Here is a 121,896-nt window from a genome sequence, read left to right as displayed (position 1 = left end):
ATGTTATCGTGTAAAAGGGTTCAAGTTGTATACATAGCATAAAATGAATGAAAGTTACAAAAAAAACAAAATTAAGACAACAGTCAGCCATTAAAATCCCCATGATTCACATAAAGAAAGTTATTTAAACAGCATTTAAAAGAAAAACAATTAAAAATCTTTTTGTCTTATGTATGTGTGCTTTGCTTCTACAGTCCTAGGTGTAAATATAAATTCATCCAATTGGAACAAACAAAATAGATCATGCCATGAATGGCTGGCAATGCATACACTGCTACATGTACCGTCACATGACAACAATAAGCCAATCAGAAGATACTTACCTCGTGTGGCTTACATGCTAGCTTTAACTAATTAAAATATTTCTATTTTATCAAATCTCAAAACTTTTGACCTTATACTACAATGTATATAGCATTTTGAAACTAAATTCAATATGGCAGTTTTAAGAATTCAAGTAGGCTAACTCTTCAGGAACACCCGATACAGCTTCTTTATGGAAATGTATTTCACTGTGCTTTATAGTTTTAGCTATGGATTGCATAATACTACAGCAACAGTTGTCCTTAGTGATTTTGAATTTCTCAATTTAAAAGCTTAATGATGTATGCATTTTTGCGAAAATATCCAATTTTCCACAACTAAGTTCATGCTAAAATGAACTGCAATTGATTATTTAACATTTAAATTAAGACAAAAAAAATCAAAATATCAATGGTTGGTATTCTTCCGACTTTGATACTGTTGGATTGAAAGCAGGTCTGTCAAAAGATGGCACTGAGCCACAGTATGTGTATGGTTTGAGTCTATATCGAAATTGGACAGCACTATATATATTTTTATATAAAGGGCTATTTTTACTATTGCAGGATAGTAATTGGAACATATGTTTGTACTATAAAAGTCTGACTGGGAATAACCATTTTAGTTATTCCTGACAAAATTCTGTACTGGACATCCATACAAACACAGACAATACAAAAATATGTGATTAATGACACATGTCAAGACACTACTAAACTTAGTGTCTGACATTACATGAATTAATATCAATAAAAAGACAAATCATTGCCTGACTATGTCTGTTGTATGGGATTGCGTGACAGAATGACATACGACTAAGCACTTATATGTGCCTGGCAATGTCAGTGACAGGCGACCTATTTTACACAATTGATTAAAGGGTAAAACTCGTACATTTTGTGTCTGAAGTGTAATCTTCTACATTTTGCTTCTGAAGTGTAATCTGAAATACCTAGCAGTATAGTTTAATACATTGATAAAATCTACAAGTAACTTACCTGTTTTAAATACTGATCTAAAGATCCCTGGAAGAATTTACTGTCTTCATTGGCCGTTAATTCTGTTTCATATATAATACCTGTTAAATAAACACAGATTAATATAATATATAGTAATTTATTGATACTAAAAATATATTATTTGGTCAATTTGTCTAAACAAAGCTGAAACCAGGGGCATGTTTCACTAAGTGGTGCAAATATAAATAGTTACTATTTACCCAAAGTCATATAACTTTTGCCATAAAAGGTATTTATTTAGGCCATAGAAACAAAATATTCTGGTTTTCAACCAATCCTTCCAAAAAATCTGATACAGGAGGGAGGTTTTTATGTCATACATAAAGAAATTTTATCTACATAACTGAATATGGCTCTTTCGTGTAAAATATTTCTATCTTTTTAAGAAATAATATCATATTGTATCATTGCAAACAAATGAATTATAAGTCTACTCATGTTAAATAGGTCCATTTTTTAGCTAGACATTTTCAGCCACGATCATGACTCCATAATTTTTCTACTCACCTTTACTTGTACCTATCAATATAGCACTAGTTGTATTATTGTTAGCATTCTGCCAGTTCCAACCTACAGAATCAATATGGTGACCCTGAATAAAAGAATGGGTAAATCAACTGATTAATGAAATAATGCTTGGTAGAAAATTAAATCGACATAAGATATCTGGGACAAAAGATTAATATTTTCTATAGTTTTTGTATTTTAAATTAAACAGGGAAAAGGGGTCATTTCAAATACCAAACAAGTGGTTACCAAGTAAGATATGCCCACATTTTTCGGAACACTCAGGGGCCACAATTCAGGAAGTTACAGTCCGATATGCGCAAGTATAGAAAGGAACCCAGATCTTTGGGATATAAAGATATTATTTCAAATTTCATCAAAATCGGATACCAATTGTGAGTTCTAGAGGGTCCACAGCCTTGGTATTACATACTTTCACAATATTTGTGTACAAGAAGTGGCCATTTTGTCAACCATCATTATGGTGTAATAGTTATATATTTGAACGGTTTTTAAAATCGGATAAAAAATGAGAAGCTAAAAACGTGATTTTGTCGTACAATCAGGGGCCATAATCCATGAAGTTACGGTCCGATTGCGAATATAGATGGGAACCAAGATCTTTGAGAATCCACAAACTAAAAACATGATTTTTCGTACAATCAGGGGCCATAATTCATGAAATTACGGTCCAATATCGAAAAGAAATAAAGATGTTTGGGAGATGAACCTATATTTCAAGTTGCATCAAAATCGGATAAAAATTGTGAACTGTATGAAATATGAGTGGAATTACAGCAAGTTCAATCTCTGCACCGATTGAACCAAGTTTGCTCAATGTCTACCAAATAAGTTTACATTTCTCAAAAAAACGAAGATCGGTAAAGTATTAAAGACAAAGACATACCTTTAATTTTGTGATTGCTTTGGGTTTTTTGGAGTTGCGAGATAAATAATAACTCTCCATTGAGTTCATGCTGATGATCATGTGACGTCCCGTTGGGTCAAGGAAGATCTTGTAAACTTTATCATCTAATGCTCTTGGTAACTCCACCTCTAAAAAAGGCCAATCAAGAAATTTAAAAAAAACTTAAAACATGATCGAAACAGATATGACACTATGCACATTAATTAAAGGGATATTGACATATTTTTAATGATGTAATCTACCATGGAGACAGAAGATGATGTTCGGAGTTGTCAATGTCCCAATAGTTGCTTGTCGATATAGAGCAGTTGCATTTCGTCATTTGTATTCCTATTAAAGTCCAGTGTCACTAGCAATTTCTCAAAGTGAGTAAGATCCAGGATTTGATTAATCACATGTAATGGAAACTAACTACCAAATGGGCTAATGAAGACAGACATATGCCATATACAGTGACCAGTGCAAATGTGGGAAATTTGCCTTGACAGCAGTATTTCTGTCTACTCTTTATCAAATTCCAACAGCTTTTATGTACGTGCCAGTTTTTTATCCCATCCAAATAACTAGACAGTGTTCCTTGTGCCTCTGAAAAGGGGAATCCTGACTGGAAAATCTTGAGGAATTTTCTGAGCCAACATTATTTAAATAAAGAGGTACCTACCATCTGGCTGATCTGGATGTTCTAGATCTAATCGTAATAGAATATTACTACTCATGGCCATCACCAGAAAGTTGTTACTAACAACAAGATGTGTTAACTGATCGGGTGGTCTAAAACACAAAAAACACATGGAATGGTATCAAGTTTTAATGTCTACTGACACTTTAATTTCAACTATTGGGGGGGGGGGGGAAGGAGGCGAATGGTTTAACACATGCACTTTAGATCGATCATAAGATCTGTCATTAAGTCATGGGGCCTGGTAAGTATTGAGAAATACTTTGCAGGGCTGCACAAATTATGTCTACTCTATGAGTGGGATACCAAACATTTTAAGCATTTAATACCTACAGTATTAACTGCTGTATGTTATCTGCATGTTAATGTTTTAAATTGTTATGCTTGTGTGACAGAGTTCTAAGTGGTGTAATAATTGTTTTAACTTGCCGATTGGGATTCATTGGCACAGGTTTTATACATTTTTATGGCTAAAGTGTAAACTATGCTGCTCTTGTGGATTATAAAGCTTTGTGACAAGCACCTGTCTCTATTCTTTCCAATATAAGAGAAAATACCTCTTTCTGTTTGTACATATAACTTACTTGAAATTAACTTTTTTCTTGGTAAATATTGGTTGCTCTTCAGTTAATCTTGCATCAATAAAACCAGCACCAATCTAAAATAAAAAAAATGATAAATGAAATAAAAAATCATTTTTTTTCTCCCCACCCCACCTTGGTTAATTATATTTCTACTTCCAAATCAATGTTGTAGGTGTCAACAAGTGTGTATTCAACTCCAATACTGTTTGTCTCTAATTCTGGTTTTCTTGGTACAGGTTTGTCTCAAAGTTTAGAATATTTCTCAAAAGAGCGATCATACATAATCCCTCTATACGTTTACAATTCCGGTAAATCTTTCTGATATAACGAAACGTATACATTTCTATGTTTAGTTTATGTAAATCTTTATGATATATCGAAACATAATACATTCCTATGTTTAATTTATGTAAATCTTTATGATATATCGAAACATAATGCATTCCTATGTTTAATTCAGGTAAATCTTTATATAATAAACATAATACATTCCTATGATTATTTTATTTCAATAATGGTCAATAATCCCTTGAATAATATTTGAGAAGAAGGTTGCTTGCTTGTTTTCAATTATGGACAGCAGTGACAATAATTCCTAAGTTGGTGTCTACAAAAGCAATGTTTTGAGAGTTTAACTAAAAAAAAAGAAAAACTCACTGGTTCTTGATAAGACATCTGTGCTGAAAATGTTGTTCCTGTAGTCCGAGCTGAATCAGCTTCATACTGATCTAATATTGACGTCATTCTGACAGCTTAGAAGTTCAATTTCTGAAAATGATATGCAGGAAATGCTAAAAATACAGAAAAATGTATGACTATCAAGTTGGGCTAAATGTAACAAGAATTACAGCACCATCTCAAAGATGGATTGGGGACTGCTGATAAAACAATTCTTGGCTGTTAAAAGGAGTCCCATGTATTGAAACAGAGAAAGAGAGAAGGGTCGTTACTGGTTAGCAGTGGAAGGAAACCGGAGGGCCCAGAGAAACCCACAAGGTTGGACAGTCGACCCTACTCCTTGTCACGTACAACTGGGGAATCAAACCACATCAGTTGACTCAATGGCAGACATTATTTATCGAAAAAGAGAAAGAGAGAGGGGTCGTTAGCAGTGGGAGGAAACCGGAGGGCCCAGAGAAACCCACGTGGTTGGATCCCAGTCGAACCTTCTCCTTGTGAGCCTTGTCACGTACAACTGGGGAATCGAAACCACAACAGTTGACTCAATGGCAGACATTATTCAACAACCCCGACGTAATTGTATTGAGAAAACAAATCCAAACTGTCAAATGATATAATCATAAATTTAGTGACAGTGACAGTGACAGTGACACGGGCACGTATGCGACAGAATTCTCATTACTCTATCGTACACTGTAGGCTACGTCCTTCGATTAGCTGGAGAAAAACTCGTCGTCTGCTTTACTTGCATCTTGACGGTCTTTCAACAATGTTAGTGCTCCTCTTACCTTCTTTTCAACTCATTTAGGAAACATACACAAATGTTCACGAATATGATTACCCGAAAAAAAGCACAATCTTACCAATAAATACGCTAATAAATCAATTTAAATAAATCGAGAGGCGTAAATTTCTTCCTCTGAACGCCATTGATCTCTCAGAGTAATGTCCCTTCGTGGTAGTCGCTGTTTTCTTACAAAAAGCTTTTAAAACCATTCTCTGTCTCTCTGTCAAAGGGAGATAAATCCATTTAAAAGTTAAATTAACCCTTTAATCGTCCAAACTCAAAGCCTGTGATATTTTTTTTTTGGGGGGGGGGGGGGACAACTCAAAGTTGATTCATTTATTAAAATAATTAAGCTTCTGAGGTCTGTGATTGAGTAAAATTAAATGGTTTTTGGTCACAAGTTTTTTCCCACCGCTAAAGACCCCTCCGTGTAATTCGATTATCGAAATAAAATTGTAGGCCTAACTAATTTAGTCCCAAAATTACCTATATTTTTTTTTTTTCGAGATGACTTTCAACTCCATTTCTCTCTCTGATTATCATTTGGGAATTTGCAAACTACGATTTTGTGAAAGTTAAATCTATAAGGACAATCTGATTAAAATACAGATCTATATTTTGTTTCTTTTTTTATACTTTCGATGGCCTACACTACATGAAGATCTGACCAGTTGTACTGAAAGGTCGTGTCAGGTGTTGTACGGGCGGCTTTTGACCCTATGACGTCAGACATTTGATTAATCAATCAGCATTGATGTTAGTGGTGGGTTACCCACAGTTCCATGCAAAACACGCCTAAAGCTCGCCGTAACAGACCGTTTCATCAGAGAACGCGTCAATGATAACGATTCTTCCAGATCCTAGTGTAGTAAAGACAAGTAAAACGAAATTTTGAACTATAAAAACGAAACGAAATAGGATCTGTGTTTTAATCAGATTGCTGTAAGGGATATAAATCCAAAATGGTTTCATTGTTATTCGATCAATCTACTTCATTTGCATTATCAAGACTAAACTAGATAATTTACTAAATTAAATTTAGACTATGTAGCCTTTATAACCAGCTGAAGGTTGAGCTAAGTGTATCCACTGTAGACAATAAAAATGCTATTGTCTAAACAAGCCAGTGCCACCTATAATCTTCACTTTTGATGGGCCTCTTTTTAATCTGATACAATAAACGCCAGGAGATATAATGATTTTCTTAAAAAGGCCTAAAATGATGAATAATAAATGCAATACTGGTTGGTGCCAATGTAATGATCAAAAATTGTAATTCGATGAAGAATAAGCAGAAACCCTGCTGTTCGGACAAAATTTCCCTCATAGCACACTGCAGGGTGCATATAGCCTATCTGTCTGCATTAGTGTGGTGTGCAGAAAAGTAGGACGTTAAACCTTGTTTCATTTCATCTTGTTCAAAGTTAATATTTTAATGTGTATGCATAATTTGATATTTATAAATCTTTGTGAAAAATTCTGCTAAACAAAAGTTTAAATAACAATACTAACTAATATCTAGATATATGCCTATCTCATGCATCAGGCAAGATATATGCTTACTTTTTTGGAACACTCCTTACCACTGCCTAACCTGATTTTCAACCTTCACTATTTAACCTACTTGGCCTATGTTTTGTTGAACAGTTGAGATACAGTACTAGTGTAGCTATTTTATAGCCTATTTCTAGGCCTACTCTGTGTGGAAGAGTGGAAGGGTAGTTAACTCGGTATTTGGGTCATTTTGTATCCTTGATGTTTCTACCCATTGTGTTTTACATCAAATTCCAACTGCCTTATCAACAGTTGCAAATACATCTAATATCTGATTTTTCAATGGTGATTTTCAAAGTGGTTTCAATGATTACTACTTGGCCGGTACAGGTATTCTCCAACAATATGATTTTAATAGCTTGTCTACTCATACATTGTAGTTCAGAATATCTTTTCTTCAATTTTGTTCTTTAAATGAATGACATCGTACAATGCAGGCGCGGGGGAGGGGGAGGGTGTGTGTGTGTCCAGGGGGTCTGAACCCCTGCCCTCCCTGCTCACGCATAGAATATACTTTCTCTCCTACATTCATGGAATAAACACGGTTTTGCTCATTCCACTTTAATCCTATACATGTATGCACCTAAATGAGCAGAAATATTGTCTCAAAGCTTCTGATTTTATCAATCTCGCAGGTAGTTCCCCCCCCCCTCCCCCGACATAACGCCAAACTTGACGTTGTCTCCTCTTTGGACCCCCTGCTGCTCAAATTCCTGGTCACGTCCCTGCTATGTATGGACAAATAGCTAGTCTACTTGTACAAATTTCTCAGCCTTCCATTCAGGACACATCTCCACAACTGGCACATTCGACAAGACATTTATAATCCTCGTTTGGTACGCCAATCTTGTAACACACCTGTGCATTACAGACTTCAAAATCAAGCAAGTTACAATGCAATTACAGAATAAAAAAAATAAACAATTCATTTGTATATATTTTTAATTTTCATAAAAAATGAAAATAGTTTAAATCCAAGTTATATATAAACTTATATAACCAAACAATATTAAAGAATTCTTAACCTTTGCACTTTGTATTGTATAATATACATATATACACTGTAGATATTTCATCTTTATACAATATAGTTAATAATATTCGCAACACTAAAGATATATAATTTTGATGTAATAAAATCAATATATATGTAGTTAATAATATTTGCAACCAGGAAACTTAATATTTTGGCCTTTCTCTTGGCAATTTCAGTTAATGGAGTAGCGAGTGGATTTCGCAAAAAGGCAACATAAAAATAAATTTCTAGTGTCACATAAAAATTGACAGTCCATGTAGAAAAAGAGCCTTCTTCAAATGTAATAATGACATTAAAACCAGATTTTTGAGTCTTTGTCCTTGCCTTAGTACAGGTTTATGCAATGGGATTTTTGAGTTTCACAACAAAGATAAGTATGGTTTTAACAGTGCTTTTCTCAATGGCAAACAAGTTGTGTCTCAAATGAATTATCTGGTTCCGGAGGCCAATTAATGACTAGATTGGGTAAATAGACTAAATAATTAGTGTGCAATGCAATAAAAGTAATTCCCAACAGGAAAAATGCAGAAAAATCTATACTGACCCTGGAGCTTTGACCAAGTAAACAAAACTGCCAGGGGGGGGGGGGGGGAAATGGCCCAAACAAATTTATCAATCTTGTCAGAGGACAGATTTTTTTTTTTATCCACTGTAGAAACACTATTGATGAAACCAGCTACACAGGATTATTTAATGATGCAACAAAATATGATTAATTAAAATACAACTATAATGATTGACAGGGGTCAGATGTTTGAAACATTTTGCCAGTCAAGTCCTGTATGGCATGTAAATTGATGACAGATAAGTTCTCATGCTGGCCAATTTAATTGACATGAAAGTTCGGCTGCCAGTCAATTTCACTGCCAGAGTCAAAACAGGCAAATATTACTAAAAAGAAAGCATCTTTTTCTTACATTTACACTGGTATGACAAGTTTACGCTATTGGGACCATTTAGTGAAGAGACATAATAATTGTACCCTGAAAACTGCTATTGAAAATTGGACTATGTTTAACACAACTAACAGTGTGAGTCTAGAATGTATATTACACATGTACAATATATGTTGTATGTCTTTATGTTAAGCACTTAAAATATGATGAGTATTTATGAATTACAACTATGAACATTTCACAAAAGAAAAAAAAAATGACTTCACCCAATATACAAATGCACTGTATATATGCAAGGGCTTCACTATAATGCCATTGGGAACCTACATGTACACTACATAATTATATCAACCTTTTTTTTCTTAAGCAAACTAGACAATCGTTAGCTAATATGTTCAGGTGTATAATGTATGAAAGTCATATGATCAGTAACAAGTGTTTATAATTTGCAACTTCATTATTATATGTATAAATGACAGAGAAATTTGCTTGGCAACCAGCACCTGATTTAGTGGTATAAATTTCTAGAAGTAACGTGATCAAAGGACAATAATAGGGTTTTTCATCTCAAATTGCAGAAAACATTGGATTATACATGTACAGTCTATAAAGTCTTCACAAGTGGTGACAGATGACCACATTTCAATGTGGCAATGTAAAAAGGAAAACTGGAAAAACCCAATCTAATTAAAATTACATATAGATAGAATTTTTGTTTAATTTCCCCGGGGACATCTGTACTACATAAGCCTATTGGTCGTAATCCTTATATTTAAACTGGTTAACACAGAAATATTTAAAATTTGTTTAATTAAAAGATGGACCAAGATATAATCAGGTTTTTGATTTTTATATTCATTGAAGTCGTATTTTATTCTAATTTGACTGGTCAATTAGTTCATGTTATCTTAACATTAACATGTCGGATATAAATGTAGTACAACATCTGAAATAAAATGAAACAGAATTGACATCTGATCTTAATCAGATTGGGAAAATCTTTCAAAATTGTACATGAAAGCAGATAATTCACTTATATTTTATCTAACAATTGAAGCATCTGCTTCAGATCTTGATGCTGGAGTTTCTGGTGTTGCTCTGTTGTCATCGTATACAAAAATTGTGTTGGTATGACTTGTCACATGAAACATGTCTTTTAGGTTTGAATATTTCCCAGGAAAATACCCTGCTGGAAGCTCACTATCAAAATCACAGTCATTTTCGTTAGTGGGTGATTTTTCAAAATGTTTTGATGGATGATTGTCACTCAGTTCATTAAATCTCATGGAGTTTGTATCTTTAACAAAATTTTCCCCTTCACATATCTGTAATTCAGAGACATGGTCTTGTGCAGAATCAATGTTGGTATTGTTTAATGAATTTATTTTAGAGGTTTTTTTTGACATCTCCTGAGTGTCCATTTCATCATGTCCACTATGCACTGTTTGAGACACAGAACATACAGAAGACATGGACAGATCAAAAATATTATCTGAAGATTCTCGTGAAGATGAGATAACAGATTCACTATTTTTGGATAAGTCAGTGTCAATATTTTCTGGTTTTTGGGTTAAATGTTCATCAGTAACACAATTTTCACTTGGTAATATTTCAAAAGACCGGTCGCATGTATTGGAAACACAATCATTAGCAGTTAACCCTGTAGAAACTGAAGAAATTGACTCGGTAGTATTATTGATAGAGTTCTCACATGATTCTATTTCACATGGTTCAATTGTAATAGCACTCACAGTTTTTACTGTACTAGATTCGATACTTTGCGAAGTAGATGTCAGAGAATTGTCATTTTCAACTTCCATTGGCTCAAACTGTGATTTCTCAATACAGATCATGTCTTCCGCTAAATTATTCGTATTATTTTCACCGCTTGGGAGATAATCACTGGACATTAATGATGCATCACTTTCTGGTTCAGCATTGTTGATGCCATCTTTATACGTGCTAATAGTTGTGTCTACAAAGGTCGATAGTCTATGCATTATAGATCGTGTGTTGTCAGAGAAATTAGTTTTGGAAGGAGGCACAAGATAACCATTTCTCAAAATTGAGGTATTGCTGGAAGGAATTCCTGATATAATTTGGGCTTTATCCAAATTGGAAAACTTTCTGACACTTGAGTCTTTATTACTTAAGTCAATTGATGTGTTTTGTGATAAAGAGTTTGTACTGGATTGATTTGATGTAGTAAAAAGATTATTAACAGCATCATTGTTAGATATTATTCTTAATGTATCGTTGTATGATTCCCTGAAGAGTGAAGACTCCCTTGAAGATGCAGATGAAGTAATTTGGCTGTGCTCTTTCCCACTAGACAAAGATTCCCTTGAACATGATATGGTTGTTAACACGCCATGGTTGTTTCCTAAGGATATAGACTCCCTTGAAGATGCTGTCAAAGTTATTGATTCTTCTGCTGATGAAAGATCTAAAGGTTCATCAATATCCATTTGTTTGGTCCCAGTTTCTTCACAATCCTCGGATGGTTGTGATTTTCGAATATATTCACGAAGCTCTTTTGGATCGTTTGACTGTTTCAGAAGTTCGTCATCCAAAACACATTGCACTAACTTTACACGTTCACATTGAACTTCAAGCATCAGGATACCTTCATCCCCTAAATCCTGTTTCAGACAAACATTACCTGTTACTAGCACAGGTTTAGAAAGTACTTTGGTAGGGAGGTTGGAGGAATCTTTAGGGACCTTATTAGTAGAGAACTCAGATTCGTTAGATTTTGATCTTGATTGTTTGCACATATTATTATTACACATTTTTAATGAATCTTTTATCGGACTGTCTGGACTAGGAATTTCAATTTCTAAATTGTTGACTCCATCGGAGCGAATTAAAGCTTGCATTTTCAAATCATCTATTGTGATAAAATTACATCCACAATACCCAGACACTTTATGAATTTCGTTACGTAAATCATCATCAATGTCAGATTTTGACATCTCCTTTTTATTTATATTAATATTATTGTTATTACTATTTAGCAACTTTTTTAGTGTTTCATTGTTACAGCGTGGAGCTTTATCATTTGTTTTGACTGCATCCTTTCTTTGATTTTTGTCCAATTCCTTGTTATTATTAGACTCAGACTTACTGTGTAATCGGAAAATGCTGTACTTTTTGTATTCTTCCATTTCTGCTTTCTCAATTTCAGATGGTTCCAGAGTTTTAGGATGTTTTGAAGATTGAGACTTGGAATAATCTTCAGCCTGTGGAATTTGTTCTTGTGAAGCCTGATAAATAGAATGCTCTTGCGGATGTCGGAAGGGTGATAAGACTGATGGTGGATAAAGTCCACCTGGATACATTCCGGGGGGAGGCACAGGATATCGTTCTGGAGGAAACAATGGGTTATGGGGAGGGGGAAATGGGTGGTGTCCGAGTCCTTCCATCCTACTTGGTAGATGTGGAAAGGGATATCCAGTTAATAGGGGGTGTTGGTGTGGATAACCTGCTGAGAAATCATATCCTCCCATTGCATATGGCGGTGGGTATGTACCTAGTGGAAAATTCATTCTGGACATGGGATTGGGTGGGTAATTGTATGGAGGTATTCCTGAAGACCACATACCTGATGGTGCACTGTGACGTGGAATTTCTGGTCCTCCACTAGGATTTAGAGTTCTTGACAGATTTAAAGGATAAGAGCTACCAAATCTATCTGGCCATAATCCAGTTTTATTCGCAGAGCCATGAGTTGGTGTGAAGCCTCCCAGACGCCCTACCGTTACGTTAGGTGGACTGATAAACGGGTTGATTTTTGGTGAATTATAAGTGGAGTTGATTGACTGAATTGGATTTGTAAAAACTGTACTATGTGGTGTAATACACGGAAATGGTTTGTGAATCACTTTTGGAAAAGTATGTGGCGAAGATGCAACACTGTAAGGTGAAGACACAATACTGTAAGGTGAAGATACAACACTCGATGGCCTACTAGAATCGGTAGATTCAGAAGTTTTATAAGAATCTCCTGTAACCCTTTTATTATGATCATTTCTTGATTCAAACAATTCCGGTGTTCGAGTTCTTAAAGGTTCAGTTGATTTGGAAGATTCACAAGGTATTGGAGTTTTAGGTTTTGTATACTGGACGAATTCATGTCCATGCTCTTCAACAGTTTTTAATGCATTCACCATTTGTGGATTTACGATTTCAACATTACTTTCCGATTGGTCCATGGGATGGGGTGGAGTATGTACAATCCTAGCAAATGGTGTAGGATTAGATATAGGTGTATTCCCAGGTGAACTGTTAGATGACCTAAGAGAATTATCAGCGGGAACAGGGGATATGAGAGGTTCATCTGTATCATCTGGAGTATCTTCAGAAGCTGACACTGGTTCAATTACAATTGACTCAGTACTACTATATTCTGGAAAAGTGATAGTGTCGTGAACACGCCTTCTTGCTTCAGCGATGTATTCTTCATCTTCTGGAGAGGATGTTAAGTCTAAGGGATATCCCCCATCTCCTGGAGAAGGAGATACCTGTATGAGGCCAACAGGGTAAACTCCATCAGCAGGGGGTGACATGAGTTCATATGAATATCTGCTATCCTCATCAGGTGACAACAATTCATGAGGGTACGTTTTAGATACGCGAGTAGCCAACAGCAGTTCTCTTTTATATGCCCGTCTATCTACTTTTTTCGGCGATGGCTTACGCACAGTTTTTCGTAAATAGATACACTTTCGATAAATGCATGATTGTTTTAATACACTTCTACGAACGCAGTATGGACATTCACCACAGTTAGTCTTAATCTGACACGGACCACACTCTCCACATCGTTTACGACGTTTCAAGCGTAAAGGTTTTTCACTCGATGATGAAGGTGATTGTTGTTCTGGGAACCATGGTACTGGATCGTCGGGATGTACAAATATTTCATCATGGTCGCTTTCCTCATCCACTTCCATTATTTATCATTGATCACCCTTTAATTCTAATTTTCAATTCATCAGAACCTGAAAAGAGAAAATATATTTCATGGTTATCCAGTTGTCAATTTTCAATGTAATTAAAGCCAATGTTTTTTTTTACGATTTTGTATTCCTCAATTAAACTCTATTTTATTGAGATCATCAACATGCTGTCAGTGGTATACTTGTGTCAATGGTTTTCATCATATGTTCCTTTCCCACATCGTATGTCCTGCATCACTAACGAGTTGAAACCAGGCTGGAAAATCCTTAGGAAAGGTATAAAGGGACATAATAGATTTTATCTTTGATAAAATGTAGATGACCAATCCCCTTTTCAAATTCACACTTATAAAAACATATCAATGCTTCTATCAATGAATCCACGTCCATAACCACAATGATGAATTACACAACTGGATGGCATAGACTAGGTTACCAAGACGATCTATAGTACGACCGACAGTAAAGGAATTTTTCAAACGGATGTCCTGATGATCAAAATTACTGATAGACAATCCAAAGTGAAAGGACAAGGTAAACAATTATAATCAATGTTTGTATTTGATCTGATTGATTTGATTGGTACTATTTGCATACATGTACCATAATAGATATTTAAAAAAAAAAAAAAACAGATTCTAACTAATCGATACAAGCAATGCCATTTTCCTCTTACTTGAATCATGATTCATAAAGGCGCAGGAATTTGCTCAACAACTAAAAAATATCGTCATTCGATAACTACAGGAGTTAAACATGCATTATGCAAGAGCTAAATCTGTCTATTTGCAGGTCTTTCTTTAGGTCTGAAATGTTTTCTAAAGTATTAATTAGACATTAATTAACTGATCCAGGCCTTAATCAACTCTCGATGGCATCAGATTTCTCCGATATTAAATAGATTAGAATGGTTCAGCGATACTTTGATTTAATCAAATATGGAGGACCGAGACCAGTACGGTGGTTGAAATTATTGCACACGTCTGCCAAACCTTCAAAGGCTAATATCTTCGCTTGCAATAGAGTAATTTGAATGAAATTTTCAAATTATTCATTTTACATCATCTACTTTCGAAATATTATAGCAAGAATGGCTAGTTCTTTATCTAAATCTTACATAATGTATCTTTAACAAAATTGAAATGTACTGCAAAGGCTTACTTTTACATTTTCAAGAAAAACAAACTGGTCAACAGTTATATGTAAACTTATGTAGACAGAGAAATGAAATGGGTTTTAACATCCACTATAAACAAACTAGGTCATTTCGAGACTAACACGTAGGTGTCTTTAGCGCTAGAAACAGGAGAAAACCCACGAGGTTGAACAGGCAACTCTACTCCGTCAAGACATAGGGACGGACAGTTAACGCTGAATAATGTAACTCTTTAAAACTTATTTTTCAAAGTTCAGGCCTCTCTTTGCTCAGCATTTTCTAAAATCATATTCCTCTTCCTCTACGATAAAAATAAGGATACCAACACAGTTTATTAAAGCAAGGCAATCATCGGATATATGGATATATCGTCTGAGAATAGCATGCTATGAGAATATTAAGTTACACACTAACGGAGCTGGTTGCCGTGGCAACAGACAGCAGTATTAAATCAGTTAAAGGAACTGTGTCATATTTTTTTTTATGAGAGAAACTTGGCTCCTAAATTTGTGCAACACAGCGCATTCTATAAGCAAATCTGATTGCATGCCCGAATACTGTAAAGCAGAATTTAGGTTGGGCATGGATTAAAAGTGTTAAATTTGATCGCCTTAATACCTTTTTAGTTATTTTTACATCTAATCGGAATTTGAAGTACATGTACGTTACTTCTTATCACCTTCAAAATGATTAAGTAAAGAAGGAAATTTCGGTCAGTTTACCGTAAATTGTATTAAAAGATTCAGAATAGAACCTTTTTGAAAACGAATAATAATGTAAAATTTGATTAATTCAAAGCCCTAACCTGACCGAAAGAGTAGGTTCTGATATGCCACACCATAAAGTTTGTGCTAATACTGATTGGTGCTTTGACACAGATGTTAAAAATAAGCATTAAGCCTCAAGAGCACCATTTGTTCAATCTAAGGGCTCTTCCGTGTTCACTACTAATTTGTACATTGGTCTGCAAGTGTTTTGTTCCAGATGATCTACTTGAGAAACTTTACATGTACAGCTGTGTTTATGACAAGGACAGCAAATGAGCCAATAACAAAATAATAGCATATGGAAAAATCTTAATTGTGCGCTGTTCATCATCGTTTCCTATCGAATTCCATTCCTGCGAGTGATTGGTTGAGGTCCAGCATCGTGATCAAGACAACATCTATCGCATTTTATATTCTAATATTTATCTCTTTGACACATGAATCTCCGGTTATATGTGACAAGGAGTAGGGTCGTCTGTCCAACCTCGTGGCTTTTCTCCGGGTCCTCAGGTTTCCTCCCACTGCTAACAACCCCTACGTGAAAGCGAATTATTGAAATAAAGTTGAACCATATGTTAGTCCCGAAATGACCTAGATTGTGTCGAGTGGATGTTAAACCTCATTTCTCTCTCTCTCTTTGATACGTTTAAATGTAGTCCCAATTAACCTGGTAATATTTATTTTCAAACATGTTTTTCTAATAAACGTTGCAATATCAAATAGTTTCAAACAAAATTTATCTAGTAAAGAGGTAAAACTATTAGGGTTAAACGGTTGTTTACAAATTTTAGATTTGTGGTTAAAACTATAAAAGGGTAATTAATGAAAAAATATACACGAAACAAATTAATACAAAAAACTCAACCAGATTGAAACGTTTTTTTTTTACCTAAATTGAACAAAACATGTCATCTTAGATTAGGTCTGTCGCAATTTATATATTACAATCCATGTATAGTAAAAGTTTCCATGGTTAATATAAATGTTGTCATTGAGTCAAGGGCGTGGTTTGATTCCTAGCTTGTTTGTGACAAGGAGTAGGGTCACCAGTCCAACCAGGTCTTCCGGTTTCCTACCACAGCTAAAGACCAGTACATGCAAGTGAATTATTGAAATAAAATTGATCATATGTTAGTCCCAAAATGACCTTTCTCTCCATATATTGTCTGTTAGTGACGTCTATTTTGTATGTAAACTATTATTGTGTCATTTTCACCTATTGGCATTTATCCAGCACAATGACCTTACATAAGGCAGTCTATGGAGACTTACGAAACCTGTTCATCCAGTAAATGTGACAACCTTGAGAGCTGAATGACACTGAACAGATTTTCCATATAATGAGATACACGTGAGTAGCACGCACACTTCAATAAAAATACTGCATATCAAATGTGTCACGTGACCTTGCATGACAGTGATATAAGATCAAATACTTCCTTATAAAATATGCTGCCTTATCCTTTTTTAACTCAAGCAGAAATAATATAAAACAGATCAAAGATATTTGCAAACATTTATTTAGAATTAACCTATTGAAGATTGCGATGAAATTCTATTTTTTGAACACATCAGTCAGGCAGTATAACAACAGCTTCAATAGCTTAAAATTTCTATCAAATTTTCATCAGACACAAAATATTCATTTGGTTGAGTTAACCAGGGGTTCATGAAAAAATAGCCAATTCTCAAAATAACGTTTAATATAATCTTCCAATGAGTTTCACGTGAACATGTTCTTCTTCGACTGGGCTAATGAAGAAGGGCATGCACAATTCAGTGTGCTATGAACGAAATTTTTCTTGAACAACCCCGTTTAGATGAATTCTTATACTGAATTCCAACTTCCAAGGTTTTTTTTACATGCCCGTCAATGTGTAGACAGAACCTCAGTTTTTCGTTCTATTCAAACGACGTTGTCTTTTATAGGCCCTCTGCCCTGTACCACTGACAAGGGGAAACCCCGCCAAAATCCTGATGAACTTTCTCGGCCAAAAATTAAATCTAAAATAGACTGAACCAAACACTGCATGCAAGATTTCAGTGACAAGAAAGGTAACTTTGTGAAAAAAAATCATTATGCAAACGTTATTTGACCAGTTAGACATTTAAATGAACTGGCGGACAGATGGACAAAATGAAGGGGAAGGTAACATATTTTCGCGTATATGAAATGCGCCCGCATAAAAATTACCTTAACATGGGTAGAGACTTAGAAAATCGTCAAAGCGAAAATAGTATTTACCTAAATGTTATATGAACGTATCATTATTGTTTGACATCAAATACGTACCAATCCACTTTGAAAACTCACGCTATTCTACAATGGCTCTTAAATTCCTAGTCGCGCTACAAATTTTCAATTAATGTAATTCTGCGAGCCTGTCACGACATGAGTAATACCAGCAATCAATCGTGGGATAGAGAGAGACCAACCGACGAGGTTAAAATCAATACTAATCAACACGAGTTCTTGAAATCACAACTTGTTGCCGTGTGGTTGTCAGGAACGACATAGAACAATATAACGACCTTGATTTCTTCATACGTCAAATCACAGAGAGTATAACGGCATAAGCGTTTGTACAAAATATACATGCACTTATTATATAATTAAATGTATGAAACCATCTACAACTGTTTCCAACATTTGCCAAAAACAAGATAATTCATAGCGAAAACGAAAGCCTCAATGTTTCCGGAATCATCATCAAACATTTTTTTGGTAATAGCTTAATTCGGTTAAGAGTATTTTAATTCTTTAATCATTGAATCTGTGTGATAATGGGACTAAAATTGATTGAGATTATGTGAATTTTACTTGAACTGAAAGTGGGCCTATTGATTCTCTATATATATTTCAAGCCACATCTTGGAAATATATTCATGTCTGGAAATTACACATATGTGTTTACTGTTCCAAAACCTACCTACCTAAAAAAAAGTTTAAAGATAGGTTACCAGGCAACAAAACATACGCCCACAGCAGCTAAATCGCCCAAGCAATCGACAGGGGTTGTCACATATTTATGGTTTTGGAGGTAATGCATATAGGAGTATTTACAAGACACTGATATTGGGGCGGGGTTTGCTTACCGGGATTGTACAGAACTTGACAACTGATCGTTTAGATTGATGTGCTAGCGTCCAGTTTACATAATGTGCATGTACATGTACAGTGTATAGACAAGAATGTTGAGGTAACACCCGTGAGAGGGTTATACGGCTAAATATAAATCCAAAGTTGGAAAACCCCAGAGTTAGTGAGTTGTATAACAAAGTAATAATCAGGTTGCCAGGCAACAAAACATACGACCACAACAGCTAAATTGTCTGAGTAGTCGACAAGAGTTGTCACATATTTATGCTTTTGTAGGTAATAGCAGCATTTACATAATAATAATAATGTAACAGTGTAAATCTTCGATAATAACTAATGACTGAACCTATCCTTGAGACTATTTATTACCGGAAAACATTTAACATCATATACGGAGAACAGCACGTCCGACAAGCAGAGTAAATGTCCTGGAAACGGGATGAAACCTAGAATGCTATATAAATGTACAAATCGGTATTTATAATAAAATAGTATCTAAGGAATTAACAATATACACCAACTATACTAATAACAATTAAAGAGGTAAGATTAAAATATAAAAGAGATTGCAATAAAATAAAACAATAAGGTAGTAATTAAACTCATTAATGTGTCAGCTGTCAACGATCAGTCATTAGATAAGTAGCTTAACGTCTAATTAACAACGCAGGATTAATAGAAACATAAGAAAAACAGAAATGTTTAAATGAAAGAATGAACAATGAATGAATGATATATTGAAAGAAGGAAATACCAACAATTCACAATATTATCACCATTATAATAATTATTAACAGAATAATAATTATTATCAGAAACTGTTTAAATTCAATAATTCTTTGTTTTACTAATCGCAATAATACAGATCTTATGATAACTTTTGTCATTAGACCGTTCACAAGGGAATTAACAATGTCAAACATGATCTAAATAATGCATATAAATTTCATACAGTTCACAAGGTTAAAAAAAGGTGAAACAAGGGCCATAACTAAGTGGTTGTATAAAAAGAGATAGGGTGCCCAAGTTTAGATTTTTGTTATTGATACCATGATGTACCGGTAATAACTTAAAAGGTTTTTGAACGTTTAATACTGTGTAATTCAACATGGCACCTGACTTAATGAAGTAAAAACAATCAAAATATCAACAATTATAATCTTAATCTACGTGATTAACTCATGGTTTCTCCATTGTCAGACATATTAATCTCCTTGATGTCAGTCAACAACATGTAGTCTGTACTAGTCATATATGTCACACATCCTAATAGTATATAACACCCCAAATCAATATATCCGTTAACTTGTCTGGAAGCGGACGTTAAATAAAGCTATTTCACACACACATCCGATAAATACGAGACAATGCAGGCCCAGTTTCTAATGGCATGTGGTTATGATACGAAAACTAAAGTAGAAATCTCACGAGACGCATGAAATTACGATAGATGTAAACGTGACAATGAGTGATGTCGAAGAAAAGATTCTACTTTGATGGCATATTCTCAGGTTTATGATAATATTTTGAATGGGGTTTATGTTTTTAAAATATGGGTTGCCAGGCAACAAAACATACACCCACAGCAGCTAAGGGCTGTCGCATATTTATTCTTTTGTAGGTAATTAGGGGCATTTAATAGACAATTTCATACAGATGACATTATAATTTTCGTCGTTTGAGGGTTCACAAAGTTTTAAAAACTAAAACAAGGGCCGTAACTCTTTAAGTAATCTACAGAAATTGTTGAAATTCGACAGGCTTTTTCGTTGTACTAATTCAAATAATGCATATAAATTTCATACAGATCGAATGATAACTTTCGTCATTCGAACGTTCACAAGGTTCAACAAAGTCAAACAAGGGCCATAACTCTAGAAGTAATTGACGGAAATTGCTGACATTCAACAGGCTTCCTTATTTCACTAATTTAAATCATGCATATGAATTTCATACAGATTGGGTGATAACTTTTGTCGTTAAAGTGTTCACAAGATTCAACAAAGTGAAACAAGGGCCATACCCCTAGATGTAATTAACGGAAATTTGCTGAAACTCAATAGACTTGTTCGGTTTACTAATTTAAACGATACATATAAATTTCATACAGATCGGATAATAACTTTTGTCGTTACAGCGTTCACAAGATTCAACAAAGTGAAACAAGGGCCATAACTCTAGATGTAATCAACGGAAATTGCTGAAATTCAATAGGCTTCTTCGTTGAACTAATATAAATGCTGCATATCAATTTCAAACAGATCGGATTATAACTGTTGTCATTAGAGCGTTCACAAGATTCAACAAAGTGAAACAAGGGCTATAACTCTAGATGTAATTAACGGAAATTGCTGAAATTCAATAGGCTTCTTTGTTTTACTTATTTAAATGATGCATATAAATTTCATACAGATCAGTTGATAACTTTTGTCGTTAGAGCGTTCACAAGGTGCAACAAAGTGAAACAAGGGCAAAAACTAGAAGAAATTAACGGAAGTTATTGAAATTAATATGGGCTTCTTCATCTCACTAATGCAAACAACATATATCAATTTCCAAACAATCAGATGATAAATCAAACAATCAGATGATAAATGTAGTCTGTAGAGTGTTCACAAGAAATTGTGGACGACGGACGGACAGGGGCGACGGCAATATACGACCACATTTCCATGTGGGCGTATAAAAAGGAAATAAACAAGCTTAGAAATGTCAAAAAATGTTTTGATTGGAATAGCGTAAGTAGTTAACTGTTTCAGAGTCGAGTGCTATTATTTAGAAGATGATGTCACTCGCTCGGTATCATCCGTATATAAGTGAAACGGTGTATAGGATGAATGCCAGACTTCCGCTGAAAAAAGTATCGACTTGTACGCCGAAAAATACAGTAATTTTGGAGGAATATTACTGCCGTGAATTTAAACAATATACGACCACATTTCCAATGTGGGCGTATAAAAAGGTACGAGTCAGCAGTAGTCTGCGAGTCGGCACACTTTTATATTACGACAACACGTAATTTTGTAGGAATATTACTGACATAAATTTGAATACCATATGGGAACTAAATAGGAAAAATAACGAGGTGAACCTATTTTTTATTAGGTACGAAATAGAATATTTTGTTGAAACATGATTTTTAAATGCCTGCTTAAATAACGATAAAAATTATGCCTGCCCTTTTATTTTCGGTAAAAATGTTTGAAATCCCAACACTGATTTACACATAAACGGACATCAGATACACAGACTGGTGGTGTGGGATGTTCATATTTCTTCAATAAAATGAAATGGGGTTTAACATTCTACTTTTCTGAACCAACCAGCCTAAACAAAGACAGAAACGTGCCATGCAGTGTGCTAGGAGGAAATTATGGATCAGGGCTCAAGCTGTCGGTTGCCAAAGTCGCAATTTGCAATAAATAAATGAAAATGGCGATTAAAATTTGATTTGTGTGATCATTTTTGCGATAAAGTTTTTATGTAATTGCGATTGTTTTTGATAAGTGACGGAAAAAACATCACAATCACGTGGCAGGATACTATAAATTAATTAACTTGCTGATAATCTGGATCGTGTCAGTGAGTAATACTAATCAGTTGCTTTGGATCAATGATTTGTTGATTAATAATTGCCAATGATAAGTCGTCCTTTACTCATATGTAATCAAAGCATTGATTATTTGATGTTTCGTTTTGTCTAAAATAACAAAGGGAATAATCAAAATTGGCCATCTATTCTTTTCGAAGAGAACTAGATATTCTGCTAGTTGAATTTTATTTACTGTGGCTTCATACGGCATGTAAAATATACAAACATGACTAATTGGATATTATTATTTCAAATTCTATTATCACCATTGAAACGTAAGAACGAGTCAAATAATGATGAAATGATCCACTATTTATTTCATTACCACCCTAAAATCAACAATGAGTCTGTACAAATGAAATTGAAATTTCTATCAGTGATTTAGATTCTGATACTGTTACAGTACTTGAAAATAACAATAGGCATATTGTAATTGCAAAGCGTAAATTTAAATAAAATAGGAAATCTGGCAATCCTTGGGTGAGATTTGACAAGTAAATACTGAAAATATATTGTTCAATACGGTATGCGAAAAGACTAAAGTCACCCCCATAAAAATCTGATCTTAGTAAATCATCTCAAAACCGGGGTAATACATTATGTAAGAAAGGATTTGGTAAGTTGTTGTATATATACCTGTAATTGTTTTTATAATAGACCTACCTGAGAAATAAAATTGTTACATGTTGTCTTTTTTATAACACATTTTTGGCAGATAAAATAATCCAATTGGCGAAAAAAAAAATTATGAACATATTTCATATAAATATGAGCTCTGCAATGGATATTGGTTTTTTCGTAACCCATCCTACAAACTAGACACTGTTTCTTGCCAGCACCATCCTAGCAAGATGAACGAAATCACGCTAGAAAATCCTGATGTACTTCTAGAACAACACCGGGATCAAACCGCAAACAGTCAAGATTTGACTGGCATGCTTGAGTAGTAATGTAAACAGTGTATTGTTTCTACCCCAATCTGCCTTTGATTCGTTGGCAATGAAATGGGGTTCACTGTCACATTTTTCTGCACCTTTTGAGCTAATGAAGGCGGTCGTGCTATCAGGGTAATAATTTTGCCTGGACAGCGGCACTACTGACTAATCTTATAACTGTCAAAGGTTCTCTTACATGCACGCCAACGTGCACATAGGACCTTTGTTTTTGTACCATCTAAAAAAAAATAGACACCGTCTTCGCCAGGCACCACTGACAAGGGGGGAAACGATGCTGGAAAACCTCAGAGAAATTTCTTGTGCAGCACTGGTGTAGTGCCACTGTCTGGTCAAAATTTCTCTAACTGCACATGTTCGTGTACACGTAAAAGAACCCTTGTTAGTTTGATATAAGAGTAGGCTGTAGCGCCACTGTGCGGCAAAATTACCCACATTGCACACTGCATGTAGTAGAAATTCAATCTTGGTCGGAGCTTTCCATAATATATGACATCACCAATCCCCACATGAGCAGCTTTTCAATTATGTATGATGTCTTCCTAATGATGTGACCTACATTTACTGTGAAAAGACACTTCATTATTTTCCTTGGCAACCACTTGAAATCAACAATAGGGCTGGCTTGTACATGGACCTTACCGAATAATATCAACCAGATCTTGACAGTAAAATCCATCGCTATCAAATATTACAGTCTTTTCTCAAACTTTTTTTCATTTTAGTAGCGCTAAGTTTGGTTTCTACGAAATGATGCAGTGAAAGTATAACCAAATATCATCACCCTCACTTAATTAGAATCCAAGTTTCTTGTTTCCTAAATTATGTTTCCAATTACTTATCTCTGCTTAGTCAAAGCAGTAAATCCTCATCTGTCAAGACATTCACCAAATGAACACTAACACAAGGTTTGAACAATCTACTTGTACCTTAATTAATGGAAGAAGCCATATCAATACTGTAGTTCTCTGCTTTCTTCAATGAAATGAAATGAAATGAAATGGGGTTTAACATCCCACTGTTCTGCTCCTAACCTGGGCTAATGAAGACGGGCATACGCCATACAGTGTGCTATGAGGGAAATTTTGCCCGGGCAGCGGCACTATCGCCTACTCTTATATCGAATTCCAACTGCCAAGGGATCTTTTACGTGCATTCCAATGTTTACACGGGACCTCGGTTTTTCGTCTCATCCGAAGGACTAGACAGCTGTCCTTGTCAGACCCTCCGTCCGGCATCACTGACAAGGGGAAACCACGTCGGAAAATCGGGATGAACTTTCTCGGCCAATGCAGGGATCGAACACCCGACTTCCAGGCTAGCGAGCCAGCGCCTGACCCACCTAACCACCGTGGCTCCCTGCTTTCTATAAAAGGCAAGGGATGAAAACATTCTTGACTCAAATGATAGTGCACGTTTTGAAACTAATGGTAAAAGGAAATGATTGAAGTTTTGTCAACATAACATTTTGCATTTTCGGAGCTCCCTGCTTAAACCTCGCTAATATAACATCAATTAAGAAAACAAAATCACAATATATTATTGAAAATTACACATAAAATAAAAGATAGTTATATCTTAATTAATAAAGTAATGATTCATGATTTGCAGTTTTCAGGAAATTAAAAATTTATCACGGCCTAATCCACGCTAATATATACTCAGACTGATTATATAACATTTAATTAATAGACGTAATCAAAGTACCAGCTTGGTTTCAGTCAGATTCAAAACAGGCCCATCAATTTAGTTCACTGCAAATAAAGACAACAGTTGTCTTGTTACATTGGGAGCAGTATAGATTAATGGAACTTTCAACTCGTCATATCTTTATAAATACTGGGCTGAATTGAACCCTTTTTTTTGATAGCTATTTCTATTTGAGATTCAACTTTCACAACATTGCAGTTTGCAAGGGATTACATATATAACACTAAAATTATAGAGTCTTTAACAGATTTGTGAATATACATAACCTACCGGGGGGTTGGATGGCTGAATGGTTAGCGTGCGCGCACTGTATCATAAAGTCTGTCATTGAGTCGACTGGCGTGGTTTCGAATCCCCGGTTGTACGTGACAAGAGGTAGGGTCGCCTGTCCAACCTCGTGGGTTTTCTACGGGTCCTCCGGTTTCCTCCCACTGCTAAAGACCCCTATGCGCAACCGAATTATTGAAATAAAATAAAACCACATGTTAGTCCCGAAATGACCTAGTTCTGTCGAGTGGATGTTAAACCCCATTTCTCTCTCTCTCACATAACCTACCATATTGAGGAAGACATGGCAGGGCTTTGGATAAATGAATGAAAATGATCAAACACCAATTTTGATTATTTTAGCATCATGCGAAAGAACATGTAAGCAAACCTCTTTAATTTCCAAATGATATCTATTTTACGCTAACATCATCTCTGAGATAGCGTCCTCATACCATATGGATTCGTTAATAAAATTATTGATAATATAGTGTATCTGATGCACTTTGTAAGTAAGAATTTACAAAGCACTGCGCAGCACACCCCCGTCTTCAAGCTCTGGATATGATATTAAGTTCATTGTGAGATAAAAAATTTAATCCCTTAACATATCATGCATAGGGTAAATTATAAATCAAAACCTCAGTGAGTGCCGGGGCTCTGGTCTTCGGTTGTGGAAGGCAAAAAATAATGAATGCTCTAGGCCATCTCCAACAATGTGGTCTTTTATCTAGTGACTAATATAGGTCAGTAGGTCATCTAACTAGCCTGTCTACAAATCTTGTCAGTCACATGGCAATTATTTATGGTTGTTCAGGCCCAACGAATTTAATACCAGGCAATCATACATGTATAGCCCAGTCTTCCTTACTGGCGTGTTTAGTTAGCTTGTAGCTCACTGTGTGTACATGTTAACAACTCCACTCCTGATAAACTTATAGGTCAGGACAGTAATAAACCCAAACTATACAACACCTTCATACGCTCAAAATACCAGTCTAAATTCTACATAATATACGGCTCCAAGCTTTCATATCCTTTACTCAACGTAATCAAAGTTTCTGTAAAAAAAAGTAAACGCTAATTTTTTTCCAATGAAATGTTAAATCCGAAATAACATTCATCTGAACGTTTTCTCTTTGGTCATTTAATTAAAGATTAACAACCGAGTTATTTCATGAGTTTTACGTTTTGATATTAACATGAATGGGAACATACCGGCAAAATAGACAAGATCTGCGACAGTTTCTCTGTATATTTTGGCGCGGTGTACACTAGCGCCAAGTGTTTCCCGATAAAAAAATTATTGGTGTATAAAACTGTTAAATATTGTAGACTGTAAAATAAAATTGAAAATGTTTTGGGTTCACTGATTCACTTCCATAAGACTGATCGACTTTCTAAAGTGTAAATTTAAAAATTATGAATCTGATATAAAAACAAAACAAAAACAGACTGCCGATATTACCCTTTAGCGTCAATAAAAAAAAGAGTCTTTCATCAATTCATATCGAAAAATTACTTTGGAGCAATTCGGTTGTACTTTAGATAACATAGCAATTATTTTGATAAATTGCTGCAAAATTACGAAAACTTGTAGACTTACGTAACCCAGCCGTCTCTTGCAATGCACGCCAAGCTTTATTGATATTTTGCGCGCTGATCAACCAGCAGGCGTAGGAGGGTGTATTGGTTTAAACTCTATGTCCATTGTGATATTGATCTGTGCCAACCGTATGAAGCCTCATGAATGTAAATGTCAGGTCGGGCAGGCACAATATTCAATTCGTGCGGCACAAGCTGTTTGCATTTGGATCTTTTTGTATACCATGGCTGCAACGATATGGAATTTCAAACTTTGATATAAGCTTTTTGCCAAATTTGACAAAAGTGCCAATATTTTGACACACAGAATTTTAATTATTTGTATCAAAATAGTGTTGTTTGTCCAATTCAAAGTGAAGACCATTAGGTAATTTTGAGAACAAACAAGTACTTTTTCATTCATGCCGAAAGTGACACGCAAATCATAACCGAAGTTGAAATAGCTACAATCTACGCTGGAGTTTATGTGCAGTAGTTGTATACTCACATAAGACAACCAATTACATCTATTGCTGACAAAGTTAGGCGCAGGTCCAAGCCACAAATTTTAAAGGAGCTCAATCACCATTCTTTGGCACCTAGAAATGGACACAAATGGGTCGCAACGCATACAATAATGTAATATGAATGTATAAAAACTGATATACATTCAACTGTTTCTGTTTTTACTGTAATTTCTAATCAGTTATCTTCGGCGAAACATGCAAAGAGTGCAAACTGAATGGCAGTCTTTGACGTCTGATTATTCCAGTCTACTCCGGTAGTCTTCCATGAGGAATATGTTTAGCCTGGTTCATCCAGTTACTCCATTACAAATGGTGCCTGGAAGCATTCTGACACGCAATTAGTGTGCCAAGATCAAAATTTTCATTGTCTTAAATATTGGATACCAGAAGCCCATCTTTTTACAATAAGATAACAACATCAATGTTGATTTAAATTGACCAATAAATTGTGTTTGCAATGTCAAAGACTGTGGATGATACTGAGTTAAAGGTCAACCAAATCAAACTAGTGTCATGTCAAGAACCATCTATTCGTCATATGAGAGATTTTTTACCCTTGCAGGCTACATTGTGAAAGGAATATCAGTCTAAAACAAATATCAGTCGAAACGTGGTTCAATTCCGTTCAGTATTTACAAATATACTATTCAAAAAAAGTAGGGGATATTTGATTTTTAAGTGTTATTAAAGTCACCTAATGAAACTGACGAAGAAAGAAATGACAAAATGAAATGAAGTTCACATTCATCGATTTATTCCAAATGATCGTTAGACTAAGTAAGGCACAGACTGACCATTATAAGGGTAAAATGATACCCGGGGTCAAACAGCAAAGTTACCACAGCATCACAACCAAGTCAGTAACGGGTAAATCCTCCTCTGTTTGCCAAACAAGCATTGATCCGACGTGGCATACTCCTAATGAGACGTCTAAGGTCATTTTGGTCCAGATTGTCCCATTCCTGTTGCAACGCAGCAGTAAGTTCTTGGACATTGGCAGGACGTTGTTGACGTTGACGTAACCTCTGTCCAAGCATGTCCCAGACATGCTCGATGGGGGAGAGGTCGGGACTCAGTGCTGGCCAAGGTAATGTGGTGATGTTCTGTTGTTGGAGGTAACCTGTAACGATCCTGGCCCTGTGACATCTTGCGTTGTCATCCTGGAAGATGAAACGGCGGCCATGACGTCGTGCGAACGGCACAACATGGACTGCCAAGATGTTGTCCCGGTAGTACTGGCCTGTAACACGCCCTGCAACAACATGTAAAGCCGTTCTTCCAGCAACAGTGATGCCTCCCCACACCATAACAGAACCACCCCCAAATTGATCATGTCTGATGACGTTAACGTCTTAGAAGCGCTCGTTTCGACGACGCCACACCCTCCTACGTCTGTCCAAAAAATCAACAGTGAACCTTGACTCATCTGAAAACATCACATTGCTCCAGCGTCGATTATCCCAGTGTTGACGATCCCTACACCAACGACGTCTTGCCTGAATGTGATGATCTCTCAAACAAGGGATCACGCGAGGACGTCGGGCGCGAAGGTGACCCCTATGCAGTCGATTCCGAATCGTCTGGCCACTCACTCTCACACCAGTGTCTGTTTGAAGACGAGCGCTGATCTGATTTGCTGTGATGACACGATTTCTCAAGGCCAAGGTACGGATATATCGATCCTGGGCTTGAGTTGTCGCCCTTGGTCGACCTGAGCGTGGTCTGTCCTGTACAGATTGTGTATCACGGTATCTGGACCATAGCCTGCTTATGACAGACTGAGAAACATTCATCGTCCGCGCCACAACCGCCTGTGTTGTGCCGATCTGTAGCATGCCAAGGGCACGTAACCTTTCATTTTGGGTAAGCCGACGCATATCAAAATTTGTTTTCTGGTCACTAAAACAATTAAACTGATGTTTCCACCCCGGAATTCAATGCGACAATGACTGTAACATTCAAAGTCAGAGTCGTGCAAATCTTGGGTTGGACCCCCATGATGATCCCAAGCATCACCTGCATTCCATGCGGTAGCTATTGGTGCGTTTGGGCGTCACATGTAACTGGAAATGTTTCTTCTGTTAGGTTCTATAGTGACTTTTTTCGTAGTCATTTGCATATTTTAGTATTATGCCCCCAAAATCAAATATCCCCTACTTTTTTTGAATAGTATATATACAACGAATTGAAGATTTTACAACATTTGGCATTCTCTGTAGACCATAAGCCATAAAGGAGCTAAATCGCTAATATGTGGGACCTAGAAATTGACACAAATGAGTGGCAATGCATATAATAATGTATTATAAATGTATATAATCTCATTTACATTCAATTGTTTAATTCCGTTTTTACTCTAATTTCAAACCAGTTATGTTCGGCGAAATACGCCAGAAGTCTCAATTGAATGACAATCTGTAGCGTCTGGTTATTCAAGTCTACACACCGATAGTATTTATTGCGCATGCTCTCCAGATAAGAATATGAGGTCACCGTTTGACATGACTTGTGGAATATGTCTAGCCTCGTTCTTCGAGTTCCTTGTTACAAATGGCGCTGAAACGCATTATGGTACACAATTCATGTACCAATGGTAAAATGTTTGATGGGCCTGTTTTTACTCTGATTGAATCCACAGAGAGAGAGAGAGAGAGAGAGAGAGAGAGAGAGAAATGGGGTTTAACGTCCACTCGACACAAACTAGGTCATTTCGGGATTAACATATGGTTTAATTTTATTTCAATAATTCGCTTGCGCGTAGGGGTCTTTAGCAGTGGTAGAAAACCGGAGAAAACCCACGAGGTTGGACAGGCGACCCTACTCCTTGTCACGTATAACCGGGGATTCGAAACCACGCCAGTTGACTCAATGACAGGCCTTATGATACAGCGCGCACATGCTAACCATTCGGCCATCCAACCCCCCTGATTGAATCCAAGCTAGGAGATTATCTACAATTGATATTTTTTTTTCCTTTAATCAAATGTACATTTTAGCACGGATTAAGCGATGGAAAAATAGATATTGTCCAAAAAAAAAACCATTAATAATGTCACTGATATTCAAGAAGTATGGTATATATAATTTGTCTTGATTGATAGTACAATAATGACCAATTGATTATAGCTGCTCTTTGTGCACATCTATGTTATTTATTTTTTATTATTTATATAAAACGACATAGAACATAGTTCACATTACATTCACAGTGTGTAAAATTTTAAAACAATACACATACAAAACATTGATTTATTATTGAAAGCTACCTGTTATACTATATTTTTATAATCCATTTAGTAGAACAAAAAGAAACATAAAGACAAAAAAACAAAAATACAAAATATAGCTAAAGGTACATGTATGAAAGGAATCCTAGAAAGGAAAAATAGAGGTATGCATAATGTTCATATTGTATTGTCCCATTTAATTTCTATGGTTTCGTTTAATTCATTTTCCATCTGTTGTTTACCTTTCAAGTAGTTTCGATAATCAATAATTGTCTGTCTAATATTTTCTATTTTCGATATATAGAGGTAATATTTTGTTAAAAATATTAAATGATTTACAAATAAGAATTCACGATACGATTTAAAAAGGTTTTATTTAAAAAACCAAAATGAATGTTTGTACTTTGTAATTGTACTGAAATTTCATTAGTAGCTGAAAAGATTTCATGCAAATCATTCTATATTATGGCGATAAAACAAAACAAATGGAGTTTAACTGCTTCAATTTGGGACCAACATATATATATATATATTTTCTTTTTTGGTATCATTTGCTTGTAATCTGAACTTTACAGCAGCGTTAATAAACCTGCAGATCTTTGGATTACAGTTTCTTGGCAAGTCTACTAACATACTTTATATAGCTACATGAAAAAAATAAGTCCAGTGAAAATAAAAAATGCGTAAGCTTATGCAGTTACACTGACCAGTTTGTACATGATTTTGTAAGCTACATGAATAAATAATGCAAGTTTGATGAGAATCTGTATTTTGGTATGAAAAACTTGTGGTGATACATGTATCTGAATTTGTAGCTCTTAAAAACAGTTATATATTCAAATAAACACTCTTTTTTACAGGATAGCAATTACTATGGTTTATTACATTACAAAGTTTCAGCAAGATTTCACAAGTTGTCATCAAGCGTACACACAAATATATTGATAAAATAGAATGAGAAAATACAAAACAATATGAATATATATGTATATATCAGTGCAACTATCCAATGGAATACAAGAACAGTGAACATTACATGTAATTAGTAGCTTCATAAGTTCAATTGTCTCACATCTCCAAGTACTGATAATTTCTCACATTCTCTATTTCAATCACCCATTATACTGGTAAAACACTATGGAATACAATTACATGTTTGAGAACGATAATAGAACACTGGTTGAAAAGTTGCGCTGTATGTGTAACAAACCAGTGATTTTTGTATTCCAAATTATTTTGGTTGTCAAGTATTTTATTGTGCTCAATTGCTAAATTCCACGCAAAAATTATTCTACAGCTGACACGATATAGCACTGAATCGATGTATCACGCTTCACCTTCTCACGATATGGCATTGAGACGCTGAATTCATGTATCAGGATTCTTTTTTTTTTTATGTTTTTTTGTCGCTTCAGTAACTAACCTGCCACTCTTACATGCATGTAGGTACACAACCACCCGTAGATTGTTTTGGTCCTTATTTTGATCTGTTGGCCACAAGTAGGCAAATGAATATTTCAAGCCCTGGACAGTAATTGCAATTTGTGACTCCAATAAAATATCAATTATTCATTTATCCTGTTGTTTTCTTAGTAAATATTGACCTGGTTATGAATTGTGATACGAATCCTATCCTAGGACATGAATCGCAATATGTATCGTATCATGGCTGCAGTGGTTAACAGTTGTGTTAATGATCAATCTATTTCAGCGTTACAATTCAGTCAGGATTAACCAGAGATCTAAGATACTGGTATATAACGAAAATTGTGACTACATTACGTTACAACCTATGAACTTCATTATGAGCGAATAACCTGAGAATAGCAGAAAACTAATTGTGTGACAAACAAGGCTATCCAAAATGGCAGCAGACAATCAACTGTCGAAGTTTTGTAAGTATTATTCAATGGCACAATCCGCTTGTTGATTAATTTACAGTATACCGTCACATGGATTTGATTAACACTCAACAACGGCAATCTACACACGAACAGAATTTAAAGGGTTTGGGGGTTTTTTTTGCCACTTCGCAAAGAGAATCGCATGTAGTACATGTACACTAAATATTATCGCCAAAATCAAATTTCTATCGAGGCAGCCATGATACCACAAAACTTTGCATCCCGACTCATTTTTCCAGCACGGGTTACAATTTACTTTCTGTAAGTGTAAATCTTATAGATGTTTCGAAACTCATTTTCAAACATATATACAATCGAGTTCAGCCACGCAACTAGAAAATTTAATGTCCTGTACAGGTAAGTGCCCGCATGTAAAATAGTGAATAGCATAACAGTCGTTAACTGAGGATTATATTGAGTGTTTTGTTGATAATCAATGACGAATGTTGGATAGTATAACAAAAAAGGTAAATGTTATGTGAGAAACTTATCAGTGACAATAATAGGTCCATTGTTCATCATTCTCTATAACTATTTTTTTACAACAAAGCCACTACAGCTGTCATACATAATCACTCACTGCATAAAAACGATTAAATTGATCTCTGTAAATAGCAGCAATCAGATAAAAAGTATGGTACTGCTTGCCGAATTCAATTTAAAAAAAAACAACATAAGTACATAAATGATTAACAATGTGTTCGGAGCAAAATAGAAAAGATAATTGTACACTGACTAGAGGTATTATGGTTTTGTAGGAATTCTAAAAATAAACACTAGAGAGCTGTCGAACTTAGGTAAGAAAATTAGATAAATTTATAGCCACTCGGCAAACCTCAGCAGATTCCAGTACCCTACATCTAGCCTCGGCAGTACCGGTATGACGAAGTCCGCCATTGGAATTACTTTTAAGTTCCCGCATTACCAACGGCGTTGCCCATGACGACGCCTTTGAAGAATGTCTGAAGTTGTTTTTCTTTCAAGTATATCCGATTTTCTTCAAACAAGGACAACTTTGCACTGAAAATTTTCAAACGACACCATTTTGATTTTTTTTAGAAGTGGCAAGTTTTACTAATAAGTAAACCGATGCCGCATCGCAATTGTATAAGCGTAGGTACATATCACTTACTGTCATACAGCCGAGGCTAGATGTAGAGTAACGGAATCTGCTGAGGTTTGCCGAGTGAATTTATAGCTAGGCCTATATTGATGTGCATATCGCGCAAGCGCTTTGTAAATGACTACTTTTACTTTGCTCTAACCATGCCTGCAACATATTCATTTTTCAGACCATACTGTATGTAACTTTTTACAGTTTATCCAAGCTAATAATAAAATCAGTCTGAAGAGTTCAATACGAACGAAACTAGTCAATGACACTCGGGATAACTAGGTCTTCATAGCCACTCTTATCTCTTATATTATCTTACTTTCTGCTTACGATCTCGTTATGGCTAATTTTGTTGATCAAATCAGTCGGTCGTATTTCCCCCTTTTGACTCGAAATCAACCACTATTTTGACGGAAGATATTCTCTCGGCTAAAAAATCTTTATTCTTTCAGCTACGAGCGATACATAGAATCAAACCTGTCCAGAGCCAATCAGGTTGATAAGAAGTCGCTCATTCAACATTGATACATAACCGAAGGTGAACAGGCCTACCCGTCCAGTTAATGCAACGGACAATCTCACCTCGGTCCACAAAAGGGAGACACATAATAGTCGCCTCCCACTTCCGATTTCCAAGGCATAGTCCAAACATTGACTCTCATATAAATAAATCTTTTGGTATTAAATCGTGCCTATATCATATCAAGCCCCTAGGGAGCCATGTTGAATTACACAATATTTAACGTTTTAAAATCTAACTTTATGGAATCAACAACAAATCTAAACTTGGGGACCCCAACCATTTTTATTTTTGTTTAATAATAAAATTACTTAAATAGATTATTTTCCGGTTCAGATTAAAAATAGCCCATCAAAACATTTTAGCGCAGAGTATAGATGGTGCTGTCTTGTTTATATGCGCTATAGACAAAATGGCTGTGCACCAAAATGGCACAAACTTCATTCTGAACAACATTTTGGGAGTCTATTGTCTGCAGAGAAAGCCAAAAGTTGTGAAATTTCCAATTCATCATAACTTTGTAAATACTGAAAGGAATTGAACCATTTTCAATCTGATTAAAATACAGATCTCTCTTTCGTTTCGTTTTTATACTTTCGATGGCCTACACTACATGAAGATCTGACCAGTTGTAGGTCGCATCAGGGGTCCTATAAGCGTTTTTTGACCCTATGACGTCAGATATTGATTACTCAATCAGCATTGATGTTTCTAGTGGTTTACCAACAGTTCCGTGCATGGCACGCCAGAAAGTCACCGTAACAGATGGTTTCATTGGCTAATCCCTCACCCGTCCAGAACGCCTGTTATATAACAACTCTTCCAGATCCTAGTGTAGTACAGACAAATAAAATAAATTTTGAACAATAAAAAACGAAATAGAATCTGTGTTTTAATCAGATTGAACCATTTTTGGACTGATATGCCTTGTAGAGATGTAACTTACACAATATCAGATTTTGCAAGGCAATTTAAAATATCTAAAATGAAGATCAGAGAATTTAATAATCTGAGTGTGAAATACAGCAAGATGAATAAAAGATAATAAATACTGGCATCATTTTACAGATCAGAATTCTCAGATCGTCTCAGACTAGGATAAACTAGGCTGAAAATGTACAGCATAGATACAAATCATGAAGTCATACATGTACCTATTTAAAAGTACATGTTCTGTGTTGTTTATGGATGGATGGTGTATAAAAATGCACTTTGGTGGGTCAATAAATTATATCTTTTACAGAAGAGAGGAATTGTCATTTAGTGCTGTGTCACATATTGATATAAATCGATAGTATTGATTAGACATGCCAGAAAAGCAAAATTGATAGCGGTATGTTATTATTGACTATCGTACTCTTCGTCTTCATATATATACAGTGAAATCTCGCTAAACGACCAGCTCGAGTATTACAAGCAACTCACATATATGACCACATATTAAAGAACCAATTCTTTTCTTCTATATTCCTTATAAATTGTGCTCAATAATACGGGCAACTCACTATTACGGATTACGACCACCGAAGCCAGTCCCAATCGGTCAATTTAATTGTTTTTGTGACTTACGATAACGACTATTGACTGGGATTAGTATCGGTCAATCTAACGACCGAGATCAAAGCAATCAAACAGTCAAGGTTGATAGATTTCACAAGCCGCTAATCTTTCTTTGTTGGTCTCATTTTTAAACAATGGAATTTCTCATAGTGTGTTAATTTAAACAGAGAGAGAGAGAGAAATGGGGTTTAAAGTCCACTCGACACAATTTAGGTCATTACGGGACTAACATATGGTTTAATTTTATTTCAATCATTCACTTGTGCGTAGGGGTCTTTAGCAGTGGGAGGAACCCGGAGGACCCGGAGAATACCCATGAGGTTGGATAGGCGATACCACTCCTTGTCACGTACAACCGGGGATTCAAAACCACGCCAGTTGACTTAATGACAGGCCTTATAATACAGCACGCACGTGCTAACCATTCGACCACCCAACCCCCGTTAATTTAAACAAAGAAATTAATAAAGATTAAAAGATTAAGTAGAGCTGCGGGATAATATTTCGTTTTTTTTTTAATGATGAATAAATACTGTTACAAACTCCTGAGTGTTCAATCCACATAGTCATGTAGCTTTGTTTACATCACGTGACTTCTCGCTCAATTTTCTAACAGACCGGTATTATTGAATTGTAAATTTTTTTTTCAAGAATGCATACGCTTGAATGAGAAAAGCAAGTTTGCAAGGGTAAATGAATAACCTATCGGACCCGTAGCTAAACCAGCGGCTGCCAGGCAGGATACGCCCACATTTTCGAGAGATGGATAGAGAACAAGCTAAAAAGAAAGCAATTTTTCGTACAATCAGGGGCCATAATTCAGGCAGTTACGGTCCGATATGCACGAATATCGAAAGGATCGGAGATCTTTCAACAAAATCGGATAAAAATTGTGACCTCTATAGGGTCCACAACCTTGATATACCATATTTTTACGCTATTTGAGAACGAACGGCGGCCATTTTGTGTGTCCATTTTGGGCCGATTTTCACGAAATTCAAACCTATCCGTCCTTAGGTTGTAACGGTGATATAATAATACTGTCTTTTAAATCGGATAAAAATTATGACCTCTATAGGGGGTCCACAAGCTAAAAACGCGATTTTTCGTACAATCAGGGGCCATAATTCAGGAAGTTACAGTCCGATATGCGCGAATATCGACAGGAACCGACACCTTTGGGTTATAAACTTACATATTAAGTTTCAACAAAATCGGATAAAAATTGTGACCTCTATAGGGTCCACAACCTTGATATACCATATTTTTACGCTATTTGAGAACGAACGGCGGCCATTTTGTGTGTCCATTTTGGGCCGATTTTCACGAAATTCAAACCTATCCGTCCTTAGGTTGTAACGGTGATATAATAATACTGTCTTTTAAATCGGATAAAAATTATGACCTCTATAGGGGGTCCACAAGCTAAAAACGCGATTTTTCGTACAATCAGGGGCCATAATTCAGGAAGTTACAGTCCGATATGCGCGAATATCGACAGGAACCGACACCTTTGGGTTATAAACTTACATATTAAGTTTCAACAAAATCGGATAAAAATTGTGACCTCTATAGGGTCCACAACCTTGATATACCATATTTTTACGCTATTTGAGAACAAACGGCGGCCATTTTGTGTGTCAATTTTGGGCCGATTTTCACGAAATTCGAACTCAGTCGTCGTTACGGTGTAACGGTGATATAATAATACGTTTTTTTACATCAGATAAAAATTATGACCTCTATAGGGTCCACAAGCTAAAAACGCGATTTTTAGTACAATCAGGGGCCATAATTCAGGAAGTTACGGTTCGACATGCGGGAATATTGAAAGGAACCGAGATCTTGGGTTATAAACTTACATTTCAAATTTCAACAAAATCGGATAAAAATTATGACCTCTATAAGGTCCACAAGCTAAAAACGTGATTTTTCGGACAAACAGGGGCCATATTCCATGAAGTTTATATGCGATACATGCCAATATCGAAAGCAGCCGAGATCTTTTGGGGATAAACCTATATTTCAAGTTTCGTCAAAATCGGACAAGAATTGTGACATGTAGAGAGTCCACAAACAAATTGTGAAAGGATGGACAGACGTCCGGACGGACAGGGGCGACGACAATATTTCATGTGGACGTATAAAAACAATTTACATACAGATAACGAGATATAAGAAACTTTATTTTTAAGGTATTCCAAATATCCTATAGACATGAGCAAAAACGATCTATCACAACATCATATGGTTTTGACCTTTAAACATGTATTCCATTCTTGATTACGAACGTGCACATAAGTTTGTTTCGATACTATTGATTATCGATCGACATTTCACTGCTGATTGTCGATGGCAAAAATCATTCTCGATACCAAGCACTAATTGTCATAAAATTGACCTTTAACCCCACCACTTAACAAAGCCACAAACAATGGAAAATAATCAAACACAGATGTTCAAACTTCCTCAAATTGAATTAGGTGACAAAACGGATTAGTCCGATACTGGCATTGGTGTTAATTGAAGTATTAATGCCTGCCCTTTGATTTAAACAATAGCATTATGTGCGATTCCATGTGCTGCTAACAATCGTAAATCCATTATGGTAGGTTACTTTGATCATGGGAAAACGTTATGACTTGAAAAAAAAACATGTGACAATCAAATTAGACAAGCGACCTCAAGCTGAAGATTAACCGTTGTAGAACCATAGTATATCCATAAGTATGATCTAAATATTGTGATAGAAAAGAAATGAATGGAGTTTACCGTCTTACTTTTCTGCATTGTACATGTACATGTATTTTGACTTCCAACTGTCAAGGGTTCCTTTACATGGGCGCCAATGTGTACAAAGGAACATGATTTTTGACCCCATCCGAACGACTATATGTTGTCCCTTGCCAGACCCTCTGTCCAGCACCACTGACAATGGGGAATCACACCGGAAAATCCCAAGGAATTTTCTTGGTCAACACCGGGAGTGATCCGAGACCTCCTGGTTAGCTTATTTAACTTACCAAGAGAATAATCGATTATCGATGCCATCGGATAGTCTAGATTTTCAATAGATTTAAATATGATTTGCCATTTATGATTTAACGTAATCGAGACTTCGTTGATTATCGTATGACAATTGAGGCTACATTGTAATTGTATCTGCGATAACTCGGCTCAGAGTGAAGTAATTTGACTGAAATTTGCAACATATTCCCTTTTCATTATCTATTTTGTAACTATTATAGCAAGAACTGTCAGATCTTTATCTAATCTTACAGAGAGAGAGAGAGAACTGGGGTTTAATGTCCACTCAACACAAACTAGGTCATTTCAGGACTAACGTATGGTTTAATTTTATTTCAATAATTCGCTTACGGGTAGGGGTCTTTAGCAGTAGGAGGAAACCGGAGGACCCGGAGAAAACCCACAAGATTGGACAGACGACCCTACTCCTTGTCACATACAACCGGGGAATCGAACTAATATTACATAATTCTCCTTTAATGGGTTGTGTAAAAAAAGTTCTATCAAGGATGATCTTATCATGGGTTTGTTTTTGTTTTGTTTTTTTTTTGTAAAAAAAAGTAAGCTTTGCAGATTATAATGAAGGAGAAAAGTACAGGCGAATGTTCTAATATTAAAAACTAAAAATTTATCACAATTTTAATTGTTACTTTCAAACTAATTAATCACTTATGAACACACCACCAAAGGTCAAAAGGTCAAATGTATATGATTACTTTCAGTTAGTATATAGAGTACCAGTATGTACTGTGGTACATGTACAGACCCACTATACATGTATGTAGATCTACAATATGCCATTCAGTTATGCAATTCTGCTACATATAAGCTAGTTTAAACCTGTGTCTTAAACCCAGGAGAGTTTAGCCTTCACACCTAGCATAAGAGAACTCGGCTTTATTGTTCTGTCACTCATAGGTTACAGTTAATTACACACATGTACATACTATTTGCACAAAGCATCAATTTCTACAAAGAGTAATGATAAGTTAGCCGAAACCAGCAATATTAAACCAGCCAAAATTAACAGGGTTTTTTTTTTTAAACCAGCTAAACTTAAGTATCTGAACAGCACCAGGTCAGACGCTCAAGTTAAAATATATAATTGTCAGGCATGGTCTTCATACCATGTTTGCCGATGACACCCAATTGTACTTCTGCTGTGAAACTAGGATGGATCACACTGTTCAAGCTTCTATTGAGACCTGTGTAGACGAAATTCGGGATTGGATGCGAGCGAATATGTTAGCATTAAATGATGGGAAGACGGAGGTTATCTGGTTTTCGTCCAAATACAAGAAGGCGGATACGCGAGTCAGCACTACAGATGTACGACTACGAATTGGTGCAACAGAGATCAGTCCCTCAGACTCCGTGCGTGACCTAGGAGTGATGTTTGATACAGATGGAATGATGGCGTCACAAGTTTCCAGTATGTGTAGTGCGGCCTCGTTTGGTTTATGGCAAATAGGGAGAATTCGAAAACTATTGGATCAGCCTACTGCTGAAAAACTGGTTCATGCTTTCGTGACCTCTAGGTTAGATTTCTGCAATAGTCTTTTACATGGCCTCCTTAACACAACACTGAAGAAACTACAAAGAATTCAAAATTCTGCAGCCCGGCTTGTGACTCGGACACGTCTCCGTGAACATATCAACCCGATTCTTCGAGACCTTCATTGGCTTCCCATTGTACAAAGATGTCGCTTTAAAATTTTATGTTTAACCTTTAAATTAATTTTCGATTAAATTAAGTTTAACTTTGTCAGTGAGTCAAATAGAGAAGAATAAAAACCCCAGCTCTCTACATGTTTTTGAGAAGGTTTTTTTTTTCGGAAAAGCTGGTTTGTCTTGGCCATCTGAACAGGTTAGTTTAAAAACGTCAGCTCCGACTAGCTTTGTGCACGTTCAGTAAGTTACATTCATGGTAAAATGACAACATGTACCTGCCCACTAACCTTTAACCAAGAGGTCAATATAGTTACGCTGGAACAGTAGCCTCTACTGCGTAACAAGATTTTAGGAAAAGGAGTGATAACTCAGAAACGCAGAGCGCTGAAAATCAATGAGGTTCAATGCTTCCCAACAATTTTAATTTACAAACAATCTGTTAAAACTCTATCACATTAACAAGCCAATTGTTGGCTAACAGACATAAGTGACGACATAATATGCCCACACTTTATCAGGGAGTTATTTTCAATTAAAGTAGGACAAATTTGGTACATGTATATGAAAGTAGAGACATTCAATCTGAAGGCAAAAATGGTAGGGTATCCCTAAATAACTCAAGTGGCGTAAGGAGCATGAAGAACAGTTCTGAGAAAATTGTGAAAATTATATGTCCAGACTCTGCAATTAAATGGCAGAAAAAGAAATTGGTAGAGAGAATCCAGGAATTTACTCAGGCTACGATATTTATGAAAAATGGACAGAGACTAACAACATACTTAAGCAGACAATGGATTCTCCTTCTATCTTGTCATATTCATAACTAACCTGATCATCATGGCATGTGGTAGTTTTCTTACGATTAAAGGACAATATTGGTGCCAGTCATTATCACATATGTGATAGAGCTGGTTAAACACATTCCAAATATAATTCTAACACAGAGATCATTGCTACGATAGCTGAGTAGCACAGGTTTCCTGAATCAGAAGTGACAAACGCCAAAGGAAAACATGAGTCATCCCTCCATATAACTGACTGATGTGACAAGTGATAACAGATACACGGCCAAATTTCGGCTCACTAATAATTCCTTCAAAGACCAAAAGTTGTTATATGGGACTGTAAGAGGATACCTGACAATTCAATAAAGTAATTGAATGTCATTAGATAAGAGAACACGAGAAAAATAGAAATAGTCCGTACATTCCCTTGTTTATCTTCATTCTATACCTTATAAAAACATGGTAATGCACAGACTTTTTCTGTTTTTCTTTCGTGTTCTCTTATCTAGTGGCAGTCAATTCTTTTTATGAATTGTCAGATATCCTCTCACAGTCTCACACAACAACTTTTGGTCTTGGAAGGAATTATTAGTGAGCAGAAATTCGCCCATGTATCAGTCAGTTATATAGAGGGATGACTCATGTTTTCCTTTGGCGTTTGTCACTTCCGATTCAGGAAACCTGTATTACTCAGCTATCGTAGCAATGACCTCTGTGTTAAAATTATATTTGGAACATGTAAAATTAGTTCTATCACATATGTGATAATGACAGACACCAATATTGTCCTTTAAAACGTTTTGAGAGAGATTTGAAGCAAACTTTTGAAAGAAAAATTAGTTTGAATATGTTTTTAGTACAAATACATGTATATCATCAAATCACACAGTTTGTTTTGGGTTTTTTGTATGGGGGAGGGATCATTAAATGTAGGCGTATAAAAAGTGGTTAATTCTGTGGGGATGGTCTTTATTCTAGTCAGGCCCAAACATCTATTTGGATTTAGATTCTGTCATAAATTTTTAAAGAAACACAATATTCTAGAAATTGCATGTAAACCAAGGCAGTAATCTCTAGAAGTAACCCAGATTAGTGAAATTAAATAGGTTTCTTCATTTCAGGACAATACATATAAATTACCAGAAAAGCAGCTAGGCAAGATTCAGCAAAGTTAAAGATACATTATGGGAGATTCGATAACGAGTTGGCAGTTCTCACTATAATAGTTTAAAACTAGATAATGTAAAGGCAATTTGCTGAAAATTTCATTCAAATTGATTCACTATGAACCAAGAACAAAGCGATTGAATTTCCGCCTAGCCTTGATCATCATTACTAAAGTCAGTACGATTAACGGCATAGTCTCGATTATCCATTTAATCGTTAAATCGTGAAGGAAACTTATTCAGTAAATCGGCTCACAATCCACTAAAGATCGCAGGCTAGCGATGCCATCTAGAGTTGATTATGGTCTGGATAGGTTAATTAATGTCTAATTAATAATTTAGATAATATATCAGGCCTAAAAAAAGACCTGCAATAGACAGATTTAGCTCTTGAATAATGTATGTTTAAAAACAGCCCATAAACTCTAGAATTAATAATTAAAATTTGATTGGCATCTGTGTTTCATGACTGTCTGAGCCATGCTAAAAAATAAAGTGTTTTCATTGCACCACTGTACAATAATGGATCATATTTTACCTGAGGTGATTTAAGACAGGGGTAAGTTTTAAAGTATTTTTAATAACTACAAGGTAGTTTGAAAACACTTTACATGTTTATAATGACGCAGGCAATAGCTTTATTATTAACGTATGTAAATTTCGAACTGACAGATATGATAACTTCTGTAGTTGTGTTCACAAAGTTCTACAAAGTGACCAAGGGCTATAACTCTGGAAGTTATTATCAAAAATCACTAAAATTCCATAGATTTTTTCATCTTAATATTGTAAATAATAATAGATTGGATGATAAACAGTTTGCTGAAGGTTAAAACAAAACTGCGGATATAGGCCTACGGGTTAACATCAATATGAAAATGTTTCAAGTGAGTCGACACTAAATTTACTTTTGTCCTCCCTTTCGATAGTTCTATATCACCTTAAAAATTCATCGAGCAATGTCATTGAACAATTTCCAAGTTCCAACTGATCAGCGAGAGAAAGAGAAATGGAGTTTAACGTCCACTCAAAACAAACTAGATCATTTCAGGACTAACATATGGTTCAATTCTATATCAATAATTTGTTTGCGTGTAGGTCTTTAGCAGTGGGAGGGAACCGGAGGTCCCGGAGAAAAACCACGAGCTTGGACGGGCTACCCTAATACTTGTCACATACAACTGGGGAATCGAAACCATGCCAGTTGACTCAATGACAGACCTAATGATACAGCGCGCATGTGCTAACCATTCGGTCATCCATTCCCCCCCCCCAACCAACCTTTCACCAGTTAAAACTTTTCAGGGTACAATGTATTATATTTACATGCATTTAAATGATTACAGTATTTCACAACAAAATTGGGAACTTCTAAGCGAAATTTTTTTTTATTTCGTAGTCGTACATGCCAACAAAAGTCAGTTAACAAATAATCAACATATTCTACTGATTGAACGAAACAATGCCATAAACTTGCTTAAGCGATGAATAATTCTAATGAACACGACTAAATATTGATGATCAATTTGTTTAATTAATACACGTACCTTGTGAAGATTTATCTAATCGCCTCCGTTAACTATAGATCTGGCATGGGCCAATTCGATTAAATTTACTTTTTAAAAAGTTTTTTCGACTTAGGCTTCGACACAAACTAATGACGGAGTCGAAAGATCTGTAAAAAAATAACAGACTGGCTTTTAAAGTTAGACTTTGCTATAGCCTAAACAGGTCGCAGTGAACTGTTATCCACCACTAACAATCTCTCTAATCAACCAGCCGCGCTGAGCTTGAAAACCAGACTTGGCTCAATGCCAATTTCTCACGTTGCGCCTCCCATCATTTGACACTTCATAGTTCTCACGATCTGCGTTCAGCCGAACAAACGCCGAATTGGTCGTGTGTTATAATGGCTACTTTCTTTAATTTAATGCTATAAAATTGAATATTAACCCGTTTTCATAATACAGTTTCAACAACAAAACAAAAATGCGGCTATACAGGAGATCCGTGGTCGCGAGCGGATTAAATTACGGCCGACCATCTCCCGATCAGCTGACCTAGAATTCGCGAAACCTGCCGCGGTTCGTCATTCAGTCACTGCATCATGAATCAAGACGAAAGAAGCAACCGAGACATAGCCTAGTCCACTTTAAGAGAAATGACATGGCCTGCCACAATAAAAAAAATACATGGAATTTTAAAAGATAAGTTCAATATACACTGACATACCTCTAGTTAAAAAGTCACGTGGCTAAACAATAGTTTGTCGTTATTATTGCAGACGATCGCATTTTCTATACCTCTAGCATCGCCATGTTTGTTTACGACGAGGGTGGTGTTTACTAACCGATAAATTAAACGACGTCAGATCGACATTGGTTTTGAGTGACTATGTATGAAAACGCAATTAAGAATGCTATTTGAGTTTTGCATTTCAGCTAATCTCAATATGCTTGTAGTTTCTCATTTTTCATTCGTTAACTTTAGAAATATCCTCGGTCAAACATCATTTATCGGTTAGTTTGCAAATTGACCTCAGAATATTGAGACGGCAAGTATGTGTCTGGGTAACGTTCACAACGTGCATTTTGATGAATTTCACTGAGTGATATTCGCAGAGAGTGAGCGCCTCGGCGTTTCTGTTACGTGTAAGTTGTCATGGGAAAGTGACTGATAGAGTGACAGACGCATCACATCAATCAATGTCAATTGAATGTTCAACTTGAGTTTGCTAAATCTGATAATTTTGACTAGGCAACACTACTCTCTCTAGAGTAGTACTCTAGACAGTACAACTTGTAATTCAACTTGAATTTCAAGGTGTTGGCTACACATGTCCCCCCACCCACAAGCTCTATCCGACGGGCCAAAGTACCGTTAGGCTTGCATTGATGAAATAGGTATGACATCACTTAGAATTAAGTTGTTGTCATTATTCAGTTAGAAAAAATGTTACGCTTGATTGCATGCCATTGTACAAAATCAGTAGGGCCAGTACTAGTAGGGGCTACATCAACCATGTAATTGAAGGCTAATGTATTCAATAAGGGCATAATAATTGCTAGCTCGCTACCAAGACTATAAGAGCTAGGTCTCAATTTCGCTCCATGTGTTTGGTTTCAGTATCGTGGCTCAGTATTGATGGGCCTTGCACACAACTAATATGATGAAAATAAGGCATTTCCCCCCACCGTGGGTTAAAAACACAAACAAGATTCGTTTCAATTGAATGTCATGGGTTCATAGGTGCGCTCGGCCAATATTCCATATTTACGAATGGAATGTTACCGTAAACGAAAATTCTTGCTGTACTTTAATTAACGGACAAAACTGTCAATTTTGATACCACATACATAAACAATTATTACATAAAATGGATCAAAGCAATTTTTTGTGAACAGTATGTTGACACATTAGTGATTAATTCATCACAATTCCAAGACATTACGCGAAGGTTTAGAGTCTGTACACAGTCTATACATCAGTATCTGGTGTGTCCACCGCAAGTGTCAATAACAGCAGTACAGCCATGTTGGCACCTGGAACCACACTCTCAGAAAAGCCTGGCTCAATCCATCGACTGTGTTTGCTCTCGGTACGACGTTATTAAGTCTCCTCTGAATTTCATCCCAAAGAGGTTCAATCGGGTTTAAGTCCGGACTAAGGGTTGGCCAGTGCATAACATTGACACCGTTCTGCTGTAGAAAGTCCCGAGTAACTCTGGCGGTGTTGGCACAGGCGTTGGAAAACGTTGTTTCGATGACGTGCGAAATGTGGCATGACATGGGTCTGAGAGCTTGAACGTTGTAGCACACGGCTGTGATGCCGCCTCCTCTCCCTGGACCAAGATTTGGAACACCACAGGACCCACTCTCTGGTTCAAGCCGATTTCACCAGAAACCATTATGCTTGAACCTCCCCATGAGTCTCATTCCATGACACATTGCTCAGAATAATGCTCGCCACATCAACACCATATTCTGGTCCTGCCATCTGCAGTTGATACGCAATACTGACTCTCATCTGTGAACAGAACAGTTCTCCATTGCCTGTGTTGCCAGTTCTGGTGTTGTTGGGCAAACTATAGACGTTCGAGTCGATGGCGTGGGGTGAGGATCGGTCCCATGGTAAGGTCTACGACAATGGATGTTCTCTCTGGTGAGACGACGCACTGTATCGGTACTGATGGGTCTTCTGAGTGTTCACACGCCTGACGTGCTGTCTCAGATGCCTGTGTGAAGGGATTCTGCATGTACTGTCGCACAACATGGCGGTCTTGTCGCTTTGTGGTAACCGTTGGTCTACCTGTTCGGGGGCGATTATCCGTGGTGTTGGTGGCCCGAAAGCGTTGTTGAAGCCTGTAGATGGTCCGAACATTGACCTGGAAGTGATTGGCAATGGCTTGGGCAGTGTGGCCAGCGACGAGTCTTCCAAGCGCCTGGTTCCTCTGAGCTGTCATGAGTAACATATCAACCTGACGTTGCTTTTGCTGCTTAGTATATAATGTACTATGGTAACACCTGCATCTTGAACAAGGAACATTTATCTATTGATTATCCAGCTATTCTTTTAGTTTCAGGAAAAGGCTTGCATTCACAATGACATGATTAAATTCATGTACATGTAAGGAGTCAAAAGGATTACCGGTAGTCCGTTATGTAAACCAGGAGATATTTTTATATGCCCATATTTTCATGTAAATGTACATGTATGATGTGGTTGCCATTGTTCATCTGTTTACATTCCTTGTGGACACTTTAGATGTCACAGTTCGTTATTTAGTTTTGGTGAAACTTAAAAAGGTTAGTGCACAAAAATCCTGGATGAGGTCAATTTTGGTGAAAATCTAACCTTAACTTCCTGTTAAATTCCCAAACCCCTTTATGCAAACAGTGGCAAAGCATTTAATTTAGATGAACCTTAAAATATATGTATTATTTGTCATAGATATTGGATGAGTTCGGTTCTGGCATTTTTTTTTTTTACAGAAATCAAGACTGGTTAACCACACATGCATGTAGCTTTGATTAACCAGACTGATAGAAAATGGTGCTGCTCATAGGACCAACAGGATCTGGAAAGACCTTGATTTTAAAAAGACTTCAAGCACATAATTTTAGTGGAAAAGGTGGAATAGAAAACCTGGATGATGTTCCATCAACCATTCCAACAGTTGGCACAAATATCATCAATATCATCACAGGTAGACGAAATAGTGAATTGACCGTCCGTGAACTTGGGGGTTCCATGGCACCAATTTGGAACAAATATTACAAAGACACCTCAGCGATTATTTTTGTGATTGATGTCTCGAATCGATTCCAGATTGCATCAGCATGTATTCAGTTGTTAACAATGATGTCGTCATCTGAGGTTAACGTTCCCGTTGCGATTGTTTTTAATAAGATAGATATGATGACTGTGATGTCATCAAGTGAAATAGAAACTGTTCTACGACTTGATGAAGTACTAGAATCTGCCACACAAAAAGTTTCCATATTCAGTGTCAGTGCTAAAACTGGAAAAAATCTCAATAATTTACTGAAGTGGATTGTAGAAAATTATCAAATTGAAAGACCAAATGTGGAAAATATGGAAATATAAATATATTATTGACCAATTGTGTATGTAACAAGTATCTGAGACCAATTTTGCCCATAAGATTCTGATTTTAATGGCGCGACCCAGATTGTAATGGGTCTTATATTAAGGTGCATTGTTTCTCTTTTTAGACATTAAATGGGGTGGGTGTCCAAGTGGTTTAATGTTTGCACTTGCAGTTGCACTTCACAAGATCTAGATTCCCCTAATAAAACTAGCTTGAAGGGTTTTCTCTGGGTACTTTATTTTCTTTTTGCTGTGTTTGCCATACATGTAAATCCACCTGCACAGAAGCAAGTTGCTGAAACATAATAAAAAGTGACTCATTATTTTGTGTAACCCAGGGCTTTCCTTTCAGTTGAGAATATTTTCACGATGTCAATTTTGATGTGCACAGCAAATTTTGCTAAATATAATCTACATAGGCTAAATGTACATGCATCATGCTTTTAGGACTTGCATTGTAACTCACGATAAGACATTGACTCTGCAAACCCTCAATGGTTTCCAGATAAAAGTTGTCTATATTATATTGCATATTATTATAATTTCATCAATTATTATCGCTTCAGAAGTTGGTATTACAAAATCTTTGACATTACCGTAGACGTACCGGTAATCATCTTCAAGCAGTGCCGATCGTTCATGCGACTGAACATTATGTTTTTCTTCCATCAAGAGTGTTGTCGCAGACAAAACATTTCCATAATAATTTTACATAAATTATTTTCGGTGTCCTTGGAGGTAATTAGTGACAAGATTTAACCATCATTAACTACATGTAAACACTGATATTGTTTTTACATGTATATAATTTGTCCTTTCATATCTTAAGTTTTATCATTGCTTGACAAAGACTAGAAAAGCCTATTTTAAAATACACAGTAATTGTATTCCATAGAATTATCTTTTGTGTACCTGTATATAGACATTACATATTGTTAGATATACATTATTTTATAAGCCAAAAACATTGATTATGAAAGTCTAGTCTTAAAAGTTGTTAATTCTATAATCTAAACAAATTGACATACATGTATAGTATACACGTATGTCAATTTGTTTAGATTTTAGAGTAGAATTCTATGGAATACAATTACTGTTTATTTTGACTTGGATAAATGCTATTGAGAAACAATGATTTGACTTGTAAAAATGTGTACTGTAGATGAGTTGTGCAGTGGGGACCATATTCCTAGAAAAGTATACCACATTTAGTCATTAAATGCTATTTTTCTGTCAAAAAAAAGATGAAGTATTAAATACTATTATTTTTTATATTTACAATTTTGTGATATCCATAATTTATTCAGATATTTTATTTATAGATTATATTTACCCCATTTCATTTATATATGTTTATATATATATTGTCCATACAGTTTTCCCTTTGTTTGAATTGCACCTTCATGTTGGAAAGAAAATAACATTTTTGAAACAATATTTGATATAATATGTAAATGTTATACATTTATGTCAAAATTTTATTTCCAGTTTGAAATTACTTCAAAAATGATTTGTTTATTTTATTTTCAAATTATTAGGATAGATTTATTTATTAAAATGAATACACGTGTATCATTTGCCAAAGCGTTTTTCATTGTAAGCCCACATTGTTTATTTGTTCCACCATCAGTATGTCAACAAACTAATTAATTATAAAATAATTCTTTTTCGAATAGTATAGGTAGAACAATCTTTTTATATGCCCACATGGAAAAGTGGTCGTATATTGCTGTCACCCCCGTCCATATGAAATTTATATGCATCATTTAAATTTGTGAAACAAAGGAAGACTATTGAATTTCAGCGATTTCTGTTAATTGCGTCTAGAGTTATGTCCCTTGTTCCACTTTGTTGAACCTTGTGAACGTTGTAACAAAAGTTATCATTTGATCTGTATGAAATTTGTATGTATCATTTAGATTAGTGTAACGAAGAAGGCTTTTAAATTTCTTCCGTTAACTTCTTCTAGAGTTATGGCCCTTGTTTCACTATGTTGAGCCTTATGACAAAAAAAATTTCTGATCTGTATGATGAATCCTATTGAATTTCTGCAATTTCCGTCAATTACTTCTAAATTTATTGGCCCTGTTATCACAAGATCTATATGAAATTTATATGCATTAGTAAAATAAAAAAGCCTGTTGAATTTCAACAATTTCTGTAAATTACTTCCAGAGTTAAGTCCCTTGTTTCAGTTTGTAGAGCCTTGTGGACCCTCAAAAGACGAAAATTATAATGTGATCTGTATGAAATTGTCTTGTAAATGCCATCAATTATCTACAAAAGAATAAATATGCGATAACCCTTGTCGACCGCTCGGACGATTTAGCTGCTGTGGGTATATGTTTCGTTGCCTAGCAACCTATCTTTTGCTTAAGTTATTGACCCTGTTACAGAAACCTTGTAAATGCTCAACAAGTGACTTTGGATTGTTTCTGATGCAGGTGTGGAAGCGCCAAGCTATGACCCCAACAAAAAATAAAAATTCAAAACTCAAAATAAAAAGAAAATGCTGAATCTGGGGTTAAAACTTAGCATATACACATGTTGACCATCAGCTAGAGGTGTAAGGAGCAGCCATTGTGGTTCAGTGTACAATGTATAAGGTGCTGGCTCATATATTGTATGCTCACAAACCAAGAGGTCTAGAGTTTGATTTCGGTGTTGGCCAAGAATTTTTATCAATGTTCTTTCCCCATGTCAGTATGTGCATAGGACAGAGGGCCTGGCAAGGAACAGTATCTAGTCATTCAGATGGGATTATAGTGTATAAAAAATGAGGTCCTTTTTATACTGATTGGATTGCACTTAAGAGTCCTTGACAGTTAGGATTTGATGAAGAGTAGATGGAATTGGTGCTTTTTGGGGAACAATTTCCACATAGCACACAGCATGGGTCCATCTTCATTGTCCCCCGCCTTTCGAAGAAAGCAGGGGACTATTAGAATGGGTTCGTCCGTCTGTCTGTCTGTCTGTCTGTCTGTCCGTCCTTCTGTCTGTCCGTCACACTTTTTGGGACACAATAACTTTCTTCCTAATTGAGCTAGAATGTTCAAACTTGGTGTATGTGTTTATTAGGTCAATGCCTTGATGGAGTTCGAAGATGAGCATTTTCCGCTTAGGGTAAGCAGAGATAAGCAATTTGATTGGTTGATGCTTTGGGACACGATAACTCTCTTCCTAATTGGGCTAGAATGTTCAAACTTGGTGTATGTGTTGATTAGGTCAATGCCTTGATGGAGTTCGAAGATGAGCATTTTCCGCTTAGGGTAAGCAGAGATAAGCAATTTGATTGGTTGATGCTTTGGGACACGATAACTTTTAATTGAGCTAGAATGTTCAAACTTGGTGTATGTGTTTATTAGGTCAATGCCTTGATGGAGTTCGAAGATGAGCATTTTCCGCTTAGGGTAAGCAGAGATAAGCAATTTGATTGGTTGATACTTTGGGGCACGATAACTCTCTTCCTAATTGAGCTAGAATGTTCAAACTTGGTGTATGTGTTGATTAGGTCAATGCCTTGATGGAGTTCGAAGATGAGCATTTTCCGCTTAGGGTAAGCAGAGATAAGCAATTTGATTGGTTGATACTTTGGGGCACGATAACTCTCTTCCTAATTGAGCTAGAATGTTCAAACTTGGTGTATGTGTTGATTAGGTCAATGTCTTGATGGAGTTCGAAGATGAGCATTTTCCGCTTAGGGTAAGCAGAGATAAGCAATTTGATTGGTTGATGCTTTGGGACACGATAACTTTAGTTCTAATTAAGTGAGATTGATGAAACTTGGTGTATAGTTTCATTACAGTAATACCTTGACTAAGTTTGATAATGAGCATTTTCTGCTCAGGGTAAGCAGAGCGATACGCAATTTGATTGGTCGAGACTTTGGAAAACAATAACTCTCCTACTTTGATTGTCCCCCGCCTTTCGAAGAAAGCAGGGAACTATTAAAATGGGTTCGTCCGTCTGTCTGTTTGTCTGTCTGTCCGTTGCGCTTATGGTAAGCAGAAAAAACAAATTGAAAAAGAAACTATTATAAATTAATTAAATATGTAGTATGCAATAATGAATTGACATTTAATGACAGAAAGAAAACAGTGAACTTTGCACAACTTGCAGCAAGATGGAAAATAGACCCGTTGATACAACCAAACTCTAGATCTGTAGGCATAGAGCATGTTTTCCCCTTAATATGCTATAATTATTCCATCAAAAACATTGTATGCTTAGACTATAAGTAAAGATATACTGTTTGATTGTTCAATACTTTGTAAAAGATAATTTGTGATAAATTTATATGTGTCCTCTAATTATTTTCCTATTTCGGCGGGGGACATCAGCCTCACTGTTGGCTTGTTATATTATAGCCTGGTTAGTGCAGAATTAGTAGGACATTAAACCCCTATTTCATTTTGTTCTGAGAAATGACACCTCCCGGTTCTACAAAAAGAACCACAGACTCGGCTAGTACATATTCATCATAGTCATGTCCCATCAGTGATCAGTGTCTGTCCCATAATCAGCAGTATTCTGCACCACTAGTGCAGATATGAAGTTCAGTGGGCCCCAAAGGGTTAATAAGTCTCCGTCCCATTGCTGGTGAAGGAAGATAACTCCAGATAGCGCGAAGAAAATCCAAGATGGAAGACGTTTCTGTCCTAAAAGAAGTTCGAAGAGAAGTCACTGAATTACGCCAATTAGGCGAACAGTGGGGCCTGACATCTGTGGAAATTAATTCATGCATTGACTCGGCGTTTAAAACAAAACTAGAAATCGGTATCACTGAAAAGATCGCCAAGAAATTACAATCACAGACGAAATGGAGCAAGATCCGGTTTGCTTTCCGAGTATGGCTTGCCTTCGTCATTCTTATGTCGGGATTTACCCTTATGATAACCCAGACAGACTACATATCTAATACTGTTGGAAGAGTTTTACAACCTTATGGCTATCACATTTTGAGAGTGATAAGATTGGCTGCTCTACCACTTCATGCAAGATATAACATCAGCAGTAAGTATAAATATAGGTCAGTGAGTCTACAAGAGGGCAAGTCACAACATGAATGGGAAGCCAAAAGGCCTATTGGCCATATCATACATGTACTATGTAGTATATGGGTTTCTTCATTCTTGCTATTACTTCATCAGGTGTATTTTGGTTATTAAAAAGAATTTTCCATATATTATAACAAAATTTGTTAGTGATATAAACTTCCATGTACATTTAAATAAACTTTATAAAGCTGCCAATGTCCCAATACTAATAGTTGAATTGTAGATGTACAAGGATGTGAGGTATCACAATGTTTTGGTCAGGCGACTGTTAAGACTCGCCACGCATACGCCGGTCCGGACTCAATCTAACCACGGTTCAAACTTATTTTACAACCAGTCAGACTTGATAAAAACAAGATTTCGGACAATTGAATAGGCCTAATAAACGATGAAGATGAATAAATAAAATATTGTTGAAAATTTGTGTAAATATTTAGTAATACATTGTTGTTTTGTTATATCAAGTAGAAAACGAGCCGAGATTAGCTAACCAATGTGTTTTTATATTAAAGTAGCTTCTTATTAAGTGTGGATTGGCTTATTTAAGAGTGTTTCAGCAGCTAATTGACTTTGTAAGCTTAAATGTCCTTTTATTTTTACAAGAAACAGAATAATTGCAATCAACACACAGCCGCGATTATCGATGATTGACAACTTGCGTTTTGCCTCAAACTTCAAAGAACTGAAATATTTAATGTCTTTTCACATAGACCTACCGTACCGGTACTACAATAATATTGAGAATATCGGTTAATCAGATGTGCTGCCTTTAGTTTTGAGTAGGTTATTTTCAAATAAATTCTCCAGAATAATTCTCCGTTTTTTAACAATACTTTTATCAGGGACGCACAAACATATTTTCCCAGGGGATGGGTGGGGGGGGCATAAAAAATTCGGCCCAATCAGCATTAGGAAATCTATTATTACACCCTGTTAGGTCGAAAAGTAGTAAGTACTTTTATGCAATGTTTAAATGACACAGTTGAATATTGATTTGTAGGCCTCATTTTGGTTTGACTGAATGTGTAAGAGACTCATAAAAGGAGACGAAAATTTTTTCAAAATATAAAATTAACAATAAATTGCTACTCCCAGTAATAAATTTCTATACTAATAAATCTGGATGTGGATAATAAAATCATCCAGGCATTTTATGACCCCCAGCTTGCTGCTCTCGGAGCAGTGCTCTGTTTTATTTTGTAAACATAGGAAAATTCGTCCGCATAATCTCAAAGTTCGTATTTCCCCAAAAAAGTACAAAAAGATAGACAGTGATCATCATCATTTACATATCCGTAGCATTGAGAACATAGTTTTGTTAAGACAGATTGTCGTGAGTCGAAATGTTGAGGGGTCGAAACATCATTTAATCCGATAGACCTTATACTAATAGATTGTGCATGGCAGTTACATCTAAATATGTAAAGTTGTCAACAATTCAGAGTTTACTGTGTGTCTCTGATGTGTCGCAAATTAAATATCTGGGGGACACAAATTTTTTATAGGTTGAGTTTGCAAATCTGAACTATAATCCAGGGTAGAAATTTTGTTGAAAATTCACAAGCTGTTCAAATCAAAGGACTATATTTTCTTTTCTATGTAGCCTACCACAATGAAGAATGTCTGATTGGAAATCCTTACTTTGAGGAAGAAGTAGCTGATTGTTTCATATGTGAAGGAATTGATTCAGTTCGTTTAACCAAATTAAAACGAGAGAAGCAATTAGAGGAAAATATTTTCCAGAAACCTATTTTATTCCGAGTGAGTCCACTTACATGTACTTTTAAAACAAACTTACATTCTATACTGCAAGAATTACAAATCAGAAATTTTGCTCATTCCAAAAATGTGCCAGACATGTATTAATAAAATCAATAAAGCCACAAAAAGACATCTGTTCCAGGAAAATTGACAGGCACCAGAGAGATGTGCCTGACTGGAATTTGTCCCTGACAATTTTGGTGACAGGCATGGAAATAAGCCACCTGTCATTAACAATTTCTTACCAAAATTCAGACTTTGAAAATCCAGCTATGTTGGGAGTTTATTAATCTGGTACAGATTGTGTCTTTATTTCTGTGTTTTCATTGATATTTTTATATGATCGAGGCAAAGTTAAAAAAAATAATGTCAATTGAAACTTGTTTTTTGTGGGGGGCTGATATTTTAGTGTCAATTTTTAAAACCTATGCCATTCCTTTTCAAAGTGTTTTATATTAATGATTTTCACAGATGTCTGTTGTATTTTCAGGGTTTACAGAATCATGTTATTAGTGTAATGGATATCGTGAATTTAATCCAACGTGAAGAAATGTTACAAGATTCCTCATTGGCTCTTTATTCATCTGTTGATTGGGTAAAATCTCTCAAGGATTTAAATTCGCCAGGTATATTAGAGGATATAACTAATGATAAAAACTTTCACATCAAATGGTATGTCATATCTATATTTTACTGGGGTCTTATTTACGAAAACTTAAACTAAATTATTTTAAGAATTCTGCTCTTTCATTGGCTAAGAGCTAAAGTTTGTGCTAGGATCTCTACTCTCAACCAATGAATTGGTTGTATCCTTAAAATATTTTGGTTTAAGTTTGCGTGAATCAAGCCCCTGTCTTTACAGAATTAACAACACTGGACAAAAGAAGAAGTGTAGCGGTTCCACGCAGTTTATGGACATTCACTACAAAAAATAAATATTTAGAGCAAACAATTGCTAGTCATGAAGAGGTTTAAATTGTTGTCATCCGATTTATATTAAAAAATGTCAGTAATACCATAACAAAGATGAGCATTAGTAAATGTCACAATTTGACAAAGCTACAATTTTAGTTCTTGAATTGACAAATCTATTGTCTTGAGCTGCACGATTTTCAAATATAATTTAGCTGTCCAGTTCTTTAACAAATAAATAAACTGTTGCACAGCTATTACAAGCTGTGATCATTGACTGCTTTCACGCATGCATCTTTCGCTTTAAATGAAACGATATGAGGTTTAACGTCCTACTGTTCAGCTCCAACTTGGCTAATGAAGACGGACATACGCCATACAGTATGCTATTATTAGGGAAATTTTGCCCAAACAGCGGCGTTACAACCTACTCTTATATCAAATTCCAATTGCCAGGGATCGTTTACATGCACGCATCTTTGTCAAATCTGATGTGGGGTATAGACAGATAGATCTAGTGCCTGTCTATACCTACGCAAGATATAAATGTCATCAGGAACAATGGACGTCACACTGTTTCCAACTCGTTCAGTAACTATAACAGATAATTTAATCAAGTATTTTGATCTCCTGGAGGAAACACTTTGTTATTGAATGAAGAATAGGAATACTTCCAGAAAAAACAGTCTTGGCCCGATAATCACTTTTGAACAGAACGAAACACATTCTATAGGACAGTCTGTCCATTTGACGTCCCCAATTGTTTGTGGATGTTTTAAGGGCTGTTGATTTTCAACTTTTTTTGACAATAACTTATTATATTTTACAGGATAAGTCGTAGGATGGGAACCAGTCAGTTCTTAAAAAGATTATTTCCAAGACCATGTGTTTTTCCTAAGAAGTTTGAGGTTGTCATTGAGAAATTCTTATTTATATCTGGGCCAGGATCTGAAGGTGAATCATTGGTGAGTGTACCAGTAAAAACTGATCAATATTTGAAAAGATAGTCAAAGTAAGCTTGGAAAAAACACCCACACAGCAGCTTATCCAATAGGGTTTTATCTCTCACGACTCAAATGCATCAGACCAAATTTGAAACCAATCAATCTGTTGAAAACTGTATTCTTTATCAAGTTCACAAGGATTTCGGAAGGCGAGGAACCAAATTTGAAAGTAATCTTTTAAAGGCTCAATACCACTCTTGTTGTAACTGAATAATATGTCCCAATCTTTATTCTGGTCAACAAATTGTACTATTTTAGAATATTTCAATTAATTGATGATACAAATTTCATCTTAACACACCTTATTTAAAAATTTTGAAAAATTCAACATAATGGTTTGAAACGTCTAACGTAAACCTTTTCAAATTAAACTTCGATTTAAAAATATTTTCGAACCCTCTGGACAAGTAAAATACGATGTAATGGATAATTTACACAACAGGTAGGACACTTAAACATCTAGTACTTAGATAGAGATATTATTTATTTTCTGGAGCTTTCAAGCCAGCAAGAGTGTTATTGTCCCTTTAAAACTGTAGTCTCAGTTGTGTTGAGAAGATATTTGGAGACTGAGGGGGATAGAAGAACGGAAAGTCACAGAACGCTCAATGTCGATAGGCTTGTCCTGTCATAACCCCAATGCTTCACACCGAATATGAAAGAAATCAGTTAAAAACTGTAGCCTCTTCAGTGAAAGGGGGGGGGGGGGGGTAACTCTGGAATGGAAGGTCAAAGATGGGTTTTATGCCCTCCATATCTATGTTAAATGTCAGATGCTTAAAGATGGTGAGTGGAATCAAAAGAAACTGATGTAAATGCTTCAAATGTCAATAACATCAATTATAATTGATTCAATTGAATGATTTAGTAAGAAATGAAATGAAATGAAATGGGGTTTAACGTCCTACTGTTCTGCTCCTATGCTGGGCTAATGAAGACGGGCATACGCCATACAGTGTGCTATGAGGGAAATTTTGCCCGGGCAGCGGCACTATCGCCTACTCTTATATCGAATTACAACTGCCAAGGGATCTTTTACGTGCATTCCAATGTATACACGGGACCTCGGTTGTTCGTATCATCCGAAGGACTAGACAGCTGTCCTTGTCAGGCCCTCCATCCTGCATCACTGACAAGGGGAAACCACGCCGGAAAATCTGGATGAACATTCTCGGCCAATGCAGGGATCGAACACACGACCTCCAGTCTAGCGAGCCAGCATCTTACCCACTTAGCCACGTGATCCCCAACTTTAGTAAGAATATTATTAATTGTATTTGATCTGGATCTGTGTATTTGCTTTTCTTTCTGGTTGATTGTCCCATTAAAGTCTTCTACTGTATAGTACTTTTCCGAGTGAAATATTGACAAACAGCTGTAAAATATTTTATTTTTTTTAGACTGATGAAGCTAGAAGTCGCGATTTGTTTTATATACAAGGCACTGGTTCTCGTACATTATTATTTACACCTCGAGCTGGATGTGGGCAGAGTTGTTCCTCGTTCCAAGTTAAAACAGAACCCGGAGATGTCTGTAAGTAAACAAGATAAATTATGTGTGATTATTACAGGGAGGGTGGGGTGGGAGGGGGGTGGATGGCCGAATGGTTAGCGCGTGTGTGTTGTATCATAAGTCAACTTGCATGGTTTCGATTCCCTGGTTGTACGTGGCAAGGAGTAGGGTCACCTGTCCAACCTTGTTGGTTTTCTCTGGGTCCTCCAATTTCCTCCCTCTGCTGAAGACCCTTACTACGCCCAAGGGAATCATATGTTAATTCTGAAATGACCTAGTTTGTGTCTACTGGACGTTAAACCCCATTTCTCTGATTACAGGGACACCATGTTTGAATTCACATTGTTAGATTATAGTTTATGCAGTCTGAATAGTTTTTCAAATAAAAACTAATGGAATTTGATCTGGGTTTTTTATATATCTGTTATGAATAGTGAAATCAACTATTATTCAAAACTAAACAAACATATAAAGTATATTAATTTGTTCCCTATATGTTTTTTGCCTTAGTTAATTTCTCTTTACTATGTTGCTTTATCTGTTTGGGGAAAGTGGTTTTTAAGCTTGCTCAATGAATTTGAAACTGTTCTTATAATGATGTGTCTGTATATTTCAGTATGTTTTCCGTTTGCATGGCATGTGGACTTACTACCTAATGAAAATGAAGTCAGTGTTTCTTTTCTTGGTGGAACAGCTTAAAAAATAAACACCTGATGGAAATGCAGTAAAAATATACATCGATATACATCAAAATAAATATACATTAATCAAATAAATCAAAATCAAAATAATAAAAATAAAAAATATACATCCATATTGTTTTTAAATCCAAATAAAAAATAAACATGGATATTTTCTTTAAAAACATTGATATTTCAAAAATAAAGATATATATTGATATTGTCTTTAAACTTAGTAAAAATTATTAATCATCCACATTTAGTGCGGATGTATATTGAAATAAAATGAAATGAAATGGGGTTTAATGTCCTACTGTTCTGCTCTGCTCCGGGCTAATGAAGATGGGCATTAGCAACACAGTGTGCTATGGGAAAATTTTGTCCTCACAACGGCACTATGGCCAGCTCTTATATCGAATTCCAACTGTCACAGGACCTCTTTTTTTTGTACCATCTGAATGACTAGACAGCTGTCCTTATCAGGACCTCCATCCTGCACCACTGATGAGGAGAATCCTGTCTGGAAAATCCTGATAAGCTTTCTCGGGCATCACCGGGAGTGAAACCGCGACCTTCAGGCTAGCGAGCTAAGGTCTTACTCACTTAACCACATATTGACTCATCTGTTCAAAGTCCAAACACCCTTGTGATCCCATTGGAAAGAAATCGGCACAGCCATTTTTTAGTTAAATTTAGGAACTGATGGGGTTTTTTTTCCCCTCAAACTAATCGGGTGTCAAATCCGTACGTAAACAGTTACAGAAAACAAACCTATGGACAGGACATAAAATACACTGACATTTCAAACATGCCCACACCATACCCAGGCCTACTGCTGAAAAAAATGAAATGAAATGGGGTTTAAGGTCCTACTGTTCTGCTCCCATTGGGCTTACGACATGCAGTGAGCTGTGATGGAAATTTTGCCCGGACAATGGCTAAACAGCTTATTCTTAATTCGTATCCCAACTGTCAACAGTTCTTTTACGTGCACGCCAATATGTACACGGGACCTCGTTTTTCCGTCCCATCCAAACTATACGTTGTCCCTCGCTGATGTATACACCGACAAATTTTCTGCACCCCCGATTGGACTAATGGAGACGGAGAAGGTGCTATGAGGAATTTTTTCCTGATAGCTGCGTTTCCGCTTGTCGAATTCTAACTATCAAGAGTACTTTTATGCGCACAACCAATGTGTACACGTGGCCACGGTGTTCCCAATGTTGTTTCCACTTGGAAATTAAAGATACATTATGGAAGATTTGATAATGAGATGGCAGTTCTCACTTTAATAGTTAAAAACTAGATAATGTAAAGGCAATTTGCTGAAAATTTCATTCAAATTGATCCACTATGAACCGAGAACTAACAATTGAAATTTCCACCTAGCCTCAATCATCATTACTAAAGTCAGTACGATAAACAGCATAGTCTCGATTATCCATTTAATCGTTAAATCCTGAAGGAAAGTTATGCAGTAAATCGGCTCATAATCCACTAAAGATCGCAGGTTAGCGATGCCATCTAGAGTTGATTATGGTCTGGATAGGTTAATTAATGTCTAATTAATAATTTAGATAACATTTCAGGCCTCAAGTAAGACAATAGACAGATTTAGCTCTTGCATAATGTATGTTTAAATTATTTGCCCGAAAATTTTCTTTTTCATCCGAATTTTCAGAATGAATCAATCATTAACTAAAACGATTTTTCCACAAAGCCCCACTTAAGTATTATAGTATTCAAAATGTAAACCGCAAACGATTTCATTTTACAATTATATTTCTACCATAATGATCTCATTCTCTGATATTTGTGCCCGAAAAGCGGAAATACATTGTCCGAAAAATGGACTACAAAATGAAATATTAAGAATTTTTATATAGCGCCATTTCCATAAATAGTGTTCAAAGCCGTTTACAAACAAGAAATGGTAAATATATGAATGCATGAAGTAACAGATCACAAATATTCAAAAGTAAAATATATCGCAAATTTTCAAAGTAAAATATGAATTGACACGATTCAAATGATTAATCAAAAGCTTTTTCTAACAGATGAGTTTTAAGGCTTACTTTAAAATTTGATCGCTGCGAATAGAATATGGAAGTCTATTCGCTAGTTTTGTAGCTAAACTCTCAAATTCTCTTTCGCCCGAAGAAGAAACAACAATTAATACATCAATACCAGAATACGATTTACACAATCATTAACCTGAAAATTCAGCATTCAATTAACCCCTGTGCGGACACGTCCCATGAAACACATTGTCAGCAACAAGGGGTAACCTAGATTTGCTTTCAGATCTTTATTACTAGAATGACCAACACAATATCATCAGCAAGAAAGATTCCAAATACAAAGCTAGCACCGAGCGCAGAACAGATTAGACACTTGTAACCAGCAAAATGTTGAAAGGGAGGGGGGTCCACAAGACCCCCTGTGTCCGATAATTTAATACTCGTAGTTTCTTTTCAAATGTTGAATGTTGCCGCTGTATAAAATTTTCGCTAGACAATTATGAATCAGTTCCTCACAAACGTTAAGGATATGGTCGTGGGGTCCAGAAGCAGCTGATTGGCATTTGCATTTTTATTGACAGTATATAATTTTTTCGAGGCTTTTAAATGATTATTTAATTATTTAAGATTTAATCAAGAAAATAAAACCAAAGTGTTAACGGTAGATAATCTCCAGGCTAGAGATCTTACCCAACATTTATAGGTGATGATGACTTTTTTTATAGAGTATGCCAAATGTTGCTAAATTGTCAATTACCCATTGTCAATTATACCATGGACCGTGTATAGATGGACAGGCAACGTCCACGAAGCCTTTAGAATTCTGTGCCGCGGCAAAAGAGAGACCTGACAATCGTGACTAAATTAAATTAGCTCCCCTCGCGCAAATACCTGTATTAAGTTCAAAAGCAAAGAAACAGAAATCAATTCATAATATTTTTATTAATCTTGCTGCTCTTTTTTTTTGGAAACCCATGCATAGATAGACTACTAACTGATGATTGGGGTGTAAATCAACACATCGTTTTTGTTTACTTCGGACCTATTTCTTAAAAACAAATCTACTAAAACACTCTTTTAATTTTTACTTCCGCACAATTAATCATCATTCCGGACAATATTATACCTGAACTTTATTTTCATAACTTTAAAATCCTTCATACATACGGGAATTTGGAGTATTAAGCAAAACCAAAATGCAATACAAAACCTACGAAAATATTGAAATCTATAATTTCAAAATTTTCAACTGCTGCGTTTGGAAATTTAAAAGTTTCAAACTGGACAAATTCGTCACTACCGGATAGGAATACTTATCGGGTTGAAAAATTACCGTGTAACTATAAGAATACCGTAAATTCCAAGGAGGAGTTCGAAAAATTAATCAGTATAAAATCACGCAATGTCAGAAATCACATTGCTTGATTTGCCGTTGACATTGAGATCTCGCCGTGTCTCGAGCAAGCGGCAGAGAATCCAACAAACAGGACTCGTTGCCTGTCATCTATACACGGTCCATGATTATACTAAACAGAATTCAGCCATGGCATTTCTGAAAGTTTATTCCTTTTAGGGGGGATCACGTGGTTAAGTGGGAAAGACGCTGGCTCGCTAGCCTGGAGGTCGGGTGTTGGATCCCTGCATTGGCCGAGATAGTTCATCCAGATTTTCCGGCGTGTTTCCCCCTTGTCAGTGATGTAGGACGGATGGCCTGACAAGGACAGTGGTCTAGTCCTTCGGATGAGACGAAAAACCGAGGTCCCGTGTATATATTGGAATGCACGTAAAAGATCCCCTGGCAGTTGGAATTCGATATAAGAGTAGGCATTAGTGTCGCTGCCCGGGCAAAATTTCCCTTATAGCACACAGTATGGCGTATGCCCGTGTTCATTAGCACAGTCATAGAGTTCTATATATAGCTCTATGAGCACAGTATAGGAGCAGAACAGTAGGACGTTAAACCCCATTTCATTTATCCTTTTAGAGGTTTATACTGTAGTTTGAAATGGATTAGGGAGGGTTGGATGGCCGAATGGTTAGCACGTGCGCGCTTTATTATAAAGCCTGTCATTTAGTCAACTGGCGTGGTTTCGAATCCCCGGTTGTACGTGACAAGGAGTAGGGTCGCCTCGTGGGTTTTCTCCGGGTCCTTCTGTTTCCTCCCACTGCTAAACACCAATACGCGCAAGCGAATTATTGAAATAAAATTAAACCATATGTTAGTCCTGAAATGACCTAGTTTGTGTCGAGTTGACGTTAAACCCCATCACTCTCTCTCTCTCTCTCTCCTCTCTCTCTCTCTCTCTCTCTCTCTCTCTCTTTCTGCAATGGATTAATGATACATTATTCAAGAGCTAAATTTGTCTATTGCAGATCTTTCTTTGAGCCTTAAATGTTATATAAATGGTTAACTAGACATTTTATTAACATGACCATAATCAACTCTCGATGCCATCGGATGCTCGAGATTTTAACTAGATTAGAACGGTTCTGCCATTTAATGATGTAATTTAAAACTGGAGAAGCGAGGCTAAGCCTCGAATATAGCAGCATTGATATTTTCAAAATATTCATTTTGCATTAACTATTTTGGAACTATTATAGCAAGAACGGTCAGCTCTTTATCTTAATCTTGCATAATGTATCTCAAACACTCACTCAAACATTCTCCGCTTGATAACTATTCTCAAAGTGAATAGTTCTCTAGCTGGGTGCTGGACGCCACTCAGATGGCAATCAGTGACGTTAATGCAAAACACTCGACAAACTGATACTCCACAAACCTTTTTTATTGCCTTATTTGTACATTCTTTTTTCCTTTCCGTGAAGGACGTACGGAATGTACGTCATGATTTAATGCACGAACCGATGAAATAATAAATAAAAAACCATAGAAATCTCAGGGGTGCGTAAATATAGAATAGTAAAGACTAGTAGTAGTAGGATCACGTGATAATATATATTTGACGTAAATTATACTTTGTCAGATCACATTAATCTTTAACTGTTACCTGTCAGATATTTTATTGTTAGTGACATCGTCTAGTCGATGGAGTGGGACGAAAAAATGAAGACTGGAGTAGTTTGAATTCAATTGCTGGTTTTATTAGTCCGGTAGATGCAGGAAAAAGAACGTTAAACTCCATTTCATTCATTCGTTCATTTCATCTTTCCAAAAACCTGTATTCAACCTTTAGCCTAATGAGTGGAATGGGATGAGGTTTAAAGTCTTGTCAAAACAATACTTCTGTTATTCTGAGACTAATATATGGTTACGTTTGTAAAGGGAGGAGCGGAATTTTGCCTGGAATGCGATGCCTTAGCATACTCGTTTTCGAAATGTCATGGGCTCTTTTACGTTCACTCCAAATGTGCACACATGTTTTCGTCCCATCCTAAAGACTAGGCACACATTCCTTAGTCATCCCCGCAGCCGCTACCCCTTAGCGTATTAAATTCAAATGTTTATTCTTGGCCCATGCGGTGGGTAGGGGTGGATGGTACAATGTTTAGCACGTGCGCGCTGTATTATAAGGTCTGTCATTGAGTCAACTGGCGTGGTTTTGATTTCCCGGTTGTACGTCACAATGAGTAGGGTCGCCTGTACAACCTCGTGGGTTTTCTCCGGGTCCTCCGGTTTCCTCCCTACGCGTAAACGAATTATTGTAATAAAAATTGAACCGTGTGTTAGTCCCGAAATGACCTGGTTTGTGTCGAGTGGACGTTAAACCCCCTCTCTCTCTCGATCTCTCTCTCTCTCCCTCTCTCTCTCTCTCAACCCGGGACAGTCTATCGCGAGACCAGTGCTATATCATTCTCGACATGCATTGGCCAAGAAAGTTCATCGTGGTTTACCCTTGTCAGTGGTGCCGGAGGTCCTGTGTATGCACTGGCATGTACGTAAAAGATCCCTTGGCAGTTGGAATTTCATACAACTGCTGCTTATTTCCCAGATACGAGGACTATCGATCATTACGATAAGGACCGTAGTGGAGAAGGCGGGGAGTTTGCCCACTGAATATCTTCCAATGGATACAATTTAAAGCAAACATTTTCGGTAGCTCAACCCACGGATCTGTACTGGACCCACTGGGACCACTCTAAGACCCCCTCTCCCAACGATTAATAGAAATAACTCTTTTGATTAACCCAATTCAATACTTTATTTTGGCACAAATCAGAGGTTTGGAATTAAGTCCCAGATATTTTCGTGTACGGCACCGCAACCATTAATACTTATATCTAATGTATAGTTCGATATCAATATAGTACCTATCTACCACATTCTTACGGGAGTTGAATGACCGAATGTTTAGCGCGTGCGCGTTGTATCATACTGTCTGTCATTGAGTCAACTGGCGTGGTTTCGATTCCCCGATACGTGACAAGGAGTAGTAGTGCCTGTCCAACCTCGTGGGTTTTCTCCGGGTCCTCCGGTTTTCTCCCACTGCTAAAGACCCCTACGTGCAAGCAAATTAGTGAAATACAAATGAACCATATGTTAGTTTGTGTCGAGTAGACGTTACCCTCTCTCTCTCGCCCCCCCCCCCTCTCTCTCTCTCTCTCCCTCTCTCTCTCTCTCTCTCTCTCTCTCCACATTCTTACAATAACTATCCAAGTCAATACTAATAATAAGGTCACGCTGGCAGTATATTACTAATTAAACTGAGGTCAATTCGTTAGTAAGTAAAACACGAAAACATTTGTCAAAATCAGAAATATCAACAAGGCTTGTACCTTATGACCCATGCTAAACTTTGGGGAAGAATGTAATTATCAACCAATCAAAATCATTATTACTACTCAGACGATTGTAGAGGCATTAAATCAAATATGCCATTATTTCTAAACGGATTTTCCTTCATTTTTATATTTTTTATTTTTTTTTAGATGAATAACATTGCACAATATCATGTGGGGCCAGTCAAATTACAGTTTTGGTTATCAGATATTTAAATTATATTAATATTATAAATCTCAAATATTTGACATTCAGTAATTATATGTCTTTTTAAATTCAGAAATAAAATGAAATGAAAGGAAATGAAATGGGGTTTAACGTCCTACTGTTCTGCTCCGGCATACAGTTTGCTATAAGGAAAATTTTGCCCGGGCACTATGGCCTAATTTTATATCGAATCTTTTACGTGCATGCCAATGTATGACATGGAACCTCCGTCCTGCACCACTGACAAGGGGAAACTACGTCGGAAAACCAGATCAACTTTCTCGGCAAATGCAGGGATCAAACATCCGACCTCCGGGCTAGCGAGCCAGGCCCCTGTTTCTCAAAATCTTAACTAAAGATAAAATCCAAATTTTAGTAGATACTTCAATTTTGATTGGCTAAGCACTAGAATCAATCTAATATTATCTAATCAAATTACTAAAATTTGGATTTTATCTTAGTTAAAATTTCGTGAACCAGGCCGTAGCGTCTTAACCACTTAGCCACCGTCGCTCCCTTTTTAAATTCAATAACCGTATATTTTAATATATCCATAAGTAGTATATAATTCTCGAAACGGCTCTAAACATCAACAGGACCTCGTTGAATTGTTTCAAATTTAATTGGATGAGTTGATCGGATGCGCTATTAAAATGTTAGATCAAGTTTTATGCGAATATATTTTTATTCAAAATTTTGTAATTATTGCAAAAGTCAGTTTAAGGACCTAGTTATACATGTATATAGAACGGTAAACCCCGAAATGTGGACCACCCTGTTTACAAACTTGACCAAACTTGAAGTTGGCCTTATCAATTAGATCTAACCCAGCCCCCCCCCCCCACCAAAAATCCCCATGAAAACAAATCCAACAATAAACAACATGCTATTTTCAACTGTAGGGGGATCTTTATTTTGTTGTCAATAATATACAAGCGGCTCGGTTTTACGTCCTAACCGAAAGACTAGACGCAATTTTGACATTTTCCTGCCATGCCGTCTGTCGTGTACCACTGATAAGCAATGGAAAACCAAGCTGGAAATCCCGAGTTAGGCCAACACCGGGATCGAACCAGCGCCTTACTCACTGAATCTCTGTGACTCTCTGAAAATATGTCAGTGCAACAAGACACTTATTGAACAATTTGTTTTCATGCATACCACAACTATGTTATACCCAGAGAACAAGTTCAACTACAAGTCAAAAATATTTGAATAAAACAGAACGATGGAAAACCATCAATCTCTCAACATTCGTTTAATTAATGAGAAAAGTCGAGTTGGCTGACATCTTAAAACCTTGTTATCATAAAATAAAACAAATCATGACACGGCTCGAATGCACCCCAAAAACAAATGACGTTTTACACACCTTGAAAGACAGGCCTACCAGATTTGCACATTAATATAATCAATCAGCATATCCCTTTTCCCTATTGTGGGAGTACAACGAGGAAGCTTAGGTTTAGGACAGGCGTCGGTTAGATCTGAGGTCAGCGTTATATTCTGCAGGGAGGGGTTTCTGATCAGGGTATATAAACGAAACATTTTTCAGTGAATCAAATCATTTTCTGGCTTGAGTTTCAGACGGGAATATAGCAGTATAATAATTTCGTCGATAAGGTAAAAGGAGGCTTAGATACTAAGTTAAAACTTATTAATTAATATAATATACACCGGAAATGCTTTTAAAAAATAGTTTAGAGTTCTTATCGTTCTACGATTTTGAGTGTTTATCATTTTTAATTCTATGAAAATATTTATTTATTTATTTATTTATTTAACCAATTTTCAAAAGTTACAATATTACAATTTTCATAAATCTTTTAAAGCATTTTCTATTATTTTATTGGGGGATTGGATGTCCGAATGGTTAGCACGTGCGCGCTGTATCATAAGGTCTGTCATTGACTCAACTGGCATGGTTTCGACTCCCGATTGTACGTGACAAGGAGTAGGGTCGTCTGTCTCTTATTTTATTACATTAATGGATCTTTTTAGCGACCTTATATAAACTGGAATAGCAGTTCTCATTCTTTGATTTTGTTTTAGTTAAGCACCATTTCTTCTTTCAATTTACAGAATAAAGATGGTTTGTCGATTATTTTTGGTGTTTTTGATGTGTTTTCTATCAGTTCGAGCTGATGAATATGAACATATACCAGGTAGGTGATTTAGAATATTTTGAAAGACAAAGAAAGGAATCTTGCATTTTATATACGGTAATTCCAGTGGGAAAAAAATATTACACTGGAACATAAGAATTACATTGGAAAATAAGAGTTACACTGGAAAATAAGAATTACACTGGAAAATAAGAATTTTATATCCCAAAGAGTAATTTATTTTAAGGGCGATAAACCACACTGATTTAAGTTATAAGAATTCAATTAAGTCGATTAGTGATGGGACAGGCATTATACGGTTAAAATCGCCCAAATAAATTAGAAGTTGTTTTTCATAAATATGTGTTATAGATTATTAAAGTTTTGGAGTTATTATAACGATAATTTACGAAATAAATACAATATTTCTGTGGGGCACAGAAAATACTATCAGATGTTAAAATATCACCATTTGTTAATTCATTGTTATGTCGATTGTCCCCAAATGACAGAGGACTAAGACGTCCACATAAACGCTGTGGTAATAAATTTAATAATTTGAATCCATAAATCGAAGATTCTAGTAATCAGTAACCACTTCATTTATGATATGTTTTTCTTGCAGTTGCGGCTCCAGCTCCTGCCCCAGATTGTAAAAGTTTATTAGACGTAGTCGCAGTCGTTGACGGTTCGGATAGTATTGCAGCTGATGATTTCATCCTGTTGAAATCAGCTCTAGAGTCTTTGGTTATTGATTTGAATGTTAAACCAGAAAATACACGTTTCGGTGTCGTTTTATTCAGTTCAGATGTAACTGCCAGAATCGACCTCAGTGGAAATGCTGCCGGTCTCATCTCCGGAATCCAGAGTTTCGTACATCCTCGTGATGGTACCAATACGGCTCTTGCTATTGCTGAAATGAATGCCATGGTTTCTGCCTCACGAAGACCGGGAGTTCCAGTTGTTGGTGTTGTCATTACTGATGGTATTTCTAAGGATCCAGTTGCCACCGCCCACCAAGCTGCCTTATCCAGAGGTTTAGGAATCAATATGGTCGCCATTGGTGTTGGAGCTAAGGTTGACACCCTTGAACTCCAATCCATTGCGTCAAGTGGCCAAGTCCTCACCACTGCCAACTTTAACCAGATTGGGTCCCTTTTGAGTAACCTTGTACAAGTTGTATGTCCAAGTGAGTAATACAGTATTTCATTCAGCTTCAAATTGTCATCCACTGACAAATATGTTTTGTAACAAACTAACTTGGGAACTTCAATCACTCTAAATAACAGAAACTTTTAGCTGTGTGAATGTCCCAAATGACTCCCATTACTATAGTTTTAGCTACTGGGCGTGATAGTTTAAGAATCCCCAGAATGTTAATGATAAGTGGCACCGTGCGTTTCTATACCGCCACCTAACTGGTGATCGCATTCATAATATTTAAAACTATGATACCTTTTGTTTTAGCTACCACCACAACCACCACTACAACTACAACCACACCAGCACCCACTACAACCATTCCCACAACCACACCAACAACCACCACCACCACTACTGTAAAACCCGACCCTTGTTCAGGATGCAAGATGTCCAATGGTATCGGCTATAACCCACATCCCATCGATTGCCAGAAATACATCCAGTGTGAGTTCGGATTAGAGGGCGTCATTAACTCTGTAGTAAGAGAATGCGGTCAGGGACTATTCTGGGACCAGGATCTTTTGACCTGTAACTACCCTGCTGCTGTCCAGTGTGCTGCTGGTGAGTATAGAGTCTTTTTAGTCATGCGTAGTGGAGCCTATCCATGATGTGATCTTAGCTTTGATTACCATATTTATTATGTATCCATTAGTCATTGTATATCCAAATTTAAAATAGTCGTTACGTACGACATTTTGAACACCATAAATGTACAAAAAACAAGATCTGTATTTATTATTCACTAAACTATCTTAACCACAGAATATAAATCTATATTAACAGGGAGCCTATAATATGTATATCAATGCTTTCAAATATTAAAAAATCCAGCATAAATTTGGCATTTACTGAAGTGATATTTGCAAATCACTGATATTCTACTGATTAGACTTTGCCGCCTTTCCACCAACTAACGTTTTAAATGGCAATACTGTTTTTTCTTTTAGATCCTTGCAAAAATATGTTCACCCAAACCTACAAACATGGTGGAAATTGTCGAGAATTTTACGGTTGCGTCAACGGTTCATCTGTTGGACAGTGCTGTGCTAAAGGTTTTGCTTACAGTTATGGACAGTGTGTTTATAGCTACGGATGTGATGCTTACTGTTCAGGAGATGTCGTCAATACTTGTAAGTAATCATGAGCAGATATTGTGCTTTGGTTCTTTAATTTTTGCGTATCATGACATATATTTAGACATGGTTTATTATGTAGTTTTGCAGTGGTTGGGGGGGGGGGGGTGAAGGGGTATATTTAGATGTTTAGACTAATAAGCTAAACAAAATAGACGATAAGAGGCAAGCTATAATTATCTTCGTGAATACTACAAAATGTTCCTCTGACCATTTAAATAGTAAATGGGATAGTCAGAAGTTGAGTGATGAGACAAAGCATGAAAAGCATAATCGTCTTGTTAAACTACATGTCACAATACATCTCTCTTTCTGAGCTGGGTCATGTCAGGACAAACACTCGCCTTTCACGAATACATCCAAGAGTGATTTATACGATCCGGCATCAACTACGTCACCCAATCCCACCACAGCCACACACAACGTTACCCTGAATTGTAGACACACGTCTGCACCAGACCAATCACAATTCTCCAGTTTTGATGTTAGTTGATTTAATTGGATTTGAAAACAGCCTGGAAGATTAGCTAAAGTTGATATTTTCAAACTGCGTACATTTTGTAGCAGATTCTAGCATGCAAATGGCGATCAACAGCATAAACTGCATAATAGTCTGACTGTAGACAGTTCAACAGTTTAAAGGGCTTGAGGCTATTTGTTTTGGAACCTTGAAGACGAAAATGATTCTAAATGTACATATTAATGTAATATGAATGTGTATAAAGTGATTTATGTTTAAGTTTTGAATACAGTATTTTAATTTCTAATCAATTATATTCGGTGAAATAAGTGAACAATTCAAACTGAACGACAGTATCTTGTAGGGTATGTTTTTTTTTGTTCATTACAAAATGGCACCCGAAACTTGATTACAAAATGTGTTAATTGTGTTTTAAATATAACAATATCAATAGTGATTGAAATTGACTAATATTGAATTCTAATTCGTATTTTTAATTTCGAATTATGGAAAATATTGAGTTAGAGATTTAGCTCCTTTAAATATAATCTTTTTCATGCTTTAATTTCAGTTTGTGACAAACGAGCTGTTTACGGCAATAACCGAGTCTTTGAACAACTCGTGTCAGACTATCACTGGGTTCAAATGTCATGCGCATCAGGTACTGCCTACAACCCCGTAGAATGTGGATGTACTATTTTGGTTGATGCTGTCGATACCCCAGTCACAGACCGTAAGTACCAATGAATCAGATTACGATCAGGAGGATTATCTCACTGATGTGGATATATTTCATTACCCCGTGAAATGAATATGCTATGATGTTCCGTGTCCTTTAAGACTTTTTCTATAGCACACATCACTTATTTTTGTTAAAGCATTTTGAGCCTATATATTGTTACCATACAAATTACTCCAATACTCAAATCTAGGCTCAAGAGTTCAGTAAACGATGCCAACCTCGACATTAAGTATTTCAACCGATGTTCCGATTTTAATTTGCTTTGGTTAAAGAGTTGAAAAGCTTGAAACAGTGTTTTATTTTAATATACATGTAATATTATTATTTTTCAGAATGTAAGCGAATTGTCTATTTGCCATTTGACAATGATGTAAGCGATCAATCTGGAAATGGTAATTATGTTGAGAATATTGGTGTCACCGTGAGTGCAGGTGTGGCGTACTTTGACGGTCAAAGTGGTTTGAGAATCCCAAGATTCTCCAATGTTGAATTCGGCTCCAAACTTGTCATAAAAGTGACTTACAGAAAACATGGCACCGTTTATGGACAGGAAGCTATTGTATCCAATGGTGATTGTGGAAAACCAGGATCCCTCCTCATCGCCTTGGATCAACACACAACACTCTTTGGTCTACAAACCGTCACTGGTAAAGCCGGAGTTGTTTCTATTCCCGCTGTGGTAAGCCATTCGAACATTTATTTTGAAACCTTTTAATTACAATCATTAGAAGAAAGATCACCGTAGTTATAGCAGGGACTAAGTGAGAGGGACGCAATGACGAGCTTCGCGTCATGGTTTTGAGTTTTTGTGCCCATTTGAGTTTTTGTGTCCTCTAGAAAATGTTTTCAACATTATGCTACATCTTGTTCCTCATGCAGTATCATGGGTCACCACACCCCTGAATTATAGCGGCAAGCTTTTAAATAATCAGAATAGTTGATTTCCATTTGAAAATATTACAATAAAAGTAAAAAGTTTTACTCGATCTGAGCGCCACGGTGGCTCGAGGAGTAAGACCATACTTTGGCTCGCTAACCTGGAGGCCCGGTTCGATCTCTGTTGACCTAGAAATTTCACGTTGATTTTCCGGCGTGGTTCCCGCTTGGCAGTGGTTCAAGGGACAACGTATAGTTATTCGGATGGGACTAAAAACCGAGGTCCCGTGTACACATTGGCTGGCAAGTAAATAAATCTTTGATAGTTAGAATTCGATATAAGAGTAGGCCGTAGTGCCGCTGTCCAGGCAAAATTTCCCTGTTTAACGTACGCCTTGTAGAGCAGAACAGTTGGACGTTAATTTCATTTCTACTAGATCGAATACAAACAACCAAGTCTGATGAAAAAACGTATACATAGATTACCGGTTGTATTTATGTAATTAAACATAAATAGTCTTTAATTACGACAATTTATTCAAAATACGACTTTGAGTGACAGTTAACGCGAGATAGGGAGCTGAAGTGTCCATCATCTGTCAACTTCTTCATGAGGTAGATGTTTGATGTGACGGATTGCACCAAACCTCTATTTCACATAAAATACCGCGAGGTTAGACGCGCGATTGCAATCGACCAATCAAATTGTCTAGTTTTGTGTTTAGTGGAATACTCTTTAAAAGAAATTAGCATGTGTGTAGTGTTCTGCTAATTTTGCGTCAATTTATCAATCAACTTTGTCCGATCATCATATTTTTTCACATAAAATCTCCGATTATTCTCCGAAAACGACCCGAAATAACATTTCTTCCTGATACATTTGAGATGGGAGAGCAGTAGGGTTGCATCTCGCACACCAATCATTTAACTGCTTGTGTATTTTTTCCTCTAGCAGTTCTGATTTATAATACACAAACTAACCCACTGAACTATTGTTTCTACAGGTTGGCTGGAATAATCTCGTCTATAAAGTAGAAGGTAAACTTCTATCAGGATCAGTTAATGGTAATGAAGTCCACAGTGTTACTGATGGTAAGTTATTGTCGTTAGCAATTTAACTATCATGACAGGCAGCTAGAAGTAAATCTTACCCTGTCAATCCAAATTTTAAATCATTCTATTATTGTAGTACACAAGTTTAATTTAGACAGTTATCGATTTCTAATTATCAGAGAAAAAATGCTTCAATTGAAATTCGGTTAATATTATTCACTATGTTTTATTTTATGTTTATAATGTTTATCCTTCATCTTTAAATTTAAATTATTTATTTTATCTTAAATAATTTCATCATACATATATTTTAAATGTAAAGCCCACCGTAGCACCTGTGGAAACATAGCGCTATACAAATTGTAATGATAATTTTATTTCCAGGTGCAGTAAAGAGAAGCCAATGTGCTCTACAGATTGGTCGTGGTACCAGCCTTAATAACTTCCGAGGTTACATCGATGAGGTGAGTATATAAATGAAAAACAAACAAACAATGCTATAAAACATTATAGTTTCACAGAAGATCTTGTCCATGTCGATATAATAGGAAATAGCCACGTGGATGATCAGTTTCCATACTAGTAAACTTTTATTTTGTTCCGGTTTTAATTTCAATCGACGTATACTATAGATAAATATCTAACAACTTCTTTATCAGTTTTGTTCTACTTGAAGTGAAACTTCAGTCATTCACTGTGGTTGGTTAAAGCGTATGTCCATTAGTTAGCGGAAAGGCCCACACAACATTGCTAATGGTCGAAAGAAAAAGAATTTAAAAGTACAGCATATATCATTTATTTGCAATAGAATACTATTTTCTTTAGTACCGGGTAAATGACTAACAATAATAATTTGTTTTTTTTCTTTCATTTTAGTTGTCCGTCTATATGTGCTAAACTACGCCAACAGAAGAAATAACAAACTTATGTGATATATATATCTATTTTGTAATGTAATATTGTCTCCGATGTTGTTATAAAATTATTTTAAATTGTATATTTACCAATACCAAATCATAATAATTTAATATAAATATTTCACGTTCAAAAATGTATTCCGAAATTATGTAAATTTATATCATTTGAATTTGTTCAAAACTTTATTCTGAAATAATGTAAATTTATATCATTTGAATTCGTATATTAACTTGACACAATATTTATAAAAAAAACCCCATATATTATGGTGATTCAATGAATTTCATTTTAGAAACATATGGCTTTTTCTCAAACAGATTATTTAGAAATTAAAAAAATGTATAAAATATTACATTTAGGAAAGAAACAATTACATTTTATTTGTAGCAATATTACGTTTATCACTGTTTAAATATATTGGAAGACTATTAAATATTCAAAACTGTCCAGTACCAAAAAATCATTAACATTATCATGCAAAAATACAGAAATCCTATTCATAAAGAAATATGTCATCATATTTTATTTTATTTGAAATAAACAGATGAATGAAAAGATATATTTGTTTTATTTTGGTGAACACTATGGTTATAAATCTTCTTGTACACTTGTCGGTCTGACAAGTAAACGAACCAATTTTTTGAGATGCCACAAAAACGTGATCCACGAAGGGCCACCATTTCAATCGTATGAGTGCGCAAGATGATTTTATTTGGCAAATAGAAATTAACGTTCATATTACCAAATAGCGGTGGCGTTAATGTGAAATCGGGTGCACCTTGTATACAAAATGAATGTTAGATCTAGCATTGTGGAAGTCGCACACAGTATGTTGCTTTACCTGGGGGCGTTAGAATCATTACCTGAAGTCGATTAACATAGATATTAGAAAAGGCTGGACGCAACACATACCCTTGTTTAACTCCTCCTTTAGTATGCAAAATAATGCCTTTCTTCGTTATAGATATAGTTTATGGCATCGTTCTGTTTTGTTCCTAATGAGGTCTATGCCTACAGTTATCAAACTGCATTATAAAGATTGTTGTGTCAACTATTCTAATATTTGTATACACTGTTTAAATATCCCACTTACCTTTTAAAGACGAAAGTGATCAGAATATTGTTATTGTTTCGCTGATCTGAAGTACGTTGATGAAGACAATTTAAATAAAAAAATGGTACGTGTAATTCCGAATGTTTATAATGAACTATATGGTCCTTAACAATGACAGTTATTTGGAACTAAAACTACCAAACTATTTGTTATGGATATTATCCACTGCTTGATACGGATAGTTTAATATGGGTAGTTTTCAACTGTATGGTATGGATAGTTTGTTTTTCAACTATATGGTATGGGTAGTTTGTTTTTCAATTATTATGGGCAGTTGTTCAATTGTATAATATGGGTAGTTTTTCAATTGTTTGGTATGGGCAGTTTTCCAATTGTATGGTACGGGTAGTATTTAAACTCTATCGAATGTGCAGATTTTCAATTGTATAGTATAGACACTTTTCAGCTGTATGGTATGGACAGTTTCCAACTGTATGGTATGGACAGTTTTTCAACTGTTTAATTTGGGTAATTTTTCAATTGTATAATACGGGCAGTTTTGTAGTTGTATGGTATGGGTAATTTTTCAACTGTTTAATACGGGCAGTTCTTCAACTGATTAATATTGGTAGTTTTTCATTTGTACGGCATGGGTAGTTTTCAACTTTTTGATATAGATAATATCTATTGTATTTCTAGACCATTAAATTCGAGCATTTTGTAAATATGTTACCCGAGTTATTTGTTATTTTTACATGACGTGCAATTTAAAGATAATGTGGTTCGACAGCCCAGTACCATTACGGTATTCATTGATTCCTGGTTTGCCATTTCTATCATTGCCCCAAAAGATATTTGTCTTTTGGATGCCTGGAGAGCCCGGAATCCGTCTTGTCTTAATATCTATTTTGCAAGTGTGGGGTCTGGTGATAGGTTTGTCTCGCGCTCCCGATATTGGCTGAAAAAGTTCCCCCTGGATATTCTGGTGTGGTTTCCACTTGATGGGGAAAAGCAAGGACACGCGTACACGTTTGCATGAATGAAAAAGAACCCCCGTCGGTTGGAATTCGAAATAAGAGTTGGGTGTTAGCACACCGCTTGGCGTATAACCGTCTTCATTAGCCAAGTTGGTGCAAAAAAAGATGTATGTTAATCCCCATTTCAATTCAATATAGTTCAATCCCATTTCAGTTAATTTCGTTTAGACGTGGCATGGTTGCCTGCTTTAGCTTGATGTTCTACACCTCTCCTTTGACCACCCGAACCCCCACATCTACAGAGTAAAAGTAAAATTAGTCCCTAAAACTATTTTCTTAATGGGGGCGTGTTCTCTTTTTTTTCTTCGATTCAAATATTGCAGCAATTAATCAAAATGTATTTATAATAATAGCCAATTTAATGAATACAAAATAGATTCTTTATAGCTCAGTGAGCTGGTCGCCGGGAATTCCAATTTCCAGAAAATTTTCTCTGCACTGTAAAGAAAAGATATCAAAATTCACAACAACGATTGCCCAGTTACAGTAATGCGGTTTTTAACGTTTCCAACCAAACAGAACGTCGTCCATTAGTGGTACGACAACAAAATAAATCTTTTATACTGAATATAATTGAATGACGGCATGATTCAGAATAATCGAGTCCATATAAAATGAATACATCTAATCTTAATAGTCTTATTAATCCAGCCATATCACTTGCTAAGTAAAGCTCGGGAATAACTCGTCGTAGTTTTGGATTTCATGCCAATAGTGCAAGGCTGTCGACAGGCAAAAGACAAATTCAACGCCCATTGGCTAGTATGCAGGTGTTGTAATTGCAGACAAAGTGAGCGGTCATTGCATATGTCAGTTTTTGCATTCACGTATCTCTGTAGGCTTGAACTCAGATGTAGATTTACAATCACATTCGTGAGTTTTACCAGATTACTTTACTAGAACTTATTCAAATGGTCTAGTGAGGCTGGTCCAACGCGGGGTCGCGGTAGACGCGCTGTAGGAGCACGCACTGGACACTCGACTTCGAATCACGGGATGGACCGAGAAAAATCATAGTATTTTACAAGCCCAGTTCTAACTTGCCAGTGTTGCCCAGTCATCGGCATGGAACGAAAATTCGAGGTCCCTCTTGGAATTCAATGTCAATCAAGCGAAAAAAACCCCGAACCTTAGTTTCAAAATGACCGACGTATTGTGTTGACGAGATGCGTAACTCAATTAATATTCTATTCCGCTCGAATCATTCATAATATGGTTATACCTTTGTTTAAATAGGTTGGTCCGGGAGCAAATCGTGGACCAACTTGATTGAAAGGAATCGGTTCTTCAAAGCCATTTTGATCTGCCCAGGCTTTAGCTTTTCCTTGTAGTTGAAAATTATACTTTTCAGGATTCACAAAATCTGAGAATTGCACCTGAAAAATATTATAGTACGATGTACACTGTAAGATTTGCAATATAACGTGCATTATATACGACCCACAATATAACGTGTGCACACGAAACATTGCAATAAAGTAAGTTCATAGCTGTGTCTTTCTTTATTTAGTTTGAATCATACTATGTGTCTATGACTAGTCTGTCGTCTATGACTTGCCATGTTTTTATTTTGCAAAATTCAAATATTTTTCATATATATATTTAGTCAGGTGTGCTGCTTTTTTTTCATGTGTTCCAAGGTTTGCCGTTGGCAAAAAATGTTGAAAACTACTACAATATATGAATACAAGGTGTTCAATATAACATGTAGACTATGATGTACAATATAACGTGTACAATATATGAGTATAAGGTGTTAATATAACTTGTTCAATATAACGTGTTCAATATAACGTGTTCAATATAAGGCGTACAAGAACATGGAACACCAACACCACTTCTCAATTAACTTTGCTAACACTTTCGTATTTATATGGCTTACAATAAAAACAATGCATACCTGGAAATTCTCTGTAACATTAAAATATGTATTATTTTCTAAATATGAGCCGTGATAACTTATTAATTTAGATCCCTTCACCATAGAGTATATATTCTTGTAGATCTGATTACCTAGAAACAGAAAAATGTACAAACATACCAATATATAAATATAATATAGATAATAATAAGCTACCTGGTAATTATCTGTCAGATTAAAGTATGTATTATTTACTATATAGGTACGATGATAATTTATAAGTTGGGTACCATTAACGGTATAATATATGTTCTTGTAGATTTGGTTACCTAAAATAAACAAATTGCACCCGAAATGGTTTATTTCCTAAAGCAATTACAATTGGTAGTGGTATAGTTATATTGTTCACCTTTTGTAACAACAATCTATTGTTTATAGGATTAATACCATATCGGTATAGAAGAGACGAACATCCACTACATGTAGGTATATACCATGATATATTGATTTGGATGAATAAGGTGAACAATATAACAGTATTTAATTTAATAACAAGGTATATCCTGACATATGCACCAACACCTCGATTACATTTGTACCAGGGGGGTTGGATAGCTGAATTGTTTGCACGTGAGTGCTGTATCATAAGGTCTGTCATTGAGTCAACTGGCGTGATTTCGATTCCCCGTGTCCAACCTCGTGGGTTTCTCCGGGTCCTCCGGTTTCATCCCACTGCTAAAGACCTCTACGCGCATGGGAATTATTGAAATAAAATTGAACCATGTGTTAGTCCGAAAATGACCTAGTTTGTGTGGAGTGGACGTTCTCTCTCTCTCTCTCTCTCTCTCTCTCTCTCTCTCGTTTGTACCAGGATTCTTTAGAAGCTGAATGATAAGGGATGTCCTATGGAATCTTGTAAAAGTAAGACTAGACTTAGACTTCCAATGTGAAATAAATCGGTAAACAACGTTAAAACAATAAACAAAGTTTACCCCGTGGCGCTCCAGGGACTTTATCATATGCCATAGCTGCTAACTTTGGATATCGTGAGGACCATAGAGCATCGGTATAGGGTACAGCCTGGAAGATACATTACATGATTCTATGATTAGTAAAATAACGATGGTTCATCATATTGGTACTTTTGTGAAAATATTGTTTGTATGTGCTAAGCTGGGATGAGTTTCAGATTTGTAGGTCCAGAAAGCAGCTCTGATTAGCTATCAACATAGTTTACCGTATACTAGATTAAGATACCTTCAGACGTATTAAAACTGTCCAATCCTCTGTCCTTTCGGTACGTGCATGATAGCAAAACTGCGCAAATCAAAGTATATTTATGTTTATACGAAATTTTGATACCTTATATAAATTTGTACCAAATCGGTTATTTTTGTCTTACCATTGACAAACTCAGAGTGGGAAGCTTCGGTAGGTGCAGACTGGGATATATTGTGGGTTGTTTAAATGACTGAGGTATTAAAAGGGAAGCTAGGACAGTACGTTGAAGACACTGGCTGGTTAGAAAGAAGGTTTTAGAATGAGGAGATATCCTTGGGTGTCCAAAAGAAGGAGGTAGCATATATACATTTAAACTGCATTTGCTGACAGGTTGTAATCAATTTATACCTGATCTCAATTAGGCGTAGATGTACAAAAAGAGTAAAATCTGCGCCCATTCGGCCAAATTTACTTACATAAGCATATTTACGCAAATGCAAAAACTTCATATTATATATTTTATGTGCAGATATCGCCATATAAACATGCCTTTAGTTTGAAATTATGTATAAAACACACCAAGTTCATTATAAATGGGGGGATCACGGTGGGTAAGACGCTGGCTCGCTAGCCTGGAGGTCGGGTGTTTTATCCCTGCATTGGCCGAGAAAGTTCATCCAGATTTTCCGGCGTGCTTGCCCCTTGCCTGACAAGGACAGTTGTCTAGTCGTTCGGATGGTACAAAAAAACGAGGTCCCGTGTACACATTGGCGTGTACGTAAAAAGATCCCTTGGCAGTTAGAATTCGATATAAGAGTAGGCCGTAGTGCCGCTGTCCGGGCAAAATTTCTCTCATAGCACACTGTATGGCGTATGCCCGTCTTCATTAGCCCAGCTCAGAGTTGAACAGTAGGACGTTAAACCCCATTTCATTTCGTTTCATTTCATTTCATTATAAATGACAACTAAACTAAAATAATGAAGTGTGCGTTGTGCTCACAATACCTTGAGTGCTGCTTCAAGTTCTGGTAGATCTGATCCATTTAGTCCTCTACCATCAACATCAACAGATATTTCAGTAGCATTATAAAACACGTTATATCTGATGATAGTATCTCGACCACCACCAATATTGGCATGGACTTCATTCTGAATACACCGAATTAAAAAGATAAATATTCAGTAGCAATAAAAATATCACAAAATGTGAAATCAAACAAATGGCGTATAGCGCTAAGTTAATTGGGTAGGTGATTCGTGTCTGTTTGTCTCCTGATTCCTACGCCCCAAAATCAGGATTATTCATTAAAACCGGGCATAAAAATAAATACAAAACACTTCTTCGAGTCTAAGAGTCAACAAAAATTGCTATGGAGAATGGAGGAGGGATGTGGAGAAAATAAAGAATTGTTATAACTGAGCGTATGTCAAAATGAGCGTATGCAAACACTAATGTTAGTCCAAATATCCCCCGCCCCCCTTTCTACCCCACCCCTCCCGCCTATTTAATGATTCTTGAAATATACTATTTTCATGACCCCCCCCCCCCGTTCTCCGCCCCGCCCTGCAAATAACACTGTTTTTAGTGTACGTTATTATATTATGCGGCCAGTGTTTTGATATGGTAATAATTATATGGTAATAATCAACTTACAGTGAAGAAAACATTATGTTCAATGGTAACACTGGAAAATTCATCATCTAACATAATTCCACGAATTTGTCCACCTGGCCATGTTCGCAGTGTATTTTGAAAATAATTATACCGTATATAATTTCCACGCTAAAAGATCAATATTAAATAGACTTTCATTTTTCTTTTATATTTCAGAAATAATCCCGAAAAAGCACATGAACTGTATCTAATCGTCGTAAGAGAGCACATTATATTTGTGGATAAACATATTTATCCAAAACAATTTAATATAAATAGGCACATTATGGATTAAAGATACATTATGTAAGATTTAGATAAAGAGCTAGCCATTCTTTGTATATTAGTTCGAAAATAGATAATGTAATATGAAAAATTTGAAAATTTCATTCCAGTTACTCTATTGCGACATTTTAGCCTTTGAAGGTTTGACAAGACGTATGCAATAATTGCAACCACCATACTGGTTGTTCGAAGCTAATTCTCGCCCCCTCCATTTTTAAATTAAATTAAAATATGGCTGAACCGTTCTAATCTATTTAATATCGGAAAAATCTGATGCTACCGAGATCATAAATTAATTAATAATTAATAATTTAGAAAACATTGCAGGCCTAACGAAAGACATGCAATAGGCAGATTTAGCTTTTGCATAATGTATGTTTAAGGAAGAGACTACATGGATATTAGACACAACATTTTTCGCAATACTGGGCGTGAAAGACAAATATTGTGGATTGGGAAAATTTTGTATTTCCTCGGAATCCTTAAAAAAAATGAGTACGTGTGAATACCGACCATGCTCCAGTCTCTTCCACAGTGAACAGCACCACCATCGGTTGCATTCTGACAACAGTCTTCGAAATGGTTATATTCCATGATATGATCGTTTCCCTGAAATATAAAATACAATGATATAATACGTTTGTATTGATAACTCCAAGGTTAGCTATTAGCCAAAAGCTTACAATGAGTGGACGTTAAATAAAATTCCTCTCAAATTTACCGGAAAACGAATGCCTTTAAGAAAGAGTTAGGAGAGTACTTTAAAATTGTCTATACTTACAGCCCACAGTATACAAGAATATGTTCCATGATGTAGGTAATTGTTTCTGATTATGTTATTGACACCGGAATGACTGATACCATCGGCACCAACAGATGTTTCACGCCCAACTTTATAAATATGGTTATCTTCTATAACATTTCCTGATGGTATCAGATCTATCCTATCTCCACCTGCAAGTACAACATTAATTATCTGAAAGCAGGGTTCCCCTGCAAGTACAACACCAGGTTAGCGAGGCAACATCTTATTGACTGAGCCACCACGGGCCATGTTGCAAAAAAGCAAGACGTTAAACCCCATTCCACTTCACTAAATAAGCTGTTTAACTTACCTGAGACGTTGATGCCACCATCAGTATCATGTATTTCACATCCAGCTACTGTAATATTTCTACTATCACCAGCAGATCGTATACCATATGATCCTTCAATACATATCAATTAAAAAGTCACTATCTAATCAATATTAACGGTTTCTTAGATTTACCATGTTCCTACATGCATTATGCAATTAAATTATATAGTATAACTGACATATCTCAAAAAGCTGGTCAAAATTAAAATAAAAATATATTCAACTATTAAAGTATGTAAGTTACCTGAATTCAACACCCCAATCATATATTCTAAATAAATCGCCAGATTGGGGATGAGGTTCCTTTACAATTAGGCTAACTATATGACTGGGGACATATAGCTAGACAATCAGTATTTCAATGTCTCCACCTTGCTTTATCGATATGGGCTCCCACTTTTCCGGTTACTAAAAACTATTATTGGATCACTTAACATCTGAGTACTCCATCATTCCGTGTCATAACAAGGAAAATTACATACCCAAGTTTTTAGCCTCCAGGTTCAAAAATGAAACGTTCTCTAAGTTGGTCCCGTCGATACCGAAACGACGACATGCTTCTATGGTAAAGTCTTGGAAAGTAATATTGTTAGCACCTTCAGCTATCCTGTATATAAAGACAAAAATTGGGTCATTTAACACAAAATTAATGTTTAGCCAGCGACGTTTTGTTGCAACCAGAACAATAAGATTTAGCCTTAAGTTTCAATTTGAGAAGTATTTGTTTAGTTGAGGTGAGAGCTGTGAAACTAAATACAGGTGATTTGGGGCTAGCTGAAACATTTTCAAAAGATGAAGAATGGTTGTATGATATCATTTGTATTTAAGTAGAAATAATACTTACGAAATACAATCATCTAATATAGAAGCATATATAATATCTGAATCATTCAGATAACCTGTAGGTGTGTTGGGCCACATATATAGAATCCCGGTAGATCTATCGATGTAGTATTCACCCTGTAATATTGACCAGATATAGAACGTATTGCTGGTGTTCTATAGTACATAACAAATCTTGGTGTGTATATGACATGCCTATATTGAATTACAAATTCTGATATTTAAATGAACCGAATTCAACCAGAAGCAAATGAATATGAAATGAAAAGTGGTATGCGCCATACAATGGGTGATGAGAGTACTTTTGTCTACCAACCCCTAGAAGTTTTTCCTTGCTAGACCATCTGTTCTGCATCACTGATTAAAGGGAAACCCGACTAGACGAACCGGGTCACCGGGTTAGTAAGCCAGACCCATACTCTCCGAGTCACCATAGTTCCCAGTAATTAGGTTACGTTTGAAATGGATTCTAGTTGATGTTTTGTCATATAAGTAATTTTGAGAACAAAATATGACCAATGGTTGTACCGTGCTTACGCTATAACTGCCAGCAATATATATTAGCCAATAATCATCTTTATGACTACAGAATTGATACTACCAAGGTATCGTCAATATAGAGAACCTGATTATTTCAAATACACTGTATCTCTCTTACTGATAAGTCTGTATTCAATGTAATTTGTGATTGCACGTACCGGTTGATCTAATTCTGATAACATATTGATGACCCGGAAGTAACCGCCTTGTTGATCGTTACCCACTTTTATATTGTCTGTTTTCTGCAAATGGCCTGTAGAATAAAAGTATACGAGTTCACAGATATTTAATTAATTGATTTAGGTACACAATGGAGTTTCTCAAATTAGCGTTTCTAATGAACTTTTATTTATACATGAAGTTAAAATAAGCATACTTCCGAATGAATAATCATCAATACTCGGTCTGCATTGTTTAACTGTATCGTAAGCGACAAAACTCAAAATGATGGATTACTACAGAGTATAAAGATAGGAGGATGGGGGTTGCACGTCAACTCGATACACACTAGGTAATTTGCAACTATTACAGAAATAAGAACCTCTTGAAGCTATATTACAATATTGATCTCTATATGGAGGAAGAACAGGATAGTCGATGAGTCAGGGCATAAAAGAACCCCTGGCAGTTGGATAATCGGAGAAGAGTAGGTGAAAACGCCGCTGTCCAGGCAAAATTCATCATTTCGAATTTCAGACTTAGTCATCAAACAACCCTAGTTGACCGAAGTATTGTGTTGGGATATTAAACTACATTCCTTACGGAGGACATGTTGGACTGTATTGCTAGGGATGCCGAACTATATTAGGGGAACGGCTTCGAATCTACAGAATTAAAATCAAGTTTGACGGTTTCTGTCATTGTCAATAACAGATGTTAGGCGAGTAGAATCATGATGCCATCAAACAAGGCAAACCTATTCCAGGAGCAGTGATTCGTGGAAATACTTTCTTCACGTTTTTATTTTCTTGTTCTAAAATTTGGAGAATTCACATTACGTACACCGTGATGTGATACGTGGAGATAATTTCTTCACTTTTAATTTCAGTTCTTAATTTCTGTGGGACTGGGAGAATTAACTTCACGTATTACATTGGCGGTTGATGGGATGTAGTGGAACGAATTGTAATAAGTACCTGTTTTTAGACCATAATGAGTCGGCGCAGTCAGAGTTATTTCATGCGAGCTGGTATTTACACTCGCAATTTCTGCTGATTGGTCTGCCCAGCTAAAAAACCTACAGATTATAGAGAACGAATAAATATCTCACTTATATTAGTAAACTCGGAACAAATAGAACACTTAAAATAAAACTTCTCAATAAAAAACCTCATGTAGCTATTTTGGTTTGTTCGACCAACAAAACCAACAAGATTGTCCCGAGAAATATCAGCTCCGATAAGTCAACCGGAAGTGATATCAATTTAGAAGAATCAACGGGTTTTAGACTTTGATTTCGCCGACGAACATCGCCAATTATCCCCTGGCAAAAAGTAAATGACGTATGAGTATCCAACGGGAAGAAGCGTGTTGCTACCACTCACCAATATCCATAAGCCCAGGGTTCCTTTTCTCCAACCCATCTAGTATCACGGGAGTTGTTGTAACCAAATCTCACACCCCTTCTTCCATCAGGTACACTCACTATATTGATGAAAAACTAGAAAAGTGAAAAATTCTATCGAGAGACTTGTAAGTTTGCTTGTTCTAATTGTCAACGGTCCTTTAACCGCGAATGTGATATTTTTATACAATCAGTGTATCGTTTTACTGAAATATTAAGTGAACGACACAGCGCTTTTCTCCGGCCTTCCATCTTGTGACAATTCAATAATTTAAACCGATGAAGAGGTTTAGCCTACCGGTTTACCTTCGTTAAACAACCGGTATTATAACAATTTAGAGATAAACCATATCGATAAACATTTAGGTTTGTTTCAAGACTAATATATGAATTGTGTTTAAATTTCAACTTCCAACGTGTACTCCTGATGTGCGTGTCTATCTATAGTTCGCAACATAAGGTTCAATAAAGATCCACAGTGGTAACCTAATCATCATCTAATAATGAGATACCGCCCCCACCCCCCGTACCGCACACTAATAAAAATAGTAAAATGCTAGCTTAACAATCATAAATTACTTTACTAATGACCATTAAAGCACACAAAATGGATTGATACTTACATCATTTGGCCATCTTGCAAGTCTTAAAGGATTTCCATTGATAAACAATTCTAAAGGTGCAATTCGTTGTCGATAAAATCCATAAATAGACATAGTTCCATAATCAGTAATACCAGCATCAGGTAAATGGATTTGACGAACCTTATAACGTTCAAAAGAAAAAAAGAAACAATAAAGAATAATAATAAAGATTTTGAACAGCCATACCCCACCTCACGTATCACAGCCATCAATACTTATAGCTGGATAGACTGTTATTTTGGACTGGACAATGATGTCAGATGCAACAGTGTTTGAAGAAATGATCTCTGTTAACTAGGAAACGTGTATACATGTATATGCGGCATTAATGCGTTGTTCAGCTTATTGTTTAGACATATACGGGCGTGGTCTTCTTTTAAGAATTAAACACGTATTTCGCCTTTTAATTAATGTTATTTAACGACCTTCTTATAGTCTTCGTTTCAAAAATATACTAGAAACCCTAAATAAATTGAATGGGTAGGAAACAAATGCTGAGGGTTTGGGGTCCGTTTTATTATTATGTCCATTTATGTTTCAACCGGTTACGATCATCATTACAAGAACCTCTAGAAGTGATGCTAACGGATATGCACATTAAATACACATTTAGAGATACACTCCAACCTTTTCATGGGCTTCTTCTGGGATTCTTTTAAGAATGACAGGATCTGTTACTGGTTGAAAAAGACTGGGTGTTATTCTTTTACCACCAGTCTGAAAATAAATAGCACTTCTCGTAATATACAATTCAAACATGGTCATGATTCATTAGACGGAAGGTTCAATAATACAAGAAATTATTGCAGAATTACTCCTAGTCCGATTTCTTTACGGGTTTTTAAAAATACGAATGATGAATTAAAACAAGATATTATAATATATGAAATTATTCAAGAATGGCTTCTAGTTCGATTTCTTTGCGGGACGTTTGATACGAATATCAGCTGAGCATAAAGTGCCTTTGAAATCACTCCACATATCACCTGCTCACAGTTGGTGAATGCAGTATAGGTATTGATTGCCATGAGCAAGGGACAAGATCATTATCACGAGCATAACTACACAGCCCGCCGGGGGTGGTGGCATTTGTTTAACGTCCACTCAACATTGACACGGACCAAGGTCATTTTGGGACTGAAATATAATATATTTTATTTATACAATTCTCTTAATATTTTGAACAGATATAAGTTTCATATAATTTAATATAACTGTAATTACCACATGCACTTCTTCGTGCTGATACGACCTGAATGTAACCAATGCTGTATAACCATGGGTGAGATTCAAGGGTATCAGTAAATCGTGATATCCAGACATCAGCTCTACGTATATCTCTACAACGGTGTAATAGTGAGTCTTATAGTCTTGACGCGTCATTTTATAGCTATAGGAGGAACTTGCAAACTACAATATTGTAGGAATCTTAGTCCAAAAATAGTCCAATTCCGTTCAGTATTTACAAAGGTATGTGGAAGTGAAATTTTATGGGTAGGAAGGTTTTGAATCTGATTGAACCCAAGCCTAGACATTATCTATCGTTGGTGTTTTGATTTTGAATATAAAATAACCAATCTGAGTACATACTATTAGCGGGGGATAAGCCGTGAAAACTTTGATATTTTAGCGAAAAATGCAAATGACGCATCGTAATGTTACTGTAATTAATGATATTTATTGATGTATCATATCTCTTCAACACCTTACAGTATCTCGTGATCATGTGAAGATTTAAAAGAACAAGTACAATCGTACTATGGACCAGGAGCTGATGTTATTCAAAGATGTAATTCACCAAATCGATCGGACTTGAATTGACGGAGCCTTAGCCTTTTTCAAAGAGTGTCACCCAAAAACAAGGAGAACAAGAACAAGATGAGTAGCGGTTAGGGACCAGTTCCTGGTCCAAAAAGGTAACAAACCGTTTCCCAGGATTTCAGGTTCATCAATTCTATCCCGTGCTCTTTGTAGTGTTTTTAGTGGCGTGGAAGGGTCTAACCTGAATAAAGTACAATAGGAGATATTATCATACCTTGTATATATCTTAGCTTTAAAGGGTAATCAAAGCAGACAGTACGAAATAGAAAAATATCAAATACGACCCAAAAGGCTAAACTTTTATTCAAGGATTCCAGTAAAATACCCACGCCTTGGACAACTTCAACATTAACCCCATTCAATATTGTTATGCCCATTACGTAGTATTAAGTGTTCCAGTAATGAAATGGGGTTTAATAATGCCCTATCGCACGTTCTGCTCCGACTGGGCTAACGAAGACGGGAACACGTCTGAAATCTCTTATGAAATGAAATGAAAAGAAATGAAATTAGCTTAATTAACGTCTTACTATAGATAGTATGCACCGACCGGCCTAATAAAATAAATAGACAACCGTGCTTCGACCTACTCTTCGTTGAAATTTAACTTTCAACGGTTACTTTAAGTACATGTCCATTTAAGTACAAGTACATGTGGCCACAAATGTTTAATCCTGTCTAAACGACTAGATGATTCTCCTTGCCAGCCTCTCCAAGGGAAACATACCTCCTATTTTTTGAGCCAGTACGTGTCATAAGCAGTGAGTTATCAGAAAAAATAACAACTCACCCGGTGTTGGTATCTGAACCCTGTGGACTAACATACAAATGTATGGTAGCTGCCCAAGTTGTTGGTAATAACACGAATATAACGGCTATTCTTAACATTATTCTACAGCCAACTTTCGTTCTTACAAACTACATATATACAAGTATTCAGTATTCCAATACATTTCATAGTACACAGATAAATTGTTTAGTCAACGGTTTAGCACATGTTAATATTCTCAAAACCTTGGCTTACATCAAGGGAATATGTAGAGCATTTATGATCTAAAATTACAACGATTAGGAATTGGAGTTTTCTAGGAGAATGTTTTGTATCTTATAAACTCGACTCGACCTTTGATACAGGTTATAACGCGACATTTGAAGTGCGTTTTAACTCGAACTCTGAAGCGCGTTATAACTCGACAATTGTGAATTTAATTTCTTGAGGTTCAACAATGAAATCAAACTCGATTCATGACTGATTACTTCCCGGAGATACATAATTACTAAACGATCGCGTTCACCTAAAATATTCCCTGCCACAATAATCAACATGTTATCGCTGTAAAGTCTGTAATCCACGGTGGTCACACATTTTAGATCATTATGTTGTAACTGGACTATTTATTATCTAATGGACCTTGATGGAAACACTGGGTTAATAGAAAGGACTTTGCAATGTATGAATTTCTGTCAAAAAATGATGTATCACTACGCCGTAATGTTATCAGATTCAGTAAAAGTGAAATCTATAGCAAAATATTATATTTATATATTTGTGCATGTAAGAAAGGATTGAGTGATAAATAAAATCTCCTACTCGTCAATTTTGATATCAAAAAAGACTCGTAGGAGGTTCCCAATATGTTATTGTAATCAACAGTGTTCAGGTGCTATAGAAATAAATCATGACGTTATCATAGAGACTCTGTAAATCTGGGACAGAAATCTAACTTACTATATGCAGTATCTTATCACTTTCAAACCCAAAGCCAGAAAATCGGCAAAGATAATAATTGATATAATGTATTGGCATTGTAAAATGATCTTTACCGTTTGTACACTATGTCTGGTTGTGCTGGTAATTTAGTAATTATGCTTCCTGCAATTATTGTACTATGTGTTATTCCAGGGATTGTTAATGAAATATTTCATCTGATTCTAATACAGGGTAAGTTAACAAAACTAAAGCATGTATTATTTTTATCTGAAAGACTCTTCTTGCCTATAGTGCAGCTTCTAATGCTATTGATGAAACGCTTGTTATTATATAGCAGTGTCTAATGAAAACATGTCTATAAACGTGTTGAAGTGCGCTAGACGAGGTTTAGGGCAGCAGCTATGCATATAAAAACTGGGAAAACGTTCAAATGTGGATAAAGGGTATCTAAATTGGCACAACTACTCCTTGATGACTACTCTTTTGAAAGAAAGAACCAGTCATTCAACAATCCAAGACGGTGGCGATTTCCATTATGGTCGACTTTCAGGTAACGTCGAATAAACAGCCAAGTAATTTGTATTCCATATACTTGTGTCATGTGTCATGTTTTAAATGATTTGTTATTGCTACAGGTTATCGCCCTCACATCCTTACAAGACACTACACAAAGCCCGAGATGCACTGGCAAGCTATCATGGAAAAGGTAGGTAGATGCTGATGTTTTACCATTGATGAAATAAGAAATATCTCCAATTAGCGTTCTAGACATAGTATTACACCCAGATCATATTGTCTGTGTATTTATAGTATACTTACGGTGATAGTTGTGCTGAAAGTGATCATTACATTCCTGTTCACCGAATGCTTTAACTATTTACTTCGACATTTTTACAAACGGAATTTTGACTTATATCTGTCTTTAGAAATTTAGAAATAATTCGTTATAATATTTGCAAATTTCAGAGGTTTTTGTTGGAGTGATGACCGCGCTGATATGATCTATCCATTTCAGAGGTTTACGTAGAGATGATGAAAGGCTACTATGATTTGACATCAACATTAACATTTTTTAATGGATTCACCGCTCCTGTGACATTTCGATCCTATCAGCACCAGAGGTTCATAAAGTGAGTTTTGTTACGAATTAGTATAGCTATCTAAACTTCTTAAAGGTCCAATCCCGATAATATTTTTAGAAAATAAAACTGCTTAATTTTGTGTTAAAATCCCTAAGAATCCTGTACCTTAGACCCGTCAGTCTCATCTGGAATTGAAGATTGGTGCTCCCAGCTGTATTATGTGGTGTTTGGATAAAACCAGATTTTTTATTTTATAAAACTAATAGTGTAGGTGAAATTTACCTTTCGTTATCAAGTACTGCACATGCTTCATTCATTGTATAGACCTCTAAAGGAACGGGAATCGATTATCAGGCCACCCAACGAAAAAAACTGACCCGAAATCGTACGTGTGCAGGGTTACGTGTCCGGATAAGCAGACGACTCAATATTTTAAGCTGAAGTTTTGAGACAAGGTAAATACACCATATTTTGGCGCTTAAATTTCATATGTACTTAGACTTTTATTTTTGAGCCTCGTTCAAATCGGGATAGCCCCTTTAAGTACCTGAGTAATGATACTGGACGATCAGGAATACGTCAGACACATTGAACTCTCCTCTAGATTGTCCTGTCTGCCAATCCAGGTGCTGGTCAATACAAAAAGAACCTTGGGATTTTCAAGCCCCGTCCCTACTTGTCTGGGATAAACGACAGTGTCTCAGAGACCCAGGAAAATGAACCTGTGTGTATCAAACATAAACTGGAATTTGGATCCTTTGCGAGAAAAAGAACAATGTCAAGGCCAATATTAAAGTCTCAGTATAACAAAAAGATCGTAATACAAGCCATTGTAAATAATATAAATAGTGTATATTTTCAGACTGGTGGGAAACGGATTGATACTAAATTATTTAGACCTGTGACAGATTCAAATATTTTGTAACGGATCCCATAAGTAGCCCACAGCAAGGTTTGGTTTATTTTATTTCTTTTATTGAGATAATGAATAACCATATCCTATATTTATATACACAATATTTGGACAATATTTAATTTTAACATTTATTTTAGAAGACTGCGGTAGATAATCTCCAGATATGATTGAAAAGAGGCCAATAAAAAGAGGATGCCGCATGTTACGAATTGTTTCAATTAATTTTATCTTTGGAAACATTAAAAGGAATTCAACCTTTCTGACACATATCCCTTTCAGAGATTCAACTTTCACAATATTGTAGTTTAAAAGGGATTCAAAACGACTCGTTTTTGAAAGATCAGTTTTCAATGAGTTGGTCGGAGGGTATGATGAATCTAGGTATACAATGTGATTATTTGTTACACAGAGCGGTCGTGACCATACTACACGACGAGTGGAATACTATGCAGATTCTGTATTACAGAGCTACGAGATTATCGTTACAGTTTTAGATTGTCAATAGTATTGTACTTTGAATGCAATTGTATCTTTCTTTATTTAAGGTTCGACAACTCCATCTGCCCGATGCCCAAATAACAAATTATGGTAAGCTGTCCGTATATGGTTTTATAGAAGACGTGTGGCTCCGCTCGAAATTTCAATAAATGGTGTTCCACTGCGATTGGCCGAATGGCCCAACCAGGTAAAGATTGAAATTATTTGTTTCAGTTTATGGCAGTTCAGTCAATGGGCCAATGTTGCTCAAGTTGTGTCCATTTAGTTGAGTCTAAGACTGCTATTTCTTTCTTAGATTTGCTTTTAACATTATAATATTTACGCTACAGTACCGCTTAACAATATCTTCCAGAAGTTAGTGTTCAACTGACATGACATCCCGAGAAGACTGCTGAAATCGGAGATAATAAAGTTTTGAATTTGATTTCCGCGTACGAACCCCACGTGTTTACAGATTTGTTTGCTAAATATACATAGACCATTACTTAATAACATTTGCATCAAGAAATTAATTAATTAATTTCGACAGTCACCTTTTCCCATTAGTTAATATTGAAACTCACTTTTATTAAAAATTGTTATCAGCATAGTGGACCTCATCTGCAATTGAGGGCTTGATCTCGCTTTAACTCCGTACATCTCCTCAATGTTGTAAAACTCACAGTCGTTGATTCAGGGCTATGAATGTACCTATAGGCTTATTTATTGGTATTTATTATAGAATTTTATCAACATAGTAAGCTTGTGTTGGTATTTATTGTAGAATTTTATCAAAATAGTAAGCAGTGTTTAGGTATTTATTATAGAATTTTATCAAAATAAAAAGTTCATTGGGTATTTCTATTATAGAATTTTATCAACATAGTAAGTGTGCCTGATGGAAGACGTAGTGTTAGATTTGGTTATAATTCTAATCGAGATTCTAGATGGGTTGGTGAATTAAGATCCCTGGGTATATGGATATTGGTATGTGTATATTTTATTGAACCACGTTGGAAGGAAATAAAGGTCTAATTTTATTTAGATTAATGCAGTATTGAGATAGTTTAAACAATGTACAACTCGAAGTGCAAATTGGTGTTGATTCTGCGCCCAGTATTGAATTTGACCCCATAGTTAAGCGCAGTAATAAGTTCCAATTGATAAATGTATTTCTTTAAAGATACATTATGGGAGATAAGACAAAGAGCTGGCAGTTCTCACAATGATAGTTAACAACTAGATAATGTAAAAGCAATTTGCTGAAGATTTCATTCAAATTGATCCACTATGAACCGAGAACTAAGCGATTGAAATTTCAGCCTAGCCTCGATTATCATTACTAAAGTCTGTACGATAAAAAACGTAGCCTCGATCATCCATTTCATGATTAATTTATGAATGAAAGTCGAGCAGTAAATGGGATCACAATCCAGTAAATATCGCAGGCTAGCGATGCCTTCGAGAGTTGATTATGGTCTGGATAAGTTAATTGATGGCTAATTAATAATTTAGATAACATTTCAGGCCTAAAGAAAGACCTGCAATTGGTAAATTTAGCTCTTGCATAATGTATAATTAACTAACGTTTTTATTCTGTACAGAAAGTACCATATACCGATGCTTTATGGACCCCTAAATATCCAAAATTAGCTGCAATGGCACACAGCAAGGACCATGGTGAACCTGTCGGTATGTATAAATTTTTTAACTTTGCCATATATTTGTTAAAATCGTTGCCATTCATGATGTTCAAATGGATTTTAGACATAATTTGTTTTTGTGAATACGGACCCCATTCCTTCAAAAATTATTACTTTCGAATTTTTAAAACCAGACCAGTTAGTGACGTTATAGTTATGGCTATTTCCCGTGTCAATATAAAAGTTTCTGCATTTACTGGAAGGAAATAGAATGGGAACGCCATATGGGAGTGACACAGGGCGTGCAGTAATTAGTTATCATTTGTTATGGGAGATAACTCTCTTATTCAACCGCGGTACTATCAATACTACTTATTAATTATTATTTCAAATAACTGTCCTGTGGGAGGGGACGGTAGAAGTTAGTGTCTGTTGTGGGTCGTCTTTATCTCCCGTTAACCAAGGTTTTGATCACGTTTGTCAGGCATGCACAAGAAGGGTGTCTACTCGCGTTTGGTGAAACATAAAATACTATACCGGTTATCGCAGCGGTGCGAAAAGTGGATTATGGAAATTCACGTTATAATAATTATTCGTATAACTATTGTTACTTATATCATGTTATAATAATTATTCCTACAACTATTGTTACTTATATCATGTTATAATAATTATTCTCACAGATATTGTTACTTATATCATTTCATAAAGTATTCCTACAACTTTTGTAATTTAAATCATTTTTTACTAATTTGCCCTACATCTATTGTTATAATAATTATCCCTACAACTATTGATACTTATATCATGTTATAATAATTATTCGTATAACTATTGTTACTTATATCATGTTATAATAATTATTCCTACAACTATTGTAACTTATGATACTTATTCCTACAACTACCTACAACTATGATACTTATTCCTACAACTATGATACTTATTCCTACAACTATGTTATAATAATTATTCCCACAACTATGTTATAATAATTATTCCGACAACTATTTAGACTTATATCATTATTCCAACAACTATGTTATAATGCATGTACTTATTCCTATAACTACTGTTCCTTATACATAGTTACAATGATTATTATTTCAGTTACTGATATTGATATCATATTATAATAATTATTCCAACAATTATTTCTACTTGTATCATATTATAATAATTATTCCTACAATCATTATAACTTATCTCTTGTAGCATTAAATGTCAACAAGTCATGCAAATAGCATTCATTTCTTTTTAACTTTTGCAGGTAATAAAATCTACCATAATGTCTTCTATACTGAATCAAAAACTAAGATGTTAATAAATTATCATGAAAGTAGATTAGCAGTCAGTAAATACTTCAATCTCCACGACAACATACACGCAAGTTTACCCCTATCTCCATGAAAACATACATATGTTTACATATATCACCATGACAACATACACGTATATTTACATACATCTCCATGACAACATACCCGCATTTTTATATCTCTATGTCCGTGAGAGCATATACGTAAGTTTACAGTTATCTCCATAACAGCATACGGGTAAGTTTCCATATATCGCAATGACAACATACACGTAAGTTTACCCCAATCTGAATGACCACATGTGCGAATGTTAACTTCAATCTCCATTGCAACACAAAAATGGTTAAATCGTATAGTTTGAAATTTTGAGTGTGGTGCTCGAGATTGGGCGAATAAAAACAGGTTCCAACAGTCTGTACCCTATAATAAAGTTGGTCCTAGATATCCTTACGGACCTTATTATATCAACCAAGGTAGGTTTATATATTTATTATTCCACGCTTTATAACAATAGTTGATACTTAAAGTAGCCAAGTCTCTAACTCAATATCATCAAAAATCTTCGACAGTGAAAACACGAATTATTTGTCAATTCAAATCAACATTGGTCTTGTGATCTTACAGGGAAAATATGGGCTTCTGATATCCAATATTTAAGACAAAATAAACATTTTACCATTGGTATGGTACACGAATCGTGTACCATAATGCGTTTCAGCGCCATTTGGAACAAGGGACTCAAAGAACAAGGCTAGACATATTCCACAAGTCATGTCGAATGGTGAGGCTATATTCTTATCTGGGGAGCATACACAATAAATATCATCGGTGTAGACTGGAATAACCAGATGCTAAAGATTGCCATTCAATTGAGACTTCTGGCGTATTTCGCCGAACATAACTGATTAGAAATTACAGTAAAAACAGAAACGGTTGAATGTAAATCAGTTTATATACATACACATTACAATTTCTAGGTCCCAAATATTAGCGACTTAGCTCCTTTAAATGTATATTTCTGTTTTTGAATCGAGATCAGGTTGTTTAAAAAATCATAGCTTCTTTAGTTTTAGACCTCGCTCGGTATAAAACAGTAATTGAAGATGCTAGTGCGTATACTTTGAAAAAGAACTGCTCGAATGAATTTTGACCAGTGGTATTTTTATTTTCAGGTAGACATAATATAAACAATAAAGGACACACGTCGGTTTCCACTGAATATGAAATATAAATGTAATGTTGGAAATAAAGAGTTTTCTGTTATAAAACGTACATGTGTGAAGAATATCTCTGAGAGTTAATCCTCGTGTGGTACGCAAACAACCATGTCAATTATAATGACATATGTATATTGCCACGGACCGAAACCCTTCAATATTTCAAGGAAAGCGTGTCTAGTCTTTTGGGTGGGACGAAAAAACATGTTTAAATTGGCATGCGCGTACAAATCAAAATAGAGCAGGTGGTAAGACAACTGTCCGGGCAAATATTTCCTATCTCGCAGTGGACACCCGAACTCGACCGCGAACACTTAACACTGACCACTGCGACTTTCCGCGCGTATCATCGTTTGCACTGATAGCGACAATACGCCCCGAAATTCGCAGATGTATGCTCTTGGTATAGTGAAATAAGACAACTTATCTGCGATATCACCCTTGGTGGAAGCGGTCATTAAACACTAATAGAAGAAGATGCGTTTTGCCATGGTATAGTTCACACATTAACTGCTAAACCTACTGATGGGTGTATAATACTAATGCCCCCAACAGACCGGGGTGGCGTCCTTACTGCGCTGCCACGATCGTACAGCGACCAGAAAATACACAAGGTTGCCAGTAAACGTGAACACAACGCGAGAAAATGTCCCCAAAAATTACAAACTTGAAAAAAGTCGCGTTCTTACAGCTTTCTAGGTCAGATTGCAGAACCTTGGCGTTTGTTTTAAGCATACTTCGAGAATATATCACTGCCCTAAATGCCGTCCATTTAAAACGCTCATGTGATCATTTTGGGCGGGACTTATCGACTGGCCTACTGCTTTGTACACCCGAAGCACGTGGTTTATGTAAACAAATGTCAAGTTACCAAAATGTCGACTTCTGCTACTCCGGTAAAAGCGATATATAATATGTGCTAGTGGGTAATATTGCAATACAGTCTTTACCATTGTAAACTGTCTTTACAGTTTCAATCTGTTTATCTTTCAAAACAAGGTTCGATACTACTAAATTTGTCTCCGCAAACAAAACCGCTTCTGTGAAATTATCTTTCATAATTAGTGGACTATTTCGTGATTCCGCTCTGATCAGTTTGACATCTTTCATACACACAACGGCTAAATAATCATATTTAATTTCATTCAATATGAAAATAGAAGAGAAATAAATACTTCTAAAAATTTCTAAAAGCATACTAAGTGTTTTCGACTGAAATCGTCGACGTAGGAATTTAAATGTCGGTCAATCAGGTTAGGGCCTGTTGTCGGCGGAGCTAGCTGTAGACAGGCTAAGTTTGGGATGCTACGCGATATTACGATGTTTAGACGGAACCGAAATCGAATGAATTATACCAATTTTACAATATATTGAATAATCCTTAATTTGTCAGAATGGCTCAATATTCCATTTTACTTTTAGCCTATTAATTTGTTTTTCCCCTCTATAAAAAAAATGTTTCCCTCAAGATAAGAATTAGAGCCCAGTATATGACCTGATCCAAAATAGAATTGCCAACAAGTCTTTTCTATTATCTTATAGATTATTTAGAATGTTCTCGTGTTCAAGGTTTTTGTAAGTGCTCAGACTTTAACTTTTTGAAGTGGAAATTTGAACAGGTGAACAATACATAACATATAAGATAATATACATTTTCATAAAATTTTAGTTGACTTAACGTCTATTTTACCTACAGACACATACATTATGATTGGAAATACTGTAATATTGTGTCTTGTATTGTGTTGTTCAGTGGATGTATCAAGTAAAACTATTAATATATATGTCAGTCCAGATGGATCGGATTATAATTCGGGGTAAGTTAAATAAGTCAATCTAGGGATAAAGAATAGAGGTTAGCTTGCAATACAGATATATAGCCATACCGCTGAATGATCGATCCGTACACTAGTCGGATAATTATGGCACGTGTGGTCGAAGGCATTTTATCAATATTTCAGTTAACAAAACTGTAATTGGGTATCGGTAGGGTATTGCATGTAAAGTACACCGTCGTGAACAGATTCACATTTACCAACTTGTAGACTTTAGGCCAAACTCATGCGTATTGTGCAGGGGTCTCATACCACAAGAGTTCCACAAGATATTGGGTTTTTGAAAATAAATACCTTTTTGATACAATTTTTTGTGTGTCTGGAGTTTTTTCACCACAAGAGTTTCACAACATATTGGACATAGAAAAAATATCAATTTTTTCAAAAATTTCTTCTCAGACCTCCCTATATGGCTGTGTGGTAGGCTACCACATTCCACAAAATTTTCGACTTAAAATAATTTTGATAGAGTGTTTTGGGTCTGTGGTGTTTTTCACCACAAGAGTTCCACAAAAAATTGGACTTGGAAAAAAAATCAATTTTTTCCAAAAATTCTTCTCAGACCTACCACATTCCACAAAATTTGACTTAGACTTAGAAAGACTTCCACAAGATATTGGAATCATTCTAGAATATTTTAGACTTATGTGCCAACAATAGTTTATAGTAATAATAATAGTAATAATAATAATAATATAATAATAACTTTATTTTTTGATGTAACATATTTCGTACTAAAGTGTGTTTAAACGAATTTAGATACAGTACAAAACCTGTTCTATAAATTATTTAATACCTCAAAGAAGCGCAAACCTCATAAGGAACTGGTAAAACAGTTAGCCCAAATATACTATCCATAGAATATTCCTCAATGTGAGCTGGTTTGGTAAATACACAGTTCTGAAATATTCCAGTTATAAATAAAAATAGTTCCATTCTGGCCAAATTCTCGCCCACACATTTTCGTCTCCACCAGGAGAATGGACTAAACGTGCCAGAAATATTTGCATCCAATTGTCCCGCTTGATCACCCCAGAGCTCTTTATCATGACTTATTGTATACACGTTGAGCAAGACAGCAGTTCCTTTAGCAATTTTGTAGCCGTTCAGTTGGGTATCTATGGTCGTTGCATGTGGTACTGAAAGTGGCGCAATATCGGCGAATCGCGATATCTCATGTATAGTGGCCATGCAGTACGGCATTTTTGTTTTGTCTTCTAGTCTTGGCTGGCGGTTACCCAGAACATCGTCAATCTCTGCGTGAAGCGTTCTTTGGACCTCTGGATGAGCTGTTAGGAGTAGTATTGCCCAGTTCAAAGAGAAGTCTAGGACGAGAGTACGAGAGTGTGATAACACGAAGAAATAGGGCGAGAATGCAAGAAATCTCCCCCCGAGAACAATATGTTGTGAAACTCTTGTGGTGAAAAACACCACAGATCAAAAACACTCTATCAAAATTATTCTAAGTCGAAAATGTTGTGGAATGTGGTACCACAGAGCCATATATAGGGAGGTCTGAGAAGAAATTGTTGAAAAAAATGATTGTTTTTCTAAGTCCAATATCTTGTGGAACTCTTGTGGTAAAAAACACTACAGACCAAAAACACCGTGGAATGTAATACCACACAGCCATATAGGGAGGTCTGAGAAAAATTTTTGGAAAAAATTGATTTTTTCTTCTAAGTCCAATTTCTTGTGGAAATAAAAAGAAAATGTTTTATAAATATTTCATTGTCCACTTTTCCAAACGCCCCCAAACCTTGCCATGTCTACTCTGAACCCTATACGTATTGTTCTGGAGCCCTTATGGTTTTGAATATATTAAATAATGAAATACCTGGTGTACACTTTAAATAGGGTTATACGTTGACACGCTGCGTAACACATTAATTTCAGTGGGCCCCGTAAACGCGTGAGCCAAGGCCCGATGGCCTACAACGTCGATTGGTAAAACCGCCCCCGTCTGTGCCCGACGCGTTTGATGCAATAGCCTTCCTGACCTCTATTACCCTGCTATCTATCTATTGCTTGGTCGTTTTTACGTCTACTTATACAGCAGTGATATTGCAGACAAGATATATGAATAGCCGAAACTTAACTCCTGTCTGTTAGAATATGGTTTTACAATCAATCCATTTGCGGCTAGGGACAAATGAAGTTTCAAGGATCAGATCTATCCAATACGTAAATTACCGTAACGTCATGGAAACAATTAACATAGAAATATTTCTTTGGTAATTTATATCAAATGAAGAAAGACGTTAAAATTAAATTAAATTAAAATCTTTTCAAGATTAATTTATTTAAGAGAACAATTTTTTGTATATTTACCCACTAAATCTCCGACATATTAAGAGGGGGCCACGGTGTGGTTTCTCCTTGTCAATGATGCAGGACGAAAAACCGAGGTCCCGTGTACACATTGGCATGCACGTAAAAGATCCCTTGACCTTTGGAATTCGATATAAGAATTGGTCGCAATGCCGCTGTCCGGGCAAAATTTCCCTAATAGGACACTGTATGGCGTATGCCCGTCTTCATTAGCCCAGGTCGGAGCAGAACAGTAGGACGTTAAACCCCATATCATTTCCGACGTACTAAGAGACTTGTTAGGTCGATCAGGGCCAATTTAACAACATTATAAGCCCTCGGGAAAATCTGTGCATTGGAGTCCTACCTACACAATCACTCACATGAAATTAAATACATAGTTAGCGTATTGATACACGCAACAGCATCAAATTACAACATGCCTATCTATTAACATGGGGCATCCGGGCAACTGCTCTTTGTGCCAACGCGTTAAAACGGGACTGAGGTCGGTCGATGTTGATTACGATTACGATTGTTTTTAACACGCTTTGTTTATGTGATGAGAATATGGTGGAGAATAGAAAACAAGGGAGGTAATTGGGATGTAATTGTGTTATTATTTCCGGCGTAAATGAGTTTTAAGTGTGAGAATGACACCTATGATCGTATAATAGTGAGTTGACAACCTATTGAGCAAAAGACATAGAAATAATTATGTTTTGACTTTCTTAGAAAATATGAAATTGTAACTTTAAAAAGCTTACTGAAACGACACGCCATACTTCGACAGAAGCACCGTATCGATCACCAAATACTAAAAATGCCTATGCTTAATTTATCAATAATTCCACTGTTTGTTATGGTTTAGAAATACGATACATTTGTATTTGTTTCGTATATTTTGCTTTAGAATGTTGACTATAGTAAATCACATTTCTTTTACATTAAGATTAGATCCTTCACACCCTCTTAAAACTCTTCATAAAGCACGAGACAGAATAGATGATCCAGACATCCAAGGTTCCGGTAGGTCGTAACTATTTTATTAATGATGGAGTGATTTGGCAGGGGTGGCGCATGTAAGGCTGACAAAGAAATTGTGTCTAGTCTATCTGATGGGAAGAAAACTCTTTCGGATGGGTAGAAAAACCGAAGCCCAGGTTACTTGGGCTTATATAAGAGCGGGGCTTATGTCAGCCTAACAACCGAGAGCAACTGACGTTTCGACAAGTGTGAGCAACTGGCTTCAACTGAAAATGGCCGACATAAACTTTCTGCACTCACTTCAACTGGTGGCAACTAGTCGTCGACATGAGCGCTTTTACAACTCGTTTCCACGGACACAACATCACGTGATGGAAGAATGTATCATGTGACTGTATTAGGGTGCAAAATGGAAGCTATAACGACGGCATGAACTTTCATGTAATAATATACTCTTCAAAAAAAGTAGGGGATATTCAGAAACAATACAAAACTGCGGAAATGCACTGCTGTTTTTATTATAGGTAACCAGTGTATGTTAATAACAGGCCAGTTGCCTACACATGAACATAAACAGTTCATATGAGCGGCTTATCTGACGGCCCCATTTCACTCGCAATGACATACACCGTCAAAAGTGAAAATGGACGTCTTTGATTTTTGTCTTAATAATGAGAAATTGCTCCACTAATCCTCAGACATTCAGCAATTCGTCGTGGCATGCTCCTAATCAACCGTCCAATCACGATTTGGGGCAATCTGACCCACTCCTCTTGCAGTGCCACCGCCAATTCCTGCAGGTGTTTTATAATAGGCCTATATAATAAATTAAATTGTCGTAGCCTAAGGTGTTTTTTTTATTAGACATTTTTGGCAGATAAAATATCCCAGTTGGCAGAAAAAAATATGAACATTTTTTTATATAAAAATTATTATCCATTTTGATGGAAAAGAATGAAATACAGTGTGAGCCCTGATTGCACGTATTCAAATGCGACCTGGAAAACTGAGACTACAACAACTTCCGAGGCGAAAGTCGAAAAGTCGCTAATAGCGTGGTGTGTTAATTTCCTAATTTCTACTTTTCGAGTTGCATTTTGGCTTGGTATGCGTGTTGCCGCCTTCTTACTGACATCAATAAATACAAAAATATGACTAAGTCGAAAGTCGACAAGACGGTATATAGTCCATGTGACAGACCTGGGATTTTGGAACATCATTACCAATTTGATGAATAAATTCAACCATGATTTTCAGTTAGCCTGGTGGCTGAAGTGTTGAAATTTGGTTGATGGACTTCCGGGTTACTTTGCTAAATTGCATTTTGGCGGCCATCTTTAAAGATGGCCGCCGTTATTTCATTGAAATTGAGCGCATCGGGGAAACCTTCATAACTCCTGAAAAGATCGACCTATGGATATGGAATGTGGCTCACAATGTTCACAAAAAAATGCTTCTTCTGGTGCTATATGATACTTGTTGTTGAATGAATCATATATTTTCCAAATCAACAGATTATTCTGGAAAAAGCAACCTTTTGGCACTTTTATTTTCCCAGGTTTTCATGATTTATTTTATAAGTTTACTACCAAATCCTGTTCAGAGTAATTTTAGCCAAATTATGTGTGTGATCTTCTTAAGTTATTCAATTAGCATAAATAAATACGCCCAGTGGTCCTCCCTATACAGCTGCGGTGGCCGCAAACTCAACAAAAGTCGTAAGTAGACTGTCAAATTTAAAATGTTGAACGTCGGCGAGGCAGGGCACAAACTTAGTGAACTTTTAGCTAGTGTGTCACAATCGAAACGATATTTGGGGACGGGTTGTTTCTGTTTCAAAATTTGTCCCTAAAGACAATTTTGAGATTATATCACTTCTGTGACGTCATTTTCGGTTGGGGTTCTGTCCGATGTCCAAAATGACCGGAATGGAGCTAAAGACGATCCGAACAACTATAGGCCAATCCCAATTCTCCCCACAATTTCAAAGATATTCGAAAAGCACTTGAGCACTCAAATTCAAACTTATTTGGAAACCTTCAATGTTCTTTATGCTTACCAATCTGGATTTAGATCAAATCATTCATGTGCTACTGCACCGATCCGAATGACAGATAATTGGCTTGATGCTATCGATAATGGTGCGATGAGTGGTATAGTGTATCTTGATTTTGGCAACGCATTTGATCTCATTGATCATAAGCTTATTATTGAAAAACTACATCTTTATCGATTTGATAATAATTCACAAATTTTGATTGAATCATATCTTGACTCACGGAAGCAAAAAGTATGTTTAGGATCAATTACCTCCTCAATTACTACAGTCAAATGCGGGGTTCCACAAGGGTCGATCCTGGGTCCTCTCCTATTCCTTATTTTTATAAATGATCTCCCACTCAATATTGAATCAAGTCAGATAGATTTGTTTGCTGATGACAGTACCCTGCATTGTTCACACAAAGATATTTAATCCATCGCCAATAATCTCCAAAATTATCTCTATTTGGTTGCTAAATGGTGTGAAAACAATGGGATGGTAATCAATCCTTCGAAAACAAAATCAATACTCCACTTTATCTAAATTTCTATTTTATTGAAAAATCTCTTGTTTCCAAAACGGATATCTTGCTCCGTTCACAGACCAGTAAATCTCTTTTTCTTCAAAATTGCAAAACGGAATCCATGAAACGTACTTTTCATTATTCTGCATGTCTTTTATGGAACAATCTGCCTTTTGATATAAAGATGTGTAAAAATGTTGAAAATTTTAAGATTAAACTGAAAAGTCATTTATTTTGCACACTGAAGGAACCATAATATTCAACTGACGACATACTTATTATTTTTAACTTGCAACTGCATTCTATTTTATGTTGTGTGTAATTATAGTGTTCTTCCTATTTTCTACTTGTATAATGTATATAATTTGAAGTTTGGGAGTGACTTATCAAACTCCCCACTTTAAATGGCTATTGCATTTCTAATGATTTTAAATTTATCCTGATATTACATGTATATATGTCTTTGTAGCTTAGGAGGGACCTATGGAAGATTAGTTTTTTTGCAAACTAAATACGTTGCCTCATTAAATAAAGTTTTTATTATTATTATTATTATTATAGTATCATGCAAGGTAGGGCTTGTGATATATCATGTATAGGGTTTTCGTAGCCACTGAATTTAAAATTAAATTATTTATTGGAATTTTCGATGAAACGGAAAGGTTTGTTCCGCACAGGTATAAGCTTAGAAGGGACAAATACAATTTGTAGAACCAGATATTTGATGTTAGTGAACCCATTTTTTCTAGGACACCTGTTTCACACAAAATCTTATTTTCTATCCAGACAAACCTTCAGTATAATAATCTATATGCATACAAAGTTTATGAAAATACACATTCAAGCAGCATTTAATATGGTCTACCACCTGTAGGACACTCCCTTCAACTTAAAAATAAACTGTTTATTGGAATTTTCGATTAAACATAAACTTTCTGTAAAATGTAAAATACTCGACTAATATACCAGTTGTAACATGTTTAACATCATATCTTTCCACGCGAATTAACAATAAATTGTTCATTCGATAAAACGGAAACATTTTTTATACTTGTAAAATAAATACCTATTGTGTATATGATACGTTGAAGTCTACCATGTAATACGGAAATTTGCAACACGTTTATAAGCACCATATCTTTCTACATGAACTAACAATAAATTGTCCATTGGATAAAAAGGAGACATTTTTTTATATATATATCTGTAAAATAATATATGAATTATCGTTTTAACATCATATCTTTTGCCTCCCTTTTCAGGGATGGACACTCAAAAGGAGTATGATAGTTTCGGGGGTCCCTAAACTAGTCAATGTTCTCGCGTAGTTATGAATTTATGTCGTTTTTGATGAATTATTAAGATATATGCATAAGCTAAAAACACCAGGATATACTCTAGAAAGTACCATTTAAATTACAGTCAGTTTTTTCAAAAGATATTTCGAGCCTGGTTGTAGAGAACCCCGTCGTTCACGGAGCAAAGATAAGCCTGTCCTATCCTAGGTATCATATGTGTAATTTTATGTCAAACTTCACAATTGTGAGTATAAATATAACACTTACTTGACAATTATCACAATTTTCATCTGGCCTTAAAACATTTTAATTGGATTTGTGTTCCTGGTGTTATAAGCTTTCCAAATATGTATAGTTTGTTTAATAGGGAGGACCTTGTAGCGGAACTGTGTTTCTAAGCAAGCTAAAAATTTTGGTTGCAGGCCTACTAGACTATACGACAAAAGTTGCCGGGCATAGAGGCGTTAATGTAAAAACGGACCACATTACCATTTCTGAACGAATAAGAGATCTTAAATTCTTAACAACTGGATATATCATAAATAATTCTCAATACGGCTTAAAATGGTGCAAAGGCATAGTAGATGAAATTAAAATGACTCACTATTTTGGTGAAATGTCTTGTGATCTGTGAGATACAAAATAATCAATTCCATATTATGCCCCATTGTATTGTTTATGGGGTGTGTGTGTGGGGGGGGGGCGCATAGGATGTGTCATTTTTAGCAGTATCAGCATTATTTTTAAGTTTTTATTCATGTTCAGTGACTCTGAAAACCTTATAAAAGAGACATTATAAGCTATATAAAACAGTCATTCATGTTATGGAAATTCTGACCGCCATTTTGAATTTTCCCCATCTTGGATTTTTAAAACTCTTTGTTTAAATTAAACAAACATTGTGCAAGAGCTAAATCTGCCTATTGCAGGTCTTTCTGTAGGCCTGAAATGTTTTCTAAATTATTATTTAGACATTAATTAACTGACCCAGGCCATAATCAACTCTCGATGGCATCGGATTTCTCCGATATTAAATAAATTAGAACGTACCAGTCATATTTTGATTTAATCTAAAAATGGAGGAGCGAGACTTAGCTTCGAGCAACCAGTACAGTGGTTGGAATTATTGCACGTGTCTTGTCAAACCTTCAAAGGCTAATATCTTCGCTCGCAATAGAGTAATTTGAATGAAATTGTCAAATTATTCATTTTACATTATCTATTTTCGAACTATTGTAGCAAGAATGGCTAGCTCTTTATCTAAATCTTACGTAATGAATCTTTAATTGTAAGCTCATTGGATAGTACATGTCATATCAAACAATGAAATGACTATTATCTGACATATTGGCCATTTTAGGAAATTTTGTCGCCATTTTGAATTTCCGCCATCTTGGATCTGGGACACTCATATTTGAGATTATTTTTTATGATCAATGTTTCTGATATCTATTCAATCACTTAAGTTGACCAAACAGATAATTTGGCTTATATGGGTCTGAACACGATTTGTTAGTAAACATACGAACAGACATGAAAAAAAAAAAATCGAAAATGTTGCTTTTTTCAGATTAATCTTTTATTTTAAAACTGATAGTATTGATTAAACAACATATATCATATACCAGCAGATGCAGAATTATATTATGAACATTTTGAGATATATTACATATCCATATAGGTGAAACTGTTGAGGAGTTATGAAGGCTTCCCCGACTCGCACTATTTCAAATAAGAAAAAAAACGGCGTCCATTTTTTTAAAAGATGGCCGCCAAACGGACATTTGGCAAAGTGACCCGGAAGTCCATCAACCAATTTTGGACACTTTAGACCTAAGGCTAACTGAAAATCATTGTTAAACCAATTCATCAAATTGGTAATGAATATCTGCCTGTCACATGGACTAATACAAGCCAAAATGCAAGTCGAAAATAAGAAATTAGGAAAAAAAAACGAGGGGCGCTATTATCGCTGTGTGTTATTTCTTAATTTCCTATTTTCGAGTTGATTTTGGCTTGTATAGCGTGTTGTCGCCTCACATTTTGTCGTAACTTCTACTTTTCGACTTTTCGACTTTCGCGTTGTGAAGAGGCGAAAAGTAGAAATTATGAATGGTAGTTATAGGCTTCCATACAACCTGCATAGGTATTTGCATTTCAATAAAATAAAACCAAGTACGAACAATCCAAACCATAAGACAGAATTCGAAGTCCTAAAAAACGTTATTGGCAAAATAATGTATTCGAGCTAAATAGTGTAATCAGCAAATGATCTGCTCCTCGTGTACAAAATACACGACAAACTGTGGTAACGGGTGTCCGGAAGAGTAAGCTTACCCCGCCATAGCTGCATCCAAACTATTAGGCGAAATGTCGGTAAAATAGCGTGATTGGCCAATGAACTATCGGTATGCAAAATGCACGCGATGAAATGTGTTAACGATGTAGTAGACATTATCAGGGAGATAGTAATAGTATACGTGTCAATTAAATATATCTAGAATAATAGCCGAGAGAGACACGTTATATTTACCAATCAAATCAATATGACGGCCATAAAACTTTTTAAAGGTTTTAATAAGTTTAGTGCGCAAGTATCCTTGTAGTTGAAGTTTAGATGACAAATGCCTCGATCCACTTAAAAAATCAGAATAAAAGGAACAAGCTCTCGCGTAACGAATTAGCTGAGATACAAACACTCCATAAGCTGGTGATATTGGAATGTTACTACTAATAAATGGAAAGTTAACAATCGGAAAGTCAAAGTCATCACGTTTATCGTACAATGTAACACCCAGTTTATGGCAATTGTCAAAATCGAGACGCAGATCCAAGTAGGAAGCGTAATGGTAACTGTCAGTGGTGTTTTTAATTTCGAGCTCATCAGGATATATGAATTCTACATAATCACTAAATTTAGGATTATTAAGTGATAAAACGTCATCGATATATCGATAAGTGAAATTAAAAAGTCTGACTGATCGTTTATTAGTTTTTACGAGAGTCTGTATGTAATCGGCTTCGTACGAATAGAGAAACAGATCAGCAAGCAAAGGTGCACAGTTGGTGCCCATGAGGATGCTAACCACTTGCTGATATATTTCCCCTCCAAATTCAACAAAGATGTTATCAATTAAAAAATCCAACATCTGAATTATCTTGATGGCCGTGAATTTGTTTTTGGAATCACTGTGATTGTTAACAACATATGTGGAATTGTAATTTACAACTAAATATTGATATCTAGCAGTACCTGATTTAGACGAAAAGACACTGTGAATAATGTCCTTCAACCGGGCTTTTAATTTACTATGGGGAAATTTAGTGTACAAAGTAGAAAAGTCAAACGTTTGAATAGATGAGACTGAAGCAAGGGATCTAGATTGCAAACCATCAAGTAATTCTTTGGAATTTTTCAATATCCACATTTGGTTTATACCACTACGAGAGTATATTTTGTCACAGTATTTTTGAATACCCTCTTTAACAGCCGTTAGTATAGATGTCAATACTTTTGAAAGTGGTTTTGTGGAACACGGAGTACCAAATGAAGTGAGTACTGATTTGTGATTGGATATAATTTCATCCTTACTAAGAGTAGATCGTTTATATGTAGCACTGTCGATTGGTTTCCCGAAATTAAGTTCTTTGAACAGACAGTCAAGATAATGTCGTTTACATATAAACACGATGTTATTGGACGCCTTGTCAGTCGGAACAATGACATACTTGTCATGCAAGGCATTGAGATTTTCAACAATGCTAACACCATTGAAAATAGACTTAGGCCTAGTGTCAACTGACAAACGTTGCATGTATATTCTTCGTTTAAGTAAACGACTGATAGACTTAGTCCAATCAGAGAGAGTATCCGAGATAACATCTTCCCTCTTGGCCCATGATCTAGCGTAGTTCTCTACGGCATCCATAATAAGTTTGAAATTTTGATCCCATGAAAATGGTTGCGGTTCCCTGTATTTGGTTCCTTTGGACAAAATTACACGTAGCTTATTATTCTGAACTATGTTCAAATCACCAGTGACCACATGTCCAGCTGGTGGGTAAAGGAAGGACGACGTAGAGCAAGAACATAGTAGAGGGTTATTATATAAGTCTTTTGCATTGATGTCAGATAATGCGTTTCTGTAATTAAATATTTTGGATGCAATGGGTTTAGTATAAGTATAAGAAATCCTAGGAACAGTAACAGTTTTGAAGTAAGGAGGGATGTGTATATAATTGTGACATAACAGACCATGCATTTGACTTGCCTGTTCTCAGTCATTCGACATTAATTACTGATCATGGGATAGATAAATTAACTGTCACGTTTTAGTATAATCTCTATCAGTGTCGAGTTGACATAAGCTCTCCGAATTTGGCACAGAGTGTATATGTATATTATATGTACTTATCTTGTAATTAAAAGTGATAAAATGATTAAAAGACATCTAAATGGTTTTCATTGAAAAAATATACATGGTCAAAAACTTGAATTGAAAATCGTGGAACCCAGAGTTATTTGGAACGTTACCAGATGGATCTATGTGCAAATAAAATATTTACCCCCCCCCCCCCCCCTGATTACAACGTTCCAATTTCACTGTCTGTTTCACTAAAATCAAAAAAAGGGGTTTAAATGGAGGTGAGGTAGAGCGGTATTTTGGGGGATGGCCGAATGCTAGTGCGCTGTATCATAAGGTTTGTCATTGAGTCAACTGGTATGGTTTCGATTCCCCGGTTGTACGTGACAAGGAGTAGGTCGCCTGTCCAACCTCATGGGTTTTTCCGGGTGCTCCCGTTTCTTCCCACTTCTAAAGCCCTCAACGCGCAAGCGAATTATTTAAATAAGATTGAACAATGTGTTAGTCCCGAAATGACCTAGTTTGTGTCGAGTGGGGGTTAAACCCATCTCTCTCTCTCTCTCTAGAGCGGTATTTTCATATTGCAGCTTAACAAGGACGGAAAGGAACGGTGAGAGGACTTCGTCGGGGAGATGCCGCCCCGAAAGAAACTAGTCTTCACCAAACAAGGGTTAAACTGTCTTTAGTCCACGTTGATGATACGTTATGCATGTCAGAATAATATAATCTTTACATTAACAATTATTACATTAAAGATACATTATGGGAGATTCGGTAACGAGTTGGCCGTTCTCACTATAATAGTTAAAAACTAGATAATGTAAAGGCAATTTGGTGAAAATTTCATTCAAATTGAACCACTATGAACCGAGAACTAAGCGACTGAAATTCCCATAAGCCTCGGTCATCATTACTAAAGTCAGTACGATAAACAGCATAGTCTCGATTATCCATTTAATCGTTTAATAGAGAAGGAAAGTTATGAAGTAAATCGGCTTACAATCCACTAAAGATCGCAGGCTAGCGCTGCCATCTAGAGTTGATTATGGCCTGGATAGGTTAATTAATGTCTAATTAATAATTTAGATAACATTTGAGGTCTAAAGAAAGACCTGAAATAGACAGATTTAGCTCTTGCATAATGTATGTTTAAAGTAACGGGTAATATTTGGCGAGTGTAGCCCTCGAGTAGAGTAGGCTTAATCTTTCTGTAAAATTGATACTGCCTCAGTATAATTGCCTTCTATTCTTATTTGGGTCAATTGGGGAGCCCTCTAACCAGGAGCTGGGGCTGGCCGAGAATTATCTTTCGGTGTGATTTGCCGTTATTGCAATAGCCTCTATGTCCAAACTGCCAAAACATACACCATTATTGCCTCTTGTCACTGGTGCAAAACGAAGGGCATGCAGGGCCGTAACTAGCTCAGAGCAACGAGGGGGGCGTTCTCGGGGGGTGCTGTAATATTGACGGACAAAGTATTTCTATTTTTTTATGGTCGAACATTTTTTCACAGGGGGGCAAAGCCCCCCCCCCCCCTAGTTACGGGCCTGAGGGCATGGCAAAGAACAGCGTCTAGTCATTCGGGTGGAACTAAAAACCCGTGTACACATTGGTGTTCCCGTTAAAAACACTTGGCAATTGCAATTCGAAATTAGAGTAGCATGTACCGCCGCCGTCTTGACCCAATTTTCTCATATATAAAAATAAATACTCACTTGAATCACGTGAAAGACGTTTCGATTACATCTTTAGATTATAATACATTATATAAACAGTATTAAACATATTGTATCAGATGGATTGCTTACCTACAGAAATGCTGAAACCGCACTAGTAAATAAATACAGTAGAGTTTATCTCAGATACCATTTTTCAAATGTTGTTGATTTGAGACAAATGAAAGCATTTCTGACTTGAGCCCATCACTAATGCCTGCACCTTCTTTTTTTCTTCTGGCAGTGATGTCTTTAGTTGATTGATCTCAATTGATATTTCGGCCTGACCTTAGTATTTCCAGTGATATTCGTGGCGATTCATCAAGGTTGACTAGAGTAACAACAGATTTAAGTTAATCTTGAATAGATGCCAAAAATGTTATCTATTTGTGCCAGGTCAGTACCAAATACTTCGTCCCCCGAGGAACTACCCACATGAACAGTGGTGCAGAACATATTACAAAAATCAATTATTATACATACCAATTGGCATTTATTTCATAATTTGGTTTGATTTATATTAATATGCAAAATATATAAATTAGAATATTGAATAATTATTTTAGTTAATTGTGATGATAGAAGGCGCAGTTCTCTTGCTGGACACTTCACAGGCATTGAAAATAAGCAGGATGAAAAAAACCGCCTAGAAAGTCATAAACTTTATTACAAATAAATTTCAACGGAAGAACCATCCGCCGATGCATACTTTCACCAGGAATGACCCACGTTTCGCATTTCCTTTACACTACATTTAATAATATCGCAGTCCTCTACACGTGATAGTTTTACGCTCAGAGTATCATAGCAAGACGCCCGTGTAAATACTACTCAGGTCGTCTCTCCACTGCGAAATCATTCTACCATGAAATGTAACGTGAGGCTCAGAAAGGGATAAATAATGAAAGAAAAGAAAGTATTTGTCACTTTTCGGTTGAAACGACTCGATAATAAATACTATTTTTCACATTTTGCTTCACAATACTCGATAGAAATGTGATGTAAGTAACTTATTAGCACCTTTCCTCGGTGTGTCGGTGAATATCAGGACAGTTTTGCTCGGGAGCCTCGGCTGGGCCCCTCGACCAAAACTGTCCTGATATTCACCGATACACCTCGGAAAGTGTGCTAATAACAACTACTTACATCCCACTTCTACTCGTTGCCACTGGCAACCTTTGATAAAACTGTCCTGTTTAATTGCAATACATGCTTAAAAGTATCCGTGTATCAGAAATGTACAGAAAGAGTACTGATCATTTCTGATACACGGATACTTTTATACCGTTTTAGATATCTGTCAAGCAATAAGTAGCGGACGTTTAGTCCGACCCAGATCGCAATTGATAACGAGGCTCTAACTAATGTTCATGAAACAACTAGTCAAAATCATAGTAACAAAACAAAATGGGGGGAACTACATGGCAGTTCAAAAACATATACAATGACATTAAATTAACATAACAACATATTACAAAAATCAATTATTATACATACCAATTGGCATCTATTTCATAATTTGGTTTGATTTATATTAATATGCAAAATATATAAATTAGAATATTGAATAATTATTTTAATTAATTGTGATGATAGGAGGCGCAGTTCTCTTGCTGGACACTTCACAGGCATTGAAAATAAGCAGGATGAAAAAAAAACGCCTAGAAAGTCATAAACTTTATCACAAATAAATTTAAACGGAAGAACCATCCGCCGATGCATACTTTCACCAGGAATGACCCACGTTTCGCATTTCCTATACACTACATTTAATAATATCGCAGTCCTCTACGCCATAGACATTGTTTTGACGATGTGGTCTAAACAAACACGTGATTGTTTTACGCTCAGAGTATCATAGCAAGACGCACGTGTGAATACTACTCAGGTCGTCTCTCCACTGCGAAATCATTCTACCATGAAATGTAACGTGAGGCTCAGAAAGGGATAAATAATGAAAGAACTTTTCGGTTGAAACGACTCGATAATAAATACTATTTTTCACATTTTGCTTCACAATACTCGATAGAAATGTGATGTAAGTAACTTATTAGCACCTTTCCTCGGTGTATCGGTGAATATCAGGACAGTTTTGGTCGGGAGCCGCCTCGGCTCCGCCTCGGCTGGGCCCCTCGACCAAAACTGTCCTGATATTCACCGAAAAATCGGAAAGTGTGCTAATAACTACTACATAGCTAAAGATTACGCGATGTTCTCTGACCTATTTATGCGAGACTCCTTCTTTAACTTATACAAAGGTGAATATATATGGAAGCCTATTGTTGCCATTTTATATGCAATTTTATGTGAATCCACTGCTCAGACAGTGTGCTCATTTATGACATCTTTAGTTTACATTAGAAAAGCGACTAAATGAAATGTATTTTAGAGACATTATGCAGGTATACATCCTTGAAATCTGATTTTATTTTTAGATTCAAGTCTGAATATCGAAAGTGCAGTTGTTATGTAAATCCACTGCTAAGGCATACTGATTTCTTATTTCATTAGTTCGTTTTAGAAAACTGATTTTAATGAAATAGAGACATCATGTGAATGAACTGTCCAGATATCTTCATACATAGTGTTGTCGGTTAGTTTTATTATTTGATTTTATAAAATGTGTTATTCTCTATCCTTTCCTGGAATCTTTTTTTTAAATACAAATCTAAAGTGGGCCTATAACAAATCTCGTGTTCTCGTGGTGAGGTTCCTGCATTCTCGCCTCGTGTCCTCGCGTTCTCCCACTCTCGCCCTCAACTTCCTGCCCTATTTCATCACGTTCTCGCACTCCCATACCCTCGCCCTCGACTTCTCAATCCTTTTCCTCGCACTCAGTCACTCTCGTTCTCTCGCCCTCGACTTTTCGCTCCCTAAACTTCACGCTTTTCTCGACTTCTCGTCTTCGATTTCCCGACCTTGGGATTATAAAATGGCCACAATAGACATCCGTATATATACATGTGTTTATATTTAGATATGTCTCACCTGACGCGTCCACATTACTTCGTATCAGTCGATGGAGTAGTTAATTTAATATTGAAGGGATATAAAGTTGAAATCTAACCATGGTGCTCCAGAATATAACATCGTATCTTATTGACACGACAAACGGAACGGCAGCTACATTGGGGATATTCCTCGCTACACTGATTAGTGCAAAAGCAATACTCAACATGTTGTGGAAAGACAACCGGCCTCCCGGTCCACGAGGTGTTCCTTTACTAGGATACCTGCCTTACTTCGGTACTCATCCACACCTGACATTTTTCAAGCTTCGGGAAAAATACGGCGACGTCTTCAGTATCCAGATGGGAAGTTTTCCAGCAGTTGTCATCAGTGGTAAAGAATTGATTAAAGAAGTTTTGGTGACACGAGGTGACGAGTTTTCTGGTAGACCAAACTTTTACACCAGTACTTTGCTAGGAAGCGATTCATTAAGCTTTGGACATTTTGACCATTCTGCTATACTTCACAAAAAAATCACCTACAGCTGCCTACATCTCTTTTCCAATGCTCGAATGAAACAAATAGAGGAAATGATATTTGATGAAGCGAAAATAGCAGTTTCAGAATTCAGTAATCAGAATGGGAAACCATTCTTTCCGGGCGAAATACTGTTTGCTAGTGTAGGAAGCTTTATTTATCAAGCATGCTACGGGACTCACACTAATATTCGCGAAGAAGGTACTTTCCACTCTTTTTTAGAAAATTCCAGAGAGTTTGCGAATTTTGCGGGATCCGGAAATCCGGTTAATGTGATGCCTTGGTTGAGATTTGTTATGCCTGGGAAGGTTTCGACATATCTTCGGTTGAGAAATAAGACGAAAGCCGTCAGGAATACAAAGCTAACGGACTCTTTAAAGTCTTTTTCCCCTTCCCATGTGCGACATCTTGCAGATGGCTTCACTGCAGCTGCAAAAGAGGCCGATGAAGATCCCAACTCTGTTTTAACGTCCAAAAGAATTTTTCAAACGCTCGATGATTTAACTGGAGCTGGGTTTGATACAGTATCAGTAACTTTGAACTGGGCAGTACTACTCCTAACAGCCCATCCAGAGGTCCAAAGAAAGGTTCACGCTGAGATTGACGATGTTCTAGGTAACCGCCAGCCTAGGCTAGAAGACAAAACAAAGATGCCGTACTGCATGGCCACTATATCTGAGATATCGCGGTTCGCCGATATTGCGCCACTTTCAGTACCACATGCAACGACCATAGATACCCAACTGAACGGCTACAAAATTGCTAAAGGAACTGCTGTCCTTCTCAACGTGTATACAATAAGTCATGATAAAGATCTCTGGGGTGACCCATTTAATTTTCGACCGGAACGTTATCTTGATCAAGCGGGAAGATTAGATCAAAATATTGCCGGCAATTTTAATCCATTCTCCTGGGGGAGACGAAAATGTGTGGGCGAGAATTTTGCCAGAATGGAACTATTTTTATTTATAACTGGAATATTTCAGAACTGTGTATTCACCAAACCAGCTCACATTGAGGAATATTCTATGGATAGTATATTTGGGCTAACTGTTTTACCAGTTCCTTATGAGGTCTGCGCTTCTTTGAGGTATTAAATAATTTATAGAACAGGTTTTGTACTGCATCTAAATTCGGTTAACGCACTTAAATATGTTCAAGCTCTATCAAAATTATATCACAATTATAAAGTTATTAGCAAACATTCTTAATAAAAAGAAATGTGTGATGTATCGATAGTAACTGTGCGATGTTCGTCAAAAACTGTACAACTAAGTATTCCATTTGTATTATGGTGGAATTTGTTTTCAATCTGTAGACATTTGTATAGCATCTACACAAATTTCAGTAAACTCTGTTATAGGAAATGAAAATATAAAAACTTCTCGAATTACATTAAGAGGCGACTAAATTAATAAATATTTCTACTTGAACAGCTTGCATATCAATACCCGAGCGTTGTGTGTTGTGACTTATTGGGTCAACAGTTTATTGGGTCCAGAAAATCAACATCTTTATATGACGGTTGTTAACTGGAGATAAGATAGTGATAATATGTAATTCATGTCAATATATAATCTTTACATTGTACAACCATATAAATAACGGGTAATATTTGGTAGGTATAGCACCCGAGCAAAATATGCTTACGCGTTATGTTAACACTGCTTCACTGTAAGTGTAGATATTTTTGTTGTTCATGATAATTGTTTTAAATTTAACATACCAATATAGCAAGTCTCTTTGATCATTCATCGTTATCTCACAACTTGCCCACAGTTTTAGTATGTTACATTATTTTACATGATATAGTATACGTGTATCACGTGTGGTACAAAATGTATCAAATAATACCTACTGGATGGTAACTTAAAGATACATAATGGGAGATTAGATACAGAGCTGGCAATTCTCACTATAATAGTTAAAAACTAGATAATGTAAAGGGAATTTGCTGAAAACTTCAGTCAGATTGATCCCCTCTGAACTGAGAATTTAGCGATTGAATTTTCGGCCCAGCATCGATCATCATTACTAAAGTCGGTACAATAAATTATAGTCTCGATTATCCAATTCATGATTAAATCATGAATGAAAGTTGAGCAGAAAATCGGATCCTAATACAGTAAATATCGCAGGCTAGCGATGACATCGATAGTTGATCATGGTCTGGATAAGTTAATTAATGTCTAATTAATAATTGAGATAACCTTTCAGGCCTAAAGAAAGACCTGCAATGGACAGATTTAGCTCTTGCATAATGTATGTTTAACCTACAGCTATTAGATGGTTTAAATGGTTTTGCAACTAGATCTTTTTTCAAAGGGTTAATGTTGTAAATTTATCTATAATACCCTTAACATGTTTAATATAATCCCAAATTAACTTCTGAATTGATGATAATGTTTGGTTAATATACAAAGGGAGACATATGGTCAGTATTCTTACTACGCCAGTCCATAATAAACGTTTAAACCTTCATCAGCGTATATAATTTATTTTGAGTTGATATTTCGTATTAGTAATAATTTGCATGTATGATTCTTCGTTATTACGGTTACTATTTTCATATTTGACATGCTATATTGAGAATTATACATCACATGATATATGTAATTTCATCCATAGTTATGCACATACGTTCAATATCGAACGTCGTACACAATATGTTATATTAATTCGAACAATGCCACACATAAGATACAGATTTGTGTTCTTTTACTAAAAGACATTAAATATGTTTCTAATCGTAATATCGTAATTATAATGTATTATGTATTTCGAATCGTAATTATAATAACCTGTATTTCGATTTAATATTGTCAGCATATTGTTTAAAAAAAATGTATTTGTTATATAATTCTTACTATCCCAGTCTCCAATAAACGTTTGAACCTTCATCAGAGTATATAATATATATGTATTTGGAACTCTATATTATTTTTTGGACCCCAGAATATACTGTAAGAGCGTTAAAGATGATTCATAAACTAATATGGTTCTTGTGTGTTTGCGTTGTGGGGTGTTTTGTGTCGTGTTTGCAGTAAGCAAGGGGGTTAACGTCCACTCGACACAAACTAGGTTATTTCGGAACTAACATATGGTTCAATTTTATTTCAATAATTCGCATGTACGTAGAAGAAGAAACCGGAGGACCGGGAGGACCCGGATAAAATCCACAAGGTTGGACAGGCGACCCCACCCGTTGTCACGTACAAGTGGGAAATCGAAACCACGCCTCTTGACAGACCTTATAATCTAAAGAGCAGCTTTAAACCTCTCGGCGACCCCTCCTCCCTGCCCTTTAAGACTCAAAGAAAAGCGACAAGTAGTCTACTATATATGCCGATGCGAAAACCTTCGATCCAGCCGTTTTATCGTCTACCTTTATCAATGCGGCACGACATATCTCAATTATGCAAAAATGAAGAGGTTTCATTGTAGAGTAAAACAAACCACACTTTGTGAACATTGGCGTCCATGTAACAAGTTACTCCACAGTTGGAATACGCCGCAGTTCAGGCCATGTTCGCCTCGCGCGCATTGCACAGGTAACAATAGAAGACATTGCCACGTATTAGTCACAAAATCACCGAAGCAGTCACTTGAATAAACTTTAAACCGCATTCTATTCATGCATATAATAATCTTGAAATGATAGGCAACTGTACGTTTTATTTAGTATCTTTCAGAATTAATGTAAGGATTTGTGACCTTTTATTCTACCTCATATTCATACTGAAGATTAACCCCCTCATCTACTGTAATTATCTTTCAGAAGCTGTTGTAAAATTAATCTAAGGATTTGTGACTTTTATTCAACCTTACATACCTTTCTCGATTAACCTCCAGTATACCACATTATCTTTCAGAAGCTATTGTAGAATTATTGAAAGAGTTTGTGATTTATTCTACCTTATATTCCTATTCTAAATTAACACCATGCTACCTCATTATTTTTCAGAAGCTATTGTAGAATTTATTGTAACGATTTGTAACCTTCATTCTACTTAATAGTCATTCAGAAGTTATAGTAGATTAACCCCCAAGCTACCTTGTTATCTTCAGAAGCTATTATAGAATTGTAGATCTGTAACCTCCATTCTACATAATAATCACTGTAGATTAACATCCGCTACCTTATTATCTTCAGAAGCTTTTATAGAATTGTAGATCTGTAACATAATAATCACTGTTGATTAACATCCAAGCTACCTTATTATCTTTCAGAAGTTATTGTAGAATTGTAGATCTATAACCTTCATTCTAATAATAATCTTTCAGAAGTTATCAACATCCAAGCTACTTTATAATCTTTCAGAAGTTATTAACATCCAAGCTACCTTATAATCTTTCAGAAGTTATTAACATCCAAAGTACCTTAACATCCAAGCTACCTTTATAATCTTTCTGAACTTATCGTATAATTTGGCCTCAGTCTACCTATTAATATTTCCGGAATTATCGCAGATTAACTTCCAAGCCAAGCTACCTTATAATCATTCCCAGGTTATTGTAGAATTCATGTAAAGATTGTTGGCCTAACTTATACTCTTTCAAAACTTATTGTCGAATAACCGTCAATCTACCAATAATATATTTCAGAAGTTATTGTAGAATTGATGCAAGGCTATTATGACCTGCAATCTACCTTATATTTTAATCACACCTATACATCATCTGTCACCTTCAGATCCTACCAACACCAAGAGGTTCATGTAGTAAGTAGATAGAAAACAATATAAACCATTGGCTCCAAATTGACCATATATGCCCATCGGTCAATTTAAGCGGCGTAAACTAGGTTACTTTTCAAATCCATATTCTAAAGAATTTTTCGGTTTCATTACTGGCTGTGGGATGATTGAATAAGGTTTTGACCATCGATTCTCTTTCACTTAATTGTTACATACAGGAGACTCGACACACGTGATGCTTTCTCTTTTAAATATTCCGGGCACCGCTTTACACCATTTTGATTATAAATCAATTGTTTTTCATTCCGTTTTATTTTTTAAATTTCGCCGGCCTGATATGACATCTCTCACAGCGACAGTACCACCACTACTACTACTACTACTACTACTACTACTGCTGCTACTACTTTACATTACTACTACTACTACCACTACTTTAAATTACTACTACTACTACTACTACTACGGTTCCACCAAGGGCAATGTTTCAAGAGAATAGGAAAGGGTAGGGGGAGGGTTATATTTACGGGTAAGGATAGGAACTAGGCATTGTAATGCATTAAAATGCTTAACAGAAATGGCACTGCAAGTTTGGTTGACCGGGTATATTCCTTATGTCTGTAATTTAATCCAAACATCAACTTTTCTGAATACATTTAACTATTGTGCTATAATATACCAAAAAACAAACTCTCTCATAACATGGTGTCGTTATTTATATTTCAGACTGGTGGTGCACGGATAAATCCTAGTCTCTTTCAACCAGTTACAGATCCAGCAATACTGAATATAATACCACCAGTCGCCCATGCAAAGGTTTAATACAAATATTTATATTTTGTTTTGTTGTGTTTATGCATCGTTTTTATGTTCTGTACTGTCTTGTATTCATGCTACCAGTAGGTAATCTTATACCCCAGTATTTCCTCAAAAGTGCAGCAAGGGAAAAGGGGCCCGTGAAAAGAAAAAAGAGTCAAATAGAATTCAGTATGAAATTGTTGATATTCAGGCAATGAATTTCCGTAGCGGTTACAGACCACATTAATAGGAATTACGATTATCTCGTTATAGGTTGATTGATATACCACATTTGTCATCAGACTGGTTGCTAAGACGTTAGTATAGGAAATCCGATGCAGTTGAGCTTGGTGGTTTTTAAAAATGTCCCCAATGGATCCACATATGAAAGCATATTGGGAACCCCTGTCTTTGATCCCCTTGATTTTCCTTACATTTTCGGAAAATTTGCAACCATGCAGACCGTTCTACAGTATTTTGTTGTGACATTATTTAAGGTTCGACAAATTCACCTTCCCGATGCTGGAATTACAGATTATGGAGTCATGTCTGTTTATGGACTTCATGCCAGCCGAATGGCACCATTGGAAGTTTTTATAAATGGATCGCCTCTAAGAATAGCAAGATGGCCAAATGAGGTAGTTTATATTTTACCCATATCAGTTTCTAATGAAAAGCTCTATCACTATACAAGGTGTCAGTTGAATATCATTCATTTATGAATTAGTGACATACTGTTGGGTATAATTTTGCCCCGATTGTCATTGTTGCCAACAAAATTATTTTCCATTCTCAGTTTTATATTAATATTGTTGGTGTTCCTGATGGCCAATCTGGACTCCGGTTTCAACATAATTCAACACGCGATATCCATTGGATGAACGAGAAGGAGCCCTGGGTCTATGGATTTTGGTAAGAATTTTATATGCACACAAATATAATCTTTGATATGTATTATATATATTGAAATCTGTTATTTTGAACACCTTAAAGGCCAATACCATCGTCCTCAGTTTTGACAGATTCTAGATAACATTTTAATATAGATATATCTTTGTGATTGTTGTTCCGTAACGATGGTTTAACGATTCTGGAGATAACGCAAAGGAGAAAAACAGAGAGGTAACAACTACACATCCGAATGTCAGATCATTGATAATTTATGTGACTACGACGAGTTGCTATATTGGATTGTGAGATGATGTCAGTTGAAACCAGCTATTCATAAAAATAATTGGTTGCCACGAGACC

General features: G+C 35.9%; 7 protein-coding genes and 1 long non-coding RNA gene across 13 annotated transcripts; 4 read left to right on the top strand and 4 right to left on the bottom strand.

The window, feature by feature from the left end:
- Nucleotides 1-308: 308 nt before the first annotated feature.
- On the bottom strand, nucleotides 309-5,633 carry LOC126824411 (vacuolar protein sorting-associated protein 18 homolog). The gene is made up of 8 exons (XM_056101758.1): nucleotides 5,565-5,633; nucleotides 4,678-4,811; nucleotides 4,021-4,094; nucleotides 3,419-3,528; nucleotides 2,737-2,885; nucleotides 1,830-1,914; nucleotides 1,302-1,381; nucleotides 309-350 (listed from the first exon to the last, which is right to left on the bottom strand). The coding sequence occupies exons 2-8, from the start codon at nucleotides 4,762-4,764 to the stop codon at nucleotides 309-311; spliced, it is 627 nt and encodes a 208-aa protein (XP_055957733.1). The 5' UTR covers nucleotides 4,765-4,811; nucleotides 5,565-5,633.
- Nucleotides 5,634-7,966: 2,333 nt separating this feature from the next.
- On the bottom strand, nucleotides 7,967-44,885 carry LOC126823780 (uncharacterized). Of its 3 annotated transcripts, XM_050552757.2 has the most exons (4): nucleotides 44,798-44,885; nucleotides 44,113-44,240; nucleotides 27,087-27,313; nucleotides 7,967-13,977 (listed from the first exon to the last, which is right to left on the bottom strand). In XM_050552757.2, exon 4 carries the CDS (start codon nucleotides 13,927-13,929, stop codon nucleotides 10,015-10,017), a length of 3,915 nt encoding a protein of 1,304 aa, XP_050408714.1. In that variant the 5' UTR covers nucleotides 13,930-13,977; nucleotides 27,087-27,313; nucleotides 44,113-44,240; nucleotides 44,798-44,885; the 3' UTR covers nucleotides 7,967-10,014. The 3 variants fall into 3 exon arrangements, with proteins under 3 accessions (XP_050408714.1, XP_050408713.1, XP_050408715.1); XM_050552756.2 differs by lacking the exon at nucleotides 27,087-27,313; XM_050552758.2 differs by lacking the exons at nucleotides 27,087-27,313; nucleotides 44,113-44,240; nucleotides 44,798-44,885 and adding an exon at nucleotides 26,122-26,405.
- A 162-nt stretch (nucleotides 44,886-45,047) lies between these two features.
- LOC126823808 (ADP-ribosylation factor-like protein 16) lies at nucleotides 45,048-49,752 on the top strand. Of its 4 annotated transcripts, XM_050552830.2 has the most exons (3): nucleotides 45,048-45,216; nucleotides 47,142-47,370; nucleotides 47,557-49,752. In XM_050552830.2, the coding sequence occupies exon 3, from the start codon at nucleotides 47,615-47,617 to the stop codon at nucleotides 48,170-48,172; it is 558 nt and encodes a 185-aa protein (XP_050408787.1). In that variant the 5' UTR covers nucleotides 45,048-45,216; nucleotides 47,142-47,370; nucleotides 47,557-47,614; the 3' UTR covers nucleotides 48,173-49,752. The 4 variants fall into 4 exon arrangements, with proteins under 4 accessions (XP_050408787.1, XP_050408788.1, XP_050408786.1 ...); XM_050552831.2 differs by lacking the exon at nucleotides 47,142-47,370 and having other exon boundaries at nucleotides 45,048-45,123; XM_050552829.2 differs by lacking the exon at nucleotides 47,142-47,370.
- Nucleotides 49,753-52,712: 2,960 nt separating this feature from the next.
- On the top strand, nucleotides 52,713-59,326 carry LOC126823799 (uncharacterized). The gene is made up of 6 exons (XM_050552808.2): nucleotides 52,713-53,188; nucleotides 54,836-54,993; nucleotides 55,484-55,665; nucleotides 56,735-56,870; nucleotides 58,310-58,442; nucleotides 59,038-59,326. The coding sequence occupies exons 1-6, from the start codon at nucleotides 52,816-52,818 to the stop codon at nucleotides 59,118-59,120; spliced, it is 1,065 nt and encodes a 354-aa protein (XP_050408765.1). The 5' UTR covers nucleotides 52,713-52,815; the 3' UTR covers nucleotides 59,121-59,326.
- Nucleotides 59,327-68,111: 8,785 nt separating this feature from the next.
- On the top strand, nucleotides 68,112-74,660 carry LOC126823788 (protein PIF). The gene is made up of 9 exons (XM_050552773.2): nucleotides 68,112-68,238; nucleotides 68,804-69,367; nucleotides 69,646-69,942; nucleotides 70,329-70,511; nucleotides 71,546-71,707; nucleotides 72,049-72,395; nucleotides 73,597-73,684; nucleotides 74,030-74,109; nucleotides 74,522-74,660. Exons 1-9 carry the CDS (start codon nucleotides 68,163-68,165, stop codon nucleotides 74,540-74,542), a joined length of 1,818 nt encoding a protein of 605 aa, XP_050408730.1. The 5' UTR covers nucleotides 68,112-68,162; the 3' UTR covers nucleotides 74,543-74,660.
- A 3,750-nt stretch (nucleotides 74,661-78,410) lies between these two features.
- Nucleotides 78,411-86,494, bottom strand: LOC126824410 (uncharacterized). The gene is made up of 14 exons (XM_056101757.1): nucleotides 86,384-86,494; nucleotides 85,741-85,856; nucleotides 85,333-85,433; nucleotides 84,355-84,449; nucleotides 83,658-83,773; nucleotides 83,296-83,420; nucleotides 82,791-82,883; nucleotides 82,457-82,629; nucleotides 82,189-82,284; nucleotides 81,391-81,519; nucleotides 80,742-80,885; nucleotides 79,508-79,595; nucleotides 78,555-78,667; nucleotides 78,411-78,419 (listed from the first exon to the last, which is right to left on the bottom strand). Exons 1-14 carry the CDS (start codon nucleotides 86,474-86,476, stop codon nucleotides 78,411-78,413), a joined length of 1,491 nt encoding a protein of 496 aa, XP_055957732.1. The 5' UTR covers nucleotides 86,477-86,494.
- Nucleotides 86,495-87,029: 535 nt separating this feature from the next.
- Nucleotides 87,030-89,971, bottom strand: LOC130013205 (uncharacterized). Its single transcript, XR_008788566.1, has 5 exons — nucleotides 89,955-89,971; nucleotides 89,016-89,143; nucleotides 88,330-88,406; nucleotides 87,629-87,744; nucleotides 87,030-87,121 (listed from the first exon to the last, which is right to left on the bottom strand). It is a non-coding gene; the product is annotated as an uncharacterized LOC130013205 (long non-coding RNA).
- A 24,716-nt stretch (nucleotides 89,972-114,687) lies between these two features.
- On the top strand, nucleotides 114,688-118,007 carry LOC126823790 (cytochrome P450 1A1). The gene has a single exon (XM_050552778.2). It carries the CDS (start codon nucleotides 114,733-114,735, stop codon nucleotides 116,245-116,247), a length of 1,515 nt encoding a protein of 504 aa, XP_050408735.1. The 5' UTR covers nucleotides 114,688-114,732; the 3' UTR covers nucleotides 116,248-118,007.
- The last annotated feature ends 3,889 nt before the right edge of the window (nucleotides 118,008-121,896 follow it).

The sequence above is a fragment of the Patella vulgata genome, chromosome 6, assembly GCF_932274485.2.
Source record: "Patella vulgata chromosome 6, xgPatVulg1.2, whole genome shotgun sequence".
Classification (NCBI taxonomy): domain Eukaryota; kingdom Metazoa; phylum Mollusca; class Gastropoda; family Patellidae; genus Patella; species Patella vulgata.
Note: the sequence above shows the minus strand (reverse complement) of the source record. Positions and strands in the feature narration are given on the sequence as shown.

What these genes read in the sequence shown, in the direction of transcription:
- LOC126824411 (XM_056101758.1), bottom strand. Translation starts at nt 4,764, where the DNA reads ATGACGTCAATATTAGATCAGTATGAAGCTGATTCAGCTCGGACTACA. An exon ending in AGATGTCTTATCAAGAACCA is followed by an intron (nt 4,095 to 4,677) that starts GTGAGTTTTTCT and finishes TTTTTATTTTAG; the next exon opens with ATTGGTGCTGGTTTTATTGA. An exon ending in ATTGATAGGTACAAGTAAAG is followed by an intron (nt 1,382 to 1,829) that starts GTGAGTAGAAAA and finishes TTTATTTAACAG; the next exon opens with GTATTATATATGAAACAGAA.
- LOC126823780 (XM_050552757.2), bottom strand. Translation starts at nt 13,929, where the DNA reads ATGGAAGTGGATGAGGAAAGCGACCATGATGAAATATTTGTACATCCC.
- LOC126823808 (XM_050552831.2), top strand. Translation starts at nt 47,615, where the DNA reads ATGGTGCTGCTCATAGGACCAACAGGATCTGGAAAGACCTTGATTTTA.
- LOC126823799 (XM_050552808.2), top strand. Translation starts at nt 52,816, where the DNA reads ATGGAAGACGTTTCTGTCCTAAAAGAAGTTCGAAGAGAAGTCACTGAA. An exon ending in TGCAAGATATAACATCAGCA is followed by an intron (nt 53,189 to 54,835) that starts GTAAGTATAAAT and finishes TTTTCTATGTAG; the next exon opens with CCTACCACAATGAAGAATGT. An exon ending in AAAAACTTTCACATCAAATG is followed by an intron (nt 55,666 to 56,734) that starts GTATGTCATATC and finishes TATATTTTACAG; the next exon opens with GATAAGTCGTAGGATGGGAA.
- LOC126823788 (XM_050552773.2), top strand. Translation starts at nt 68,163, where the DNA reads ATGGTTTGTCGATTATTTTTGGTGTTTTTGATGTGTTTTCTATCAGTT. An exon ending in TGAATATGAACATATACCAG is followed by an intron (nt 68,239 to 68,803) that starts GTAGGTGATTTA and finishes TTTTTCTTGCAG; the next exon opens with TTGCGGCTCCAGCTCCTGCC. An exon ending in CGATACCCCAGTCACAGACC is followed by an intron (nt 71,708 to 72,048) that starts GTAAGTACCAAT and finishes ATTATTTTTCAG; the next exon opens with AATGTAAGCGAATTGTCTAT.
- LOC126824410 (XM_056101757.1), bottom strand. Translation starts at nt 86,476, where the DNA reads ATGTCTATTTATGGATTTTATCGACAACGAATTGCACCTTTAGAATTG. An exon ending in TGGTGGCATCAACGTCTCAG is followed by an intron (nt 82,630 to 82,790) that starts GTAAGTTAAACA and finishes TTGTACTTGCAG; the next exon opens with GTGGAGATAGGATAGATCTG. An exon ending in AACATAATGTTTTCTTCACT is followed by an intron (nt 80,886 to 81,390) that starts GTAAGTTGATTA and finishes CGGTGTATTCAG; the next exon opens with AATGAAGTCCATGCCAATAT.
- LOC126823790 (XM_050552778.2), top strand. Translation starts at nt 114,733, where the DNA reads ATGGTGCTCCAGAATATAACATCGTATCTTATTGACACGACAAACGGA.